The 127,923-nt window shown below is 41.5% G+C and overlaps 1 protein-coding gene across 2 annotated transcripts; it reads right to left on the minus strand.

Moving 5' to 3' along the window:
- Positions 1–32,574: 32,574 nt before the first annotated feature.
- Positions 32,575–120,884, minus strand: PID1 (phosphotyrosine interaction domain containing 1). Of its 2 annotated transcripts, XM_053390127.1 has the most exons (3): positions 120,469–120,876; positions 89,735–89,881; positions 32,575–34,189 (listed from the first exon to the last, which is right to left on the minus strand). In XM_053390127.1, the coding sequence occupies exons 1-3, from the start codon at positions 120,496–120,498 to the stop codon at positions 33,713–33,715; spliced, it is 654 nt and encodes a 217-aa protein (XP_053246102.1). In that variant the 5' UTR covers positions 120,499–120,876; the 3' UTR covers positions 32,575–33,712. The 2 variants fall into 2 exon arrangements, with proteins under 2 accessions (XP_053246102.1, XP_053246103.1); XM_053390128.1 differs by lacking the exon at positions 89,735–89,881 and having other exon boundaries at positions 120,469–120,884.
- Positions 120,885–127,923: the final 7,039 nt, after the last annotated feature.

Genomic DNA, 127,923 nt, shown 5'->3' on the forward strand with positions numbered 1-127,923 from the left:
AGTTTCAAATGCAATTTCTCATATAGCATGAGGACAGTTGTCTGAAAAAGTAATGATAATTTTTCCTGGGATGGCATCAGCCTTTTGTATGAATCAAAGTCATGCCTTCGGAGCCAGTGTTTGGTTTCAGCTTCTCTAAGTATCAGTACAGTGATACCTCAGGTTACATACGTTTCAGGTTACAGACTCCGCTAGCCCAGAAATATTACCTCAGGTTAAGAACTTTGCTTCAGGATGAGAACAGAAATCGTGCAGCGGCGATGCAGCAGCAGCAGGAAGCCCCATTAGCTAAAATGGTGCTTCAGGTTAAGAACAGTTTCAGGTTAAGAACGGACCTCCGGAAGAAATTAAGTATGTAACCAGAGGTACCACTGTACTTAGTTTTGCAAAATGTATGTTCTACTTGCTACTAGTATCAATTCCATGCTTTTGAGGGCGCGGGGAACCTTGAAGCAGTAAAAATCCTGGCAGCCTAAAGGGCATTTTGTATACATATCTTGGACAGCCACCAAGAGTTATTAGTTATTAACCGAGCAAGCAAAGGGGGCCAACTTTAAAGCACATTTCTCCACCATATGATATCCATTAAACCTGTATCCTCAAGACTGCAGAGAGCTGACATTACCTCATGCATGTGCTGAACTGAATGCCGTTTCCTGCTTTGATGTGAGTGGTGCCAAATAGCTTGCACATTCCAGCCGGCATCCTTGCAGCAGCTTTTTCTTACGGATACCAGTGATTTATTGTTTGGAAGTAAATAAAATGATTTCCAAGTAACAAATCTGTGACTGGTGGACATTCCGAGTCCATATCTATAGCAGCAACAAATTACACACGGCACCAAGATTAATCTGAATGTATGTTGTTTTTCTTAGCCCAACATTCTCTCCCCTACCCCCACTCCCCTCAGATGGGGAAGGGAAATAGGCCAAAGGAATTCCTGGGGGGTTGAAACCAGTGGTTTCTCAAGTGTTTGTCAGGAATTGTATATTTTATTTGAGGATATGGAAGGGGGAGTTTTTGCATGACTGTGAGCGAGCCTTGGCTGCTGGGTTTTGAAGAGCTGGCGTACTTTCTATACACATTCTGCAAATGAAACTCAAGGAAACTGCCTTGAGACTTAGCCCGCCCTCTTAGTGCCAGGGGTTGCTAACTTTTTGGGAGCCTGCGGGTACATTTGTGAACTGGACAATCTCTCACGGGCAGCATATACACATCTCAAACCTAGTGGGGAGAGAGACCCTGCAGGTGACAGAGAAGGCCTCTCTGGCTGCCCACAGACACCGCAGTGGGAACCCTTCTCTTACTGCTATTTGCAAAGACCAGGCTTGATCATTCTTGTACCAGTCAATACTTGGGCTTTCCTTATTGGAGAGGCATGAAGGTGTCAGAGACGGGCTATAAGCAGATAACTGGAATAATCCTAGAGCTGGGGACCAGGAGCCATGGGACCAGCCGTTAGCCAAGACCAAAAGTCAAATTAGGAGGGAGGGTTGATGAACAAGCCAAAGAAAAGCAAAGACCAAAGGAACATGCCTGAGCTTAGCAAGGTTCAATTGGAAAAGAAAGCCCTACCTAGGGATCAAGAGACACCTGAGGAAATATCCCTGTAGCCAGAAACCACATTATCTTGAAGAAGGCAGTAGCTACAGAAGAATGCTCTGGGGCATTAAATAGCCGGGAGGTGGCACTCAGAGGTTAGGGTCTCTGGCCAATGACTACCTAGACAAGTCCTGATATAAAAATACTCTTGCATTTTGCTGAGACAACTTGGATGTTTGGCCTCACCTGCAGGGCACTGTCCATGGTCCTTGTTCTCCCTGCAGGGTGCTGACTTTGTGTCACCTCGCTTTGCTTTGCTGTCCTACCTGCTGTGGAAGCAGGAATTGCTGCCTTCCTCTTGCTTGGGCCATCAACCTCCTTGGTGATGGTCATCCCTGTGGATCACAACAAAATGTGATAAGAGAGATGTGTTTAGAGATGTGTACACGGGTGGTACTGTGGGTTAAACCACAGAGCCTAGGACTTGCTGATCAGAAGGTTGGCGGTTCGAATCCCTGCAACGGGGTGAGCTCCCGTTGCTCGGTCCTTGCTTCTGCCAACCTAGCAGTTCGAAAGCATGTCAAAGTGGAAGTAGATAAATAGGTACCGCTCTGGCGGGAAGGTAAAGGGCTGCTCTGGTTAACCAGAAGCGACTTAGTCATGCTGGCCACACGACCCGGAAGCTGTACTAATAAAGCGAGATGAGCGCCGCAACCCCAGAGTCGGCCATGACTGGACCTAATGGTCAGGGGTCCCTTTACCTTTTTACACTGACCTAAAATACATGTTTGAATATGTATGTAAGATTAAGCATGTTTTTTAATTAACAAAAGAATATTAATGGAGAAATGGAACATAAAAGACTTATAAATGAACACATGCAAGAATACATCCATCCCTACCTCCAAAACACAGTGTTTTGTCCCGATGAACTCAGGATAGCACCTATCTTTAGTGAGAAACATACCCCAAGCCCAGGGATAGTGAACATAGTGGACTCCAGCTATTGTTGGACTCCAACTCCCAACAGCCCCTGCCAGCATGGCCAATGGTCATGGGAGTTTTAGTACAGAAACATCCAGAGGGCACAGGTTCCTCATCCTTTCCCTAGTTCAACGAGCCAGACCTCTCCTCCTTTGTACTATTTTGAAATCACGGGGCTTAGTTCCACTCCACAGAGACCAATACCAGAATCTGGATGCAGCAGCAGTGTAGAGAGCAAATAATGTATTCCATAGCAATCTTTTATTATTAAAGTTTATCCCCAGATTGTTTCTGGCAATTTGATACATTTTAAATCTGCAATTGCTACTTAAGAACGAGGTATTAAGCCGAGAATTTATTTTTATTTTATTTTTTTACAAGAAGCAATAGCGCAACACATTTATCCCCTATGCATCACAGCTATTTGAATTCTTAAAAAGGCCAAATGTGCTTTTCTTTCTGTGTTTTTTTTTAAAAAAAGGAAGAATAAGTGCCAAACCGAGTAGAAAATAATATACTCCAGATTAAGTGTTTGCCTGCCAGTGATAGAACAGAAGACTGCTATTCATTATAGTGGATGACTTTTTAAAATACCTTGACACCTTGGACAAAGAAATGGTCTAGTTGGAGAGAGTCCCAGAGTCCAGCCAGGAGACTCCATGAAACTACCCTTGATCTCAAAGCCAGACTCACTTGTGTAGAACAGCAGAGTGTGGATTTGTGCAATGTGCAAGGCAAGGTTACCTTAAAATGGTAATAGTTCTGGTTAAAAAGTATTCAATTCAGGTAGGTACCCTGCCCGTTTAGTGAAGATCAGTAAAAGGAAAAGGTAAGAGGGCTGGACCCTTTTAATTAGGGGGGAAAGGCATGCAAAGGGGTGGGGAATGTGAGTGAGGTTTCTAAAAAAATATGTATGGTGTGGTGGAATCGGAGCTGAAAGGGACCTGCTCAAGATGCCATATTATCCAGACCCTGCTTAGTGCAGAATCCACCATGCAGGACACTCATATTGTCCATTTAAAGCAGCATCCATTTATACTACTTGAACAGTCATGGCTTCCTTCAAAGAATTCTAGGAACTGCTGCTTACCACCCACCCACCCCAAAGAGCTATAATTCCCAGCACCTTTAACAAACTATGGCTCCTAGGATCTTTGAAGGAAGCCATGACTGTTCAAGTGGTATAAAAAGTGTTTTAAATGGATAGTGTGGATGGCACCTACCACCAGTGCCGGATTTATGTATAAGCTAAACAAGCCGTAGCTTAGGGACCCACTCTTTTGAGGTCCCCCAAAAAATTTAAAGGAAAAAAACTGGATGTACATTTCCAAAATATAAGATTAAAAAAACAAATAAAATAAAACCTACATACAGCAACAGTGTTTTGTGTTGTATAGTATCCTATGATGTAAATGTAGTGGAGCCTGAAGAGGAGGGTGCAATCTCATTGGCCGGAACCAGAAGCCACCTTTGCAGACAGGAGAAAGCCTACCCACACTGACAGAGCGTGCACTTGCAACCTAGATATTCCCACAAGGAAAGTGAGTACATCATGCCTCATCTTTAGACGCTTGGCAGAAGAAGCAGGGAAACTTGTTGGGACATCTTGGGTGCTTCTGTTGAGTTCTGAATTTCTTGCTCTGCGCTTGAACTCCTGAATTGTTACTCCTGTGTCTGCAGCTGTGTCTGTACCGTTAGTTGTCTGAATAAAGAAAACTATTGAAATGATTTCATAAGTAAAAATGATGTAAATAATTTCATATATGTAGAGTAGGTGCTGAAAGGCTTTTGGGAAGCATAACATTTCCTTGTTATTATTGTGTTTTCATGCTTCAAGGAATGCCATAGAACCTTGTTCTGCTGTGTTTTACATGAAGGCAAGATTATCGGCTCATTCCCCTGAAACATTCAAAACCGAACAATTCGCTTTAGGTTTAATATTTTGCTAGAATTATAAAACAATTTGCTTTGGGTATAGTATTTTGCTGGAATTATAAAACTAGCAATGTAGTGTCTTGTGTGGTAATGGGGAAATCCATGTCAAGGGATTTGTGAGAAGGTGGCAGTCAAAGAGTAGAGCACCGCTCCTCAAATCTGTGGCTGACTGATAAAACTATTTCAGGGGCTGCTGCCTCCAGGCCTCTCAAGCCAATCACCTAGTGAGTTTATTGCTAGTACATTGTTTATGATAATGGCAGCAGTTCAGTGCCTTGGGACTAATTCTTAAAGATGTAGCTTTTTATTCCACAAATGTGGAAGGCTGTCTCAGGAAGGTAAGGATTCTTTGTGGCAACGTAAAAACAAATCTGTAATGGTTGCTTTAGTTGAGATTCCTGCATTTGGGTACCTTCAGACGCTACAATTCTATGATTCTTTGAAATCCACAGGACTGAAGTAACTCAGGACTCTCAAATATTCAATAAAGATTGCTGCAAATATCCAAGGAAGAATACATTGGCCTCTTGTGTGATATCTCTGCACACAGAGTATGCAAAATTTACCCTTATAAATCCACATTTTAGTAGTAATTATAATATGGCAGTTACACGTACCAAGACAATTAATTAAAATTGACACCACACAAGTAGATGGTATAGTTATGATGATCATAACAGTTAAGTTTGGGCAGTATTTTGAACGTTTTAAATTCCCATTCAAATAATAATCTATCCAGTGGTACATTTTGAAGTGAAGGAGCTAGGCATGGGATGCCCCAGATGCCAATTTTATTAGGATTGCCATTTTTGCAATGGCATCCAATTGTCCTGGGAGCAAGCACCAGGGAGAAGTGCTTATTTCTTACTCTACAGGTTGAACTGGTAAAGCCCATTAACAAAAGATCTTCATCTAGCATAAATGCGACCTTTATCTTTTAATTAAAAACACAAACAATATTGCAAAGAAGCGTCACCATTTAAGCTGCCAGCATGAAACAGAAGCTACACCAAACACACACACAAAAGTATCTAGCCTCTGCTTACTGATTTTCCTCATTCTTTCTCTGACTTCTTCTACACTAATCTGTCACAAACAAACTTGAAATACCCATTATCATTATCTCCTACACTTGCCAAAACAAGGAAGACCCCAGCATGCCAACATCATTGTTGGAGCTCTGAAAGAAAGTTCTGGAATGGCCTCACCCTGTGTTCCCTCTCCACTAACACTGTTATATTCACTTGGTTTTACTTAGGTTTTGAGATACCATTGTATTTGGGCACCATTAGACACTTATCCAGTGAACTCATTTTAATTTCATGGAGACAATTCAGTTAAAAGTGCATTCCTCGTTGTATTAATAGGATATGATGAGGTAGGATTTCAAAGGTGCCAGTTACTGGCTGTGGCAAATAACTGCAAGGGTCTCCTGAGGGGTTGCCAAGTGCCTCAGATACTTGGGGTCTCATGTTTCCTTGATGTCTTCATGGTGAATAGAGAGAAAACAGCACCACCAATTAACTTCCATCCTGATGTGTCGGTTCAATAGTTTAACTTCGCTACTTCATGACCACCTAGGGTAAGAAAGACGTGTTATAGGGAAAAGGCTGTTCTCAGCTTTTCAGTGGCGATTAACAGTTCCAAGATATCAGACCGTACAGAAAGAACACTATTAAATCCACAAATCTCTTTGGGAGATTTCAGTTGTTTTATTAGGGATAATTTTCCATGCCCTTGAAGTCCTGAACAGTATTCAAGGTACTAATAAAATTCCTGGATTTACAGGCATTGGGAGACCACAAAAACACAGAGCCAATAAAATTCTTAGAACTCTCTAAAATGTGTCTGATGTATATTTCCTCTGATGTGGAGAAGTCGCGGTATATAAATAGTTCACTGGGTCCCCTTTAACATGTACTATTGCTGCTTTGTGCAAGGCATATCTCTCTCATTCATAAATATTTGAGCCCTTTTCGAACTCATGAAATTGCAGCCTCCTACATGGCTGTAAACATATGTATACAGTAAGCCTGCAACTAACTAACATTAAATAACTAACATTTAACTTGTGTGCATTCAGCTTTATGCGCTTGGCAAAAAGATCATTAAAAAAGAAATCGAAAAGGGAGCATCCTGGCAGATGTCCAGGAAAAAAGACTTTACCCACAGATATGTCCAATGTATTTTGACTATGTGTGATTTTGGTTTTAGTCGCAATCCCCAGAATGTAACCCCTGTGTATGTTGTGTGTCTGCTGTAATTAAAGATCTAGACTTTAGTTGCCTAAGAATTGTCATTGATGCTAATGACCTCAGGTTTTACCAGGTATTAATATAGGAACACACACAGGCCCTAAACAATTCTGGACCAGGTTACCGGAAAAACCATATTACCCTCCTTAAGATCAACAAATAGAACCCAGTTAGTTTTGCCCTAATTTGAACTTTTCAATCTAATTGTTCTAAATGTTTTTTCCCCTGCTTTAATTTGCTAAGCTTTGTAATGGGTTTGTTTCATTGTAATTTAATGTCTTGATGGATTATTTTATTGTGTATTTTAATTATGTGTGGATGTTTCACAATTGATTTTATACTTGCAAGCCATTTAGAAGCCGTTTGGGCATGTAAGCAGCTAATTGTGTATGCAGCTATATTTTAGCTCTATCTCTAATGTGCTTTTTCTTGTTGGTATTAGTTTCTGCATTTGTATTACTTTAAAGATGGTGGTGCTGTGGAATTGTAAACCAGGTGAGGGGAACCTGCGGTCCTCTAGCTGCCATTGTGCTACAGTTTCCATCACCCTTGAGCATCGGTCATGCTGCCTGAGGCTGATGGGAACTGCAGTCCAACAACATCTGGGTAGCCATAGGTTCTCTGTCCCTGCTGTAGTCTAAAGTAAAAATGCATGGAGGGGTCACTACTATACCACAGGAAGGAATCTGGCTTTGTTTTAATCAGCACATTACTAATGGCAGCTTTGAGTTAGATTTCCATAGCATGCAATGGGAAGTTATTCATGAAAGCTGATCATAGTTATATGCAAACTGGTTAATGGCTTCCAAGCAAAGCAGGATTTGTAAGTCACCTTTAAACAGTTGCTTCCTTTTACTGGCTTGTTTGAAAGCCATTGACCATGGTTTCTTGATTCACATGTAACAGGAAACTACGGTTAATCATGTAATGTGGCATATTAAGTGAAGAATTGATCATTTAAATGTGGACAGAATTTTCAGTGGCTAAGTATCCTCAGTGTTCCCAGAAATAATTACAGTACTGACTTACTCAGTTGGGACAGGGCATGTGGTTAAAGAGGTGCCAAACTAGGTTTGTCATTAAATTAATTTTTGCATATAATGTACTGTTTTAAATGCAAACAACATCAGCTGCAGTCAGGTGGTAATTATCAAGAACACAGCAGATTAGGATTGGGAATGTAACCCTTTCCTCTGTAGCTGCAATCCTCCAGAAAATTCCTTCTTATGTGAGGTCCCAAAACTAGTCTGCCGGCCATGGGCAAATTGACTCTTTCCCCTGCACCACAGCCCTGCTGACAACCCCCCGCCCCCGTACTATTAGCCCTCCAGGAGTGGTGGCAATTGGTGCAAATTTAAGCTTTCTCCTGGGGACTCCTACCACCTTCTGCCTGTGGATTTTTGGAGAACTACATCATGGGTGGCTGGCAGGATTTTTAAAAGCCTCTTTGACTGCAACGACACCAGTCTCGCTCACTCCCCTCTTGTAATGGCTACTGTTAGAACACACCCACCCACCCATGTTAAACTCCTTCACACATCTAATTTCACCTCTGCTTTGGCTCTGAGTGGCAAACATTCGTTTATACAAGCGAGAGTAAAGAGGTGAAGGCCAGCCGAATAGATACAACTGCCTGAGGCATCCCATTAAATGCCATTCACCATCTCCTCCTTCTCCCACTCTGTTGGGTTTACTGCCTTTGTAGCAGTGGCAACTATAAATTCCTGCCCCAGCAATGCCTCACTCTGAAGAAGGACCCTCAGAGGCCTTCCTGAGACCCCGCAATTGGACCAATCAGGCAGAAATGGCCTTGTTGTGGTCCATAGGAGCACTCTTCTGCAACAGCAAATGCTTTCTGATGTTTAAACTGTATTTGCCACTCTGAGTAATCAGTCTCATTCTGAGTAAGGACCCTGTGATACACTGGGGGTGCCAATCCGCTGCTCCTCTCTATCCAGTGTCTGAGACTAGTGTCTCAGTTGTCTAATTGGAGGGCCAGCTTTTGTGGAGACTCAAGGACAACAGCAAGAGGTGGGTGCAGGACCGAACTAGCCCTGAAAAAACACACTAATTCAGAATCAGACCTGCATCTTTATGGATAGCCCTACTCTTTGATCTGCTTAGGGTCTCACGACCTGTTATAATCAACAGCCTCAGCCTAGTATACCTGAAGGAGTGTCTCCACCCCCATCATTCAGCCCAGACACTGAGGTCCAGCGCCAAGGGCCTTCTGGCAGTTCCCTCACTGTGAGAAGTGAGGTTACAGGGAACCAGGCAGAGGGTCTTCTCGGTAGTGGCGCCTGCCCTGTGGAACACCCTCCCATAAGACGTCAAGGAAATAAACAACTATCTGACTTTAAGAAAATATCTGAAGGGAAGTTTTTAATGTTTGATTTTGTTTTTAATATTCTCTTGGGAGCCGCCCAGAGTGGGCAGGGTATAAATAAATTATTATTATTATTATGCAATTAGCAATCACATTGTGGGTTTTAAATTTTTTAATGATACCATGACAGAAGAGCAAAGATTTATCCCTCCCCCCCCCTGCATGTTGTGGTGCCAATGGCAATCACTCCCCACCCATGCCTAATATTTAACTTTCAGAAACCTGTCATCATTTCTAAACACACATCTGGTTTGACCCTTAAATCCATCCATTTGGTTTGTTGGTCACACTAAATTGTGATGGAATGTCAAAAGGCATTGTGAACTCCATTATTACACATAGGCATGCATCTAGATTTTGTAAAGGTTTTGAATGAAGCTTAAATAGCAAAAGAGTTTATTTTGAATTCTCTGTACAGCAGTAAATTTCACCTCCATTTGCACAGTGGAATGCATCACGTCCATTGTGTTCCACATAAAGAGGCCAATTCCTTGGTCATTACATGAAGGAAGCAGTAACTTAATTGTGATTCTTTAGAACAGAACCTCCTATGTGTGACAGTATAAGGTTAATAAAAGAGCTTTCCCTTCACCCTCGTATCCCTTTTGCCTCCTAAAAATTTTCTAAGTGAAATAAAAATTAAAGCGAACACACAAAGGGATAAAAGAAAGAAAGAACACTCAAGAACTCTCATTTGCAAAGATTTAAATGCACAGCCACAGAGCTGAGCTCTCTGCTTGAACTTTCAGTGCAGCCATAAATAAAACTGTGTTTCAGTGCAAGTTGCCGGCCACAGACAAATGGCTTTGGAGTTTTGTCAAGTGCAAAGAAAACTCACTCAGGCTGCAGTGTACAAGGCCCAATGCTTTTTCAATGATGGGCCGGATGCCAGAAGTGGACGTTCAACATCTGTCCCATTTTGTTACATAATCAGAAAGCTATGCAGACTAGAAATGCAGGCAGATAAAATAGGACAACGAGCTCTCCACAATACCACTGGGCTGGATTAGTTGGACTAAACCAGGAGTCTGCAACCTTTAAGACAAAAAGAGCCACTTGGACCCGTTTCCGAAGAAAAAAAAACTGGGAGCCGCAAAACCATTGCGACATTTAAAACAAATATATCTCCGGAGCCACGATCTGACAGCGGGCGGGAAGGTGACGTCGGGACGGTGCGTGACTAACGCACGCACCGCCCCCATGCAACGTCACAGCCAGTACAGCGCCCGCCACAGTGGGGAGTGTCGGGGCGCACAATGCGCCTCCTCCCCTCGCTAGTATCCGCCCCGGATGTAAAAGAGCCACATGCGGCTCCGGAGCCGCGGGTTGCAGACCCCTGGACTAAACCAATTTATATTGTCAACACAATTTGGATTTGTGCTGGAGATTCCAAGATGGCATTTACAAGGAGAGAACTCTGAGTTTGGATTGCAGCTGGCAAAGTTGCCTTGGGTAGCCAGAACGCACAACTCTAGTATCTGTACCAGCTGCCAATTAATGTCCCATTCTTTCTCCCAGGGCTCCTTAGTGTTCAATGGCTGTCTCTTGTGTTGCTCCGCATCAAATATTTCATGGTGCTGATTATCCATAAGTCCTGGGCCCAGCATTTCTTACTGGATGGCGGGGGAGGGGGGACACCAACAAAGGCTTTTCTAATGACACTGCAACTTCAGATAGTTAGTCAAATCCTGACAAAGACCAGTAATGCAAAGTTTTTATTGTTGGTGCAACACACACACAATTTCTGGGATGCCAAGATCCAGTTTTGGGGCAAGTACTTTTTGTGAGAAAAGACCCTGATGTTGGGAAAGATGGAGGGCACAAGGAGAAGGGGACGACAGAGGACGAGATGGTTGGATAGTGTTCTCGAAGCTACCAGCATGAGTTTGACCAGACTGCGGGGGGCAGTGGAAGACAGGAGTGAATGGCGTGCTCTGGTCCATGGGGTCACAAAGAGTTGGACACAACTAAATGACTAAACAACAACAACACTCTTTGGTGAGAGAATTCTAGCAGAGATTTTAGGTCACAAAATATGCAGCAATTTAAAGCTTGCAAATATAGGGTGTTAGACCTTGAAAATCCTCCCTTCCAAATGTGTTCCAAAGATTCCCACTTCCCCTAGCATAGAAAAAGACCACAGGTTTGGTAAATTAAAAAATGGTTTACTTGCAAGCTCTTCAAAGGCCTGGTTCATGTGCTTTTCCATAAGTCAGTCGTAAAAGTTGCACACGCAGTAAAACTTGGTTTAGTTACAAAGTGGTAAAAGTTCCTAAATTGTTGGTATAGGAACACAAAAATGGCTTGTGAAAGCCATGTAGCTAAGCTGGTGCAACCAGCTCAAACTTCTTCACGTGCAGAGCTTTTCAGGTAAACTTGGGGTGTACAATAGGCTTGATTATGTATTCCCCCATCAACATAAGGGGAAATGCTGTAGCTAAGAGTCAGGGAACTGCCATCGGAGCCAGAGGCAGAGGGAAGGCTCCAGAGGGATGCCGGAGAGGGTCCCAGCAGGCAGAGAGGCAGCCCATCTGCTGGAGAAGGAAATCAGCGTAACACCGGTGGAGAAGGGGGGCAGATGGGGGAATCGGAGAGGAGGCTCCAGGACTCTTCACCGGAGACCAGCGGAGAGAGCACGGGTGCTCCGCTGCCCACACCCTCCCTGCGCAGAAGACTTATGCGCAGGGAGAGTAGGAGGAGACTTGGCGTCAAAGAACTTCTTTGCTGGAAGAAGTTCAAGAAACGCCCACTGACGGATTCTGCCAGCGACTGAAACAGCCACGAAGTGAAGGGCTGTCCAGACAGAAAGGGTTCAACCAGGTAACCTAGCCAGGAGTGGCGGCAACTTACACACGAGCAACCCCTATAACCATTACAGCAATCCGTCAGTCTCCGACGTTGCTTGTGCGCAGCTACAGGGAGGCAGCATAATGAGCCAAACCAGAGAAGCCGGAGGGACGGAGCAAGCAGCTGGAGTGCAAAATCTGGTAGAGAGGAACCGAGATTTGGAACAGCATGTGGCTCTCCTGACAGCGCGGCTGGACGAAAGACGGACTCAGGATGCACAGGTCAGACCCACCCCCATCGCAAGGAAGGTACCGGGGCTGGTACACAAGTTTGGGGGGAATCCCCAGGACTACAACGCGTTCCGAATGGAAATAGAGTACGCTTTGGAACTGCAGCATAATGACTTTGCTGATGATGGGGAAAGTGTAGCCTATATTGTGGGGCATCTAGAGGATGGGGCACGGGAATGGATCAGGCCCCTAATGGCGACGCAAAATGCTGCCTTGAAGGACCTTAGGAAATTTTTCCAAGCAATGGATGCGATGTATTCCAGTGAAGTGGAGCAAAGTGTGACTCGACGGGAATTGATGGGGTGCAAGCAGGGGAGCCAATCAGTTAGAGACTACTGGTCGCGCTTTGTGATGTTGATCCACCGGCTCGGGTGGGATCTGGACTCTGAACCTATTCAAATGTTGTTTGAGGAGGGGTTGTCCCCAACTGTGAAGGACGAGCTGTCCCGCGCGCCCCGCGCGCAGTCGATGGATCAGCTGACCAAGGCTGTGCTTGCGATTAGAGTGCGGCAGGAAGCGCAGGCTCAGGAGAAACACGAAGTGAGAGGGGAACGTTGCCATGACTACCGCATTCCTGAAATACTGAGACAGCTTTCCCAGGCGGCTGAGCCAATGGAAATAGATGGCGCGTGCGCGCGAGGTTTCAAACTCCAGTGAAGGTCGCAAGAGGGAGGGAAAGGATTGGAAAACCACCAAGAAGTGTTTCCTCTGCCAACGGCCAGGACATTTTGCCAGGGTCTGCCCTCAAAGAAAGGCCTGGCAAGGGATGGTGGGAGCTGCTGGCTGTGAGGAGAAGGGGGGAGAAGGGCAGGCGCAGGGAAATGACAACGCCTGGCTGCCAACCAGCGGGGGCAGCAGCCAGGCCAGCAACCAATAGAAGTGCCCCAGCCTGACCCTCCCAGAGCAGCTATAGCCATAGAAGTGGTGCTAGAACTCCCAAATGGGCACCCAGTCAAGGTGGAGGGGCTGCTGGATTCAGGCAGCTCCTGCAATTTCTTCAGCAGGGACTTCACTCTAGAGCACCAACTCCACCTGCTGCCCCTGGATTTTCCCTTGCAAGTGACCACCATCGATGGCAGGGAACTTCTGGGAGGGGAAGTGACACACCAGACCCCACCAATGAGAATGAGGGTTTCCAGGCACACGGAGACCATTGCCTTTCACGTAGCCACACTGGCAGGACCCCCAATAATACTGGGGATGAGCTGGCTGGCACTGCATAATCCAGTAGTGTCATGGCATCAGCGGTCAGTCACCTTTGGGTCAGCTTACTGCTTGGAACACTGTCGGGGGGGAGAACCCAAGGATGACAGTGGCCAGGGTGGCTGGGCTGGCTGTGGAGCCAAAAGGGGAGGTGCCACCACAATATGCTGACCTGAAGGAAGTCTTCAGCAAGAAGGAGGCGGATAGACTACCCCCCCATAGGCCCTTTGACTGCCAAATCAACTTACTCCCAGGGGCTCAGCTGCTGGTGGGTAAGCTGTATGCCATGTCTGACCGGGAGATGCAGGAGTTGCGGCAATTTATTGACAAGAACCTGAAGAGAGGGTTCATAAGAGAATCAAAGGCGGTGGGGGGCAGTCCGGTGTTCTTTGTGGACAAAAAGGATACTAATCAGCCCAGGCTCGTTGTGGACTACTGGGGCGTCAACCTGGTGTCATAACCCGTGACCTTCCCAATGCCCAGGATTGACGACATTTTAACACGGGTGAGGCAGGGGGAAATTTTTACCAAGCTGGACCTCAGGGGAGCGTACAATTTGATTAGGATGAGGGAGGGGGACGAATGGAAAACCACCATGTTCACCCCCCTGGGGGCCTTTGAGTACTTAGTTATGCCATTTGGATTACAGTCGGGCTCCGCCTGCTTTCAAGCTTTCATGCACCACGTGTTGGGGTCCCTGCTGTACAAGAACTGCGTAGCCTTTTTGGACGACGTCTTAATCTATTCGGACAATGAGAAGCAACATGTCAGAAACGTCAGGGAAGTGCTAAAGAGACTGCAGAAGCACCAGTTGTGGGTCAAGCTGGAAAAATGCCAATTTCACGCCAGAGAGGTCGAGTTTCTGGGGTACAAGTTGTCAGACAAGGGCCTAGCTATGGACCCAAGCAAAGTGCAGGCGGTGCTGGAATGGAAGGCCCCCAAAACCCGGAAGGACGTGCAGAGGTTCCTAGGGTTCAGCAACTTCTACAGGAAGTTCATCAAGAACTTCGCCCACTTGACAGCACCCATCACAGATTGTCTCAGTAGCAAAAAGAAGTTCGCCTGGACAGAAAGTGCTCAGCAATCCTTTGAAAGACTGAAGAAGGCGTTCGCTTCGGAAGAGCAGCTCCTGTACGTTGATCTGGAGAAGCCCATGAGGCTGGAGACCGACGCGTCAGACCGAGCCATCGGAGTGGTACTATTGCAGCCAGGGGCCCAGCAAGGCTGGAGGCCGTGTGCCTTTTTCTCGAGGAAGCTGAGCAAGTCGGAGCAAAACTACACGGTGTATGACAGTGAACTGCTTGTGATCTATGCAGCGTTTCGCCGATGGAGACATCTGTTAATAGGGGCACAGCACAAGATCCAGGTTTGTATGGATCACAAGAACTTGGAATACTGGAGGATGGCGCAAGTACTCAACCACAGACAGATTCGATGGGCACAGGAGTTCTCCAAGTTTTCCTTCGAGATCCGATACGTGCCGGGAGAGGAAAACATAAGAGCAGATGCTCTCTCCCGGAAGCCGGAGTACATGGAAGGAGAGGGACCGCCGGAGATCCGACACGTGTTCCCCGAGAACCGATGGGTGTGGGGGGGAGCGTTGGTTGGGAAACGAGAACTGGCCGGGCTTACTAGAAATGACAGGTTCGCTCAAACTAAAATCAGGGAACTCCGGGACGGAAGGGAAAACCATGGAGGGTTTGAGGAAAAGGAAGGGCTACTGTACTATAAGGGGGCGCTGTACGTACCGGGGGAGACCTTGAGGGGGAAGGTACTCAAACAACTCCACGACAACCCAACAGCGGGGCACTTTGGACAGCACAAAACCATGCTGCTTGTCACCAGGCAGTTTGGTGGCCAAGGGTAAGGGAAGATGTACAGGAATATGTACGGGGGTGCGACCGCTGCCAGAGGGCAAAGGGGGAGAGGGCGGCCCCGAAGGGTTACTGGAACCCTTACCCACGCCGGGAAGACCCTGGGAGGTGGTGTCCATCGATTTTATGACAGATTTGCCCAAGTCAAGGGGGAAGACAGCAGTCATGGTAGTAGTCGATCTACTGATGAAAATGTGCCATTTCATAGCTTGCTCACATGCGGTGACGGCAGAGGAAACAGCCAGGTTGTTTGTGGATCACACCTTCAGGCTGCATGGGGCTCCCTCGAGGGTCATCTCCGATCGCGGGAAACAATTTACTTCCCGGTTCTGGAGGAAGCTCATGAGCTTGCTGCAGGTCGAGGTGGGCTTCTCGACAGCGAGACACCCGGAAACCAACAGGCAAGCAGAAAGAGCGAACAGTATACTCCAGCAATACCTACGCTGCTACGTCAGCGAGAGACAGAACGATTGGGTAGAGAAACTAGCGCTTGCTGAATTTGCGTACAATAACGCTGAACATGTGTCCACGGGAATGAGCCCGTTCATGGCCAATTATGGGTGTCACCCCAGGGCCTTCCCGGAGAGGGGGGAGGAAGGATGGAGTGTACCTGCGGCAGAGCAGTTTGTGGAAGAAATAGAGGCCCTGCACCAGCAACTCAAGATGAACTTGGAGTGGGCCAAGGAAGTTTACAAGAGGCAGGCAGACAAGCACCGTCGGGAGGGGGAGGCCATACGGGTGGGAGACCGAGTGTGGTTGTCAACCCAAGGGTTACCCCTTAAGGGAGGGTGCAAGAAGTTGCAGCCGAGGCGGCTGGGACCTTTTGAGGTAACACAGCAGGTGAACCCCGTGGCATTCAAGCTCAAGTTGCCTGACAGCATGAAGATACATCCGGTGTTCCATAGGTCCCTACTCTCACCGTACAGGGAGGGGCGGGAATTTCTGGGGCGGGAGGGAGGAGTCACCACCCACCCGCGGGTAGAGGAGAGGGAACACCACAACCAAGCCACAGAAATACTCGATTCAAGGTGGCGAGGGCGCCAGGTGGAGTACTTGGTAGCTTGGGAGGGAGAACCCAGGTCAGAAAACACATGGGTTCCCGCTGAGGCAATCAATGATGGGTATCCGGTGGAAGAGTTCCACAGCCTGTTCCCAGATAAACCAAAACCACTAGCGAGATTCTGGGAGGAAGAATTTGGAACCACAGACGACGAAGAGGACTTTGTGGGTTTTCCTGCCTCCGAAGAGGAAGGAGGGGAGGTGTCAGAGGGAGAAGAATCAGACTGGGAGGCCCACCCTGCGGGAAGAGATCGGAGCGGGTGGGAAGCGGGTTTTGAATCCTCAGAGGAGGGTGACAGCTCCTTCCGGGGATTCCCCGCATCGTCGGCCGAGGAAAGGGACGAGGTTGAATCAGAAGGTTGGGCCGGGGGTGGAGGGGGTCCTGGGGGGGAGGTGGATGTCAGGGAACTGCCATCGGAGCCAGAGGCAGAGGGAAGGCTCCAGAGGGATGCCGGAGAGGGTCCCAGCAGGCAGAGAGGCAGCCCATCTGCTGGGGAAGGAAATCAGCGTAACACCGGTGGAGAAGGGGGGCAGATGGGGGAATCGGAGAGGAGGCTCCAGGACTCTTCACCGGAGACCAGCGGAGAGAGCACGGGTGCTCCGCTGCCCACACCCTCCCTGCGCAGAAGACTTATGCGCAGGGAGAGTAGGAGGAGACTTGGCGTCAAAGAACTTCTTTGCTGGAAGAAGTTCAAGAAACGCCCACTGACGGATTCTGCCAGTGACTGAAACAGCCACGAAGTGAAGGGCTGTCCAGACAGAAAGGGTTCAACCAGGTAACCTAGCCAGGAGTGGCGGCAACTTACGCACGAGCAACCCCTATAACCATTACACTAAGCCTGGCAGGACAGCATACTCTGCATTAATTAGACTTAAGCATGTTTGTTATGTGAAGCTGGTTTCCCACATTTAGAAGGAAAGCAACAAGATGCTCATTTCAGCAAGCTTTTGCTGCATAGAAATTCATACATTAGTGAAAATAACATACAAAAATACAGTACATTATATTACAAAGGCTGCTTTGCAGAAAGTGTATATTAGGCATTATTGCATATAAATGTATGTATCTTAGGAGGAATTCACACACAAATGCTGACAGATTTTCATAGACCTTTTTTTAAAAAAAATGCAGACTGGTGTGGCAATGTGAAGAACTGGACTTACGATTGGGAAAATGTTGGTATTCGTGAACATAGGGGCTGGAAGCAGAGAAGCCAGGTTGGTCATATTTGATTTCCTCTGGGATAAGATTTTCTAACACCCAGTATATTTGAACATCGCTTTGTCTACTAGATTGGCATAAATTGCCTATTTTGCTTAATTAACTTCATTGCACTTTCCAAACTTATTTTTTGTTCTTGCTAAGATGCATGCAGCTCTACTCAGAGAATTCAAATGATCTTGTACAGATTAAAAAAACAGAATTCCAACAATGCTGCTCAATAAGGAAATAGATATTACATTTTAAAAGGTTACTCTTGGCATATATAGCAACTGAAAATTAAAACGGCCCTAGAAAGAGGCTGTCAGGTTCCCATGCCCCAAACTCACAACAGCAGCTCTTATTCAAGAGCGAAGAAGATATTTTTATTCAGGCTAATAGGGGTACAGGTTCAGCATACCTTCCATATTCCAAGGTATGAGCAATCAAAGAATCATAAAAATATCAAGTTGGAAGGGACCCTGGGGTCGTCTAGTCCCTGTGATGCAGGGATCTCAACTAAAGCATCCATGACAGATGGCCATCCAACATCTGCTTCAAAACTTCCAAGGAAGGAGAGCACACAACCTCCTGAGGGAGTCTCTTCCACTGTCAAACAGCTTTTGCTGTCAGAAAGCTCTTCCTGATGTTTAGTTGGAATCTCCTTTCTTGCAGCTTGAAGCCATTGGCACAGGTCTTACCCTCTGGAGCAGGAGAAAGCAAGCTTGCTCCATCCTCCATGTGACAGCCCTTTTAGATATTTGAAGATGGCTATCATATCTCCTCTCAGTCTCCTCTTTCCCAGGATAAACATACCCAAATCCCTCAACCGTTCCTTATAAGGCTTGGTTTCCAGACCCTTGGTTGCCCTCCTCTACACACATTCCAGCTTGTCAATATCCTTCTTAAATTGGGGCATCCAGAACTGGAAGCAGAATCATAATCACAATGTTATTATTTATACCCTACCCATCTGTAGTTGAACAGATTCCTATTACCTAAATATACTCAGGTAAACTAAGAAAGAGATAGAAAACACTTTATTGTCGAGCATGACAACACTTTGGAAGCACCTTCTTGTCTCCATTCAACATTTTTGTTTGAAATGATGGTTAACAAACCTCTCCGGTAAGACCCAGATTTCAAATAGAAGTGTTCACAATGGTGAAGCATTTGCACAAGTATCTAAGCATGGTCGCACAACAACTATCTGTTGTTGAACATTTCTGCTTCAAATTAATGAGGAAGGAACATCAAGATCCCCCAGAGTAAGGATGTTACACATAAATAAGTTATTCTCCTCCCATTTGTACAGCTGTTAATAAAATCAAGGCTAACCCGTCAAGCTTCAAACTGAATCTCCTTTCCTTTGTACCCAAGGTTTTAAGTGTGCCTCATTCATATTCAATAGCTGTCATTCTCAGTATATTAATTGAGCTTTACTGTGCTACAGTTCTCAGGTTTCACTAGTTCATACTTTTGAGATGGTTTTGCATCTTTGATGATTATCATCATCAACAACCTTTTTATTCGACCGTCAGTCAGAAAAAAGCACATTTGTCAATACACAATTAAAACATCCAGGAAGATTTTAGAACTTAGCCAACACTAAAATGGGCTAAACAGATAGCCCCATATCAATACAGTCAATTATAGTCTTGTGACGCTTAAAAGCTAAAAAAAGAAATTTGGCCACCAAGGAAGGTATAGCTCTAGTGACATTATTTAGCAAGTGTAAAACCTGGTTTTCTCCGGGTAGGAAGCTAAATTGACATAGGAGTGGGTCTATAAAATTTTGTCTAAGCTCTGCATAAGAAGGGCAAGTCAAGAGAATGTGTTTGGTGGACTCAACCACACCCATGGCACAATGACAGGTTCTCTGGGCGTATGGTACTCCCCTGTACCTTCCCCACAATATCGCAGAGTCAAGGACATTTAATCTAGCCGCTGTAAGAAGTCTGCGGTATTCCACATAGTGGATTTCTGCAAGGTAGGGGGCTGGTATGGTTTTGATGATTATAAAAATAGACAGCAGTTAATCAGTTCAGCTTTTTAAAAGGAAAACTTTGATGTTTTCCCCAGATTCTTATTATTCTCCTGGGTTTGTTTGTTTGAAGTGCCATAGAAGCTAGAATCTATTAAATGCATGATCAGTCTGGCAACTACACTAATGGAAGCATTTAAAGGACCCAGTGCACATCCATCCAAATTTTAAAGGTGAATCAGCTATTTAAAAAGTAAACCTGGTAATAAAGGCTACAGGTAAATAACAAACGATGGACCAGAAATATAAGCCACAACTTTAATGAAACAAATGAAGTAATGTTGACATGCAGAAGTCATGATACAGAAGTCATGAGAACATAAGAAGTGTTGTGCTGAAAAGACAAAATACTGTAGGCATCTTCTCCAGCAACTTGCGTTCCACAATCGCCAATGAGATAATTCTGGGAATTTCACAAAAAAGGGCACAAGTTCAATTTTTTTGTTTTATGACATTTGTGTGCTGCACCCTATTCTCTGAGTGGTTTGCAAGACATAAGAGTAAAAACAAACTAAATGCAAAATAAAATATAATTATTTTAAAACTGCTGGCTTTATTTATATTTTGATAATTTTATGTTAATTCATTTTTAATGTTTGCTATATTTTAATGAATATGTTGTTGTTGTTGTTGTTTAGCTTTTCACACACACATCCCAAGGGAATGTACAAAATGCAGGAAAAACAGCAAAAAAACAGCTAAACACAACACAAAAAACAGAAGCCAAAAATATTTTAAAATAATACAAAGTACACCCAACGCAGAGACCTATTCATCTTGTTGGGTGTACTTTGTATTGTGTTTTAATTTTTTGGCTTCTCTTTTTTGTGTTGTGTTTAGCTGTTTTTTGGCTGTTTTTACTGCATTTTGTACATTGCCTATGGGATGTGTGTGTGGAAATCTGAAGAAGAAGAAGAAGAAGAAGAAGAAGAAGAAGAAGAAGAAGAAGAAGGCGGCAGAGACCTATTCATCTTGTTGTTATAGCTTGTCAGAACAAAAATGTCTTCAGTTGTGTCTGGAAAGTGTAGATAGTGGATGCCTGCCGTAACTCAACAAGACTGCTGTTTCACAGAACAGGAATGGCCATACTAGATTGTACTGTGCTCCAGTTACTTTGGAGTGGGCTTCAGGAATCTAAATTTGAATGTAAAGTGCTTAGCTGTTGTCAATCAAGTGGTATATCAATTTTCTAATGTAAAGAAAAATAAATAAATGATGGGGAAGGGTCACGTAGACCTGCCCCTGAGCTGATCAATAGATGCCTCTTTACATCTATGCAAATTGCTCAGGGAGTTTACAATTCTTCAGTTATTTCTGTATCACAGAGGAGTATGATAATGTCTGTCACCAGAGGCAATAGAAAATTCTAGGGGTGTGATCATAAACAGAATAGGACTTAGGAGACACTTAATAATAGCAAACAGAGTAGAACCATCAAACAAACCCCCCACCCCTTTTCCATCCAGTGCTAAATTAATGTTTAAAAGATCTAATTAGGATACAACCCATGCAACTCACAGAATGGGGGTGCTTCAGGGAACTCAAAAATATAAAGAACAGTCTCTAAAATCCATGAATGGAGCATGTGGCTCACAATCAAATATACTGTAGTCTTCTCAGTCAGGACAACAGGCCTACCATGAATTCATAAGAAGAATGTCAGGCAGGAACAAACCCAGCCGATTCAAAGATGTCGGATCTAATGGATTGCCAAGTGAAACCAGTCAAGGAAATGCAAAGCAGGCCCAGTTAAGAGCATGGCATATGGGGAAACTGTGTGGTAGTGGGGAGAGTCCTGCAGGCCAGACAGAGTGACTTGGACCCCTGCAATAGAAAGGATACAGAAATAATGTTCACTGTATTGTGCACATGCCTCTCTACATACCACTTAGTTAGGTAGCTATGATTTCATCTGCCATTGATTTCTTCTGTCCAGTATAATGCTGCGATGTTGGTGAGACTATCTGAGAAAGATGAAAATAAAGAAAACGTTTAGAAGGAGGAAATGAAAAGATAAAAGGGAGCTTGTGTGTGTTTGTGTTTTGTTTCCATTGCGCCCCTTATTCCACGGGTCTCCTGCAGGCAAGTCAACAAATGCAGAGCAGCTGGTCAACAGAAAACCATACCATCTATGTGATGCATCATTCTGAGGAAAGAAAACAAGGAAGAGAAGGCGGGAGGGTTCAGTTTGAGACCAGAACTCTGTGGTGAGCTCAGTGTGTTGTCTGCGAGAAGCCTGTTTCACTGTGAAAAGGTTTAGCTCAGGGATGGCTGACCTGTAGCCCTCCGTATGTAGTTGAATTACAGCTCCCACCATCCCTGACTATTTATTGACCATGCTGGCTGGGGCTGATGTTGGATTCCAACAACATCTAGAGGGCCACAGAGGTTAGTCACTCTCATCTTAACAGAATTCAAGGCAGTTTAAAATTTAGGGATGGGGGGGGGATCAATACAATAAAACACAAGAACATTGTTGAAAGACAGCAGATAAAACCTTAAAACAAGACAGAGATTTTCTCAGATTAAAATCTGTTTAAATGCCTGGCTCAACAAAAATGTTTTTGCCTCATGCCTAAAGGTTAGTTTTGTGGGTGCCATGCAAAGCTCTTTGAGAACGGCATTCAGCAAGTGGGGTTTCCCTGCTGATAAAGCCCTCTCACATGTACATGAAATCCAAGTCATTGGGGTCTAGCAAGGGGACTTAATGGGGAAGGGAAGCCACCACTACATCTGAAGGTCCACCACTCACGTTGGCCAGGGTGGAAAGCAGAGGGGCAAGGAAATTCTGTATTTTTGCTACACCAGCTCTGGGTTTAGCACAGCAAAGGATCACATTGAGCCCATTGCGCGTCGAGGTCCCCAGGCCACCCCAATAACTCACACTTCACACATCAATTTTTGTTTAAGGTTTTTGGCATGAATTTGGCCACAACTTTATTTAAATACACACATGTGAGTGGTTGCTTAGGCATTGGTTACGACTATCTGTCCTTGCCCCAGGGACAGAACTGACTTCCGGATTCCAGCGGAAGCCAGTCAGGGAGAACCATATTGGGGAGAAATGAAGCTGGGCATCAGTCCCTCATCTCTCATCCTCATGCCCCCTGGGGCTTGCACAGCCCAAGTCCGATGCCAGGGACTAGGACGAAAGGGATGGCAAGCCCCTGGATTCCTTTAATGGAATTCCCTATGCAGCACCACCATTGGAGGGGTAGGCACTTACTCCTCCACCAACCAATTTGAACCAATGCCTAACTGCCAACCTTACAAGTAGTGACGATTTGCTATGCAGTAGGCAAAAACCAAATGGCAACAGCCAATCAGCCAAATGGACAAAATTCCTACCAGGCCCCTGCCCCAAGGCAGACGACCCCATGACAGGCATAGCAAGGTCAGAGGACAACGAACCCCCCCTTTTCAGGGAGGGTGAGTGGGTGATCTGGTCACGCAGCCCAAGAGAAGGCCCCAGGCTTTGAGCCCTGTATTTAAGACCTCTGACCCCTCCCACCATTTAGCAACATAACATTCTCCCCAGCAACACTCCTTGCCCAATCACAGCATGTGGCCAATTTGACCAACAACAGTGGGGTGGCCTTTAGGCCCCCATCGCAACACGTGCTTTCTATTATGGAGAACACGCCTTGTCAGTAGTGAGACAGATCCAGAGGATACATGGCTGGCTTTGCTGTGCCCACATCCAGTTTTCTACCTGACACTGAGACAAACCAGCCTTAGTTTTTGCTCCCCAGCAGATTAGATGAATGCAGTCATGATGTCATTACGCAAACATATGAGAAAGACTGTTCAAAGAAAGCTTCAGCAAACCATGTCCTGTGCTAGGCCTGGGGTTTCTTCTTAGGGTATTGTCCAGGGAAATGGTCTGAAGACATATGAGACCACCATGTTGCTGCAGCAAAGCAGGTCTGGGTCTGGCCGGTACCTGGATGGTTGACAAGTATGATGCCTTGGATTCCATGATCAATCTATCAATCTATCATTTTATTTGTACGCTGCCTTTCCAAAGTTAAAACCATGCTCAAGGCAGCTTACAACATATAAATGAAAATACATAACTACAAACATAGCAAAGGTAGTCATAAACAATAAACAAGCCATCCAAAAGTACACAACCAAACTGAACAATTTCCATGTAAATCATAAGATGCAAAAAATAACAGCAATAACCCTGCCCCCTCTGCTACCCAAACAAAAACCCCTAAACCATACCCCAGCCCTAGATTCTGTTCAGCAGCCTCAGCTTTTGTAGCTGGAGTCCGTCACGGCCCTGCCTTCCTAGGCCAGGTGGAAAAGGCCTGAAAGGTCTTCCAGGACTCATGGCCAAGTGGATGAAAGAAAGATGGAGGAAATTTAAGACAATAAATTCTTGTTAACGGTCATGGACTGTCTCTGGCTCTCACTCCCTCCTCCCTCTAAGAGCAGACTCATGTGTTGATGATGAGAGCTAAAAACAGAACCCCTGAGAAACAGGAGTGAGTTGTCAGCATGGGCAGAAGAGTCCAAAATGTTTGCAGAAGTACAAAAGAAAAAACCTAATTGAGCAACTCCTTAAATAACACAGCCCAAAGAGAACTGAGCATGCTCACAAGCCAAGGGATAATGAGTTTCATAATCAGATAATCAGAAAACTGGATGAGGAGGTGGGATGAAGTATTTTGGAGAAAGGTAGTCCCTGAACAGGAGCACTGCTGTTGAAAGAGGCAATGCAACAATTTGTTCCAGGTCCACTTATACTACCTTACTAGGAAACCTGAATTACTCTAATTGAGGATAGTCAACTATGTGCCCACCTGATGTGTTTGGACCACAGCTCCCATCATCCTTGACCAATGGCTATGCTGGTTGGGGCTTATGAGATTTGAACTCCATGAGCATCTGCAAGGTGCCATGTTGGCTGCTCCTCCTCTAGATGGTGACGGATAAATCATCCCAACTGTTGGTTTCAAAATATATTCTAGCAGTTTTCTAATCTCAGAAAGGCACACAGAAGCCACTATAAATGCAAAGAATCTAGCTAAGCCTTTTCACTGCAAAAATTGAAGAGCGTGTTTTGGTAGTTTACTTACCTAGACAACTTTATAAAGCAAACTTTCTCAAATGAAGTGTGGGAAAGAAAGCCTTTGGGGCTGGGTTCTTGCAGGGTAGAGTGGGGTGGGAGAAAAGAATAAACTGATAAGGAAAATTAGAAGTGATTAATTGTAACCAGCGCATCAAAGGGAAAAAATATCTTCTAATTAACTTAGTAAAAAGACTGACCTTTATGAAAACAAGATGAGTTACGGCAGTGTGGAAAATTTCTTTTGTAAATTATTTTTATATCTGCACAGCTTCTCAGCTGTAGGGGTATGCTCTTATCTGAATGCCCAGGGTCCTGAAGTCATAAATCTGCTACATGAAACAACAGGCAGACACTTGAGAAGCTTCTTAAATTTATGCAGAAAATGAAAGACAATTATGACCCAGTCTTGATCTTTATGCAAATACAAGGCCATATCCTAGATTGATCAAAGAAGAAATGTTGAAACTTCGAAAGGAGAGGGGAAGGAACTGGGACGCATCTGATATAGTGGATGTGCTATTTTGTAAATTGAAAAAGGAAGTAGATTAAACAGGCAAACTACTTTCCTTCTCCTTTTAAGGTAAAAACTTGCTCTTTCCCCCGCTTGCATGGCTGTATGCATGCTCTGCCTTACTGAAATACAGTGGTACCTCGGGTTACATACGCTTCAGGTTACATACGCTTCAGGTTACAGACTCCGTTAACCCAGAAATATTGCTTCAGGTTAAGAACTTTGCTTCAGGATGAGAACAGAAATTGCGCAGTGGCGGCGTGGCAGCAACAGGAGGCCCCATTAGCTAAAGTGGTGCTTCAGGTTAAGAACAGTTTCAAGTTAAGTACGGACCTCCGGAACGAATTAAGTACTTAATCCAAGGTACCACTGTATTGACCCAGTTCACACATAATGCTAAACCAAACCATAACAAAGTAACTTAAAGAATCTTGGAGAGAAGACTTTTTTGCTCCCCCTCCGGTCCTGTGCTCCTTCTGAGATAAGCCATGGTTTGGCTTAGCGTTACAACTGAACCCAAGCTCATGGTTTGTCTCCCCAAAACAAATTGCAGGCAGTAAGCCATAGAACAAACTATGGCTACAGCTTTTGGCTTGTCTAGAGTGAGAAGAACCACAAGTCTGGGTTCGGACATAACAAAAAAAACAAACCATGGCTTAGCTTACATCCGTGCAGCACCAGGAAGACAGGAGGAGGGCAATGATCTTCCCTCTGGGACCTCACATGTTTGGTCATTTGCACCATATCATAGTGTGAAATGAGTTGTTGTGGGCACATACCCCTTAAGAATAGTTAGGATTTGGGCTGGCCAACTGTTTGAGAGGAAGAAGGGAACAGAACTCATATCCTTCCTCTCTTATCTCAGTTGTTGGCCACAGGGACTTCAGTTCCGTTAAAGGTTATGCACGTGTACATGAGTCAGCTAGGGACTCGTGCATGGGGCATTTACTGTTGCCTGCAAATCCATTATTAAGCTAGGCATATCTATCCTGAAATCTGCCTTTCACAAAATTTGAAGTTTGGAGTGAGGTGGATGACTCATAATGGCAAACTAGTGTTCTTCTACCCTTCCAAAGTCAAATCAAAGTCCCAACTCCACTGGTCTCAGTTCCAAGTCATAGTGGGCACACAGCTCTCCTAGTTGGTGCCTGACACATATTTATTCCTCCAGAATAAACAGCCAGAAAAGTCTGGCTAGTCATGGTAGACATCTTCATGGTTGAAATGCATTGTCTGCTGGCCCAGTTCACTGAAGCACAAAGGGAAACTACAATTCTCATACTGTAAAGAAGCAGTGAATGCTCAAGAGTATCCAGGCATTAGTATCCAGGCATTCAGGATGAAATGTAGAAAGCATCTGTGTCTATATTTTGCTTTCCCTCCTATGGGTTAAACCTTCAGATGGATCAATCGGTTGATTGAATTTGTAGCCAATCCTTCATCTCAAAGGATCCCAGGGGGGACTTGTTTGCTTGGGAAAGGTACAAACCATTGGGAAATGTTAGCAGTGAGGACAACACTCCAAACTTCCTTGGAAAATTCTTGGTTAAAAATCAACAACAGCCACCACCACTTGATGGTTTCCAAGAGCTTTCTGAGAAAGTTAGGGAAAGCCAAGCTCATTAAGAGGTGAGCCAGGAGAGGCAACCCATCACAAATCATTTTGCAACCCAGAAAGTACCTCAGCATATTTAACTTCAAAGTCCAATTGTTTCCACGCTAAGGACAACGTCTTAAGGAAAAAATGTGGTGGCCATGCCAGCATATTGTCATCCTAAAGCTCAGGAGAATGTGATAAATGGAGGTTGGTCTCTCTCTGATGTTTGGCATAAACAGCTGAATATCAAGCTAAGAGCTATGACCCAAAGGCCTAGATGTGTTTGCTTTTTAAAAATATGTTGACTGAAATATATTAGGAATGCACAATTAGTTCCCCATGTTATGGGAAATCAATTTATTCACTGGCACAGGATTTGGTTCAGGTACTTGCTGTGAAGTATAATTTGTGATTCATTATGGTGGTGTTTTGTTTTTTTACAGGAAAGTAAATGACCCAGAAAAGATGTATAATCCAGAAGGCAGAATAACAGAAGTGGTGCTCAAGCAACTACAATAGTATTCTTTCAGTATCTCGATGGCTTGATAATATTTTGCCCACTAGAATTAAATCTGTAGGATCCTTGAAAAGGCACACAGTCATTATTAATTGCAATCTCACTTTTTATGTCAGAAAGTGCAGCACTGGAAGTACCTGTGGTCAAAACACAGCCTTGTTTCATGCTGATCAAAGGGCTTCCTCTCTTAAAATCTCAGCTCAGAACCATTTACATTCCCTGCCTTGCCCTTTTATGGAACCACTTGATAGTATAGCAAGGAAATGTTGAAGCAGCTTCCATGGGATAACTTCTGGGGATTTTTAGTGATAAATATTTACAAAGGAAGCTAGTATAAAATTGAGTGCAATTCATTTTATTTGCTTGCAAGATAGCTATACAGTTACATGCTGCTGCCCTAATCCAGTTATTTGCAGTGGCCTCAGAAGGGCCTCTTCTTCCTTTTTACTTAGGTGGAAACTCTATACAGACATCTTGCACCTGGAACTATCCCACCACTGAATTGCAAATAAGTAAGCTCCATTTTCACCTTAAAAGTACACAGGGCCCCAGAAAGCAGATTTACTGCAAACTTGATTGCTGGTTTCATTATGGTACTCCATTTGAGGAATGAGAACACGAAACCAAACCCCAAAAACTTGGAGGCAATTCCAATGTTTTCAGCCCTGGGTGAATACCTTTATATTCTTCCCACACTTTCAAAAGGCCTCAATCGGTTTTTTTTTTATTTTTTGGTGGAATGCTACTTATATATTTTTGTTATTTCTCTATTCCGTGATTTTTGTGTCTGCAGGAACTCACTAGGTTCTCCCCCTATTGCGCACTGGCACTCACAGCACTCTTACAAAAAAAAGTGCAGGTAATATTGACCATTTTATTTACAAACTGCTCTGGAAGCTGATGTTGAAGAGCAGAACAGTGGTACCTCGAGTTACAGACACTTCAGGTTAAAGACGCTTCAGGTTACAGACTCCGCTAACCCAGAAATAGTACCTTGGGTTAAGAACTTTGCTTCAGGATGAGAACATAAATTGCGCAGCGGCAGCGGGAGGCCCCATTAGCTAAAGTGGTACCTCAGATTAAGATCAGTTTCATGTTAAGAACAGACCTCCGGAACGAATTAAATTCTTAACCCGAGGTACCACTGTATAGATCTTTCCTAAGAAATACAATATACTAACAAATGAGAAACAAGTAGATTTCATATGAATATGCCTATAATAAGTATTTTTTTCTTTTTTTTTCTTTTTTGCACACACACTCATTTAATCCACAGGTAGGGCTCAGGCAAATCCCAACAAGGTCAGTGAGCATCTTTTGTAGCCATGAGAGAGGCAGGGGTCAGCATACATAAGCATGTGCAACACTGGTGCTGGGATGAGCCATAAAGGTAAAGGTAAAGGGACCCCGGACCATTAGGTCCAGTTGTGGCCGACTCTGGGGTTGCGGTGCTCATCTCGCTTTACTGGCCGAGGGAGCCAGTGTACAGCTTCCGGGTCATGTGGCCAGCATGACTAAGCCGCTTCTGGCGAACCAGAGCAGTGCACGGAAATGCCGTTTACCTTTCCGCTGGAGCGGTACCTATTTATCTACTTGCACTTTGACGTGCTTTCGAACTGCTAGGTTGGCAGGAGCAGGGACCGAGCAACGGGAGCTCACCCCGTCGCGGGGATTCGAACCACCGACCTTCTGATCGGCAAGTCCTAGGCTCTGTGGTTTAACCCTGCCACCTGCCATAGAGCTATTTAAACCCCAGGCAGGCCCCTCTCATGTCTCTTTGGATTATCAGGGACTGCCCACCCCACCCTTGTTTACCCTGTACTCAATGTCAGAGGGCGTTAAGGGCCCAATGGGGCAGTGTCTTTAAACAGCTGAATTAATCACATTTGGCAGGAAGGTGTAGGAAACAGGTGCACCCTGAGGCAGATTCTGATGGGTGTCCCCAGAGGGCAACTGCTAGGAGCTGTGCGGCCCTTCGCCTGGATATGGGACATATTTGAGGCTAATCTGCCTCACCTGCCTGGAGTTGTAGGGCCCTGGCTGGGGTGAGAACGAGCTCTCCATGCACTCTAATGGTCCAGGTAAAGGGATCACCGCCCTGTTTGTGTCCCTTGCTTGGGGACACAATTTGGCATCTGATATAGTTTGGTTGTCCACACTGTTTATTATCAACCTAGCTGTTTAAATAAAATGTGGCCCATGTTCTACTGTGTGTCTTGCCTCTTCTTTCCTGGTTCCTGGTTCCTGTTGCAAGAGCTTTACTCCATGTAAATTTACACCATGTGGATTTTTCAGAAACATTTCCTTCTATCAGCAGTGACAGATTGTAGATGAAGCGACTTCAATCTAATTTGTGTCACTGTTTGTTTTTTCTTGTGAGCATGCATTGCTTTAGGTGGCAATAGATGTATCTCATACTAGGAATGAGTCTGTCAGTGGTGTTTATTTTCTCCGTTCTTGTTCACCTTCGATATTAAATGGTACCATCTCTGAATAGCGGGATGAGGACTTGTTTGAATTCAGAGGACTGTCACAGCAGTCTTAAGTTGACAGGAATTCAAGAGGTGGCCACTTAACCTTATTTGAATGGGGTGAGAAACTGGATCTCAAGACTAACAATCAAATTCATTAAAAGGAATTGTACGGTTTATGGATATAGCTTTGTGAGGAAGTAGGTTGACTTACAGCTCAAGCGGCCTTGGTGTGAGACCAAGTATGTATTCTGAGTTAAAATAAGAAAACAATTTTCTCTGTGTTGATAATTTCAGAGTCCCCCCCTGCCCTCCATACTAATGAGCTAGAGACGAAGGATGAAAAGCAGTCCAACTGGAAACAGGACTGACATAGTTTGTTGTTTGCTGTGAACTTTCTGAAATATTAGTTGTTTTTACATTTCAGATTATATATGGTGCCTTTTAGCGAACAAAGATAATGAGGTCTTAATTTGTCAAAAGCTGATCCACATTTAATTGCTGAAGTTAGTTTTAGGGGTGTTTCTGAGTTTTACCATGACAGCTACTTAAGGGCACTGGTTTTGCACGTATAAAGGCCTCAAGTTCAATGTGTGACATTTTGGGTAGTGGACTAGGAAAGGCCCCAATTTGGAAAACTGCTACCAGTCAGACTACTGGTTAAACGGGATGGGATGCTAAATATATCATCAGAAACAATGTCAGGCTTAAAAAGAATTAAAAGGCACAGGAAAGCCTTGGTTTTCATATGGACTATATAATATGAGGAAGGTTTAACCCCTTCCTCCCAGCCACTATCCTGATGAAATCTCCCTGCCCCCTGCAGTAATGTTAACTTTTGAAAGACAGCGTCCATTGGCAGCAATGGGAGAGAGCTTCCCCCTCCCTCCCCTTAAGGCTTAGAGCGTGGGGGTGATTTTCATCTAGATCAGGGCTGTCCAACAGGTAGATTGTGATCCACTGGTAGATCATGGTATGTCCGTGGTAGATCATGGGACCTTTCCTACCACCCAAATGTTGACTTCCCCAAAAAAGCTCAACAACTTTGGTAGATCACTGCCAGTTTTTTTAATAGTGGGAGTAGATCTCAGTCTCTTGAAAGTTGGACATGCCTGATCTAGATCATAGCTAAGGAGGGAAAGGTTAACCCCCTACATGCTGTCATCCTAGTGAAAAATAACCCATGCTCCTACATTTACAATTATGATTATTAAACTCATTTTAGCTTCTAAAGACACATTTCTAATGACACAGTTGGCTCCAAGTATAACTGTGCTACAAGTGCAAATGGTCTCTCATGCTAGAGAAATTTATTTTGGAAACGAATAATTCAAAAGTTATATTCACTAGAAACTCCATCCTCCCTCCCCCCCAAAAGAGAAAAAGAAATATTGAACACCAAGAAGAAATGGCAGTTATCTTCATTATCCCCTTTCCAGAGAAATCTGGGTGGCTAGATTCCACTGCCGGAGTCAAGGGGGCTGAGAGGCTGAGCTAGCCAGACCTTTGTTCTGCTTTAGCAAGCCATTAAAAATATATACTCAAGTTCTGAAGCACAATCCATAGAGAATTAAAGCGGGGGGAGCAGTATTGGTCAGAAATGAGAGGCATTTTTCTTCAAGAAATATATCGTTACTATTCAACAAAGTGGATTTTTTAAATAGAAAGAACCATTATGAATCCAACTTCTTTCTAGGCCAAGAAAACACACATCCATTTTAGCAATGTGATTCATGCAAAAAGACCTTCACAAGCAGCTTAAGCAATTGGCACCCCGACAATTATGTAGACAAATGTGGGCACTATGGCAAAGGGTGAATTTGCAAAGCTGGTTTCTCAGAAAGCTTCCTGGAAACAGTGGGAACTGGTTGGCTACATTGCCATTAAATCATAGCTTAAAATGAACTATGGTTTAACATGACATGTAAAGTACCTCCGTGTTTGAGCATGCATCTTCAGATACCTTGCCCTCCTCGTCAGCAGCAGACCATTTGAAAAGGATGGTGATAGGAAAGATAGGCTGCTGTCCTTCCACATAAATGAGGTGGAGAGAAAGGAGCAAGGGACAGCCTCTCTTAGAGTTCTGCAAATCCTCAAGAGCGTCTCACTCCCAACAGTTCCAACAAACTTTATAGCTCTGGCTCTGAATGCCAAATTAGGGACTTGGAAGAAGGGTCCACACATACCAAAATAAAAGTATATGCTCATTTTAAAATGCAATAATTTGAGATTTAATGTTCAGTGGAAAATGATAAAATAACTATTGCAATTAATTAGAGGGTAAGATGGTTATTTTAGTCATATTAAGCTTCCATTAATATGCTGCAGCAGAACTTTGAATTAGTTAAATTACTGTTGTAAAATGGCATATTAAAAGTGAGACATGGTATTTGAAATAAAACAGGAATGTACGCATAAAATCAAAGAGCCTAAAATTATTTATCTTTGATTCAAACCTTTTTTTTTTATTAAAGTATGAATGCCTTTACATTGCAGAATAGTTTACATACATTGGAAAGCAATAAGCATATTATTTTCAAGAGGTGCAAATCCTCCTCAGTATGTTCCCATGATCAATCTACATGCTGTGACACTGATCGCACACGCAGACACACATACACACACTCACACAAACATACAAAGTATACATATTCACACACAATGGAACAGACTGCTAGAGCTATCTGCTTTGATTAGCTTTCTTTTAAGGCTTCTGTAAGGTGCCCTCGTGCCCCTAACATTACCATGATTTATGAACAAGACTATATGTATAAAGGAGCAGTGTTATCTGCAACCTATTAATCAGCACTTGGCCTTTAAACATTATTTTTTTTAAAAAAAAAAGAAACAAATAAACAACTTTCTCAAGTTATGAACCCTTTCATCTGTGACCAGAAAAGGGTTCTGGAAATATTAGTATGAGGTTTTGAATCACAACAAATAATCTGCTTTCAAACCTGATCCCTTTCCACTGTAAGTCACCCTGTGATCAAACTGGACCTAAGAAATGATACCCAAGGAAGTGGGGGCAATATGGACATAGCTGGTGGCAAGACTGCTGTGGAACTAAGGGTCTCATACCATGCCAGAACTGAGGGAAAGCATGTGAGGCAGCTTAACTATTAACTATCCAGGATCTTTATTTTGAAGCTATTTATATACTGCTTAATTACCGAAGTTTATCATTAATTACCAAATTACAATCTCTCACAATCTTCAGCAGTGGTTCGGTCGTCCCAGGCATTCAAGAACAGTTCACAATCAGCTCCCCCAGCTCCCCAACCTGCCTTCTGGTATCCCTGCAAGTTTGTATTTAAAAACTATAGGGCTGAAGTGGAAAATGAGTGGCTGCAGGTACATTAAAAAGGTAAAATAAAATAAAATATAGCATATGATTATAGTGTGTAAATATAAGCATCTTTGAATATTCAAAGTGTGAAATGTGAGTTTATGTAGATCTTCAGGCTGTTAATCTAAAAGACTGCAGGTAGCTACTTCAATCTGGAGACGGTCAACAGGATTAGCAGTAGGCCACCAAATTGTATTTTCTTCTCTAGAAATGGATCCCATTTGCAACTGTATTAAGACTCTAGCAACAAATCCTAGAGGATTCTATCATTAGAATTGTTCACTTGTTTCAACAAGCAAACTGAAATAATTTATTATCTTTATGAGACGAGCCTGAACTGTGAGGGTCAAAATGGGGCTGGAAGCTGTGGTTGAAGGTAAAATGGAAACACAAGTAAAAATGTTTTGTCACATTTTTAAGCAGCAGCAGCAGATTTCAATGTGGTGCAGTTATTATAAAGATGCATATATTTTAGGGAATTTACTGAATTGCTTCTTTATTTTGAAAAGCTGATCAGTCACATGTTGGGCGCCCCATCACTCCCACATTGAACTGTTGCTTATTCATCTATATGCTTCTATTCCCAGGGCCATTTTCTGCTTTTGCTTAACCAGTAATAAGTTCAAGTCAGCCGTCGTCAGATTCCAATTCTTGAGACATTTCTTCAGATGAGCTATTCCTGTGGATCCGTCCATCGCTCTTCATGCTATGGAAAGTCTTCTTAAAGGCCTCCATCATGGCATGAGCCAACTTCTTGGCCTCTAACTTGCTCTCGCACTCTACGGCATGGCAGTCCATTTGGTAGGACAAATCATCGTTGATCTCCCGATAAACCCAAGCAAAAATGTTTGGGCTGACATTGTGGTCGGCAGTGCAGTAAGCAATACGTGCAACTTGAAAGGTATCCATGTGGACAGTGGCCTCTCCTTTGAGGTCCAGATGATGAAGCCAAACTTGGAAGGGGCGGATTTCCAGAAGGGCATTAGCTGAGAAGATGTCCTCTCTGGCAAGCGTGTGCTTCTTCCACAACTCAATGACTGGTTTCTCCGTGCAACCTGACAAAAACTGCATCCCTGTTGTGGAAACTTTACCCAAATATGTAACCTAAGAAAAGAGATAGAAAGGAAAAGAAAGTTTGTCAACAGAAGTCTTTGGAATTTCAATTTCAACATGTTGTGATCTTTACACAGAACATCATTAGCACCACTTGAAAATTGTAGACCTATCTCAGCTCAAGCAATTTTTAGCTTGGGATTTTCAAAGTCTAGTTGACGTTGAATTAGAACTACTGAATTCACAGTACATCCAAATATTGCATCACCTGACAATTCCATTAAAAAGCTGAAGATTCAGCTACTGAGTACATCCATATTAGTTTTGCAATGATCAAAATGTGCCTATTGTGTTTTCCAATTAGACTTATGTACGTATCACACAAGAATACAAATATCTGAAGCAGTATTTTCAAGTCTGAACTTATGTATGCCTATCTTCCATTGATTGCTTCTAAATGTAGAAGTACAACAGAAGATAAGCCCTCTGTTCCTACTAGCTCTCAAATTTTATTCCTGTAATAGTGCTAAAATAATACATTCCAAGTGAACTGGTGTAACACAGTGAGTTAATTATACAATGTTGTGCATGTTTAATCAGAAGCAAGGCACATCGAGTTCAAGAGGGCTTGCACTTACTTGGGAAGTGTTTTAGGACTGCAGCCTAAGACATGCTTAGTCAGGCATTATGCTTGAAGAGGGAATCCTAATCAAAGTATGAGGCACTGAGTGGCAAGGTTTGAAGATAGTCAAACACACATAGCGACCCCCTTCAAAGCTTCTCACTCAACGTGGGAAGCTAAGAGCAAGCAGGAATGGCATACACAGCTCTATGTTTCCTATTCATGCTGGTATTTTGTGTTCAGAGGTAATGCCTAAACAAGCTACAAAGAGCTGCAAATCTGAACACTTGTGGTTCAGTTCTTGTTTCTACCACCAGGTAGAAACCCATTAGGCAGGTCTCTGGCAAACTGCTCTCTTTCAGTCTCAACAATATGGGGATAATACTCATCCACTTCACAGGGTTGTTATAAAAACCACAGAATGATGTTAAAAGTGCTCTACAGGTGCTAATAATTATTATTATGCACATTGTGTTGTCTTTTTCAACATCTCAAATTAAAATATGATCCATAAAAATAACCAGATGGGCAGGGTAGGAATAAATTATTCTCACTACTACTACTACTACAACAGCCCAGTTCATAACTCTAAAATATATAGTTTGGATCTAGTTAGTTACAAAGTCAACCTAAGCAATTGCTTTAGGGTACCAGAATCTTAGGGGAAGTAGTGAAGTAGCAGCAGATGCTGCATATGACAGAGTTCGCTGGGAGTTTTGAAAGCAAAGTGGAAAGGAAATAGAGCCATAGCTAGTGCTGGAGGAGAGAGGGTCAAAAAGGGTGAAAGAGAATGGTATAGATAGAACAGGATCTGGGCACAGAGATACATGCATGGCCAAGAGTTCTGCTTCATCTCTGGAAGAGGTTTGTGCTGGTGGGAAGCGGTTGGCATCATTTACCTATCCAGTCTTGGCCAAATTTTGAAATCGTGTTCTTTAACAATGAGTTACAAATAACATTTTTGTGCAAAGTGAGGGTGACAAAAAGCTATTTAAGTCTAACATTGTGCCTCCAAATACGATTTGCCAGGCCATATAGCTTTGAACCAAACATGACACTATAATTGTGCAAGTACAGTTAATGTGTTTTTTTGGGTTAAGTAAACAGCAGCCTTTGTGATGCTGGAGTAGTTTTAGGACCATTACGGGAGAGGAAGGGGGTTTTTCTGTCCCTGAAAAAAATCCCGTGAAATGCAAACAACATTTTTGGAGAAGCTATTTTTGTCAGACCACAGCAGAAGCAGAAAGAGGCTACTATATTAAACATGTGCTCATTAATTGCATCCATGTAATTAGCATAATGTTTTGTTTGGTCCATAGATGTACTGCTACTCTTTTTTATGGGGTCTACTCTTTCCACATCCCAAGCAACTAACTGCTCTAAGAGTTCACTATAAATTTTCCTTTTCTATTTTTTGGCTTTAAAAAGTTCCTCATTATAAAAATAGCTTTGAACAGCAATGTGTTTACATTCTGCAAAATCATTAAATACTAATGTAACATACAAGGACTCAGCATGAAAACAACTCTCAGAGTTTCTGCAGGAGTTGTTCGTGTCACACTCAGAGACCCAAATAATTAAGAATAAGCTTACAAAATATTATTGGAAATCCATCCTAGTTCATTCCCTCTCTGCCAAAATGCAAGGAAATCACAAAATGAAAAGCCTTAAAAAGTCTTCTGTAACGTCACACCTATAAGCATCTTACATTTGGGGCAACACAGGGAACTGCAACAGCTAAAATTGTTAACAAGGCTCTGGATTTTTAGTTCCTATCGCTACTCTAATCAATTAAGTTTCCATAGCTTTATGGTGTTACTAAGAGTTCAAGCGGTTCCCTTCCTGTCCCCTCCGAACAGTCTCACAGATGCTGAAGTTGTTGTAGGTTTCCGAGTCTATAGTTTAGAAAATAAGATAAATCTATAAACTGCCATGTTTGTAACCTTCAGCTTATTCTCTGCAGAGCCAACGCAATACATTTCATTCTTACACGAGTTACCCGAAAGAAGTTTGATACTACAAACAGCAGTATGCATTGGAAGCCTTCTCTGAAGTCCATGACAATTGTTGACCATGGAGGACTCTGCCGTCAGAGGCAAGGCCAGATTAAGGTGGTGGGGCCTGCTGGTCCAATCACCAAAATAAGGCAGCTTCTCCCCAAAAGGAGCACATGACATACAGTACCACAGAATTACCGGTAGTCTTGAGGTATCTTAACAGACTAAAATATTTATTAAGGCATAAGGTTTTGTGGGCTACAAAAAAAATTAGTTTTGAGCCTGAAGAGTTTCAAAATTCTGAAACATAAACAAGAAACATTTGGGCTATCTTATGCAGCCTTAATTCTGCAGGGACTTAATTCTGAGTATGGCACGACACAGATTGAGGACATAAGAAATTACATGTTGCAAACGTTTGCATGTTACCACAGATTTTTCTGTAACATCAGAAATATGGATCTTCCAGTGAAATTGAAAGGGAGCAGTAGGTTCAAAATGAAATAATTTCTTCACACAGCACATCATGTGGTGCTGGCCACTGGCTTGCACACCCTTTTAAACGTGTTTAAGCAAAGCAGGGTTTGAGATCCAAAGCCCTTTCCTGTTGTTAGCCTCCACAACTTCAGGTTATTTAGAGAGAGACTGTCTCTGAACTTGGAGGTTCTATATACAGTTCTGGCTATATACTTGTATAATCCATATACAGTCATGCCTTGGAAGTCAAAAGGAATCCATTCTGGAAATCCATTCGACTTGCAAAACATTCAGAAACCAAGGTGTGGCTCCTGCAGCCAATTGGAAGCCGCGTCGGATGTTCAGGTTCCAAAGAGCGTTCACAAACCGGAACACACACTCCCGGGTTTGCAGCGTCTGGGAGCCAAAACGTCCAATTCACAAGGCGTTCAGGATCCAAGGTACGACTGTACAAGCTTTCCATCTCCAGGTTTGGATGATGTCTACCTTTGAATATGCTGAAGGAAGAGAAAAGAACAACAGAACTGGGTTCTTGGCCTCATACCCTGTGTATAAGCTTCTTGATGCATCTGGTGACATTGTGGAAAGCAGGATAATGGACTAGATGACCTTTGGATTGATCCAGTCTGGTTACTCTTATATTCAAAGGAACTCCCCCATCACCACTATTTAAAATAAAATATTTGTTTTTATTTATGGTTTGCCAGGCCTCAATTTTTTACTAACCCAACCTCATTGCTTCAAGAACCCAAGCAAACTCCACTGTCCTGAAGAAGCAATATTTTTATTTTGTATACAGACAGAAAAATAAAGCTTTTTTACCCCACTTGTCATTGTTATTTTGTACACAAACACAAGCCTTAATAGGTGAAATCTATCCCCGTTCAGATTGTACTTAGCCAAATGAGAGGCACATTACCTCTGTAAAGGGAAGTCCAGGACTGTTTGCAAGAAGGCATTCAAACAGATCCATGCTGCTCTCTGACTGCATGCACCTGTTCCCAAGAGCAGGTTTTGGTCTATGTTTACCTGCGATTGGAAGCCATTTTGAATCCATGTGGACAGAACCTTCCAAAATTTCACTGATTTCTATGTTTTATTTTGGTTTCTTAGAATTCCCAAGCAGTGCCAAGTATGAGGCTGCTAGCATTTTATAAGCCACCATTGCTGATTTCTGTAATGCTTTGTTCTTACAACTCATGAATTTCATATAGCGAGGGAATACTTTTTTAAAAGCACAAAACACATAAAATATCCATGTGTTATACATATATTCTATCAACACACCATAAAATAACATTGAGAGCTGCGTTTTAGCAAGATTAATTCTTCAAAACCAGTAAAAACGACAGAAACCTGTACAATTTAATAGTCACCAGGTAGAAGAATCATCCGAAGTGTATGATATCCATTTCCTCAACACCCACAGGTGTTTGGTTCAGTGTGACAGTTGTGGGGAAGCTATATATATATAAAAAATCAGAGCCCTTGCAATACACTTTGCTGCCTGAGAAGAAGGAAAATAAGTTGCTTCCCTTCTCCATCCCACATACAATAACCGCTCAGACTGGCAGTTGAATCTGCTTTCACTTTGGGTAACCAGACAGCATCCTCATCCACACTCAAATGCAGCATATGAGCTGGAAAGCATAGGGCAGGTTGCATGGCACATACAGCTCTGCTTTCCAGCACCTTGCCATCAGTGACTTCCCACTCCTCCTGACCTCTGCTCCCTCCAACAAATGCTGCAATGCAGACATGATGGCCGTGTGTGTCACATGAGCCAAGCAAGACAGGGCATGCCAGCTGGAGTGGGTAGCCTGTGCTGGATGCATCTGCCTGCCCACTCAGCCAAGATTTCTCCTCTGCAACAGTGCTGATTGCGATGCATTGGGAGAAAATTCGCTGAGCCAGCTAGCACAGGCCAGCAACAAGCCATTAGTGTTGATGCTGGGGCAGCAGCTCAAGAGAATGGGAATATCTAGATGATCCCATTGTTTCCCTCCCCAGCAATCTCTCTGCCTAATGGTACTGTTGGAACCACAAGTCATAATTCAACGGAGTAGGATAGTCAGTGGTGACGGTGGACTGCTTTGTTTTGTATCACACTTCTCAAAAAGAGATCCAGTATAAAGTCCTAGTCATCAGTCTTGGTGTACAACCAATGCCAGTTTCATGTGGGTGAACAGTCAAACCTCTCACTGACTTTTTTGAGACTCTGAGAGATGATTTGTCTATTACTGTATTTTTCGCCCCATAGGACGCACCGGCCCATAGGATGCACCAAGTTTTTTGGGGGTGGAATAAAGAAAAAAATATTATTCCCCCCCCCCAGGCGCTTGCGGGGCAGGCAGCGGGGAGAAGCGCTCTTCTCCCCACCGCCCGCCTGCAGACCAGGTCCGGGGACAGCGGGAAGACACGCTGCGCCTCCCAGCTGTCCCCGGAGTGAAAGCCTGCATTCGCCCCATAGGACGCACACACATTTCCCCTTCATTTTTTGAGGGGGAAAAGTGCGTCCCATAAGGTGAAAAATACGGTATATCATCTCTTAGTAGGTTTAGTAGATGATAGGTGTCATATGATATAGGAAACTGAGGGGGCACACCTAAACAGCATTTTATTAAATTTCAGTAATAAAGAGCTTTTTATTATCTCACTATTCTCCACATATAAAAATATTGCTTTATTATATGCTGTAGTAGGTTGAGATCTCCATATAGTTTTTCAAAGGGTGTGTAAAAAGAAGGCATCCCACGCAACTTTCCTGGCATACTAAAGTTGTCTATATTCTTTTTGCCCTTTCTCCTGTCAAATGGGATTTTCTATCCAAGTCTTTTCCCTACTGGCAAGCTTCTACAATGATCTCAAACACAGCTGCACTTTCAACTATTAATAGTTATTAGGTGCATGTGAATATGCTAACCTTTAGGGGAAAAGCAAAATCCATGTCAAGGAAGATTTCATTTCTCATGTAAACCTTGTAACAGAGTATGAATATTTGACTCAAGGTGCAATCTGCAAAAGACTGCAGTATCTAGAGCTTTTGTTCTTTTTCAGCAGGACTGGTGAAAAGGCTATTTGGCTTACAGAGACTTAGGGTAAAATTTCATCCTAAATGAAATCAATGAGAATTTGCTATTAATTTAAACAATAACATGATTTATGCATCAAAATCAACCTGTTTGCAATATGTTTGACAAATAGAGGATGACCGTAACTCACACTGCAATACCTATGTAGCATCTCTGTGGCCTCCTTTTTGCATTGCTCACGTGAAAAGGCAAAGGGTGTGGAAAGGGACTGTGAAGCTGCACCCTTGGCCCTGCCACCACTCATACACAGGTCAGAACTTGGGGGGCAGAGGGGGCTCATAGGCTAAGGCCTACAATTTTGAGGGTGCCTACACCAAGTCCCACTGGGGTCCTTCGGTAAAGATTATTGCTCATGCATGGCTCTCCACCATCTGAGAAGGAGGGAAAGCCTTTGAGCAGACTGCATGACTGAGTTCCAGGATGTGGGGAAGCCTACATCTGCAGGCCTTCCTGCTTTTGTCACCCATGCTAATATGTGGACAGCAGAGGAGGCAGTCACACATCATTGGGGATGGGGGCAGAGGTATAGCCCAGAAGATGCATTCTATGTGCTTTACATGTCCATGCAAGTAATATGTGAAGAGTTTGTGGCTTCATGTGGTTTTGCTTCCATACTGCTGAGCTCTCAGCAGAACATAACTAAGAGAGGCTAGAAGACAGACCTGACTGTGAATCATGCCTCTTTATTCTGACCTTTGACAGAGAGTCTCTTGTGTCTCCAAAATGCCTCAGATACCTTTTCAGAAGCTGTGACTAGGCTTTAGCACACCCTCTAATAAATAATAATAATAATAATAATAATAATAATAATAATAATAATAATAATTTATTTATTTATTTATTTATTTATTTATTTATACCCCACCCATCTAGCTGGGTTTCCCCAGCCACTCTGGGCAGCTTCCAACAGAATATTAAAATACAATAATCTATTAAACATTAAAAGCTTCCCTAAACAGGGCTGCCTTCAGATGTCTTCCAAAAGTCTTCTAAAAGTCCTAAGAGAAGCCTGCCTTGCTGACCACTCTATTGGCCTCTAACCACAATATAAGACTTTCCTTTTTGAGCAGGATTTTGGTGAAATGGTTTCAAGTTCTTGGAAGCTGTCTTAAGTGTTTTCTCTGCTGCTTTTAGACTCTTGCTTTAAACTCTGCTTTTCTGTAGTTTTTAATTCCCATGATCCCCAGTGAGTCTTTCCTAAAGTTCTGATTAAAATTTTAAATAATCTGGCCCACAGACCCTCCTGTTCTATATGCGGCTGCCACAGATTCCACCTGTTTGTGCCAGTGGTTCCCACCTATTATTTGCAACACCTGCATAACTTTTCCCATGAAATCATCAGTTTAAAAAAAAAAAACCCTAAACAAAACTCCCAAAGGCAATCACTACATATAGGCTGGATCTAGACACATCAAAGAAGCGTTTAAAGTGTTCTGAATTTAAACAGGGAAAACAGTTAGAGACAAACAGGACTCCATGTCGCCATCTGGTGGCACAATGTTATATCACAATACAACACATATAAATCGCTTTTTCTTTACCAGTCTAGCTGAGTCCATAGAAAGAGGCGCTGAACCACTAGTCTCTTGTGAGTAACAGAGACTTAACGCACACACTAAGGGTCAAACTGGATGCAACAGCAGTTCCAGTATTTTCATTTTCCCAGGCTTTATAAAAAAAAAAAAGCAAATAGAATATTTTAATAGGTGGCAAATCTAATCAGGATCACAGTGTTGGGGTAAAAAGCTAGCCCTTTGTTCTCCAGAGCAGTTTCCCTATGAAAAGCACTTTCCCAAAGCTGATACTTGCCAGTGGAGGAAGATGTCCAGGGAGGGGACCTTAATGTTTTCCTGCTGTAGGGAAAACAACAACAACAACAACAACAACAACAACAACAACAACAACAACAACAACAACAACAACAAAATTATATTTATACCCCGCCCTCCCCAGCCAGAGCCGGGCTCAGGGCAACTAATACCAGTAAAATTACAATAAAAACATAATAGGAAAAAAACCAATTTAAAATACAGGTTAAAATGCAATTTAAAATGCAGCCTCGTTTTAAAAAAATAGCAGATTGGGGAACAATTTCCATTGTGGAAATAGCAGGCAGTGGAAGGTTTAACCCCTTCCTGATTAAATTCATCTCCCAGCTGCTGTTCAAGTGTTAAAAACAGAAGGATATCTGATATGTCTCTTCCATGTCACCTTGAGAGACTTAAAAGAATCACAATGCACAAGGGACTCTGGATTGAAGCAAATGCATTTTTAGTTCAACTGAACAGTTTCATAATCTATACTTCTTTTTAGCACTCCTGCTTGCTACTTGACTTTCATTTTTGTCTATGTTATTTAGGCAAAACAGTTTTAGGTTATTTTCAGTAGCTTCTAGTTTTTAACAATGCAAGAAGTGTGAATTCCTTAGCCTACTGCAAGATTAATGACTGGTTGACTTTTTTTTACATTACCCAGTTCAATGTGGCTCGCCCTATAATCACTTGAGGGCAGAATTAAAATGTGGAACAAAAATATATAATTTATTTAGCCAAACATTTGTGTATTCGACTCCTCTAAACATTGGTTGCCTTTGCAGACTAATTAGCTAAGCTGTCATTAGAGGAAATACTGCTCACTTTGGACCAAGATGAGATTCAGAAATAGCAATCACCAAGAGAAGGGCTTATTACATTACACTAGAGTAGCTGGGGAAGGACATAGCTCAGTGGTGCAGCACAGGCTTTGCATTAAAATGATCACAGCTTCAAATCTAGGCATTTTCAGGTAAGGCTGGGAAAGACCCTGGAGAGTAGTTAATACTGAGCTAGATAGATCAATAGTCTGACTTGGTATAGGGGAAATTTGTATGCTTCAGTGAGTCGGGAACAAATAGCTCCCTGGCAGGGCATCTGCTGTACCTGCAGAAGGTCTCAGCATCTCCTGGTAGGGCTGGAAAAAACACTGCTGTCTAAAACCCTGGAGGGCTGCTACCAGCCTGTACACACAACAATGAGCTAGATGGACCTATTGTCTGATTCAGTATAAGACAGCTTCCTATGTGCTTTCATAGTCACACTTACACTGGAACTTAATCTGTACTACGCCATTATTTTGTATGCTTGCACAAGGGCCAAATTATTAATACAGAGCTTCTGAATGCAAGGTTTCGGTGAAGAGTGGGCCAATGGGAAACTGAGGGGTCGCTAGGCAGTGCATCAGAGGTCTCAGACAGAGAGGAACCTCAGAAAAGGCTTTCCAGCAATATTAGAGTTCTGCGAGACCACAGAAAGGCAAGAGGATACTTGGCTTGGAATGGGGGAGATGATCCCTTAGCACTCCCTCTGCATGCCAGAGGCCTCCAGACAAGTAATAGGTGCAATCTATGTTGCAAACGAGGGACGCAGGTGGTGCTGTGGGTTAAACCACAGAGCCTAGGACTTGCCGATCAGAAGGTCAGTGGTTCAAATCCCCACAACCCATTGCTCCCATTGCTCGGTCCCTGCTCCTGCCAACCTAGCAGTTCAAAAGCACGTCAAGTTCAAGTAGATAAATAGGTACCACTCTGGCAGGAAGGTAAACAGCGTTTCCATGTGCTGCTCTGGTTCGCTAGAAGTGGCTTAGTCATGCTGGCCACATGACCCGGAAGCTGTACGCCGGCTCCCTCGGCCAATAAAGCGAGATGAGCGCCGCAACCCCAGAGTCGGTCACGACTGGACCTAATGGTCAGGGGTCCCTTTACCTTTACCTATGTTGCACATACCTGCCTCATAAATTTCCAGAATAAACATGCAATTTCAAGGAAAGTAGTGGTACCTGTGGCCAGTACAGATTCTGGTAGGAGCATAATTTGCCTCATTTGTATATCATAATACATGCTTTCGTTCTGTGTTCCCAAAAGCATACATACAAGTGCACTAAAACTTCTGTCTGAAAATCTAATGAACTTCACATTTTAAAAAGAAATGTGTAAAAATATGTTCGAAATTAGGAGGGGGGGACAATGACAACAAAGTAACACAGCCTGCTTTTAACAGTACCAATGACATCACATAATGCATCGGAAGTGGGCTACCAAGGGGATATGGTAGTCTAGCAAGCAATTCTGAACACCTTCTTCATGGTTCAATGAGAGTTGACAGCATTCAGTGTTTGGAGTGCTTTTTTTAAAAGAAAGAAAGAAAGAAAGAAAGAAAGAAAGAAAGAAAGAAAGAAAGAAAGAAAGAAAATGACATGAATTGGGGAAATGGCCTAATTTAAATTATTTTCCTATATGTCTAGAAGCTGAAATCTTATTCAAGTCAAAGGTTTTAGCTGATCCTTGATATTTTAACATGGTAAAATGCTACCAATTCATGTACTATTTAATTTCATGTTGCTGCTTTGAGGCCATTCTGTTGTAATTGGGTATTTTACTATTTGTTGTAGAGAGGACAAAACCAGACATACACAATGCTAGACACACTGGGTTTTTTTAAAGACATGAATGGGCAGAAGGTAGAATATGTACCACAGCTGGACTATGAGCCACTGTCTGCTGAGTTACTTAGTGAAAATAGGAGGCTGCCCTATAAAGAAGCTCAATATTGTCTCCAATTCTACACCAACTAGCAGTGGCTCACCAGAGGACGTTCCCAGCACTACTTGAAGATGCTGGACCCTGGACCTGAGACTCACTGCATGCAAAGCACTGACTTTTAGCCCTTCCTTTAGTGCCTGCTGGTTGTGGAATTCTTGCAAAGTGTTTCAAGAATACAAGTGTCATTTTGGATCAAAACTCCTTGCAGAATCAGGATCACTTACTACACATTGGAAGAAGAAATAGAAAACATGGTACTGGAGCATGTGCTGGCAGCTCAGCTCCAGAGGTTTCTGGAGGAGACTGATTATCTAGATCCATTTCAATCTGGTTCTAGGCTTGGTTATGGGACAGAGATAACTTTGGTCACCTTGGTGGATGACTTAACGCCAAGAACTGGACAGGTGGGAGTGTGTTCCTGCTGGTTCTGCTGGGTTCTGGTGGCTTTCAATACCATTGCCTATGGTATCCTTCCAGGCCACCTTGCTGGGACAGGGCTTGGAGGCACTGTTTTACAGTGGTTCCATTCTTTCCTGGAGAAGCAAATTCAGAAGATGGTGCTGGGGACGACTCCTGTTCAATGCCTTGGTCACTGGCTTGCAGAGTCCCTTAGGGTTTACAAACCTGATATTTGGGGGAGGCCCTTCTCCTCCCTTGGAGGTTTTTCAGCAGAGGTTGAATGGCCATCTGTCATGGATGCTTTAGTTGAGATTCCTGCATTGCAGGGAGTTGGACTAGATTACCCTCAAGGTCTCTACATTCTATTATTCTCTCTGGAGGCTGCTAGAGCAATGGCATTAATGGAAGCAATATGCTGTGGTGCGGTAATAAGTGTCACTAAAACAACACAGCAATTAAAACACGAGACTCGGATAAAGAGGTCAGAGGGATACCTGTTCAAACAGGTGTCTCTTCAAGAGCTACCAGAATGTCAACAGAGATGGGGTGTCTCTTATTTCAGCAGGGAATGTATCACATTCAGTGCCATCACTGAAAAAGCCCACCTCCATGTCAGCAGCCTTATCTCATGGGAAGGAGGACAGGATACAAATGGAACAGGCAGGCAAACCAAGAAATAAACATATTCACTCATAGTTTGGGCCCGGCTCTTTGCCATGGGTACTGTATCACATTTCTTAGAAGTGGAGAAGAAAATTTAATTGAATGCAACTTTAATTTCAGGTTCAACACGGAGATGTAAGTTGACAAAAAACACTTAAAGGGGTTAAGGGAGCCCTTCCTGGCAGCCAAATTAATTCCTACTGCTTTCATTGTGGCTTGGTCATGATTACTAATTTTGCTTGGACTGGGGTCACAAGGTTAGCTCCCACACATTTGATTCTGGCACCCAGGAGTTGAAACACAGGCTTCCAGGTTTAATTTATTGCTTTAATCTGTATATGTGAATGCTTACATTTGTCTTTTCAGTTGCTTAGAGTGCCTTGCCAAATGGGCAAACTATAAATTGTTGAAACAAATCAAATTTGGTTCCCAGCTGCAACAAAGCTTAATTAAGTACACGTAGCTTATTTGCTCACATGCAGCCCTTGTTATTTCCCCTTCCTATCTCCTCCACTGCTGAAGCATAGATTGTAAGCTCCTCATGGAAAGGACCCAACTTTTTGATTTTCTTACTCCGTGAATCACTAATTGCATTGCCAGTATTAAAGGGTTTGGCTGCTTTAACACAATATAGTACAAGAAACCCACAGTGCTCCTGTTCCCTCTTCACTCCCAGCTTTGCTCAGTTCTACACTCAACTGTTGTACTGGACTGGACAATCGTAATTGGAGAACAGCAATAATGGGTTTTGTATGTCTTTTAGCAGAATCTATGTGAACACAAACCTGTAATAAATAGCTACATCATAAACTTTAAAATTAAAAAAAACCACGGATCTATTGACAAAGTGTTTGAACTAGAAATTATGTGCAGAAGGAGTCTTCAACTGGTGTGCTGTGTCTGGAGCTAAGATGGAGCGCATCAGTGGCACCACCTCTGTTTTGTTAAAGGAAAGAGGGAGGGAGGTGGAGGGAGAGGGATGCTCAAAACTGATATTTAGTTCCTGATTGCTGTTTTTAAATTTTCATAGCTTCAATCTACCTTGCTCTGGGCAAGTCAGTTGGAGACCTTGGGAACTTTTGCTAAAATGTGTGCGGTCAAAGAGTGACTATAAGACAGATGACTTACACATTTCTTTCTCCTTGGTGGATGCAACTGCACTGTAACTGCAATGCAGCTGCAGCTTTTAGCCAGCCTGTGCCTACTTTTATTGCTGGGCTGAACTGGTTTTGTTCATGTCAATATGTTCTGATCTGCCTGGACTGGCTTGATCAAACAGTTGCAAACACATAATTTCAAGTGGTTGCAACAAAATCTAATTCCAGAACTCTGTTACTGCTGGGTTTTGGTTGTCTGTAGTTACCCAGCTGGCTCACCCCATACAACCCTCCCATACCTTTAGGACATGGTGGTTTATAAATGAGACTTTGAGGTAGCTTCATTTTTCTTGACTTGTAGTGATTAACATTCAGCGTGACACTATTCTGTACATCAAGCAAGCACTTATGAAACGTTCAATGAAATATAAGAATAGCTGGTATATGTGCATCACTCGAACATGTGCATCTCTCTACACAGTGAGAATAAGAGCTGCTTATTTATTGGGTAGCAAAGTCCCTTGCTTCCCACAGGCAGTAATTATTTGTTGTCAATTCAGCTTTTTTTCATGACTGTGCAACACATTCAAACTTGATTTTAATTCCTGTTGCAAGTTCTTGAAATTACTGTAGTTTTAATCTACTGCTTTCTTTAACCATATCATATTTTATAGTCTTGCAGTAATTGCATATGGATGAAAGTCTATCCACTTTGCATATAAAGTACTGTAGCAAAGAAAGAAAGTGAGCCATATTGCCTGAAATTCCAGATCCAGTGTATTAATAATCATCTGCAGTAGTGTCACAAGGTCTGAAGACAGTAAAACAGTAAAACCAAGCACTTTGGAAAGTTTTATGCTGTGTAAGGCAAGCCCACTGGTCTCTGGTTTCTTTGAAACTATATTGAAGCCCAGCACCTAAGCAATTTTTCTAAGGCAGCTGGTGAGATCTCCAGCATAAGACATTAATTGTATCAGCTCAAGTCTTTTCCTCCCTCATTTATCTGAATCATGAGCTTAACACAATTCCAGTGAGACTTTTTTAAACAAAATATTTATTTTATTCTCAGATTTGGATGAGAAAGAGGTGGAGGCACTGCCACTCGAAGAGATACAAGAAAACAAACTCAAAAGAGGAAGCAACTCCTATCTTATAAACAGAGGAAGGCAAAATGATTACTTTACTCAAGGAGTCATCTGGATATGCACTTCCGCAGCCTAGGCAAAGGGATTTTGGAGACTGTGGGGAGTAAGTAGCATACTCATCTGTTAGTGCAAGTTCTGCATCATCTTTTAAAAACACACTACTGCAGATCAACACTTATATGTGCACATTGGTAATGAGATTTGTTGCACAAATGCAGATGTGTTTTAAATAATGGCAAGTGATTCTCCATCAATGAATCAGGTGCCTAGATTATTTTTCTTAGTCCCATTACATCCTCTCCCCAGCTTGTTATTCCACTTATTTTTCAACTTATACTACCAAACACAATTAAGCGTTCAAACACCCACTCTGGATCCAGAATACACATTACTACTTTGCAGTGATATACAGCAAGGAAGCCCAGCCCCTCTCTTCATTTTGCTCTTGTCAAATGGCACCAGCACATAATTTGCCATGTCAGCCAGGCTCCTGATGTGTGAAGACTGTAGATATTGTGGCTGTCAGTGATGAAGTCTGAAGTGATTTATTTCTGAGGCATTAAGAGGGTGGCGCGGGAGACAAAGGCACTTTATAAAAATGACACCTCAGTAATACAAAGGTATTCTCCTTTTGTCTCTGTTGCCAAATTTGTCTAGCTTTGAGTCAAAACAAAGGGCTGCTACTCTCACAGCACATAAATGACTCAACTCGTGACACCCACAACATCCTCTTGGTACTTTGCATGCTGAACGATGTCAGGAAGGATCAACAAATTTGTGAAACATTTTCAGTCCATAGACTTTTGGGAAACAACACTAATGACAAGAAAATAACGCTGAGGAAGAGAATACATACAAACCAAGAAGTATAATCAGCTCATTTCCCCTTACATTAATGTGAACAAAGATACCAGAAATAATCACACATTAAAACTTCAGTAGGTAGATTTCTAAAATGCAGAACTGTGTGTGATCTTTATAATAAGAAAGGAAATAATGATTTAAGTTTCATTCTGCACCTTTCTGATTTCATTCCTTTAAACTTTCACCTGAAGGTACAAAGCATCCTGCTTCACATGCTAAATTAAAATACTATATTCATCATTATTGTTGTTTGGACTTCATGTGCAAAAGAATGGAGATATTTTGGAAAAGAACTTGATCATGGAGTTGACAGTGAGTTTATCTTAGAACCAGCAATATTGCACCACACAGGCAAGCTGTACATTACAAACCCAGCTTCAGTTTGTAATATATTGAGGGGGTGGGGGCAATTTACATACAGTGTGCCAGACCCAGGAAATCCTGCTGGAATCCTTTGATGATAGAGAAGTGAAGCAACGTTCCCCTCCTGCTGCCTTCCCATCTCTTTTCGAACCCACTCGCAGTCCCAACAGCTTCCATCATGATGGCTGCCGCCTCATCACAAAACAGCAGGTTCCATATTTGAAGCAATAGGAAAGCTTAATTTAACACTAGGAACCTGGCCTGCGAGAGCAGCATATGTTCTGCACTACAGAAGATTTTAGGAACATTACAGGACAGGGTAGAGAAGCCTGGGCAGCAGGCTGTACATTTGTGCAAAATCATCTTTCTACAGGGAACAGAAAATTGTATTTATGAGCAAGGACCTGCAGTACATGATCTCAGAATATGGTTCAGCCGAGGCCTCATCTTTGGCCTTCTAACTTCACCCCCAGGACTTTTGGTGGCTGGTGCCCCTTGGGACTTGTAGGGCAGAAGGCAGGGGGACCAACACTGTGTGGAGCCAGTGCCAACTAATTCAAGTTGTATCCTCATCCTCCTCCATGCTGTATTCTACAAAAGCAACACTTGAGACTTTCTGATTTCACCCTAATGGACCAGACTCAATTGCCCCAAACACCTCTCCCACAAATATTTTACAAAGTAAAGGACGGTCATGTCATAGTTAAAACACAGGATAAATGGAGCAAATGGAGCTGCTTATTATTTTTAAGTAACATAACTCAGGAAAGAAGAAATGAATTCATTATCTTATGGGTTTAACAAAATCTGAACCATCTGGGAAAACAGCTAACTGTCCCAGTTCCTGTGTTTTGCTACTAATAGTGCATTTAGTCCAATTCAGTTGTTCACACCAATTAAGAGAGAAATTATGAGAATTTCCTGTGTTAAGGTTTGAAACAGAACGAACTACTAAAGAACACCAAGCTCACCCCTAAAATTGAAGGGCTGACCGAGAAAATATATTCATCTTTAATCTGTTCCAGAGATAACAATACCTAGCACAGCTGTAAGTCTATGGAACCAGGTCATCTGTTATAGTAACATTCCCACAGCATAAGTCAGGACTCTGCCATTCAGATTTAATCATCATCCTCTCTAACCCCACAGCATGTTCTGAACACTCTTTTCATACTCAAATAAACTAATCTTTCTGGTATTGTGGAGGTCACTAGCTTTACAAGAGACTGAAAACTCATTTTCATGTTTTGTCTGATCCCAATTTCAACAGCAGGGAAGTTCACCGGTCGATTCTGCATCTGATCAACACTACATGCATCAAGAGTTATGGAAGCAAACATATTAGAGATTTTGGACATAGAGGAAAATTAGTAACATACATGTGCATACATTAAAGATTTCACACAACCAGATTCATTAAGTTGATACTTGGCTTACCGGGGGGGAGGGGAATGGTGATCTTTATTTCTTGGATTTTAGTCAAAAACAAACCAACTGAAGTTTAGAGTTGGATTGTGCTGGCCAATCAAAGAAATTTGTGGGCATCTGTACCTTTGATACATGAGAAAGACAAGGTGCAAGGATTCACATTACATGTTACAAACACAGAATCATTTCTTTTAAGGTTTCCCATGCCTGACCATTAGATGAACATTATAATGATCTGCTTTGTTTATTACTATGATCATAGCTTCCAGCAAATTATGACCATTTTATATAAGATCTATGATGGCAGGGAAAATAAAAGAAAGCTTAAAACCTTCTGCATTGATTTAGAACTAAAGTGAAATGCAGCTCTACAAATTATGAGTGCACACATTAATTTAAGCATCTCTCTTATTATACCTATTTGCTCCATATAATGATTACTTCTGTTGCAACTGGGCACAAAGCCCTAATTTAAAAAGAGACCATCTATTTAATATAGAACAATCAAACTTATTCTAGGTACTTTAATGCAGAGTTTACATTAAAAACCCCACAAAACAACAGATACACTTTTTTTGGCCCACCTCAGTAAGAATAGATTGGATTTAGCTAGCCCTAATAATCTGCACAGCATTTTCCTGCATAAATATTCTGGGCACAATGCCTTGGCATTTCAAATGAACTTCTGTAGGAGATGTTCCCATTAGATGGTGCCTTATGTTTTTATTTTGCTATTCCAAAGTGTAAAGGCCAAGAAACTGGACAGTAATTACATGACAAACAACACTCATTTGAAATTCATTATTGCAAACAGCTTAGGCAGATCACTCTAGAATGATTAGTCATTAACAGAATTTTTATAGCTGTAAAACTATTCAGTATTAACCTTCATACAGTAAGGGGGAAACAAACACTTGCAGCAACTTCTATATAAGAAATAGACTAAAAATGGGCTGCTCCTATCAGTGGCCTCTGCCACTGATGCCATAATGGTATCAGTGATGTCATGCTGTGATGCCATAATGCTTTTTAACAGCACAGTGAAAGGATGGTATAGGAACACCAGCAATTTCTATGAACAGTAAAAATGTCCTGCTTTGAACATTAAAAGGAACTGAACTCAACTGCATGTAAAAAAACAACATTCAGTTGTGCATATATTAAATGTTTCAAATTGCAGGCCACTGGATTTGGCTCTTTCCAATACTAAGATATGTTTGGAACAAAGGTTTTGGAAAAGACAGGAATTCAATCTACTGAAGCATAACTCTCTGCATTTATTTTAGTCTGTTGTCATGTGGACAGTTAATAAATTCTCTGGCAAATGATTAGGAAATGGTAGTTTTAGCTTCTTTGATATTCCACATGTTCTGCAGAAGAACATAATAGTTTTGATTCAGATCCTTGCCACAAAAGACAACGCAATGTCTTTTTCACTTCACCATGATTCCTGGAGAATTACTTCACATAATGTACTGGCTATAGCTGCCAAGTTTACACATTCAAGCTAATTAAATCAAAGCTTCAAAATGCTTAAACCAGGTTTGGAGGAGCTGCACTTTTTATCCAATACAGGGCAGTGGAACAAAAGAAATAGCAAAACCAACTGTTTAGTCACAATGGCTAGAAAATTAGAGTCAACAAGGCACCATGAAATCAGCCAATTACTTCAAAGAACAGCCAGTTTGGCTACTAAAGGTGTAACTTATTGACTCAATTGGTTCTTTAGGTCACTAACAACAAAAGGTTGACATTGCCCATATGGAATTTATATTTTCTTGCATGATTAAAATGGCTTCCTCCTCATCTTTAAAATAATATGCCTTATCTCTTATCACAAACATAGAAGAGCAATCAAATCAAGTCTCTTTGATAACACAGGATTTCTTCTCCGTTATTAGCAGAAGGTAATAGTCACTCTTGAATATTTCAGTTATGTTAGCAATTAATTGTCCACTCCACTCATTAAGTACATTCATAGCTAGTTAAATATACTGATTGTTTTTTGGTAGATGATTTGACCATGTGGTCCTGATCAGGTTCCAATTCAATGAAAGAAAATCTATTTAGAAAGAAACCTGGACAGTAATGGTACTTAGAATTTATATAGAATCAAGAATTCAAAGCATTTTACATATTTTATATCCATCTCAGTAATCCTTTCAGTAGCAGTACAAAATGAACAAACATTATAGAGCTGAAAGTATTTGGTTCACTTTAACAGAAATTAGCAAAATTTGAAAATCATGTTTAGGCAAAACCTACAGGAATGAATTAAATGCATGATTTATTTTTAAAAGGGGAAATGTCTGACTGATAAATAGTAATCAAACTTTTAACTAAGCAAACTTTAAACAAGTTTTTAAATGTGCAAACTTACATAGCTGAACACTCTCTCTTGGATATATTATTAACGGCATAAGTAAGATGACCTAAATTATATGAAAAATATAAGAAACTCAAGAAGCTGGCTGCAATTCTGTGAAACATCCAACATATTGCCAGCCCAGGTTACATCTGAAATATATCATATTCTATGCTTCACTTAACTGGGTCATTTCTAAAAGGAGATCTGTACTGGGCCACCAGTGGCTTCTAGGCAGAAAGCAAAGGAAACAATTACCACTTTAACCTCTGGCACAAAAGACAGACAGTAACAATCTAAGTCAGTTGATTCAATTGTGATGTATGTTTTTTGCAGCAGCCCCACAACTTTTAATGGAGGGGTCTTTTTTGGAACCCAGTTCCTTCCATCTTTTGCTGCAGCTGCAGAATCACTGTGGTTCCAGAAAAGCTAAAGGAAAACTTACTAAAACAGGAAGCTCAGGACACTACATGCATTTTAAAGTTAGAAAACAGAAATCGTAAAATATTGCCCACAACCATGATTCAAGGATTCTACATACAAAGAAAACTACTCTAAGGTGTGTCCAATGACGGCTTTGCCTAAGTGGAAAGTGCTCCTAGTCTCACAAGTTGGAGAACCTGGTTTTTGCTGCTTTTCCCTACCATCTTCAGTCCCACCATATCTCCCCCCAAAAACTGTTCCCAATGGCTGGGAGACCCCTGGAACAGAATGTGATTTGGAGCAGAGGAGTGCAGCAAACAGCAGCAACAGCAACACAGGTGCTGCAGCAAAAAAGAAAAAGGGTGTCTCAACCTCTGTGATCAGAAGCACTTTTTGCTAAGGCAAAGCCACAATCTGTCCAACATTATGGGTTGAAAAACCAAAGAACATGGATAGCTTTTTCTTTCATATAATATATAGAGCAGAGGTTGTAATGCCATATGGCAAAGAATAAGCTGAGCCAAGATAAATAACTTTCGCTTGTCATTAACGAAGTTGAAGCTCAGCTGTAACAGCTGCATCATAACGTATCTCTAAAAGGGGGTGTCAAAATCTTGTTCAATTGGCTTCTGAAGCATTCCGGCATGATAAAAGCCTAGTTAAGAACACTGTTGATCATAAAAAGGCTCTCTTTCTTCAGATGAGTCAGGCAGCTTTTTTGACCTTTATGGTGAGTTATCTTTCAAGGACTGTGGAAGGAGAATACTTTTGTATCCAACAGATGAGTTATCAGGCTATAGATCTCAAAATATATACAGCTTTAAAAACAGCCAGAGCATTTCATAGTATAGTACTGAATCTCACATGCTTAGTATAAGTAAGGAATATGTAGCTGCTGTAGCCCAGGCATAAATACCATTTCCACAGCTGGAATAAAGCAAAGAGGATTTCATTTTGGAAGATGCTTCATGTGATATGAGCCAGGTTCAAGTTTAAGGCTTGCCCAATATTTAAAATCTTTTCACTCACATATGCTCAAAATCTGCCTCTGATGAAGATTTGTATACTATCCATCGCTACATATGTTAACTATTTTGAATCTGTTAAGTGAAGGTCTTGCAGTTCTACAATTACCAGCTACGTACCCCCACCTTGATTTAACATGCTCTCTGCCTAAAAAGAACAGAGAGATTTGTGGAACCTTTGTGGACTACATAAAATATCCACAAAATGTTAACCTGAGGGATAGATAGATGATAGATAGATAGATAGATAGATAGATAGATAGATAGATAGATAGATAGATAGATGATAGATAGATGATAGATGATAGATGATAGATAGATAGATAGATAGATAGATAGATAGATGATAGATAGATAGATAGATAGATAGATAGATAGATAGATAGATGATAGATAGATAGATAGATAGATAGATGATAGATATTATACCTACAAATTATAGTACTGAACCTCTTGATGTATTGTGGTTCAGCCGTTTCATGTCACAGTCTCCCTTTGTAGGATGGCATGTTTATCACAATTGGTTTGTTTGTTTTAATATTGCCATATTTGTGTTATTTGTTTGCACAGAGACAGGCCTATTTGTCACAAATAGAATGCAGAAGAGCCTGGTTGGCAGTTAATGGCATACATCACACTGGAAGATGGGCAGTTGAATAACTTGAAGTTTTGGATGACATTATTCGGTTCTGTAGTATTGCCCATCACTTTACTTGTTTCTCTGTTTTGTGACCTCTTGTTGTGGAACTCTTTTAGGGGGGCGGAGAGAGAGAGAGAGAGAGAGAGAGAGAGAGAGAGAGCGCTACAGTGGTGCCCCGCAAGATGAACGCCTCGCAAGACGGAAAACCTGCTAGACGAAAGGGTTTTCCGTTTGGGAGGCGCTTCGCAAAACGAATTTCCCTATGGGCTTGCTTCGCAAGGCGAAAATGTCTTGCGAGTTCCTGTGGGTTTTTTCCCCTTTTCCCCCCCTTTTTCTAAGCAGCTAAGCCGCTTATCAGCTAAGCTAATAAGCCGCTAAAAGCCGCTAAAAGCCGCTAAACCGCTAATAGCGCTAATCCGCTAAGCTGTCAATGGGCTTGCTTCGCAAGACAAAAAAACCGCTATACGAAGAGCCTCACGGAACGGATTAATTTCGTCTTGCGAGGCACCACTGTATCTTTAAGCAACTACAGGCCTGCCATTCAAGGAATGTGAAAGGGAAGTGTCAATGCCCAGGATGGGCTACAAATGGCTGATACACACACATAACTGCAGCTCAGGATAACCCTTCATGCATCTGGTAACATCAACTGTAGTCCACAAAAACTTGTCCATAACAAATGTGTTAGCCTTTCAGGTGCCAGAAGACTGCTGTCTTTGCTACAAGAAACTGCTACCCCTTTGGAAAGGTCAGATCATGCACCGTATGGCTTTGCTCTAATACACCTACCAAAAGATGCTTCCTAGCAGGAGTTTAACTCTCGGCTCTTTCAGTTATTACAAAATCATTATCCTGAAATAGCACTGAAGATTGTCTTTCTAGTCCATAATGGCCACATTAGAGCCCTGCTGGATCAAACTAAATGTTCACCTAGCCCAGCATCCTGTTTTCCACTGTGGCCAATGGGAAGCCAACAAGAAGGACATGAAGGGTGCTCCCGTGGTTCCTTTCATTTCCTGTGTATAACACATTCACTTTCATCTGTCCATTGCCCTGTTCACTACAGAGGAGAACGCGTAGATTTTGATTTTCCAAAAAAAAGTGTGTCCTCCTGGTGAAAGACTGGGTCATTTTCAAATTCTGACTTCACTAGAAGCTGTTTCCCATGTACGTCACCTACCCAACAGATAAGCCAAACAGGGTCTGAAGCTCCTTTAATTTCTCGCTGTCTTACTCCACTGCTATTTCTCTCTCTCCTCCTTGCCTTAATTCTGCCTGGTGACAAGGGAACAGGGCTTTGGAGAAGCAGGGGGCGCTTGGCAGGGTCCTGATGATGAGCTCTCTCTCCCCTGACAACCAGAGTGGGGGAGGGGAGCCCAGCTGCGGTGGTCCAAACAGCAGTTGCCACTGCTGCTGTGGTAGTGGCAGCCACTGCCCTCCACCATGCTTCTGGGCATGTTTCATCAGTGGATGGATGGTGGTCCTTCTGAATGGGAGCTAAGGTCAGTTCCCATCCAAAGCGGGTGCAATGCACAGGCTCATAGATTTATCACCCTACCTGCTTGACAGAGCTACGAAATAATAAACTTCATAAATCTAGGAGCTAGGGCATTACATTTTTGGTAACAAAACAGCAGATGTCCACAATGTTTATATTGGGCTTGCTTAATATTTAATGGGAACTGCTATGAGAAATTTGGCGAGAAACGAGCATGCATACAAATATAAGATACCAAGGCTGTTGAACCTCCTTTATCCAGAAATTGATTTTATATGAACAGTGCTTTATGACCTCTAGACTCCAAAAAGAAGCAATTTCTTAGCTGTGCCCTATGAATGCAGGTTTTGAGCACACAAATATTTTGTTGTGGAACTTTTCGGTTTAACGCGTAATGCAAAGACACCAAAGCCATCCATCAACTGGGCAAAAAAAGGGCAAAATATCATTTGATTGATAGCATTAGCTGTCAACAACAATTATATTATGAGCTAAAATAAATTTTGTAATGAAAAAGCTGTTGTAAATAATTTGATCCATAGAGTCTAATGGATGGTACATGGCAGCATTGCATTACTGTTTAATCATTTGTGGGCCAAAATGAAGCGTGGTGTAAATTTTTATTAGAACTATTCAACAGAACAGAGTGTATGCCTTCCATCTAAATCCTGGCTTCTGTCAAACTAAACTTTGGGGGGCAAGGAAACAGATTTATATATGGGTCAAACTTATGTGTGTTACATTCCCCACATGGAGTGATTCTACAGCTACAGGTGTGGAAGGAATGCATGCACTGATGGAATTGTGCATTTTCCTAATTGCACGGGAACTAAAAAAGGATGAACTACAGCTTATAGTACCCCTACAAAATCCTAATTAATGAGATCATACTGGTGTGGAAATAATAATGAAACAATATGGAATTCACTTATCTCTTTAGCACTTCACATCTAAATAACAATACTGGACATAAAATTTGGGGACTTCTATTTTATGTTCCATTTCTTAACATACCATGTGCCTTTATCCCTAACAAAAAAATCAGATTGATGGATCTATTATTTTTATTATAACCTGATAGATAGATCCAAATAGCTGGGGCTGGTGGGAGTTGTAATCCAGAACAGCTAGACGACATTAGGCTGGTGAAGACTGTTCTATGTCAAGAGATGTGCATTTGTCTCTCCCACCCAAAAAGATTCACACTCTTCCCGTATATCCAGGCTGCAGACATGATACATAAGCACAGGGAGAGGAACGGCAAGGTTTACACTTCATTATAATTATAGGACCGGTCCTATAGGGGGCATGGAACCGGATTTAGGGGACCGGTCGCATGGGGCACGGATCCTCAGGGCACCACAGGGGACGTCACAACTATGATGTTTAATGGAAGGTGAGATGTGGCTAGGGTGCTGCTGAAATTTGAGACTACACTGGTGTAATTCATGTCCAAAGCCACTGGCATGGTTAATCTCTGCTCATGATACCTTGGGATGCCCAGGGATATTAAGATATATTTATGGACTAGTTTCCCAACCAGAAAGATTGATTGCATGGATTCTTATATAGTGGGTACAGAAAAACGTCAGAAATAATATTTTTCCCTCCAGCAAATCATCATGGATTAGGCCCTCACTCCCAGCTAATCATAGTTGAGCAGATCAAAGCACACCAAAGATGTGCATCTCTCTGATAAAGCACAACAGATGGAAAACCTTACTTGCCAAGGAGAAGCATGTCTGCAAAATGTGGGTGATAAGCACAGAGAAACACCAACTCAACAAACTACATCCACCTTCAACATTTTATCTAAAGTGTACTTAATTGAGCTGCCAGTTAATCTTTTCCAGTATTTGATAAAATAATTATATTAAATCAGAGAAAAATGTCACTACTTCAATTAACTAGGAGATTTTCCCAGGAGAGCTGAACTTGAAATTGCCATTAACGAGGCAGGAAAAAAGGGACGCACGTAATAATGAGGCAGTGCTGGTATCTTTTGAACCATTATCTCCTGGAAGCAAATGGTAAGTTGATGCAGTTGCTGTCCTAAGACCCTTACAAGTATACCATCTACATCATCAGAAGCTTACAGCTCCAGGAGATTCTGTATCCATCTCCCCAGGTAAAGCAGGTTAATATATTAAATTAAATGAAAATATTTTCTTTGCATCACTGAACAAACCTGCAAACTGTACAACATTGATCTTATGTTAGACAAAACAAAAGCAAACACAAGAATGTTCACATGAAGGCATTTTTCTAATTTCAATTCTGCTTAGGTTATTTGTGTTTTGAAGTGTTAACACAGTTTACACTATGCTAGCAAGACCATTCAACCTGTAAGACTTAGGATTCAACAAGTAAAAGCAGGAATACAAACAACATTGGCTTATTCAACTCCTCAGTTTTTAGCATAGATGAACTGAATCCATTGGTTTAATATAAATCAATTTGTTAATTCGATGTGAGGCTTTTGCAATTCACACAGGAATACAGGAAGCTGCCTTATACCGAGTCAGACTATTGATCCATTAACTCAGTACTGTCTACACTGACTGGCAGTGGCTGTCCAGGATTTCAAGCAGGGAGTGTCTCTTAACCCTACCTGGAGATTGAAGGCAGACACTTTACCACTGAGCTACAACCCTTCCCTTACATACATTACATCCTAGAGCTCTGAATGAACACTTGAGATATTTCATTAATATTGTCTGGTTTTAGTGCCAGTGTGGTGTAGTGGTTAAGAGCGGTAGACTCGTAATCTGGGGATCCTGGTTCGCGTCTCCGCTCCTCCACATGCAGCTGCTGGGTGACCTTGGGCCAGTCACACTTCTCTGAAGTCTCTCAGCCCCACTCACCTCACAGAGTGTTTGTTGTGGGGGAGGAAGGGAAAGGAGAATGTTAGCCGCTTTGAGACTCCTTCGGGTAGTGATAAAGCGGGATATCAAATGCAAAGTCGTCTTCTTCTTCTAGTGCTATATAAGTTTGTGCTTCTGTGCCTTTAAGATTGTTGGTGCTTTAATGTGAGAGCGACTTCACTTCCTAAGTCACTGTTACTGTTGTTGTGTTTGGAATTTTGCAACTGAAGGGAAAGGAACTCATATTTTGCAGCTCCCTTGCCTCAAGTTATTAGGAAATGATTTGCCTATTGAAGCAGTTATTGTTCAACAAGATTTTTTTCCTAGCTCACTTATTTCAAATATTGACATTCTTTGATATACAGTTTTATGTTACGCCAAAATCTTGATTTAAGAAAGCTTTCTGGGCAGATATTTTATTTGTATTCATGATGTATACAATGGCCTGGTTCTCATGTCACATTAAACCTGCCTTCTCCAAACAGATGTGCCCCAGACAAACCTGATTTCCCCCAAACAGGCTACTTCAAATTCTGGCAGGAAAGAAAGACAGATGAGCCCCAAAGATAATAAAACCCAAGTCAGAAGACCAGAGAAGAGCAGCTTTTTTTTTAAAAAAAAAGATAACTCAATTCCAAATCAAGTAGGGCTTTGTAGGTCAAAACTAGCATTTTGAAATGCACCCTGAAACAGACTGATAGCCAATGAAGTTGTTTTAATATAGGGGCTGCTCCCTACAAGTAGCCCTAGTCAACAGTCTGGTTGCAGAATTCACATGTTTTTACTGCGAAATCACTTCAATAAATTTCATGAGCAGTAATTCATAAATGGAATCAAATAAATACAGAATGATCTGAAGTTTATGAACAGTCTTCAAAGGTAGCCCTATGAAAAATGTATTGTTGTTTAGTCGTTTAGTCGTGTCCGACTCTTCGTGACCCCATGGACCAGAGCACGCCAGGCACTCCTGTCTTCCACTGCCTCCCACAGTTTGGTCAAACTCATGCTGGTAGCTTCAAGAACACTGCCCAACCATCTCATCCTCTGTCGTCCCCTTCTCCTTGTGCCCTCCATCTTTCCCAACATCAGGGTCTTTTCCAGGGAGTCTTCTCTTTTCATGAGGTGCCAAAGTATTGGAGCCTCAGCTTCAGGACCTGTCCTTCCAGTGAGCACTCAGGGCTGATTTCCTTCAGAATGGATAGGTTTGATCTTCTTGCAGTCCATGGGACTCTCAAGAGTCTCCTCCAGCACCATAATTCAAAAGCATCGATTCTTCGGCGATCAGCTTTCTTTATGGTCCAGTAGTTTAAATGTTGTGTTTATAGAGAATGCATTTTAAAGGTGCTAACTGAGTATAAGATTGCGGTAAAAAATGAAGGCAACACGCTTGCTTAGCTTTGACTTTTTTTAGTTGCCACTTAGTCCAGTTCTCATCCTTCAGACTCTCTGCATCTTCATCCCATCCCTTCCATTGCTCACCTTACCTCTAGCTACACTTTCATTTGCTCCCTTTCCTTCCCCTGGGCACTCAACCCTCAAACACTCCTTTGCCTCTTCCTTCTTTCTGTTTCCCAAATCAGCCCAAGCTTCACTTCCCTTTAGGCTTTTTGACCCATTTATTTCACATTTCCCTTGCTTCTGTTTGGGTTCTGCTTCAGGAAACTGCTCAAGAATTTAAGGGCAGAAGGCTGGGTTCCTAACAGTCACAAATAATTTGTGCCCATATCAGAGAAGATGGTAGACTTTTGGAGTCTAGATAGGGATGGCCCTGTTCCAAAGTTCAAACTGTAGTTTGAGCTACCTTTACAAGCCAGTGATATACATTTTTACCAAATCAGTATGACAGAATTTGCCAATATAGAAAGCAGGAGAGACTCATCTACATGGGAGGATGACAATGTGCTCAAAGAACAGCACATGACTTCAGCTTTTCAGCCAAGCTTTTAAGTGCAGAAACCTACCACAGCTCCATGTATAATAAGAAACGTTTACTTTAACGAATGATTACAAACAGAAGGCTCTTAAACAACTCTCTGTCCAACAGGGACCTTTAAATATTTACATTGTGCTGGTGGACACGTAACAAGGCTTTATGCTCCAACCAAGCTCAGTATAGTGCCCACACAGAATATGCTGCTTTATTTTTCTGTCATCTCCTGGTCAAACATTAGATTAAGGATTGACGCAGGCAAGCTTCCACCTACAGCAGTCTTGCCACTCATGTACAACTAATTCCATCTGCATTTCCCCCCACAATCCATATGGCAGCTATTTTAAATGTGACTAGGAGCTGCAAGTTAGATCTTCAATGTGACCATGATTATTCATAACTGCTGCACTAAAAAAAGGAGTGAGTTTTTCTTGCATTATTAACTATACCTGCAAGTATTATTAGTTGGGGGTTTGAAGAGGAATGGAAATTACTGCATTTGCAGGGATTACTGGTTTGGAGGAGACTGGCAGCCTTAGTTTACTTAATAGGACTTAGATCTTAAATCAAACACTACAGGAAACTTTGGGACATCAATGGAAACATGACCAAGAAAGTCTTTCAGTAGCTCATTAGCCATCAGAAACTGCATGGTTAAGTAAAGTTGGCCATCTCTTCTGTTTCGGAGATATAACTAGAATCAATGGGCTCAATCCAGCCAAATTAAATTGAGCACAAACCAAGATGTTTGCTGTTACTTGAAGTAAATTGTACTTGGAAGATGCAGAACCCTCCTTTATCAATAAAAAAAAATGTTTTTGAGATTTAAAAGTACTTCAACTTTGCCTAATCAAGAAACGATCCTAAATTTGTGCTGGTTGCTTTTCACTTCTTGGAATTTATAAACTTTTTGTGTCTGTTTGATTAGTCATTTCAGCACAGACCTAAGGTCTTGGCAGGACAGAATTATGTTTCACATCTAAGAAGCATAAATAAGAAGGAATAAGAGCCATATGTATGCTCATCAGTAAGAGCAACATGATTGCACAGTGCAGCAAATGGAGATTCCTGTGGATTTCCCAGCACTAATGGCTCAGAATGGGGGGGGGGACTACGAAAAACATGCAATTTCCAAAGCTTATTCTGTCAATCAGTGCAAATATGAAACCTAATTCCTGTGTGTCAATAAAACTGATGAAATGGAAATTCTGTGATCTCCTTCCTGCATGGTGCAGGGATTTGGAAGTTAGCGTAAACACAAGTTCATGAGACAAATCCTGCTGTATGAAAGTCCTACCTAGTCCAGCATTCTGTTTCCCACAATGGGCAGTCAGATGCCAATGGAAATCCCACAAAGATGCGGCTTGTCCTAACCCTAGGGCCCAGATGACACTGATTATTACATTTAATGAATCTATATTTGCTTCATATATATTGGTTTATTTTGTTTTTAAGAAAATGTGGCAGTTATAGAGCTGTAATTTTCTGCTTCTGCATCTTTTTTTATTTTTATTAAGACTATTTTTTTAATTTTATCTCTTTTTTTGCCAGCCAGTTATAGACTATAACTTAAACCTTGCCTTGAATTATGTTTCTATATTAATAAAACTAAAATTAAATGTGAATGGGTCAAGTCTGCTATATTAGATTTTTTAATATAATTGGTTTTAACTATAGCCAGCTTCTGAATACCAGCTGAAGGGGAGAGGGCTCTTGCATTAGGATTCTGCTTGCAGGCTTTGCATAGGCACGTGGTTGGCACATGTTAGACTCATGCAGATCTCTGGGAAGTGTTTTAAATACTTCTAACAATGTATCCTTGTGATTTTCAGATTACTTTATAATCTAGTAAACATCCTTCACATGGAACATGATTTCTATATTGACAAAGATTTCATATTAAAAAGAAAACTGTCTGAATTAGAATACCTTGGAGGTGGGGAGGACATACACCACTTCCTACTGTACTTCTTATAGAGTAAAAATTTTATTTATTCATACTTCTACATCAGTCTTCCTCCAGGGTGATGTACAAAAAGAATACCTAGTTTATGTCATCAATAAAGTTACGGGTAGCCCTTATCCTTTCCCCCAGAAGTCCTGCCTTTTAATATAAATTTTATATAGCTTGATATAAAATTTGAATTTTATGTCAGTTTTATATTATTGGGGGGAGTTTGTTTCAATGATAATTTGTGCCCTACACACATCACCATCGCATTGTTCTTGATCTGATGGAGCAGGTTTTATGACACACACACACCCAATCTACAGGGTAGGTGTTAATTCAAAATGTTTGGGGGTTGTGCCCCTATACATAGTGACTCCATAGATGTATTCCCTTCAATGTACAGGCTAGTGTTTGATCCTATTTGTCAAGGCATCCATCATCCCATGGAATGGAGATCGTGGGTCATCAACATCCCTTATTCCTATTGGTTAGGAAAGGGGTGGGCCACCTCTAAAGGAGTTGATGCACTGGAGAAATTTCAAACATTAACCTGTATATTGACGGGACTACTCTACAGAGGGACTCGCCACCAAGTTGGAGGCAAACATTCTAAACCTTGGTTTCTGATGCTGGTTTGCAGAGTAAACACAACTACTGTTTGCCTCATACTACAATCAGATTCAGGGAATCAACACACATAAGGGAACAGGGGGTTGGTCTCTCAGGAGCCCCATAGCCTCCTGTTTTTTTTTTCAATTTCCAAATCATGGTTTGATATTACACTAGAATCACCCTTGTGAATAGCACAGTTTCCCAAAGCAGTCATCCTTCTTATTTTCAGAATAATTAATAGCATTCCAAGGGTTGTTCAGCTTGATTTAATTACCCAGAACCAATGCAAGACCATTTTATTTGGGCTAGCCGTTGTTGTGGTTAAATTGGCATGGAATTACTTGGGAGTAGGTTTTCATATTTTACCTTTGTTTTCAAAACATGCCACTTATTTTGAACATGAATAACATAGGTTGTAGTATTCTTATAAATCAACATTATATATGTACAATATTTTACTTTAAGACAGGACACTTTGTGAAAATAAACGAGAGCATCCGGACTTATACCATGTGAATCAGAGACACCCCACCCTCCCTTCAGGCTAACTAGAATAGCTGCACACTTTCACTTTGTGAAAGAAACAAGCATGCATTTCATTGAAATGGAAACAGTTTCAGAACCTTGACTGCAAGTGCATTTTAAGTCCCCGTCAGGACAGCTTCTATTTTGAAATGCAAGATGTGTTGCTCTCCATCAAAAACCCATTTGGCTGAATGGTTATGAATAAATAAATACATAAGTATCATATGGACAAAGAAAGAATATATGAAACACTCCATAAAGCTACAGAACTCCCACCTCTGCTCTACTTGAATGAACCACAAACATGTCTTCAAAACAGGCCCCAAAGCAGTAAAAGAAAATACAGTGGGGGAGAAATTCTGTTCTGGAAGAAATAACAGTAACCACGCATGGGAACTCTCTGCAGGATTTCTACAACTTACCCAAACAACTAGGCTGTAATGAAACACCCATAAAGCGTGATTATCCATATTAGATTACCCATAATCATACATGGGTAACTAATCTCTCTTGGTTCCAAATCCATGCTTTCCCTCAATTTCTTCCCTTATATTTGGAACTGCTTCCTCTTATCTAGCTCCAATCTCAAAATGGACTTCTCATCTCTTTACTGGGTAATCACAAATGTTTGCACTTTCTGCTAATTCAGATTTTGTTCTTTCACTTCACCTTTCTCCTGTCTGAATCAACCAGACAATAAAGTCCAAAGTGGTTGTGTGTCTCTTTGGTATTGTGATCAGCATGTAGCACACTGATTTGCAATAGGCATGTTTTAATTTTTACTCATCACCATAATACTCAAAGGCTGCACAAAATCACATTTAACACAGCTTGGAATTGGATCACGTTTTCAAAACAAAGCAGCAACCCAGTGCTAGTACAATAACATTTAGAAACCACAATTTCTTTTAACAGTGTTCAGGGCCAGGGGCCGACATGAATCTGAAAAAGACCTAGAATAGGTACATCTGTATCAGTGAAACCCGACGCCTTCATCTGCCCCAGCTGCAATAAAACATGTCTCTCCCATTTTGGTCTCTACAGCTACAGCAGATACTGTTACGCTTCAACAGTTTGAATTTATTCCCGATGGCATACTCTTGCATTGTCCCTTGAGATGGATGGATGCCAACAAGAATAGGTAATATCTATTTTATTGACAATAACAAAAGTAGAGAATTCAGAGCTAATCTTGGTCATATTGCAACATTATTCAGAGAGCTGTTACTGGGAAAGATACACACCTTAGCATAAGAAATCTTTAAAGATTCATTTCCTTTTTTACTCTATCATACCCACACCTACTCGGGAGCTGTTGATTTCAACTGATCTTAACTCTACATTAATTCACTTTGACTTTCATCCTCAATCAAGGAAAGGAAAGGAAAGGAAAGAGAGCCCTGTGCAAGAATTACAAATATCAGGAAAAGGCCGCTTTACACATCTAAGATGTTTTAAATATACATGAAATCAAACATGCATCATACAGGTATACTGATCAGACAGCCAATTGGTTGCAGCCTCCAGTTAAGTGTATACTCAGTGGCAAACACATGTTTGCGTCTACACAATGTGCAAAGTGCTAAGACAGTGCTCCAAAGGGTGACTTCCCATAACTCACTGTAAGCTCACTTTCTCCGAAGATGTTGCAAGATGAACCTCTGAGCCTTCTCAAGTGGGCAGGTTCTAATTCCATATTCCATGTGTGTAACAGTATGAATATTAATGCCTGTCTCCCACAAACACACACACACACAAAACAACAACCCCCTAATAACAGGAAAGTATTTTCTTTTTATCATATTTTAGACTAGAAAGCATCAAAACAGGAACAAACACAAATGCAGCACTGTGCAAAAGCTTATCTAAACTATAAAAAACAACCCTCAGTATTTTGGATAAAAGAACTAAAAGAAAGATTAACTGAATAATGCCAGACTCTGTCATAAAAATATGGAGCATGCTGAGAAGCTGTGTAATAAAGATTTTAATACCCACAGAGCAGAGTTCCAGCAGTGTAAGAGTTCAGCAGGTCTTGGATAATAACATTCTACTGTTTTGTTCTTTGGGGGGGAAATCATAACAAGAAAAGAAACATGTGTGAAAAATGATCTATGGGACACTACTAATGCAAACTACTGAGTAGCTAGCTGTTGGTTAGTGTTAACATTTTCAACTATGTTTTCAGTGACAAAGTTCCCCACTGCCCTCTGTTAGGCAGTGTGCCGGTCATGAAAAGCTAGTACAATAATTATACTAGAAGTCTCCATTCATTGCTTCCCATCATTAATCACCTTGTTACTTGCAAAACCTTTTGCCATCTTTTGATCATTCACGTAAACACTGAGGTTTTTAAAATCTATTTTCTTTTCCTTCTCTGGTTTTTTACACATAAACCACATGCATGGGAGGTTCAAAATATTGCTTTTCTTGGCCAGTGTTCCTGCTGTGCTGCTAGAATGTCATACATTTCTAACAGTGTTCCCCCCCCTTCTCTTCCCCCTACCCAACTCATTTTACCTTCTCGCTGCCTTTGCACTTCATTGCATTCTGGTTATTAGGGGGGTAGGTTAGAGGAGAGGAGACAACTTTGCAGTGTGCTGCCTGTACTGGAGCACAATGCATAATGATAGGGAATATTCCCGTCCATTATATGACAATTTATGCTACCTGATGCTCTGGAACTCTTTGGGATATAAATACATCATAGACATGATCAGCAAACCCTGACATTCTTTCAGTTCGATCAAGCCCATGTGACAGCCTTGAAACAAGATGCTTTTATTTTAAGAAAAGCATCAGTGTGTGAATAATCAGAGTTAACGTGATATTTATATTTGGCTTGGCTCTCTTTTCAATGTTCTATCTTTTAACTCTCCAGCCTAAAACGTTTCACAGTGCTTTAGCAACTTTAAAGAAAACAATCGATCAAAGATGCACACATGTTTTATGTGCTATACAGTATACCTCTTCGTGTTTCAACTCACTGTCATATTGGCCACACAGAGATTTTAAATATGCCCACCAAATTCACTGTGCTCAATTCTCAGGAGAACAGCCAGCATCCAATTCAAATTCTCTTACAAAATACTGCAGCTAAGGGCCAAATTAAGATGAGATGCTATTTGTGAAATTAGCAAATCATCAGGACTGTTGAATTGGCTCTACCAATGTGTTACCGAGCCAGGTTCAAAGTTCTTTACTAATTCACAACATTCATGAGCAAGCCAGGCATTTCAACCAGGCTCCTTTTCACTGCCACTTACAATGAGGAGGCCCAATCCAGAGGCCACTGGCAGCATGAAATCTGTACAGTGCCACCCCAGTCATTTCCATCTTAATGTAGCACCCACTTGTGCTCAGTACTGTGCATACAGTGCAAAATTAAAATAACAAAAACTGGAGATTCAGCAATGAGTCAGGTCTGATATCTCCCAAACCAGGCTGTCTGGTAGTTTTCCTAATTAATTTGGAACCCTAACCTGAAGAAAATTATTGCCCTTTTAGTTTTAAGGTTTGGTGTATATTATTTCAAGGCAGCTCTACAAGCTTTTCCTATGATGAGATATTCACTTGAACATTGCACAACAGTCATATGATACAGTGAATGTTTTATGAGACAGACATGACAGATTAAAATTAAAAACAGGTTCCCTGTCTGGACTCAGAAGAATAATGACAGGGGAAGAGACACACACAGAGAGACTGGGGATTAGGGATAAAAACAGGCTGAGACAAAGAGTTACAGCATCCTCTCCAGAATAAAAGCAGCTTTTGCCAATAAGGATCTCCAACATTTGTGAATGCAGTTGAATGAACATTGATATTGGCATGTGTATACCTTGTGCTATTTTTCTTTATTACTGCAGTACGAATAGTCAATTTTCTTTATTAGTCTAAATGCAATTCTTTTACCTGATTGTATTTAATTGTTTCCTAAAATTATGGCTATCGTACAAAAACAGACAAATAGTTCAGCACACACGTCATCAACTGGTCCTCTTAATCTATAGCATATTTTTATTTAACAACAATTTTCTTTGAACTTCTGCTTATCAAGTAGTGTCAGAAAAATGGCCTGAAGTAATATTAAAAGGGTTACTGGCTCCCAGCTAAGCACTTCAATGTAGACCATTTTCAAATCCCCCCATCACCTATATTCTGACCTCATATTCTGTTTCTCAATTAGCACTGGAATAACCTGAAACGACAATATCCACAAATTGTTCCCATTTGCCTATTTGACTCTCCCCTCCTTTGGTGGTCATCACTGTATACTGTGGCAGTCATTTACATAGTTTGACTATGAGCGGTATGAAGGAACATTTCTTTCATGCACTGGTGGAGGAAGAGGGGGGCGGGGAGGGCACACCGCCCCTGGCACCACGATCCCAGTAGGGTGCCATCACAGTTCCCCACCCCCTGCAGGCGGCGCATCACGTCCCCAGGACGCACCCCACGCCCCCAGGACATGTGCCACACCCCTGCGGGTGGCGTGCCATGCCCCCAGGACACACGCCACGCCTCCACCTGCTCTCCACCCCCAGTGCCGGAGCACGTAGTTCCATCACTGCTTTTATGCATCCTGAAACTTCCAGCATTCATTTTCAATGGAGTCCCACGACTGCTAGTGCTATGAGAGAGGAAGCACAATCTTGTCTGAAATCGGCACTAACGGTGACTTCCTGCAAGTCACCTAACATTCATACTTGCACCCTAATAGTCAGCCTTGCTGCCTTCACATGTAGTTCTCTATTCTTAAGATCAGAGAGATCTGTAGTCCAACTTGCACATCGGTGTGCAAGGTCTTGGGAAGAGGTGTAGAGGGACCAGAGCTGTATGCAACAACAGTGGCAAGAATCATATTAGCACAAACTTGGAAGACAGAAGAAATACCAACGAAAGAACAATGGCAAGGGAAACTTATGGAATACGCAGAACTGGCAAAATTAACAGAAAAATTACATGAAAAGGACAACAAAGACTTTAAAAGAGAATGGGAACCATTTACAACATATATGAAGAGGCAACATAAAGAAATGGACTCATTGGCAGGGTTTGAGTAAACAATCACAACAGTATACAACAAAAAAATAAGACTATATGTATTGGGGAAATTTTGGGGAAACAATACGCAGGGTGAACAATATGGAAATAAAACAAAACGGAGTATGAGGGAAGTCCAGGGGAGGAGGGTGGAAATATGAAAAATTGTTAGAGATATATTGTTAGAAGATGTATACATGGAGAAATCAATAACAATTTGTTTTTTTTTAAAAAAAGGAGGACCAGAGCTGGCCCAGCCATCAGGCAGGGTGAGGCTGCTGCCTCAGGCAGAACCCCTACAAGTGCCCTGCCTACGCTGCTACCTTCGCCAGTGGCAGAGAAGTGCCACTGCCAGCAGTACTGATTTTGGGTAAGATCATGACCATTTTGGGTGAGATCAGCGCAAATCAGCGCAATCTTGTTGGCACTAATGGTGGTGGTGCTTCACCAGAAGCAGCAGATGCAGCAGAGAATGTGGCGGTGTTTGAGCAGACAGTGGCAGTGGAAGCTGCAGGGGCAGGTATGTTGGTGGTGGGAACAGGGGAAGTAGCAGGGCATGGAGGCATTTCGTTTCACCTCAAGCAGTGAAACGTGCCGTGTCACTCCTGAGAAGGACAACACAAAAAGCATGTTCATTTTGTGCATATTCTCACCGAGCATAATAAAAAGAAACACAAGAAAGTTGGTGTTTTGTTTTGTTTTTTTGTTATTGTATTCTTTCCCACTCCATTTTTGGAACCCATTAGACACCTCAGGTAAAGATATGTAGTTGGCTGGCACTCTCTAAATATTTGAAATCCATATTATTCTAGCACTAAAACGCAAGTGTAGACTTCATTCACTTATGAAAGATATCACACTTGATGTTTTGCATCATATATGCACACACTGAGAAATCCTTCAGCTGTCTTTCCGTGTGTATGAACAGCAAATTTAATTAAAAAATCAATTTACAAAAGAAACCAGCCCAATCTAGATCTAGAGAACAACAGTGAGAGTGTCCTTGTTTCCTGCTTGTGAGCGTTCCATAAGCATCTCTTTCACCACTGTGGCAAAAACAGGAAGTTGGACCAGATGGACTTTTGTGTTTTTATGTACTATCCTACCAGGAACTTGTAATGCAATCACAACATATTTCACTTTTCAGATTCTGGAGATTAGTCGTAAGATTTAAACTAATTCCAAATAATCCCTATCTTAAAATTAAGCCCCAAAGAAGTAATATAGAGAGGTTGTAGTGTTTCATTTTAGAAGTTGTCATGGTAAAAGTTGAAAGATTTAAGGCCAGTCAAGAACATGTAGCCCTCAGTAGACAAGCAAATTCTTTAGCATTAGACTGAACCATGCAGGCATAGATTTTTCCTCAGTGTAGCCTAAGAGGCAGAAATGAAGGGAAACACCTGATGTAAAAATGTATTTGTACATGAACACTTGTACTGCAATAAAATAATTAAGTATTTTAATGTATCAAATGGGGTTTTTTTTTGGGGGGGTAACATGGGTACTCTTCCAGAACCTTTATGAATTCTTTCAATTTCTGCTGCCTATTTCATAGAGCTGTAACCATAAATACTAGATATATACCTCCAAACATCAGGTCCAGGTCAATGTTCATAAACATCAACATGTTCCTTTGAAAAATAAGAACAAAAGAATTACGAAGTATTGCTAAAAGGCATACATTGACTGCAAGTACTTTTGACCTTTAGGTTTAGCAGAGATCTGAACAGCAGTGACTTGACCCAGCTTCAGTATAAGCAAATATGTTTAGAATGCACAGTTAAAAACTAGTTCCACAACTGCAAGCAAATGCTTATCCTAAAGCCCTTTAGCTGCAGAGGTTCAAATCCTGCCCTGCTTAGGATACTAAGGAACGTAAGGCTCCAGTGAGTTGCTCAACATTTGGAATAGTTCCCTTTGCTTGTGTTTGTCATTAGGAGCGGGAAACATTCTCATTTCCATCTGCTTAACAGATGCTCAGATCAGCATCTTGCAAGACAACATTTCATACCAAAACATTTTCAAAATAGCAGGCATCTAAGTCAGTAAAAGTTTGGGAAGGCTACAAGTTGGAAGAAAAATATATCAGACTGTGCAGGGAAAAAAGCTTGAAGAAAACTGGACAACATATGGGGTTTCTTTTTCAACTGCATTCTTTCAAATATTCCTGCTTCACATCAATCATTATCCAGGCATTATCCGGGCAATTGAAACGCTTGCAGGCTGTTATGCTGATATATTCTACAACCTCAGAGAATATGCAGCCATATGACCTGTCATATTCTTACACATGTTTTAATTATTTGAACATAGAAAAGAAAACTAAACTTCTGCGCTTTGCATTTTGATGTAACTATAACCCAGTCTCTGCCAATCTGGTTTCTTCCAGATGTTTTGGACTACTACTCCAATAAGCCCCAGCCAGTGTAGCTGGGAGAAGACCAAAATCTTTCATTTCCAATTTCAGTTCACCGCAGTTTAGTGTTGCACCCAAACTTAAACAGTGGTTTTTTTAAACTATGGTTAGATGGCTTGTTGGTTGAAACAAATCAAGTTGTCTATAGCATGAAGCTGGTTTGTTCCAACTAACCTTACTTAACACAAACCACAGTTTGCTAAGGTTCAGACATAATGCTAAGCTGTAGTTAGTCTGAAACAGAAACGAAAACATTCAGAACTCTTCTCCCACTCATGCGGGGGATGGGTGAAGGGAAGCACCTGAATCTTTCCTAGATATATTTCCATAATGATATACCATTGACTCTTTCTTCCCATCCTGACAAAACTGCTTAACTCTAACATGGCTTCTGTAGACATAACAGTCAGTCAGTCTCTTAACAATGATTGAAATTTTTTTTAAAAAAAGAAAATATTTAAAAGATGACAACTGAGCTACATAATTGCATGTTCATATTAATTCAGCCCTCCATCTGCAAATTTCAGTTAAGCACTACATTGGTATCACAGTTAACTGATGTTAAGGGCAATCGGAGTTTCTTCTTAGCCCAGGATTTGAAATGATCCCATTTCCCAGTCCCAGCCTCTTAATCACTGTTAAGGAATGACATTATGCCTGCAGCAGTCCATCATCTCACTGAGAATGAACATTATGCTTGAATACTTTGTAGTAATCTCACTGCAGAGCTGAAAAGATTCTTTCCTGTTTTTTCACCTTTTAAGTATATCACAAAATGCTTTGAGCCTCATAGGTTCAAGCCCAGCTTGTTGTACATCACACAATTCAATATATTGAAGGTTGCCCGTCTTGCCCTCCTGGCTTGACTGACGGCTGATTGTTTTCAAGCAATTTAAAGAGCAAGAGCAGAACACAGAATGCTCTTACTATGTTATGTTTATTTTATAGAGCACTTGCATAAAATTATTCTCATTGATTTGTAACCTTTCAGAAATACCAAACTGGCATGAGTGTGGTACGTAGCGGTCATGTGTGTGGTATGTAGTGGCCACATGGATAACTTTTCACTGCCAACACATGACATCATGAGAGGCATGCAGAGAAGACTCAAATTCCCAGTCTATTTTGAAATACTGTACAAAACTGCAGGCTTTGCTTGCAAATGGCAACAGGGAGGATACAAACTTGCTTTAGTTATTTCTACCCAAAAGCACAGAATTTTGAAGGGAATGAAAAAACAGAACTTTGAAAACTATCCTCTTTAATGTATATGTAGAGCAATAGGAAATATGTGTTCCAATAGGTAGACCGAACTTGCAGAGAGGAACAGACAGCTGCCGTCCAGCTGCTATAGATAGTCGTTAAGGGTGCCTCAAGTACATATTTCTTAAAAATGTTTTCCAAAATATTTCAAGAAGAAAAGGCTGGGAGTACTGAAACTAAACAAAGGTTTCACATCTACCTTATAGCAAAACTGGCCAGAGTTCTTTTTCCCGCAGTAAATTATAGGTTCTCTTTTTACATAAAAACACAGATATAACAAAGTTATTCTGATCCCCTCAGGACAGTCTCCCTGCCCAAGTCTGCATTTTTGGAAAATATTCTGGAAAACAGTTTTTCTGAAACCATTCCTAAGTTCTGACAATGCTGGCAGGGGGGAAATGTTCAGTTTAACCCCCTCCCCCAAGCTATTCCATTTCTCACCCTATAGATAATATAAAATTGCTGGTCCCTAGGAAAATACTCTTCGTCCATGGGGTCACAAAGAGTAGGACACGACGAAACGACTAAACAACAACAACAACAACAGGAAAATACTGTCAGAAACTCTCAAAATGTTCCAGTAGTCTAATTTATGGTGTTTGTAGGGTTATTTATCAGGTATTTGAGCAGTGTTAGAGAAGACAAACAACACTGTTCTTATGCTGCATGGGGTGATTGGGAGTAGAATCATTGTAATCAGCTCCCCACCCCCCAAAAAAGCTGCTGATTTAATCAAAATTCTATACAATGGGGAAGTCGGCTGTTACACCAAATCAAGCGGCAAATGCATGGAACAACAAGTGGTGTTGTGGTTTTATATTTCCTATTTCTCATTCATGGTCTTCATGCTATCACAATGGGCTGAGCTCTGAGTGAAATCTGACAAACTTGCTTCAGCAAGAATGGAAAGAGGAACTGCAAAACTTCAGCCCATGCCACCAAATTACAAAGCAGATTGCAATCCCAAGCCACTGTCAGACAGCACTTGTTCCCCATTTAAGTAGGATGAAAAAAGGAGAGACAGAGAACTAGTTTGACTAGCCTAAGCATATTCTGAAGGAAGTCTGCTGTCACGTACAGATGGAGGGACCTAGAGCAAATCCTCAGCATTGATGGTACTTCCTAATGTTTTACAGCAATCCCCTGAGCCAGTGGCAAGCATCTTCTCCTTATTAGCTGACTCCTACTACTCCCCTGCTTTGTAGCAACAGAATTCCTCCCTTGCCCATGGTTCAGTTTCATTTTTGTTGAAACAGCATGTTAATGCACAGAATTAAGGACTTGTTTCCATGTTCTATTGCTTGCCTCTTTAGAATTTTGAAACAAGGGCTGAAGTTGATATTTGAACTCGTGTCTCTAAACATCAATCTACAGCCAGGCATAACAAGCCAGCATTGTTTTAAACTGTTTTTAATATTGTGTTTTAATGTTGTGACCCACAGTGGAACCTTGTGAAGCGTAGGAAATAAACAAGCAAATACCTGTTTTCTTCATATACCTAGAAACAAATGCATTGTCCATTTCTAGTAAGTCTCCAGTATGCACTGGAAACGAAAAGGATTATTACGTTGCCAAAATTTGCTCAAAGACACTAACATTCAAATTCTAAGATTGGCCCCTCTGTGACATCAAAGTAGCCAAGCCCTCTAGACGTTGTGCCCTCTAGATGTTGACCACAATTCCCATCAGCCTCAGCAATCATGGCAAATGGTCAGGGATGATGGAAGTTGTAGTCCAACAATATATTGAGGGCACTATGTTGGCTACCCCAAGCCAAGCCAATTCCTACTAAGATAACTCTGAACCCCCTGCACAAAAAACCTCCAGAATATTAAAAGAAGTGGTATAATTAAAAAACATGGATTTCAAAAAGGAAATAATACAAAAAAATAAGATATCAGAATATTATGATCATGCAAGATGTATTTCCTGTTGTCGTGAAAGGTATTATAGCAGTTTACTGTTATACTTTATTTCAGAATACACATTTTCCTCTAATCATCGTTATCTAAAAATGCTAGCATTAATGTGTTGAAAGCTTTACGGTTTGTGGAAGTTGGCACAAAGTGTCACAGCATAATTCTCTATTCATTTTTATTAATGTTAAGTCTGGGTTTAACAACTCTCTAAAAATTCAACGCTTCATATAAAATGACAAACTGACATAAGAAAATGGCACACAGTTTCACTCTATTTCTGCTCAGCAAAGGAAGAAAGGAAACTGATAATATTGTCAAAATACTATGATTCCCAGAGAGAGAGAGAACGTGGAGTTTCCCTCAAGGCAAGAGTTTTGAGAAGTTCCTAGTTCTGATTTTGTACCAATCCCACCAGCAAACATAGGAAACAATGACAATACTGGTAGTATTGTATTTTCAGGCAGACATATACATCCCTTGATGCACACCAGTCACAGAATATACAAGCAATGGCAAAACAATGCACAGGAAATGAAGCCTTCAAAGGGTAGCTATCTAGAAGTTGTCAGGAACTGATTTTGCTGCATTGACTCACTTCTGGGCATTTCCTAGGTGATGACTGTGAATTGTGCCAAACTGTGTTAAATTATGTATACACTGATGTCTGCCTGGGACAGAATTGAAGTCATCTTTTCTATTTAGGACTCCAAACAGTCCTAGAAGCACAGCTTGGGGATGAAGAGAGAGAGAGAGAGAAAGGGCAGGTTCTGTGGTCTTCGATTCTCTGTCAAGCTGCATTATGCTATAAAACTTACAGCATGGTTTATTTAATATTTTTAGTGATATATGGTAAGCAAAAGATTTGCTCTCATCAGCTGCATTCTAGCACTTCCAAGTAATTGAGAGCAAGTGCTTAATTAAATGAAATTCCATAAGATTTATGCTTTGCGGTCTGAATGCTGAACTAATTTTATGGTGATGAAGTTCCACTGATATCAAAGTCAGCAATATATAAAATACCAATAGCATTGTATGTGTTACATAATTATATGATATATTATACCTTAACCTAGAACATAACTGCTATGTTGGCTCAACCATGAGCAGACTGTTACAATGGTTTCTTATGCAAGTGGTTTCTTATACAAGAAGAGATCCAGGATATACAATGCTAGCACTAGGCATATCCTGAGAAAAACTGCATTAATCTCACCAGCAATTATCACTGTTGAAAATCCCACAATACATCCACAAGGCTTATATACAAGGAGATGAACTAGATGACCCTTAGGGTCCCTGTTCTACTTGCCAAGTGGTATTTCTATGTTGACCATTAATCACTGAATACAGTAAGTACCTGCAAAGTATTTTACAGATATTTTAGAAGACATTAGAAACAATAGACATGACATCATCTAAGATGTTAGCAGACAGACACAAGCAAATAGCTGGGTATTTTCCTCTGTGATCTCAAGCAAGAAATATAGTTTACTACACCATAACATATTCACAGAATAAAAATGGTACTCTGTCGCTAGCTAATCACATCTGAAAATGCCTTTCTCTTTTGTTTGATCCTTGTGTTCTTCTTAAAAAAAACTGAAACTCATTATTCATCACTTCAATACGTTGGGCAAAATCTAGATTTAAATAAAAACTGGATGGCTTCTTATCTGAGAAGGCAGGTATACAGTTATTCAATGAAAATGTTTCAACAACATAGACATCTGACAACAGATGTGTCACTAACACTGAGTTTATACATTATTGAATTCTTTAACATCCAAACAAGAGCCAGTCTATGCCTTTTCAGTTCCAAATACAGACCCTGGCGAAGGAATGCTTTCCTGGCCGTGACAGCATGCTTACTGATCATACCCCAAACCTAAGAACTATAGTAATTATCAAATGCTACTGAGATGGCATGCTCCATTAATCTCAAGAACAGTGCAACATTTAGGGATACCCATTACCATAAATTTAAAAAACTCTGCGGGTGAATAAATGAGAACTAGATAATTAAGCAAGCTTGTTATCACATTTATTACCCCAGTTAGTTTAGCCTACTAGCTGTTCCACAATCGATGAAGGAATATATCTCAAACAGGAAACACAGAAACACAGGTCACAAGGTCAGACTATACATCTATCTAGCACTGTACAGTATTCTGTACTATGAATGGCAGTTCTCCTTGGTCTGCAGTACAGTGATGTCTTCCATATTACCTGCACCCTAATCCTTGAAGTTGCTAATGCAAGAGACTGAACCTGGGCCCTTTAAAAAAACAAAAAACCCAAAACACTTCATTACTGAAGTAATGAGCTATGTCTTTCCCCAAACACTTACAATACTATTAACTGAACCTATGGCCACTAAAAACCCTGGGGTGTGTACTAGTCCTTAGGTCAACAAAATCCCAAACCTTTCTCTTTTGAGGTTTCCCATAGTTTTGGAATCTTGTGGGTAAGAAAAACTTTGAAGGAACACAGCTGTTACAGGAAGAGAACCAATAAACCCTGCTGTGTAAATCCAGTACAGTGGGATTGCAACTTATGCAAGGGTTATGTTCCAGAGGATAGTGTAAAAAGCCAAAATTGTTTTAACTTTGGAATTGCCCCCATGTGACCATCCCTACCTTTCCAAAGCCAGTGTGCCAAGCAGGCCTTGGCCTCCGCCCCAACACGCATGGTGGAGAGCTTTTAAGCTTTTTGTCTTGCTTACTGGGCTCTGGAAGGCTCTCACAAGATCTCATGGGATCCTCCCAGAGTTAGAGCCTGGTAAGCAAGATTGAGAGCTTAAAAGTGTTTTCCACACCAGGAAAGAGCTTTTAAGCTCTGCGCCTTGCATGTGTTTAACTTCTGTGATATCAGCTGGTCAGCTGCCAAGCACATAAAGCAGCAATCATGCAAGTTAAATGTGTGCGTGTTGCAAGGCGACTGTATTCATACACAACTCTTTGTCCACATATTTACTGCTCCCATAAACAGGCGCAAGTGCTGCTGAAGGCAAGAGAGCTACATCAATTCATATGACATTTATGTGATTTAACAGATGATTCACCTTTCTCATTTTTCAAGAATTAGAATTTCATTAATGCCACTTGAATTATCTCACAATCACGGGGCAAATATGATATGCTCATCACTGCACACTTACTCAAAAACAGGCAATGCAGGACCATGGGAAATTGGAAACTCACCAAGGCTATTCCCACCAAGCACAGCCTCACCCTGCTCTTGTGCAGCAGCTCACTTGTGGACATGTCATTCCAGAAAAGCAAAGGGAAGCTTTTCTAGGAGGGAAAGGCTTAGCAAGTTAGATTCAGTTCTCAGGCCCTACGTCCTCGGCCCAAACTGTCAAAACTGCTGTAACTCATCAAAAATAGCACGGTCCCATCCCATCAAGAGGTAGCTCCAGTTATGTGAAAAGCATGTGAACACATTCACCTTCACTCTACAATTATGCTGGTATGCTGAGAAATGAGAAAAAGAAGGGCTGTCAGTCTGCTGGGGATTACCACCTCATGTAAGGTAAGAACTTGAAAGCTGACTTGGTGGACACACCAGAAGACATGGAACCTAAAAAGCCAGGGAGCCCAGAAGCAAAGTAGCTTAATGGGTGAGAACAGAGTTGACAGTAAACAGCAGTCTCCCACCCACAGGCCCGCTTGGCTCACAAGACCATTTTCCCCAATCCATGCCCACCTGCACCATCCCTGATGACATATGTGATATCAGGTGATTGGTGGGTAAAGACGTAGTTACAAAGAAACATTCAGGAGCTTAAAGTGCAAGACTTGCTGCCAGGACCCTACAGCTGATTGGTGCTGCCAGCAAGCCCCACTGAGATCAGCTGAACTAACTCCCTAGTACACTCAATGAGACTCATTCTGTCGGTGCTTAGATTGAACCCTTTGAAGACCTGCTGTTAACACCAATCAGTTCATCAGCACTAAGAGTGAGCCCTTTTGAGATTGCCCCATCCACCAGTCATGGTTTGCCCAACATCTGGCCTGATGCTTGGGTCCATGAGCTATAGGAACTTAATCCATGGGCAATTAAAAGAGACTGAGACTAGAGGAAAAGACCCTGGCATTGAGGGCTAGGAACCTAAGGGGTTCAGGGTTGCCATTCAAGACTCTGGAACTTTCTTGGTCATTATGAGTTGCATATAAGGAAGAAATCTGCAAGGAACAGTGTAATTTGGAAAAGCTAAGCAGGCAGTGGGGTGGTATAATATGCTGAATTTCACATATTGATTTGAACTAGCCAGCTACATACTTCCTTTCACAATATTAAGAGTTATAAAAATAAGGAATTATTGGAGGGTTAACTTTATTACCCCTTTTAATTAATGTTAGTTGATATAAGAGTCCCAGGGCTAAACAACAGGGTAAGAACTCTGCTGAGTAGTGAGATGTTTGCCCCCCAAATCAACTTATTGAAAATCCCCCAAACTCTCCAAGTAGTCTATCTTAATACTATAGGTGTAATGACTGCACAGCCCCCCTCCCCTTCTCCAAAGAAGAAATAAAAACAACTTTAGGTGGAGGTTCCCAGTGAAGGCCCATCAGGCCTCTCCAGAGGAAATGATGTTCCATGATCACCGCTGCTCTTATGAATAATTTCCTGCCACAGAATAAGCTCGCTGGGCCTCTCTTCTCTCTGCTGGAGCCCTCTACCAGTCGCCCAACAGATAAGGCTGTTTTTTCCTAGGGAAAGCAATAGACTGTGGTATACGGAAGGTTGGATGTGAACAGAATTAAGACACTATACCCACCTTGAGTCTGTGTACTGCAGTTCAAACAGGGTTGATCCCATAACTGAGTGGCCCTGCACTGAATGTTTGCCCCCATCCTTAATGGAAACTTTTTAAAAAAATAAACGTTGGAATTCAAAGATGCATATAAACCTGCAATGCTTATCTACAGCAGGGATTTCCCTCCCTTTTCTCCCCTCATGTCTCCCCCCGCCCCGCCCCCAACTGGTTTGGGTGGGGATTAGGAGAACCTGCTGAATGGGGGGAGGAAGGGTGATCATTCTGTCTAGCAAGCTGATATGCTTGTGCAGATGGAACATTTGTAATAGTGTGATGTTGAATTCCACCCTATGGAACTAATTTCAGCTGCTCCCATTTCAGGAGTTTCAATTCTAGTACGAGGTACTAGCAACTGTAATCAGCTGCTGATTAGTCATTCTCAGACTTGCCTTGGTCCAAAATCATTCCCATTCTCATCTGTAAAATCAAGAGTATCAATGCACCTTATATAATATATAACACCATTTGGGGGGGGAAGCATTTCATTCAGTTGTATCAGAAAGAATAATACATATACACTTTTATTTTATTTTATTTTATTTCACAAGGGGTTCTTAATATGTTAGATGTGATTCAAGAGTTAGAAATAAAGAGCTCTTCCATCTACTGTAGCCAATTCAAGTCAAAGATGCAGTGTCTGTACTAATTATCACAAAGAGCCAACTGGCTGTTGGATAGACAAGTAACCATAGCAACCCAGCCTAGATATCACTCATACAAATTACACCAGAGACGTTTCTAGTGGATCCATCCTGAAGCCAAAGTGGTCACATAAAGGTGAGGACATTTTTCAAGGACGTTTCATAGCAAGCCGATTGGCAATGACAGCAGAATCTGCTCACAGTAACCACCACAATAAATTTCAATTTTGCTTTATCATAGTGTCATGAGGTATCCAGTGAACCCTGTTTATTGTATCTATAGAACTGATTATCTCTAGTAATAGAACTGCCCAGTATGTGCTGCACACAAAGAGATGGAAAAACTGAGAAATTTTATATCCTGCGTTGTGTGAATAGTTGCACAAAAGTCTTTAAAGCTGTGAATCCCTAACAGTCCATGTAAACAAGGGAAACTTTGTTTTCATTTACCAAGTAGCTGGCATAAAAGTGATTTCAACTGTTCAGATTAGAAAAGTTGTGTGTGTCTATATGTGTATGTATGCACAAGTTGCTGTTTTAATCCCAGCATTTTAAACAGAATATTAAAAAACACAATATGATAGTAATTTATTTGAGTATTTGTATATTACAATTTCAGCCCTCTCAACGTGGTTCAGTTTTATTAAACTGACCTGGGTTTACACTGAAAATCATATTAAAATACAAGACATTAAAGACCTCTGTCATGAAGAAGTTGGTCTGTACAGATACGTTTTAATGCTCAAATACATTCCTTCTAAGTATAGAATAGACAATCAGCGGAAGTGATCAACATAATTGTTGAACCACAGTTCCTATCATCTTTGATCAATCCAGCTATGCTGGATTGAATCTAGTAACACCTGGAGGACACCATGTTGGCTACCCTTAATCTATGGTGTCTAATATCCTTGCATCACATACCACTTGGTATAATCAAATTTTGCAGGATGTAACACACCACACTCAGTAAGGTTAATGATGCAGAACTCAAATATGGGGGTCTGTCAATCGGGGTCTGACCTATCATTATGTAAAGTGATGCAACCACCAAAAGCAGCCAATTCTGGATGGTGGCAGCAGTCCTCTGGCTGTTCCTCCTGGCCATGCCCTTATGCTGGAGGGCACAACTGTATGTGTCATGCACTCCAATAAAATAGCTTGCTGCCCTCAGGTGCAGTGAAGAACACTATTCTGTTGGCTATACTGAAATAAATTTCAGCAACCAGTCCATTCATCTTCTCTATATGGACCATCTTGTCCTCTACTTCAGGCAGCTAAATGTCATGGGCTGGCCCTGGCTCTCAGAGCATGAGATTGGGTTCAGATACCCACATGCAAATGAGACCCTGCAAATGAAAGTGGAGCAAGTAGCAATGTTGTGTGCAGTGTTGGACCTAAATGTACAATGCCAAACTCAGTTCTTAGCATATATTTTTCTTCTTGTAGTGATGATATTGCAACACGTTTAAGATCTGGGTTACCAAATCCCTTCACACAAATATCCCAGAACTCTACAGCAGGTAGCACCCAGTTGTTGAAACAGTAATGTTGGATTACAAGAGAAACAGAATCTCTCTGGATTATGGAGGACACTGTAAGGATAAACTGGCTCTAAATTCCCTTTACTATGATGCTGACAACATACCAGGAACATCAATATACCTGAATATCAGCCACAACAATGTCACCTGGCTACTAAATTACTTAATACCCTTGGGCGACTCACTATTTCACATTTGCAAAGGAACTTTGGAAGTTCCTTTCTTCCTAACTTAAACTGCTGCTCCCATGAAGTAAAATGCTCTTGTATTCAAATCATCTAGCCATTTGCATTTACAGTGATCAAAAACATTTTACCAATATATATTTAGTTCAAAAGTTATAGATTTGGTTTTCCTCTGTAGCTGTTAGAATGACAGTCTGTTGCACAAGGAGAACAACAGCACTGAATTATCCGCAACTGCAGACTAAAGGGCTAACCTGCTGTAAAGATGCATCTATAATGGTACATATTGATGTATGGTGTATATGCAGCCTGATACGCACACTGTGGTCTCCTTACTATGAATTCAGCTGGCTCAGTTAAACTTTTCCAACATTGTAGTTCAGTACTGAAAAGCTGAGATTTCTTCCCTGAAGACTAATTATCTTATCGTGATGTCCTAATCCAATAATGTTCTCCTCTTTTCATTCTTATTGCAGGTATCTATTTTTGCATCCATTCACATAACAAGCTTCTTTTGGTTTCACGGATCATCCTAAGCATGAAATAAGTAAATCGGCATATGACACAGCTCTCTCCAAGATTTGGAGATGATAAACTAGCTATTCTGTTGAGTGAGACATGGATGCTTGTTGACTTGGCAGCTGCTCTGCATTCAATGATTCATTTTCATTTCAGGACAATCACATATGTATTGTTCATTTCAATTTTTGGAGACTATTAGCTTTTCTAAATACAGCATCTTAAAAAGCAGAGACATCACCTTGCCAACAAAGGTCCGTATAGTAAAAGCTATGGTTTTCCCAGTAGTGATATAGGGAAGTGAGAGCTGGACCATAAAGAAGGCTGATCGCCAAAGAATTGATGCTTTTGAATTAAGGTGCTGGAGGAGACTCTTGAGAGTCCCATGGACTGCAAGAAGATCAAACCTATCCATTCTTAAGGAAATCAGCCCTGAGTGCTCACTGGAAGGACAGATCCTGAAGCTGAGACTCCAATACTTTGGCCACATCATGAGAAGAGAAGACTCCCTGGAAAAGACCCTGATGTTGGGAAAGATGGAGGACACAAGGAGAAGGGGACGACAGAGGACGAGATGATTGGATAGTGTTCTCAAAGCTACCAGCATGACCAAACTGCAGGAGGCAGTGGAAGACAGGAGTGCCTGGCGTGCTCTGGTCTATGGGGTCACAAAGAGTCGGACATGACTAAATGACTAAACAACAACAAAAGCTATGTAGACACAGATATACCGGTCTCCTGTCTCCCTGACATGATTGAAAATGTCTTCCCATCTCTCAACACCATTGATGCCAGCTTGGCATATGATTACAGTGCACATCATTTGACGTGTAGGTGGGATACATAACAGTATTCACCCCTATACTCATGCCATCACGGTACACATCACTGGGTGTTCCACAGCCAAACTCTTTGACCTAAGTTTTCCACTTAGCTGGATCCAGGAAGTTTCAGCCTCTAACCTTTCACTTGCCTTTTTCATTCCTTTTGCTATTCTTCAGGTGACCAAATATCATTGTGTTGAGGACTGCTGATGTAGTCCCAGGGTAGCTGACCTGGTGCCCTTCATATATTGGACTACAATTCCCATCAGTCCCAGCCAGTGAGGCTAACTGACATGGATGATGGGAGTATTAATCCAGAAATATCTGGAGTGCACCATGTTGACTACATCTGAAGTGGTCAGGTACCTCTTCTTACAAGGACTTTGCATTAACTATCTGTGCAAAGGTCTTTTGGTTAAGGAAGGAATCACTGGTGAACAGTGAGTATCCACATTCCGCTTGCCTTCTTTGTAAGCACTTAATACCATTCATGTTCTTCTTAATCTGCTTGGAGATGCTACTGTATAAAAGCTTTTTCTGTATTATAAACTGTTGGAATTTTGCAATAGCTCATCTTCTGAAATCCATACCTCCCTTCACATCTTTGTTAAAGCAATATTATTCATGGCAAAGCTAAGGCAATGTTTGGAACAAGTCTATTATGCAGGCTGAAATTGTGCGGCTAGGCCAAAGGCACATTCTGTTGGGTATCTCCCTGTTATGAGCCTATCCTTAAAACAGTTTGGGGATTTCAAGGTGTCTGCAAATTTCTCTTTTAGCACACACAAACATTGAAAGAGGAAGCCAAGCAATGCAATTTGGGAATAAGGAACTGTGTCAATTGGTGAAATGAATTCAGCAACATTTAATCAAGAGAAATGAGATGGCAAGAGGAAATTATGGATTCATTACCAACATTTATTGCATTCATACATTGCCTTTCTTTGAAAGAAGTCAAGGTTGCATGGATATAATTCTCACATCCAGGCACTAAACCAGTTTAGACCTGCTTACGTTTAGCAAAATTGCTGCATCATCTTCCTTTAAACCACTCCATTTGAGAATTTGGGCCTTGTTTGTTTAGGAATCTGCATTTACCCTTTTTGAAAAGGGAAGTGGTTGTGGTCAGCTTACCGCCATACCACTTACCAACTTGGCAAAGAACCTTGAAAGAATTTCCTAACTGCTTTCCATATTTTGTGAAATGCAGTTGTACTGGCGAGTATGGGTTGCTACCGCACAATAGTCACAAAAGGAAGTGGTTTTAGCAATGCATGCATCAGCTAACCAACTGTGGCTGAAACAGACAAGGTCAGCTATGAATGTCAAATGATTGCATTGGCAGTTTTACCATGTGAGGATGTGTAATTAAAGGAGAAGTCTTGAGATGGTAAGAACCTGAGATGTTGAGTAAACACGCAAACACAGTAATGTATTAATGCAACTGCCTGGTCCAAGTGAATGTGGATATAGTTCACAACAAGACTGTACTTGATTCTAGGAAGTCAAGCTCCGTATAGAGTGGAGTGTTCCATGTGCAGTGATTAATTCATTTTATTTATAATGTGGGTTTGATTTTCTTAAAAGCTATGACACACTTAATGTAAATCCTAAGCAATGTAGATATGTACAGCTAAAGGTACACTCCGGGTTCAGAGTTAACTTCTTCTGTAGGCACAGAATATGTCCAATTTTTTATTAACTCATGCTTTTTTGCTGCTGTTGGTGACCTAGCAATTAAAGTAATGGTTGGGTATCTTTTTTCCCCTCCAAGGGTAACATTGTAATTCCTGCTACAGAAATAATATTCCACATCCAAAACTCCAATTGTAATAATGGTAAAATAAGCTGCTTCCCAAAATTAGTCAATATGACATGTCGAGCTGAGAGGAAATAAAAACTTGAAGTTTGCAATCTTCCAATTTAAGAAGACGCACCACCATACAATTGCAAATGCCATTTTGCAAAACTATATGCTAGAGTGATTGTCACCTGAGCCATGCAAGCACCATTCATCATAAGCTTAAGACAGAAGGGTCAGTCCAAGTTAAATGAAGATGTCAGGCAGTGTGGTAGAAACAAGACAAACAACACTTGCTTTTCAAAAAGGACGACTAAACATCTGACTGAAATAAGAACTGACTCTGATCACTGACTGTACTGAACTGGTTTCACGTTGAAGAATTTAAGAAAAGTATTAAACTTGCGACACAACCCCACAAGTTACAGGCAACCTTTCTAACCTCTGTCATTTTGCATTTGAGTAATGAGTGGTTTGAAAATAACAGTTCACAAGAATCATTCCTACAAGTTCCTGACTTCAGAGAGGGGAGGGGGAGAAAGCAAGATATCTTGATGTCTGTTCAAACTGTGGGGAAATGGCAAAGTACTTATTTGTCTTATTTGCAATGCACCCTTCACTGAGGAGCTTATGGCGGCATATTTGGGGCTGTTTTCACCCTCACAACCACTGTGGAAGTAGGTTAGCTTGAAAGACTATAACCTGTATAAGCCTGCCCAATGTACTCTTAATGGCAGATCAGCGATTTCAAGACAAACATTCACTATAGTAGTGTATTTAAGCTTGGGTTTCCAGATATTGTTGGACAACAACTCCCATAATCCTCAACCACTGGCTAAGCTGACTGAGGATGGTAGGAGTAGTAACGCAACAACATCTGGAAATTCAAACTTCAAGAAGCCTGCTCTGAAGCAGAGGAAATTAAATGTAGTGCCGTCAATATGTTTTCTAGATTCTAGATCCCATCAGGCCCAGCCAGCATGATGAATGATCAAGGAAAATGGGAGCTGGAGTCCAACAATATATGAAGGGTAACACATTGACTTTCCCTGCTCTACAGAATGTCAACACTATTTACACTACATCACCTGAGCTTTCAGAGGGCTAGCATATCCTGACAATGTCTGTTGCTGGTAATTCTAGAAGTCTCCCAAGCGGATTAACTATTTGGAAACATTCCAAACAGTTTGGAGTATTGTGGAAAGAGACCAGTATAGAAGTGCTAATGGAAAATGCCAACAGCTTTGTGAATTGCCAGATCTGGTGCAAGGGGACACAATGCAAAACCACTGTCTAACCTGAAAGCTGCACTTTTGAGGTAGCAGCTCAGAGTCAAACCATAATTTATTCACTGCTATTTATAGTAAATATGTGCTAGTTCTTGTCTAATGTAAAGAAACTGCTAGAAACTAGCATGAACATTATAAGTGGAGCATGCTACCTTTAATATCAAGAAATTCAAATGTCAAATTTAAATATAATTGTGTGCCTCTGAAGTAGAAGGAAAGTGTTTTCTAGTGAAAATTAACAAACTGTGCCAGCAATTTTCACACAATATATTCTGACACTTTGGAAATCAATAAATAATTAGGATGCTGGTCAAAGCCAAACAGGCACACCAAGACACCTGTTCTCTCCTTGGCCATTTTCCCAATCACAATATTGTGCATGGACATTTTCTTCTGGAAATGCTCAATCCTAAGAACCTCATGAACATCAAAGCTCAGTAGGACCCAACCATACAATAAATATAACTCCCCTTAGAAATGAGCAGTTCACAAACTGCAGAATTCAAGGACCCAGAAGGAAAGGTTAATAATCCAAAACTTCCTAGGGGCAGAAGTGGCTAACTTTTTTGGTCTGCGGGCTGCTTTCAGCCTTGGACAACTTCCTATGGGCCATATGCCAGGAAGTGGGTGTGGTCAGCTGAAGTGGGTGTGGATTATGAAGAATGCTAATGTGGAATTCAAGTTCAATAGCAGAAGGTACAATACATTTTACAGTATGTTTGACTCTGCAAACATGCTAATGCGTAAGAGCCCTTTTTTGCTAAGACGGTACAAGTCTCAACAAATTCATGATCCTATTCCCACAGCTACATTGTCTCCGGAGAGTTAAATATTATAAACAGAGCTGACTGTATAAACACATAAATTGTTTTTCCCATTAATACGTGAGATTTTTAAATTATTTTTGACAGAGAAAGTAAAGACACAATAATAAAACGGTGACTCAAGTTAGTGGCTTATATCCAATACACTCCTTCACAAAGAAAAGACAGCTTTCCCATCACCCTGCAATTTTTGTGCCACCTCCCATTCTGTTCTGGAGGATCCCCAATTCTCCAGAGCAGATGTTTGTGGAGGAAGAGGCTGCAGGGGCAAGTGGTAAAAATTGCCTCTCATAGGATATAAGATGCCTTGTACATAGCCAGACCATTGGCAACAGTTCACCAAGGTTTCAGACAGAAGTTTTTTCACAGCCCTGTCTGGAGATACTGTGAACTGAATGTGGGGTTATTTGCATGCAAAGCATGTACTCTACCACAGAGCTACAAACAGTCTCACCTACTGAGCTAAAGATTCCCCTCCATTCCATGAGTGAGACCCCAAATGTAAGGATCCAACCAAATGATGTTTGTTAAGATAAAGGATAAAAATTGGGGCAAGAAACTAGCTTATACAGCTAAGGGTTGTAGCCAAACATGTCACTCAGCTGCCAATAAGGCTTGCATCAGCAGAACTAAGAGAGAAGCATTATTTGACCATTTCCCATATAAACCTCTGAATCTGTTCCCAAAGGTACAAGGGCCCTCCAGAACAGATTTACAGGGGGTGCAGAGAGAGGGGGAATCATTGCATATTGCTTCCTTCCCCATTCTACTGATGGAAACCTCACTCTCACCTGTGTCCACATAGCCCAGCACTTTCTACTTGATTAGCAGCAACTTTCCTGGTATTGAGGTAGAGATTTCTTCCGCAGCCCATCTACTCAGGGACTGCAACCTCTAGCCTTAAACATGCTAAGTTTCTGCCAGCTTTTTTTTTATTATTCATAACAGTGTATTTCTTAAAATGTTTCAGCCTCTAAGAATTGATTCTGTGTGGTTTTTAATCTAACATCTTAAAATAAGAATCATTCAAGGCCTGGATGGGAAACCTCTGGCCCACAGACCCAGTTAGGCCTGGAATGGGTCCTAATTTGGCTTGTGAAGCTGTTCCTCACAAACAGCCCCTCCTGCCATACACCTGACATCCTGTGGGACTCAGTGTCTGTCCCAGGGAGCCCCAATGGGATCAGCTGCACTGCAGTGGGAAATGGAGGTTTCAAAGGTGTTTGTTGTAACTGGCAAATGCCTGTTTGGCAGAGACAACAAACCGCTTTGAAGGTGCGTTCCTGTGGCCGATCACGCACCTTCAAAGGAAATTGCTATATGAACGGTGGTTTCAGAAATCTCATTAGAACACTGACATGTGTCACCTGCTTGACATCATTGCAATGTTGTGTGTCTGACCAGAAAGTGATCCCACACACTGTAAAAGTTGACCTGAAGGGAGTAGAGGAAGTTAGAATCCAGCCCACTGACTAGATCTACTTTCCTACCTCTGATTCAAGGGGTAAACAATTTTTAGGTTCCAGCTTCCTCATCTGTCAGTGAGGAATCTGCCCAAATTAAAATAAAGAAAAATAAAAAGCTAACCTAACAGAGGATATGATTATGGTTCGTACCAGTCCAGAGATCACGCAGAGTGAATTCGCTTCACAGTAAAATTTTCTGAGATTTAATGACATTCTATTTTTAAATTTGTGGAACTTAATGGATTGGACTAAGACCCATAACATGCTTAGAGCAGACCCAATGAAATCAGCAAGACTTAGGATACTCAATGGGCCTATTTGAAGCATAACTTTAGCCTGGATCTAACACCCTGAACAAATATTTGAATACTGCTATTTAAATACTATAGGTGTTTAAATTTCTCACCCCTTTTCAACTGTCTCTCTATTGGTGTAGAATATTTCCACAATAGGCATATTGCCTGGATTTTGAATTATTAGATACCTTGCATCCAGCATGTGACCGGGTTTTCATTAATGGAGTTGTGGTGCACAGCTCAATGGCTTCTGGCTCATGGAAGATCACCGTGGGGAGAGGTTCCTTCCGAAGGGTCAAGACATTTAGCTTAGTCTTCAACATGGTCTGAAAGTGCTAAATGAAAACAGAATAAAAAAAGACAGAAGATTTTATTTTATTTTGCAGAATTTATGTGTTTAAATTCAAGACAACAAACGTGAAGGTCAATATTTCTACCTGACTTGTTCTAATGATCTGTGCAGTGACATGGAAACAATGCTGGAAGGAATGAAAACTGCTTTAAGTTCACGTAAAAATCCAAGATAGGGAGGTTTGAAATATATGCTTTTCTTTTTCATTTTTCAAATTACAAATGAAGAGAGAGAGGAAGAGAGAAAATACAGTGGTGCCCTGCAAGACGAAAATAATCCGTTCTGCGGGTGCCTTCGTCTTGCAGGGATTTTCGTCTTGCGGAGTACCGCTTATAAACTGATCAGCTGATAAGCGGTAACTGACAGATAAGCGGCTTAGCGGCTTTTAGCGGATTAGCGGATTAGCGGATAAGCGGCAATTTACAGATAAGGAGCTTAGCGCCTTTCAGAAAAGGCAAAAAAAAAAGGGGGAGACCACGGAAAAAAATTTGTTTTGCGAGTAAGCCCCATAGAAAACTTCGTCTTGCGAAGCGGAAAAAATATCGGAAAGCCCTTTCGTCTTGTGCGTTTTTCGTTTAGCGGGGCATTCGTCTAGCGGGGTACCACTGTACATAACACAGGACATTGAAAAGATTGGTTTGGATCCAAACCTACTCTTGTGAAAGTAGAATGCTCTTGAGCTCATGGAAGGTAGCCCTCTGATTTCCATCAATTCCCCCTTTCCTCTGTAGTCCTCTATGCCATATCTTACATTGTTATGGATAAGGAGCAGCCTTCTGGGGCCACAGAAAGCTTTAGTGAGGAAGAAGGGACAGGAAAACCAGACTAACTCCATTGGTAGCTCTGCAGACAGACTCTGCCATTTCCTTGTTTCCTTCCTTCTGGGGTGATTCCACTAAGCAGCTGAGCAGCCCTTCCAATGACCTCCTCTATCCCTACCCCTCCCCACTCCTCTGATCAGCGGGAAATAGTTCACTAGAGGGGGAAATGGGCCTGAGAAGACTGGGGACTAGGGAGAGGTTAACAAGCCAAACAAGAAAGCCCTGTTAGGTTGCATCTGGTCCCAAAACTGGGAACTTCCCACCTCTATGGTCTATATGTATATTTGTAGATAAATCAAATATTTCAAAATACCATATGTCTCCAGCAATCACTCTTTCAAAAGGAAGTCAAGCTCAAGATTTTCACCACTCATGGTAGTGGTCAAGGCCAGATTTAGGTTTCCTGAGGCCCTAAGCTACTGAAGGTAATGTCCAGCTGTCCTTTGTCAACAACAAATTGTCGCTGTTTTTTTGTGTTGAATATATGCTACATGGACCTTGTTGTTGTTGTTGTTGTTTAATCGTTTAGTCGTGTCCGACTCTTCGTGACCCCATGGAATCTAAAGGCATTTGCACATAACAAAATAAGTATTTTATCAAAGTAATTGTTGAACTGAAATACAATTAAGAAGAAGTATCCAGATTTCTTTCCTTTAAAAAAATTTTGGGGCCCCAAGAGAGTGGGCCCTAAGCTATAGCTTGCTTAGCTTATACGTAAATCCGGCACTGGTAGTGGTAAGCACATAACATTATGCATTCTCAGGTTCACTTTCTCCAAGAACTTCCCACCATTCAATCCAAACTACCAATCCATCACCAATCAACACTTTATTACGGTCACAGACCAGCAAAAGGAGGGAGGGGTACAGTCATTTAAAATCTATTTTTAAGAAACCACTAAAATGAGTTAAAACAGAAAATATATATAAAAGTCCATAAGAATCCAAAAGAAGCAAAGAAAGTCTAAAAGAAGGGTTAGGAACATCAGACAAGAGTGAAAGAGCACAAAAGGCTAGTATATATAAGACCACAGCTATCAGTCTATAGAGCACTCCAATATGAGTGCTCATTATATCTAGTTTGTGGCACAGGGCATCAAAGGCATGCTGTGTGTCTGAGTGCCCATGCAATCTACCTGCACTGAATAACTTTCCACAGAATATGCACTTCAATGTGCAATGTGTGCATTTCACCAAAAGCAATGCAGCTCCAGCAGGCAGCATCCACACTTTGGTACGTCTTCAAGTTTAAGTCTACAAACTACACGGTTATATTTTTTTTTCCAGTGTCCCCCATCTACTTTTGTTTTATGTAATCACAGATGTCCCACGGATGCTTTATTTACAAAGGCCATGTAATAAGAATTCTTTATACAAATTTCACAAGAAGTTCTCAGCAACAAACAATTAGCATACTTTACATAAACACAATATTGGTGACCCCGGCAAAACAGTATGAAAAGTTCTTGAATGAAAAGTTAACCACAAACGAAAATAAATAAAGCTATCATAATGGTAAGTGGTTACACACTTGAAAAACCATAAACATGAAAAGTGTGCATAAGTAATAGCTGCTTTGCCATCCTACTCATGTATCATGCTACATCATGGGTAGGCAAACTAAGGCCCGGGGGCCGGATCTGGCCCAATTGCCTTCTAAATCTGGCCCACAGACGATCTGGGAATCAGCGTGTTTTTACATGAGTAGAATGTGTCCTTTTATTTAAAATGCATCTCTGGGTTATTTGTGGGGCATAGGAATTCGTTCAGTTTTTTTCTTTCAAAATATAGTCCGGCCCCCCACAAGGTCTGAGGGACAATGGACCGGCCCCCTGCTGAAAAAGATTGCTGACACCTGTGATACATAGGTGCACCAATATTTCCTGACTGTTTGTACAAGCAGTTCAGTTTCCAAAAAACTTCCACAACAGTAAGGAAATGATTAAGGTTGCTGTTAATTCAATACACTAAAATTAGTTCGAAGATATTTCCCATCAAATTTACAAGTCAGCAGTTGATACTAAATTCTTTCCTTGTCACACATTTTGCTTGCCATCCTTTTCTCATACACTTGGCTTGTTCTGATCTTAACTTATATGTCCAGACCAGACCTAATTTTGGTAGTGATTCGTAAGACTGAGAGCAGCCATTGCCAGAGCTAGGCTACATAGCTGCTAATATAATCTTCTCTCATCTTCCCAATTTTAAACTAGAAAAAATATATGGAAGAAGATTCAGAAGCAAACAAGCACATTTATATTATCAGTTAGTCCCCTGTTGAACTTCATGTGCTTGACAAAAACATTTCTATTTCAGCAGGCATTTTTAAGTAAGCTTTCTGTTTTATTATGATTTTAATTGATTTTGCCCATTGAATGATTTTTGTAATCTTATGAACACTGCTTAAAAACTTCAGCGATTAAGTGGTATAAAAGTAGTTGTTGAGGATTCCTTCTAGCAGTGGTAAAAGTGGATGTGCACCTTAGACATTGTATGGTGAGAGCATATGCACCTATGACCAGTGCCAGTACCAGGCTATTTTGCACCATAGGCAAGCCACACACCCAAAATGTTTTCAAAAACATTTTCTGTGGGGAGTAAATTGTGCAGATGGGACACTGTCACAGTACACATGGTGCACATGCATTATATGCTACCTGAAATACATAGTTGAGGAAATAATTACTAATAATAATAATAATAATAATAATAATAATAATAATAATAATATTTATACCCCACCCATCTGGCTGTGTTTCCCCAGTCACTCAAGGCAGCTTACAGCACATAAAAATTGTAAAGCATTAGGCATTGAAAATTTCCCGATACAGGGTTGCCTTCAGATGTCTTCTAAACGTCAGATAGTTGGTTTATTTCCTTGACATCTGATGGGAGGACGTTCCACACGGCGGGTGCCACCGAGAAGGCCCTCTGCCTGGTTCCCTGTAACTTAACTTCTCACAGTGAGAAAACTGCCAGACGGCCTTTGGAGCTGGACCTCAGTGTCCGGGCTGAAAGATGAGGGTGGAAACGCTCCTTCAGTTATACTGGACCAAGCTCATTTAGGGCTTTAAAGGTCAGCACCAACTTTGAATTGTGCTTGGAAATGCACTGGGAGCCAATGTAGGTCTTTCAGGATATGTGTTATATGGCCTAAGTGGCCACTCCCAATCACTAGGATGGGCAAGGATCAAGGAGACAGGTAGTCAGTTTCACTCATCCAAGCAGCCTGTCCACATCCTCGGAGATAACAGATTGGAACTGATCTCATGCAACTTGACTAGACAGGACTCTAGCACTCTCCTGCCCCGGCCATGCTACCACAGTGGAGTCTAGCTCTTTCTGAATCTGAGTGACTTTATCTGAAAAAAACTGCAAAATCATTGCAGGAGATCTTGGGGTCCTCACCAGGCCCCAGTGGTGGAGGTGGTTCCATTATTAGACTGCCACCTAAAGGAGTCTCCTGCTGCTGCTTTCTGCAGAGGCAATAGAGGCGGTGAAGAAGGTCCTCTTCACCATTACTATCACCAATTGCTGGCTTGACGTTCAGCTCTAACCCGTGTTCGGTCCAATTCAAAGTGAGTTTTCTGCCTCCAGAAATGGGCATACACCTGCTCCTCCAATCCACGAAGTAAAGCGGCAGCTGCTCAGTATTAGTATAAACCAGGCAGATGTCTGGGATTTGAAACATGAATATTAACTTATTTTGTAGGTTACTACCCACAGCAAATGTGTTGACTTTAATTCTGACTTTGAAAAGTTGTCCATTTACCTTGATAGTCAATGATAAAGTAATCACCAGTTCAACAGAATGTTTACATAATAATATGTACATTTTTAAATTACGTAGCGTTTCATCTTCCCCACATTATCTACTCAGCCAGATCACATTTCACATACTTTGGCCTTTTGCTACTACTTTGATATGTAACTATTAGCCCCACTATCGCAGCTGAATGTATTTGGAAGGCAAACTGTTCCAACCAATACAGTCTCGCGCAATGTTATAAAGCCACAAATGAAGACAGGTAATACGTTGTACAGATAAGTGTAGCCAATTAGAGAAGAGAGCTATTTATATAGCTATGCTTACCGGTACTTTTCAACTATATAGCTTCATCTTGGCAGACTGGAGTATGGCCAAGGCAACCATGGCACAACTTTAGTTAGGGAGGGGAAAGGAAGAGGGAGATGCTTTTTGAGGAGATTAGGGAGGCACAGCTGCCAAGCTACTCCATATAAACACTAAAATGGAGTCTGAGGTGTCTTCCAGCTTCCACAAAGAGAAACCAGCTTCTTAAGAAAACTAGCTGTTTATTCAGGATGTAAAACTACTGAAACCCAGCCTCTCATCAAAGTTAAAGCCATCTCCCCGCCCCCATACTCCGATTAGAAGGTAAATTTCCTTTATGGTCTTTATGGATTTTAGATGCATCATCCATATTTTCTTGGATGCCTTAATTTTATTCCCTCAGATCACCATCAGAATTTGGGTCAGGGGGGTAGAAGCAGGTTTCTACTATTGTATTACTTTTCTATAGATTTTGGCAATAATCTAAAGTAGTGAGTTAATCTTAAACAAGCCCAAGATCTGGTGCAGCACATGTTGCAAGATACATATGCTTTCGTATCACTCAGGAACAATAACTACAACTCTATCAAATTCAATGAAATGTTGGAGTGTAAAGTTGCCCAACAAAATCTGATTGTCTTGAAATATACATGCTTTTCCAAAGTGTTTCTGTAAATCCTCTAAACATGCATATAGAAAGATTACTGGATCAGATCTTTTACCATACAGAGTCATGAATCTCTCTGAACTAGTGAGCAAAAAGCTGGGGGAAAGAGATAGACTAATGCAAAAGAAGTTTCATGTTATGTGGAGTTCTGGCCCAGGGAGAATATCAATTTCATATTTTTTCAGCTACAAGCATTACGTAACATTGATTTAATTTTCAACTATTTTATTTCAGCATTTATAGTATCAGCTGAGAACAACCACATCTGGTTGTCAGGGCGGGAGAAATTAGTATCAATGAAGTTGCTATTGGAAACAAATGCAGAGGAACTGTTTTCTTCAAAGCTTCTTTGTGCATCTCTTACCGGTCATCACAAAGTAAAACCATCACTTTTTCAAGCATGGGGAAATGAAATTATATTGACTATCTAGGTTCAAGGAACAACAGACTTCATTTGTTTTAAAGCCCCATGCTTCTAAAATGGTCTAATATTTGCCTGATGTAATATAACACTTCATCATTTTGCAGAACAGCAAAGGTCCAAAGGCTCTTCAGCTTAAATAAGTATGCGAAACTTTGGGTAAAAATATAAAATAAAAATAATAAGTGCCCAACTATGTTTTACTTCTTGTACCATACAAGTTTCAATTGCACAGTATATGTACAGCACTGGCATTGGTACTTCTTGGAACTGGGATGTGGGAATAGTGCATGAAGATGAAAAGGTCCTTATTTAAAGCGATGGCTTAAACCTTAAGCATGGAGAATTATTAGCAGCACTGGAAGACAGACCACCTCAGCTCCAGAAAAAAAATTGTGGAATTCTGCTGGTGACTTTGAAAAACCATCTAAAAATGGAGGTAGCATTGTGAAGCATAGAGGAATAAAGAAAATGTTAACAAGCTAGTCAAGATTACAGTTTCTCAGAAGCCTCCCAAAGAAGTCAAATTAAGAAATCACACAGAGATCAAATAACTCTAGCTAACATAGATATAAGGCTACATCTGTCTTAAGTCTAGGGGACAAGTTGTGCTACATGATGCTACAAAATATGTTTGGGTGTCTGAAAACCTACTGAGGGGAGAGTAGTTCCTAACAGCTGGGGCTGTATTGTATTCTATTAGGAGGGTCTTTTTCTATAAAGAAATTCACTGGCTAGGATCCAGAGTCAGAGGAAAGATAAAACAAGAGAAAGAAACTGACAACACAAGAAGTTGAGCATTCTCAAAGTCATCTGCTCTCCAAGCCGCTGAGAAAAATAAAATAACAACATCCTGGTAAACTCAGGTGAAGGCTATGGTTCAATGAGTAAGAACATGAGCTTATGGTACTGCGTGTTGCAGATAAGTGTTTAATAGTTATTGTACTTGTTTCAAAATCATTAAAAATGTGTTGAAAATGTTTTATGGTCCTGGACTTCAAAGAAACTAAAAGTTTGGGTGGGGGAGTGGTGTAACTTGTATTTGTCCCTGTCACCAAGTGTCCCAACTTCTCCTTTTCAAGGAATGATGCATTAACTTGAAGAATCAAAGGACTAGAGGAAATTGCACCAGGAGCTCCTGCACAGAAGACCATTCTGCCAACACCTCCCTGACCTGAGGTCACATTGCCACTCACTCACTCTAGTCCCAAAACGCTGATGGGGCCAATGTCTTCCCCATGCCTTAAGAGTATCAAACTGCTGAAACAAGCAAGGCCTAATTAACCAGAAGCACCTCATCCACTGGGGTGGAGGGTGGAACTAACCACCCAGACTGAGCTGTAGACTTATTTAAATCTTAGTCTGAGTTTATCTATTTCTGAAGTGCAACTAGTGAAAGGTCCACTCCAAGTTCGAACTCTGAGAGGGGAGTTTGGAAGCCCATAGAAACACCTTTGTTAAATCAATTATTGTGAATGCCCTTACAAGGCTGTATCTCAGCCAACACAGCACACCTTGGAGAACCAGTGTGCAGTAGTGATTACAGTGTCAAACTAGGACCTGGGAGGTAAAGGTAAAGGTAAAGGTACCCCTGCCCGTACGGGCCAGTCTTGCCAGACTCTAGGGTTGTGCGCTCATCTCACTCTATAGGCCGGAAGCCAGCGCTGTCCGGAGACACTTCCGGGTCACATGGCCAGCATGACAAAGCTGCATCTGGCGAGCCAGCGCAGCACACGGAACGCCGTTTACCTTCCCGCTGGTAAGCGGTCCCTATTTATCTACTTGCACCCGTGGGTGCTTTCGAACTGCTAGGTTGGCAGGCGCTGGGACCGAACGACGGGAGCAGACACAGCAAAGTCTTCTAACACAAACCTTGAAAAGTTTGTGGCAAGTACCATAACAGAAGTGCCAGAAAACATGGAACATTCATTGCTGTGAATGCACAAACAAAACATGGTGGCATTTATTGAGTTATGTGATAAATACAATCTACCTTCGACCTGCATACCTCTGATCACCTACTGCCATTTCTGGATATTTAAGAGACAGCTAATAGGAAGATAGAACAAAAGTATCTTAAAGTGGGTTTTTAAAAAATGCTCTCTTAACTGTATTTTGTTGACTTTTCCAAACACCACAAACCATCAACTCTCCAGAATACTATGACCTGTCCACATTTGTCTCTTCACCAGGTACTTGTGGGAAGGAACTTGCTGCTAAAAGCAAACAAGGCTAGGCAACCCTGAACTCTCTGGAAATAATTTCACTTATTTTGGGAAGGGGGTATCAAAAGAAAGATACACAAGTAACAGCCAAAATTGGAGCAGGTGAAGGGAAATGGAATAGAGTGGCTAGAACACTGAACATCAGCAAGCCATGCTGCTACATTCTGTTACAGGTTCCACTCATTTTGAGAATTTGTATACCATTCTTCAGCAAAATGGGTCTCGGGGGAGTGGAGAGGAGTTTCACCGCTGTACTTGAATGAATCATACTGTATACAGTGGACCCTCCGAATACAAATCAAATTCATTCCGGGGGTCTGTCCGCAACCCGAAAAGTCTGTAGGCAGAGGTGCCGCTTCTGCACATGCGCGAGCGGCAAAACCAGCAAAATGGGTCTTAGGGGAGTGGAGAGGAGTTTCACTGCTGTACTTGAATGAATCATATACAGTGGACCCTCCAGATACGAATTAAATTTGTTCCGGGGGTCCATCCACAACCCAAAAAGTCTGCAGGCAGAGGCGCTGCTTCTGTGCATGTGCACACAGTGAAACCCGGAAGTATACACTTCCAGGTTTGCCGCGTTCATAACCCAAAAGTTACATATCCAGAGCGGTACATAACTAGAGGGTCCACTGTACAGGAAATGAGTCCCAATACCTATAGCAATGGAAATGGCCAACATAACATGAACATTTAAGAAAGGATTGCAGATAGAACATTTTTTATGTACGCAACAACAGCAGCAAGAATACTTCTCGCCAAGTATTGGAAGACACAAGATCTACCCACCGTGGAAGAGTGGCAGATGTAAGTGATTGACTATATGGAGATGGCAGAAATGACTGGCAGAATCCGTGACCAGGGAGAAGAATTGATGGAAGAGGATTGGAAAAAGTTCAAGAACTACCTACAAAAATATTGTAAAATGTTTGAGTGTTAAAATGATGTGGGATGTGAAGGTAACATGGCATTTGGGATATAGTTAAATGAGTTATGAAAAGAAGAATTTTTAATAAGGAGGGGGTATGACTAGAATAATATTATGTCAAAGTATATAAGGTGGAGTAAAGGATCAAGATAAGGGAAATTAGAGACATAATAAGTGGAAATATATAATTATAAACGAGATTGGAAATGGGTTAGAATTTGCTGAATTTGACGGAGTAAAGAGGAATACAAAAAAGGGAGATGTGAGGAGGTCAGGAAAGAGGGATATGGAATTTTGAAATTTAAAAGTGGAATTTTTCTTTCTTTTTCTTCTTTTTCTTGTTAGTTTTTGTCTGTTGATTTGTTTTTGTTTTGTTATATGTGATGTATGTTTTGTAAAACTTTAATAAACATTTTTAAAAATAATAAAATAAGAAAGGATTAAAGGACCTGGGAAGCTGTATACCTGTGAACCTCACTTAATTGATGGAAAGCATTTTAAAGGCCTAAATGCTAAATATAGAATGTGATCTGCTTCCAGGTTTCCCATGGGCATCTTTCAGGCTGGGAGAAAACAGGCATGCCTGAATAGACCTTTGCTCTGATGCAGCAGAACAGCTCTTATACACTTTGAAATGAAAGTTTTTTATAAGAAGTTGTTTCTGGTAAGTGGCCCACTAACAGCCTCTAGAAATTACTGCAGCAATAACCTCAAACATTATTATTTTTATTTTATCCATAAGTACTATTAATGAGTCCAGTTCAAAGGTCCAAATCAATGGACAGGCTTCCATTCATTTCAGCATGTTTTAAAATTAAGCTCTCAATACTATGAGTAGAATCTAGACTAGAAGGGACAGTCTGATGCCTCTGGATGCTGGCCTGCTCAAATATAGTGGATGTATTAAAACTGGCTCCAGAATGTCTCGTCTTTGGCACCGAAAGAAGAAAGTATTTCATAGTTAGCCAATTTACTTCAGAGCACTGCCTGTGCATCTAATATCCTTACCCCCTGTCCTCATCTAGGCTACGGAAATGTTGTCTAGATGGTTTGCCAAAGTTATACATATTTGAAAACCATTCAAATCTCGACATACTCCAGGAACCATCAGCTTAGTTAGTGCGGAAACAGTATTTACAGGACAGCCATATAGGAAAAAACAAGTTGTGCTTCATTTCCAATCTGTACATAGCTGTTCCAATCAGTCCAAGGGTAAAGCACGTCTCTGATGTAACCATTTACTGGCAAGTGAGCTGCAAAACTCTGCAAAATCCTCACTGAGAAGGACTTTACATATAGAGTTACAACTGCATCAGGGTTTCATGATTATGCCAACCACATAAGGGGTTTTCTACATATATTCCCGAAATAACCAATTTCCTGGAATGTGCTGCCCCCATTGCTTACTGGCTCACATAGCCATAGCTTCTGGATATAGAAGAAAATATTTCTGCCCTGGAAGACTTCCAAGTTGCTTTAATGCAATTTGCAGTTCATAATCTTTTTAAAAGTTTATGATAATTTATTAGTTAATAAACTTCAAAGTTGATATCTTCAATGTGGTTCTGGAATACTGCTTTAGTAGCCAAATCCATACTGGGCTTTCTAAAATGCTAGGGTTCTTAACAGCTAGATTTTAAAATGCAGCTTTAATCATCTACAATATGCAAGGGTACATGTTCATAATTATTCCTTATGGGCTGAGAAACAAAAAGATAGAAAACCCATGTTTATATGTGAGCAGCAGCAACTTATAATTTGGACAGACTGAGTAAAAGAAAGTGCTGTTTATTAAAACCATAAACTTAGCTGCAACCAGCTCTTTCACACACACAACCAATACAGCTTATTTAGCTCAGGAATTGTCTCAGTTCAGTTTAAACTGTCCATTCAGCAATTCTGAGAATGTTTCACAATACTATGGGCTCACTTATTCATAAACAAATCATTAACATTCTTGACATAAATCCATAGTTTGCAGCAATTCCCAGCTATGATCATGTTTTACTACATTTGCTTGGCCCTTTATGAATGGCAGTTTTGTTTGATATAAACCATCTTCAAGGAACAAGACCACAAATTATGTATTGTGAGAAAGTGGTCGGTGTGAACAGCTTGCACACAAACAACGGCCTCATTATCATGGGTGGAAGATGCCAGGAAGTTCTCCTGCTCAAGTTACCTCTTCTGTGCACTTCACACTTCCCCACTCAATCCAAATGGGGTCATATAAGAGAACATCCCTGTGGCAGTCCTTACAGTTCAACTGCTAAAATCCCAAGTATACTCTGTGATATTATCATGGCAAACTTTCTGAATTGAGTTATACTTTGGATTAAAGGATCAATGAACACAATTTCCATGTGTACTCTTTCTTCTTCTTAATTTTACTACCTAAAGATATCTCACAAGAAAAAATGGCAAAGATCTCAAAAACCAAGTGGCATGCTGCCATAATATCAAAACTTCCCACATCTTTAAACAGAGGAGATCCTGTTCTTTTCTCCACTTCTAGGCATCTCTGGGACCTCCCCTTTGCTGCCTGTCCTTCTTCTGTGTTTTGGTCATGAGTGGGGCATTTTCCAGGAAGTGTGGGAACTGGTGTAATGTGCTTTTTCATAGATTAGAATGCAAAACAAACAAACAAACGAAACCCTTTAAAATAAAAAGTTACTTTACCTATTGTACAAAAAGGTAGTTTGAACCCAGTAATAGTAACTCCAAGTTTCAATGTTCAGTTTAAATAGCCATTTCTCAACTACTTAAAAATAACAGAGTGTTGAATAATACTGTTTGTAAATGAAAAACATACATATCTAGTAGACTGATTAGATGGTTTGAGATAGAACCTATCCAGCAAAGAAATATTTAGCTCAGTAAAATAATAAATTCAGGGTCTTTGAGAAAAGCACTTGCCTAAACAAATGTTATACTATTAAGACTTCTTCCTGAAAAAGCACTCTTGTGTATCTTCTGATTTTAATAGCCTCTCCATTAGGGATATAAGAAGGCATCGTTTTCCTTTCCACCATTTATTCATCGCATGCAGCACTGTTTTGTTCCACCCAAAACTGCATAATTCATCTTACTGCCTGCTGTGGCGGAATTACTAACTTACATAATTTACGTAACTAATTATGTAAACTACATAAGTTACGCTGTCATTACATTACGTTATTCCACCCCATTCATTTCAATGCAAAGGAAACACAATGCAAATTGGGAGGTGGATAGAAATGGAATCAATTGCGAATCATTTACATACTGCAAACAACAGCAGCAGCAAATACCAATCATATTCACTGGATTGATTTCTGTTCTGGACATGGAACAAACAAACAAACATGGCCATTTCTGTTTCCATTTCAGTTTTCGTTGGAATTCTCCAATCTCCATAGTCAGCACGGGTGTAGCAAGGCTACTTACAAACTGTTGGGGAAAATGGTTTTTTGAGTACCCCTTTCAAAAGTGTTATAAATGTTATAAAGTCTACTTCCACCCCAACACAAAGCTCCTCCCAGTCTAGCCATCCACACATTTGTGTGGAGGTCTGAGGCAGGGGAGCATTCGCACATAGACCTCTACAAGTAGTGCCTCCCTCCAGAAAGATGTCACTAGACTACAGTGCCCATCATCCCTGATCACTTACCATGCTGACTAGGGCTGATGGGAGTTGGAGTCCAACAACATTTGGAGGGCCAGTGGCTCCCCATTCTTGTTCTACAACCCTGCACAAACACCTCCACACCTCAAGCGTGGATGACAGGGATGGGGCTACAGCTGCCATCCTTCAGCTCCTTTCTTCACTTGTTACCCCTTCACGTAAATAAAGAGTGAAAGGGACCAGTGTGCGCACATTTCTAAATGCAAATCTACAGTGGCGAAAGGAAGTCTGCCTTTTCCCTTTCATTCTTTTAGCATGTAATTAAAAAGGAGGCACAACAGAGCTTGGCTGCTCCATTTTCTCTCCCAGCTTCTGTTTAAGAAGCAGTCTACATATGAAGTTAAGATGCCCATAATGCTTCCTTCCATCCTATCCCTATGTTCTAATAAAGGCTGAAGGGAAATACACTGTAAATATTTATTTTTCTCACAGATGTACTGAATACAAGCAGAGTCTTTAAAAGGAGAGGATGTGATCCAGTGCCAGCTCAAGCCAGTACAAAGACACTGATTGACTTCAACAGACTCAAATTAAACTTTAGAAGCACCATGACTTCCTCCAACAGAAGCCATTTTCACATCTTCTATTCATTGAGTTCTGTGGTGCCTTTCTGCATTCCTAAGGCCTCTACCACCCTCAAAGCAAATAAATAGCAGACATCGGGGGGGAAACATGTACTTATCGATATGAATTTACTAATTACAATGGAATGCCAAAGTTTACCATATTTCATAGTAGCCCACTGCATGTGTGTGCAAGCATGCACACATGTTGGGCAAAGAGAGGAGTCTTGCCAGATGTTGGGTAAGACTCATTTTGGTTTCAATATGCACATGAGCAGCAGTTTTTCCAAACCTTTTATGGGTGTGGCAGAAGGTCCATATGTACTCAGCCTAGATAATCCTGTAGGCATCCCATATTCAGAGCACATCATGGCAGCATCAGCCAGATGTTTTTCCCCTCCTAAAGTTAACCTATTTTTTCATCTTTACATATAAATTAACACATGCAAGTTTGGACCATTGACTCATGCCCCAAGTTTTTTTAACTTCCTAGCAACACCCCTGCATGCAATCTTTTTGTTCTTCCATTCACATTAGCCACAATTAAGCCAGGAAGTCTCTAATTAACTGTAGTCTCCCATTTTGTTCAAACCAGGAAAAGCTTCATAACAAGCCAGGATACTAAGCCAATTTCAAACCATGGTTCTAGGTCTAGCAATACTGTGCATGCCCAACACTGTACTGCACTCCACAGAATATATGATAAGCTGCTGAGAATTCATGTTCCCATGCCTTTAAGATCTGTTTCAGATTTGGTACAACTTTTATCAGGCATTCTGGGGATGGCACTAACCAGTGCTGTTCCTAAACCAAGGCCTGTAAATCCATTCCAAACATTAAAAATAGAATAGGATGTAATAAAATGAGAAAGAGACAGAAAGAAGGAAGTCAAAAGTAAAGTAATAGATAAGGATTCTGGGCCTGCTAACATCCCCCCCCTCCCCATTCTACTGTACAACAATGTTTTTCCCCCCCCAAACCTGTCATATTTTATTACTTTCCTGACTGATGTTATAAGAGAGCTCTTCAGAAATTTTGAAGAGAGAACACTACTATATTATACTTGGACAAAATTCACCATGCCATGTAACTGCAAAGACTATATCTTAGCTTTCCTTAGAAGCTGGTTATTTCTTGAGCAGCAGAGCTATTGTGTTCTGCTTCAATCCTCTCCATAGACATGTGGTACCTATTACAGATTTTATAAGAAAATAAGAGCATGCAGAGGGAAAAGCCAATCCTGCTCAGGCTTTTGTGCTAGAGAATAGCCATTCCAAACCATTGGTGCAGCAGACATTCCTTGGTAATTTTCATTTTCTGATTATATGGTTCTCTGTCGATGCACGGTAATAAGCACTTAGGCTACCCTCTGGATAAAACTTCATACATTAAAAAGTAGGCAGGAGCTCCTGCTATGTCCTTGAAAGTCAGGGAGTACTCATTTCAAATAAATGTATTAATTGAAAGCTTTAGTGGCTGTAGCTGCACTGTACTAGATGTTATAGTATCAGCTAATGGGCTATTCCTGCAAATGAGAAAAAACAAAAAGAAATCTCAGAAACCAAATGGTTGCTTGTGCTGCTAAAGAAATTTGTACTGGTGGTTGTTGTTAACTTGCCTTCTTTTCTAGGGCATTTTCAGTATAGTTTAACTGGGAGATGTGCTGTGTTGAGTTATTGATGCAGCCAGGGCCAGTGTTCTGTGTCATCAAAGAGAACTTTGCACATTGCCTCAAAGACTGCTAGGGTTGGACCCAGGCTTGGTCAACTTTCGAACAGAACCAATAAAATCAACATAAGTTAGTCCAATTGCCTTCAATGGGTCTACCCTAAGCATTATTAAGTCTGGATCAAACCTCTAATATTTAGGAAAGAATACAAGACCTACTAGAATTCTACCTGCAGAGCCAGAACAAACGTTATAATTCTGCATGAGAGTTTCTCCACATGGAGCAATTGATCCCCTAAGATTTAGAGTTCTGAAAACCTAGGGGAGGAGCAAAGAGCATTAATTAATACAGTGGTACCTCGGGTTACATATGCTTCAGGTTACATACGCTTCAGGTTACAGGCTCCGCTAACCCAGAAATAGTACCTCTGGTTAAGAACTTTGCTTCAGGATAAGAACAGAAATCGTGCTCCGGCAGCACGGCGGCAGCAGGAGGCCCCATTAGCTAAAGTGGTGCTTCAGGTTAAGAACAGTTTCAGGTTAAGAACGGATCTCCGGAACGAACTAAGTACTTAACCCGAGGTACCACTGTAATGCAATATTGCAAATTCCAGCTACATCTCTCAGCCACATATCTAGTTACTGTATAATATATTGACAAGCAATGACAATATGCAAGACCAGCATGAAGTACATGCTATTATAATATATTCCATTCTTCAGATAGGCATGTGCATATTCCAGCAGGGACTCCAGGGAATCTGAACATCACAAGAGCAGAGTGGAGAAACTAGTGTAAGCTCCTTTTCTGATATATTTTATATGCATTTTCCCTTGGAAAATATATCCATATTATGTGAAAGGATTGGTCACCTATTTTAACCTATTTCAGTACTTTTTAACACAATGAATAACTCTTAAGTTTGTATAATCTTCTGGAGGAGCAAATTCTGGATAGCAGCCATTTATTTCAGTGGGATTGATTTTGCTCTAGCAAAACCAACATTAACATTTGAACTATTCATATACAAGAGGCCAGGGTTTATCCCCGAGTGACCACAACCACATCCATAACTCAGTTGATAACATTTTAATTCAGTCAGTAATTGCTGCCGAAACTTTAGTTTCATTCAACATAAGCTTTTCCAATGCCAAGCCACACTCGCTTAGTTTATCTTGGAAAGCTTCAGATATGCCAAAAGCCTCAAACCATAACAGAGAAACAAAAGGTCAGTCTATTACTCTCCAGACAAACAGAATAAACTCTAGAGCAAGAAACGTTGGAGATACCTTGTCTTTTATTGTCTACTATGCACACATGTATGCACAGACAATACACCCACTTAAGCTGAAGCTCGATGTAAGCAAGCTGTCTTATCAAATATAAAATTCTCTATTACATCCCTACCTGAGAACATAACTTTGTTTATTCAGTAATGTAACCACGTCCTCTCAGCCAAACCTCCTGCAAGGAAGGCCTCTGATGCTATAGCAAAAATATAATGCACAGACATCCCAACATTAAATGTACAATTACTTAAAAATAGGGCCCAGTCCATTCAATCAAACCTACTTGCAACTAACCATGCACAGGATTGCAGTCCTTGGTGTATTTAATGTAATGTCCATTGGTCATTTCCTCAATTTTCACCAGATGTTTGACTCCACTAGTTCCCTATAGACCAGCACCCCAAATCTGCAAACTATTTTGCCAGCTTGAGTAGCAAAAAGACCCATTTTCATTTGGGAATAAGTTTCCAACTCAGTTTCAGCAAACAATGGTGAAGAACTTCTGGTGGAATGGGCAACACTCCAACTTTCTTGGAGGATTGAGAAGAAACAGAAACTACAAGGCCACTCTAGGAATAGCTCAGGCATCTTCAAGATCCCAGTAGTTTTTTTTCAACAATTTGATGGGTCTTCCTAGAGAAACAAGAATTTTCCCCATGACTGAATACACTATCCGTATGAGTTAAAATGTTTTTCAAAAGCGAAAATTGCGAAGTAAACAAGCATTCCGGTATGAACAACCTATATTTGACACTTGACAAGATTGTGTCCAACAACAAAGGTAACAACCCCTTAATTACTCCTGTATCCCAGTAACTTGGTAAGAAAAAGAAAATTGTACAGCCGTTGTTGATTCCCCAGGACCCTGACAACATAGGAAACAGTTCAAGAGTCAGTACAGAACAAGACTTTTTACAGAAGCAACACCATACAAGATACAGCAAGTTTCCACACCCATAGTAGGAACTGGCATGAATCTAGAAAAAGACCACAGAACAGTGGTAGAGCATATATTTGCATGCAAAACATCCCAGATTCAACCCCTGGATCTCCAGACAAGGTTGGGAAAGACCCCTGTCTTAAACCCTGGAGACTGCCACCACTCACCTGTGTCCCTGTCTATGGAAATCAAAGGTTAATTATACTCACTTCTGTAAAATCAGGCTAGTACCTGATAATTGACTTTTTTAAAAGACTGATAAAAGACTTTTTTAAAAAAGACATCATCTATGGCCGCCCCCATCCCATTTATTGTTGATTTGGAGGACGAAGCTGAGCAAGAGTTACACACTATACAAATGTTTGTATATTTAAACTATGTACCTCTATCTATGAAATGTATCTACTTCTGGAGCTCATCATCTGACAAATACATTTGGCTGGTATACTATATTATTGCTTAAGTACTAGATCCAACAATAACCTTGTAGTATAACCCAAGTTTTGAAATTCTGGAACTGCTAGCAGCTATCTGTGTATATTTACTGTTATTTATATACCCCGTCAAAGTAGATGAGTTGTTTTTATAATGTTACAAAGACAGTAGAGATAGGTAAGTACTCAGAGAAACCTAAGTTTTGGACATTTGAGAAGGAGGGAGGGAAGGAAAAAAGGAGGAAAGGAGGGAGAGGCACGCACTGTGACTTTTTTGGAGCTAAAGACTAAATGATAGACTAAAAAATTATAGGATACTGGTTTGAATTTTTTTAAAAAACAGGTATAATTTCCAGGTACTATTTTTCTGTGTTTAACTTTTCAAAATTACTTAATAAATGCTGCTTGCTTAAACTGCTTGAGCCTTTTAAGACAACCAGCATGTGTACCTGTTTTTATCCTATAAAATACTGGATAATATGTCAACATGATCAAGCTGTATAGCAGCAAGAATTTCAAAATGTCCATTGACTGCTTCCATGTTATTCCTTTGCCTGTTGGAAGGGAGAAGCAAAGGAACGGAGATGACCTTCTGATATTTGGAAATGTCATGTTTAATGCTAAGATTAAGGAGCCCTTGCTGAATCTCAGTTATAAAAAAGCCAAAAAGACTAAACAAGAGAAACTATTTACAGTAAAACCTCTCAGCCATTCACACTGTAGATGGTCTGAACCATCTGATGCAGACACTTGCAAAGAAAGACAGCCTGACAGTTGCAGTACCATGGAAAGCTCCAAGTGAACAACTTGCTCTGAGAAAGGCTAGAGGTAGCCAGGACCCTGTGAATCCTTCTATCCTATCAACTCCACTTAAGCTCCACCCTTTTGTATAAAAAATGCAAACTCTTATGAGTACCAAGCTCTTGGCCTTAAAGAAAGCACTTTTCCATTAGAAGGCTTCCCATGCTGTTGGGTAGGGTGTGAAGGAGGTACTTGACCCATCAAGTGACTTGGACTCAGGGAAGGGCATCCATAAAAGTCTGGGCTTAGGTTCTACAGGCTCCTAAACACCAGTCCTAGGGCTTAGCATCAGGAAGCCAGGTCATCCTCCAACCACGGCTGCAGCAGCATCAACTCAGCTATATCTTGAGGTCAAGGCTGGAACCGTGATAGTTGAGGGCCAGCATTTCTATTATAAAATGGAATATAATATTCTCTGGACACACATCTTCTCATGCATAGAGACAAGTTCAACATACATCATCATAAAAATTGGTTAGTTTTATAGAGAATGCCACTCGTCATCTGAAACTGGTATTCCATCAATAAACATGCCAAAAACCCTCACAAAATATTTTTTCTTTCAAAATCAAAACCGCATTTATTAGAAAACTTTAACAGATTCAGATAATTAATCTCAAGGCCACACATGACTTAAAAAAAAGAAAATAAAGAAAGGCAATGTATCACTGAAGACACTCTCCACAAAAAGAAGTCAAGGACTTCTAAATTAACAAACACCATTATTTCACACACAATTGTAGCATTGACTTCAAATGACCTCTTTCTGAATTCAGTGCATTGCAGCGCAGTGGACTACATGACCCTCAGTGTCCCTCTCAACTCTACGATTCTACGATTCTATGTGAAGCTCAATTAGGGCTTTAAGAGCTAATGAAAACTGGCATACAAACAAATATTCTAGGAATGAGAAACTATTGTGAGAAAGGGGGGAAAGAATACAAGCTTTCCTCCTACCTTCTTCATATAAACCAAATACTATAGAGAAATGAAGAAAGCAAGATAGCCCTGTGCCTGTATGTGTGAAGGCAAAGATGCATTTTAATCATAATTCTTTACAATCCACAATTACGTAGTGAGTCTGTTTACTGCAAGGAAAATGAGGGTGTTAACAGAGTTGCTCAATCCTTGTTCTTTTCTTTGCACATAGGACTAGGCTTGCAAGGACCACACTTATGAAGATTAAAGAGGTATAACCACTGGCAGACATACAATGCCAACTAGTAATTACCAGATTAAATACTCAAAGTTATTTTGAAATGTATGTTTAAAGTAGGCTAAAGAAGTGCTTAAAGGAATTCAGTTTGAGCATTATCAAATTTTGGATAGAAAATAAAAGCCTGCATAAGATAACTAGAGTAAGAGCCCACAAATTGCCCACAGGAGGAATGATCAGTTACCAACTCAATTTAAAGAGCTGGTGGAAGATAACTCAAGAATGAGACAGAAGTCGGTTGGTTCTATTTATATTCTTCACTCAACTGTCCATATCTTTGTCATCAACATTTGTTAGCTGCCTTTCTAGCACTTAAGGCAATATACAATGAACCAAACTGAGCAAATCTAAGAGGGGAATGCCCAGAAGGAATAGCACCAATAAAGAGAAAAAATAGGCAGAACTAAAGACCAAACAGAAAAGATGTGTTTTGCACCACCTCCTGAGAGACAATACAGAAGAAGAACTAAAGTCCTCAGGGCCTTTAAAAAACTTATCAAAAGCCTAGCTTCTCACCATGAACAGACATTGTGTGGAACTGGGAACTCAAAGAAGGGCAATGGTGACAACACAAGAAAAGGCATTTGGGATCAAGCTGCAGAAGACTTTATCCGTGCATCATGTGAAGCAAGTTCTTGCACACAGAAGCTCGAAGGAGAAAATTGCTAGTCTTTAGGGTACCATGATTCTGTTGTATTTGCTGCATGAGACTTTAGAATGTAAGGTAATTGTGAACTTTTACAGGCTGGCTCATTCAAACACTGAGCCCAGGTGGAAATCAACATTCCAGCTTTGTACAAAAGCACAGAGCATTGTTTAGCAGTTCCTCTTTACACTAAGTACTGCGGTAACTCTTAAAAATACTTAGATATTGCAACCAAATTGTTCCTATGGTTTCAAAGTATTTGCCATTCGATATTCAAATAAACAAACCAAAACTTTAAACTGCTACAAACTGACAGTCCAAGTCTCTCCATGCCTACAACTTAGAGAAAGGTCTACTCCCATGTGAAAGCTTGCAGCCTTAGACAATAAATTATTCAGAACTTTAATTAGCTACTTTCAAAGAAACCACTGATTTCAATCATTAGATGAACTGTTAACTTCATAAGGCAATATGCTTTAAATGAATCTCTTAAGATCCTGCTTCTCAAAAGTCTTTCTACAAAGGACCCACAGACTTTCATTTTCTTTGGTCACACAGCATTTCCCAAATTTAGCACTTTTGCAGAGCTGTTCATTTTCTGCAAAGTATAAACAACACAGAAAAAGGGAACTGCCCAAACCTAAGTGGTGCCAGATGAGCTGCTCTGAATTCACAGAGCTTTGTTTTCAAGTTTCCCAACTCAATACTAACTCAAATAGCAAGAACAGTCTAGGAAATAAAGTCCTTTGAACTTGTGAAAGTAGTCAAACAAAGAATCAACTTCCCTCACATCCCACACACAAAAATCGATGTTAAAGACCTCTTTGCTTTCACCTTTTAGCTACAAATTGTAACAACACTTAAGTTTTCATTGCAGTATCAGTAACGAAGGTGCATTCCATGTTAGGGATCATTAAGAAAGCATCCGGAAGAAATTGTCAAGATGCAACTTCTCTTGGAAAACTGTGTACAGTTCTCAGTCTGGACCCTGTGTGAGAGACCGGGAAGTGGAGATCTCTCCGTGTGAGAGGCTGGGAGAAGCCTGGGATGCTTTCAGGTGAAAACTGGGAGGACACACCTTTCTATGTATGGGACATAATTTGAGACTTGTGAGAGAGGATTCTGAATTATTCTCTCTCTTCCCTCTTTTTCCTTTCCTTTCTTTTTATTATTCTTTGTGTAGATTAGCTTGTCTTTTACTGCTTTGTGAAAAGTGTTAATAAAAAAGGTAAAGGGACCCCTGACCATTAGGTCCAGTCGTGACCGACTCTGGGGTTGTGGCGCTCATCTCGCTTTATTGGAGCCAGCGTACAGCTTCCAGGTCATGTGGCCAGCATGACTAAGCCGCTTCTGGCAAACCAGAGCAGTGCACGGAAACGCCGTTTACCTTCCCGCCGGAGCGGTACCTACACTTGGCATTCTACAGAACTGGTACTTGAATCTTACTTCAACACTGGTTACTGGTTTTGTTTTTATAAAAAAAAATGCTTTACAAAACCCAAGAAGAGCCTCCAATCTTTTGGGGGGGTGTTCCCCAAAAAATCTCAAGGACTCTGTCTGGATTTTCACTTTGGGGACTATAGCAACCCTAACTCCAAGGGGACTGTCTCTTTCTACCTAATGATAGAACTGAGCCTGGGTATATAAAATAATGCATGGTGTAGAGAAAGTGAATACAGGGAAGCTGTTCTCCCCCTTTCCATAGTAATAGAATTCAGAGTCCTCCAATGGAACTAAATGGTGGGAGATTCAGGACAGCGAGAAGGAAGCAAAGTTAAAACTATTGAATTTTCTACCGCAAAATGTGGTAATGGCAATGAATTTAGTTGAATTATGGCAAAGTCATGTTGGATAAAGTTTATCAATGGCTATCTAGCATGATGATTGTATAGTAACTCCAGGTTCAGTGGAATAATGACTCTGAATGCCAGTTGCTGTGGAACAACGGCAGGAGAGAGCTACTGTGTTCATGTCCTGTGTATGAGCTTCCTCTAGGCATCTAATTGGCCATCGTAGAAAACAGGGAGCTGGATTGGATAGATTTTGGTCTGAATCACTAGGGATCTACTTGTGGTCTTAGAAGATATTTTGGAAATGGAAATTTAGATACAAACATATCTTTCTCAGTGGAATGGTAACAAGCAAGTCTAATGGGAAAGATGGTAAATCACAGAACTCTAGAGTTGGAAGGGACCCTGAGTAACATCTAGTCCAGAGGTAGTCAAGCTTTTTATACCTACCACCCACTAATTCATCTTTCTTGATGGTAAAACTTCCTTACCGCCCACCAGTGCTCGATGGAAGGAGGGTTCAGTTTGTACCATAGAACCCCCTACCGCCCACCTAGAATCCTGAAATGCCCACTAGTGGGCAGTAGGGACCAGGTTGACAACCCCCTGCAATGCAGGAATAAATGATGTGGAGACCACAGGTTTGCCACCTTTAAAATGTATGGCTGCATTCAAATTCATTATAATGTGCTTTAATGGTTTTAAATTATATGTATTGGATTGTCTAAGATGCTGTATAAAAACAAGTAAAATGAATGTTAAGAACATGGATTGCCTGGGCACAGAGAAGGGCAGAAACGAATTTTATATGTCCCTGTGACAGACTTCTCACATTAATAATACTGATGAATTTGCATTGGATGAGCAAAATCTGAAGATCAGTATGCAGTTAATTGATTTCAGATGACAGTTTTGCCATGGCTGGGTGGATCCGATAAGTAACTCTGGAATAATCCTCTTGAAGCCAATTAGGGTGTTCTGCAGTAAATAGAGGATTGTATCATACAAATCCCATTTTACCTGAGAAGATTAGTAAGTATTGCTTATTTATCATCAAATGTAATGTAGTGCTGAGAGACACAGAAAACACAGCTTAGTAAGGAAGTTAATTCTCCAATAAAAAAAATGGTATTTTTTGCAAGTATGTCAACAACTCATCACTAAGCTGTCACCACAATAACAGATACAATTCTAACATCTGCTAGCTTTGAACATGGAGCCATCTGTTCCAAAAGCCATGAAAACCAACCTAACATTTACAGTTACTAGTCTTATTACATGCAACCTCCAGAGCAGTGAGATACTATCTGTCTCAAGCCTTTGACACAGACGGGGCTATACATTTTAAAAGTCATGTTTTGAGAACAAAATCAATAAGAATCCTGTAAAATTCTGAAACATCTTTTTTGTAAGATTATTCAATCCACTGCACACACCCCGAATCCAAGCTGTATGTTTGAGCCACAAGAAAGAAAAAGGTTTTTCCTCAAAACATTCCTCCACTCTTCACATCATCTCAATTAAGAACAAATGCAACCTTAAGAGAGAGAAAAAGTGTGTGGGACTTAAGATCTAATTAAGGGTGAGAGGCAGACATGTTCAATTTCATCTTTTGTCTTACAGCTTAGATAGTGTGAAAATAAATAGGAAGCAACAGCAAAAACAAAGGTAGTATTTTATCAGCCAGTACAGTGATTACTCTGTTAACATCACACTATAAATATATAATGCACTTCAATCCATACACTGCCATAGTTAGCTAATTCACACATGCGAAAGTTCAAGATTAAATGCAAAGCTACTGGTATTTTCTAAGTAAGGATGTTTCTGCATGTGTCTCTGTATCCCATCAATGGGTATTCCTTCATACTACCAATATTAACATGATAACCTCTAACAGGCATCTGCACATTGTTTAGTATTTCTTTTAACAGATTAATAAATGAGAGATAAAATACAAGCTTGGAGAAAGGAAACCCTCACCTTTAACATCCAAGTACAAATACAAAATCATCCAAGGTGTCAAAAACTTCATTTTAGGCACTCAAGATCCAAATAAGTCTAAACTTAAAGCAAGAATATGGCAAACTCTCAAGCAGTGGTATCAATTATAATATCTTTATTATTTTTCTCAAAAATAAAAAGTCCCTGCCATTCCAGACAAGCATTTGAAGCCACCTATATCAGTCAGCAAGGGCTGAATTGTTATTATTTTTCAAAATTCACTGCTTCCATCCTGGTTATGGGAAGCCCATTCTCTGAGCTATAACTGTTCCAGCAACTATAATTTTATACTACAATTACTACACTGTTCTGTACATTGTTTTCATCACCTGTTTTGCTCTAGTAAAATATTTTCTCATTCCAAACCAAGTGCCAGATTTTAAAAAAGATACAAACACATATACCATCAACTAATTTGTTCTAATGTAATATTTACTATGTTCCAATGAAGGCTACAGCACTTATGTCCATTTTAACACTACCATTGTAGCAAAGCACTGCAAACACAATCACTCCTTCTGGGACTAGGAACTGGCTAGCTGCCAGTATCACAGCTGGCTGCAAAGTTAGAAATGAAGCTGTGGCTCATCAGAATACCTCAGTTTTCAATGACAGAGCCACCATGTGGTTCGTGCCCTGGCAACACTACAAAGTTCAGTACAGATGTACCCTGGATATTATGATGTTTCTAGAACTGTTGTCCAGACATTATGGCATCCCAAGCAGTAGCGAAACTGAAGCGGCACTTTGCTTTTTCCACTACAATGACTGACAGCTGAATGTGAGAACTGAATCCAGAGAAAAATATTGCAGCTGAGTTGGCACTGGTCACTGTCTGAGGTCATCCATGAAGAGCTTTTCACAAATGCGAGTGTTTAAAGTGATGGATATGCATATCTCAACTAGTTCTATAAATAATTTGCAAAGATGGTTTGTGTCAGGAGTTCAGCCTACACTCGAATAGGACCCTGGCAGAGACACATGCCCGACTGGCATGTTCTCTCCCTCCTGGTCTTTCCTTCGGGAGCTTCAAAAGCTTTCTTCAGCCTGAACATCACAGCGACTGATGCCACCTGACACGTCACACTTAGGGATCTGCAGAGTTTGCACAGCATGCGCGTGACAGACCTCAGCAACTCAGCATTTTGGCTAATCTACTTTATTTACATATAAACACACATGGAGCACTGCAACATGGCTCCCTCTCTAGTATCAGACAGCAAAGAGAAAAAGAACAAAGGACAATAGTCCCACTTCACGGAACACAGTAACACAAACATGCTGTCTCCGTCACTTCCCACTCTGTGGAGTCAAAACATATACCGTCATGTGAAAGACAAAAACCCCATGAATGCAATCATGGAGCAGGAATTCTAACAGTTTGTTGTCCTGTATCCTTCTCATTGTTCAACCATGTCATGATCCTTGAAAGAGGCTGCAAGGGCACAAGATAGGGAGACCATTGCACTAGGGGCTGAGGGACAGGAATAGCTTGTGGAACCTCTCAGACCACCAGGGCCTATAGGGACAGAACTCACGACCCTCACAGGCACAGTCTCCCGAGTCTCAAGAATCAGATGGCGCCCACTGCACAGTCCAGAGAAGCAGGTAATGCACCAGGAAAAAGACTGTGGAATGGAGGTGAAGTTCCTGTCCTCAGGACAGAGGGTTGGTCCTTTAAGGCTCCAGAGTTCTCTACTTGGTGGTGGAAGCAAAGTCTTCAAAGGCCTAGAGTGTGAGCGTATGAAGTGGGAGGTCCAATTTTTAGAACGCCCCCCCCCCATACACAGCACTTTTGTCTTGGTCAAACTTATTTCCAGTATCATAGTCTGGCTCGGCGGGGTATGCATTTGGGTGTAAACAGCAGACAGTAGAAATGAACACCCCACAACAATGTGCTCCTTTGCTCTGAAAATCTGGTCTCCAACCCACATTTTGGACATGATGATAGTAAGTCAATCTGCCCCAGTTGGGTATACTTTGCCTTTACATCAGTGCCATCAGGGGTCCATAGGCTATCATGTATTAGAATGCAGAAATTGTGTCTGAAAATAGGACAGGTGATCAGTAAACTGAAAATATTGAAATTCAGAGAGACCAAATCGGACTTGGCTAAGCTGCATCAGTTCAAGTCTCCAAATTTTCTGCTCTTTTTTTGAAATCAATCCCTCAGTTCCAGCTGCAGAAATAATATAACCTCCAAGGCACAATATCTGCCAGAGACCAATACCTGTGTTTAATATGTTCAGATATTTCTTTCTAGGTATTTGTTTTAGAAACTCTATGAAGTTGATATAGTGAAAGGGCACAGCAAGCTTTGTTTTGCCTTAGTTTCTGTGGGTCTCATGTTCCCATGTATATTTATTATCTTAAAATGTGAAGTACGTGAAAGGCAGGGGGGGAACTTCTGCCAACTCAGAACAGTAGGCTTTAAATTAGATACAGTCACTATGAGTATGGTTTGCAGAAGCATTTGACAATTTTCACCTTCTAAAAAAAAAGCTTTTTCCATTTTTCTGTTAACAAAAAATCCTTAAAACATCCTTTTCTATATTTTATCATCTTCAGATGAGAGAGCATCTATAGATTTGAAGCAATTTAATTTAGCCAATTTTAATCTGACTGTTCATCCAGATCAACAGTTCTTATTTCCTTTTATTGTTAGTGTATGGCTTGTAAAAATTGGAAGGCATTCAGCTATGTTTTATCAGTGCAGACCCACTGAAAGTAATAAGCATGGCTAAGTTAGAGTCATTAATTTCAATATTTTACTCTGAGTAAAATATTCAGCAAACCATGCTTAGGATATTTAAAGTTTCCAGGTTTAACTTCTGCCTACTCCAGTTAAAGGAGCAGCTAGGAAGAACTTTGCCTTAGACCTTGGAGGCCAGTGCTAGTCAGATTAAGCTAGACTTTGCCAAACTGGTGCCCTCTAAATATTATGGATCACAACTCCTATCAGGCAGTTGCAGTTCAAACCATCTGGAGGCACTAATGTTGGCAAAGGGTAGATTATAGAACACTGCAGCACGTAGACTAGGCATAGGCAAACTCGGGCCTCCAGATGTTTTGGGACTACAACTCCCATCATGCCTAGCTAACAGGACCAGTGGTCAGGGATGAAGGGAGTTGTAATCCCAAAACATCTGGAGGCCTGAGTTTTCCTATGCCTGACATAGACCAATAGCCTAATTCAATATAACGCAACTGCATGCCACCCCACCCCAAAAAATGTGATTCCATATGGTAAAATGAAAAATGAAACTGGGTCTACAAATGCAAGTTTTGGTTACAGGTTTGAAAAGTTGAAGACTACTGTTCTAGAAAAGCTTGGATGTAGGCAAAGGACTGCAGTGGGGAGAGAAAGAGAAGGGGACGATTGGGAGACACCCCAGACCAAAATCCTAGGAAGTGTAAACAATACTAAACAAGATGGATGAGAAGAAAATGTGGAAAATAGGGCAGCTTCCTATGTTCACTCTCCAGTTTATCAAGTTGTGGTGTTCCTAAAATATAAAAATGAACTTTGGGAAGATTTCTTTAAAAAATACTCCTAGCTCATTGACCAAGAGAAATGGTATGCGTTTATGTGCCTTGAACACTTAGGTCTTAAGAAGAAACTTATTATGTTAATGTGGTCCTGAGCAAGGCAGTGTTTTCGAAAGGGATCAGTGTGACCCATTACCTTGGCCATGTTGCCCAGTCTTTCCCACAGCATTAAAGCAACAGTCCATTTCATGTACTGAAGCTCTCTTTGGAGGCTCTTTGCTCTGCTGAATAGAGATGGCCACAACACCCTCACTTTGACTGGGAGTGGATGGGCTGGGATCTCTGAACTTTTTTTGTAGCATTCTTACAAAGACATGGGAGAGAGAGGAGCATCAGCTCTCTGTAGTGAGGACATTAGAGCATACTCATATCTTCCACGGCTCATTGGAACTCTGGGAGTTGTAGCTCTCTAAATCTATTTTCAGAAACTATGCAAAGTACTCAGCAGGAGATTAAGATGACACATCCCAATAATCCAAGACCCCAGTCAATTAAACACACATACCGCTTGCACCATAAAAACTCTACTATGTTTGCCTGATTTGGTGGGGGGGGGGCAACTTAAGAAATACTAGTATTTTCTTTTACTCAAGTTTTTTTTCTCTTAACATGAAAGTGTCTCAAAGGAACAGGTTTTACTGAAGCATTCAGAAATGTACTTTGCTTCTATCTAGGAAGGTCAATAGACTGGAAAGAGTGGTAGACACACTCTATTACTGTACTCTTGTTCTGCAAATACAAAGTTGCAATTCACAGGTAGTTTTAAGGAACGATCCCTTAAGAAGTTTCCAGGACATGAATTGTCACAAGGACAATTTTCCGTTTTAAAAGGAAATAAACATAACTGTTAGAAACCTTTGAAATGTCAATATTCTTTGAAACATCAGTATTTTTTAAAGAGTGTTTGAACCATAACACCTATCTAGAAGAGCAACACAAATACAGTCAGTTGTACTACAACTCAGCAAAATATAATGGCATCTTTATCTCTACATTTTAAGATCCTGGTGCCAGGCCTAGATCTATACCTATTATCTACTCCAGATAATTACATGCTCAAATAAATGGCTTGAGGATTTCAGCTTGGAGAGCAGAAGAACCTTATTTTAAGAGCGTGTTTCATAATGGTAGATGATGGACTTCTTTCATAAAAGTCTGCTGAACTATTGCTCATTTCTTTAGTTTGCCAGCAGTTTTACATAACAGCCCAATTTTAGAAAACAACACTGCTAAAATGACAATGTAAAACATTAAGCCAATGTTATTATGGCCAAATATTCCCTGAACAAAAAGCTGATATGTCTAGTGTGGAAAAATCACAACGCAGAAAGCAAGCCAGAACAGTTTGCTTTCCAAGAGACATGTGCTTTGGAGCCCACACATACTACCTTAAGTAAAGCATACAACAGCATCTGAACAGCTTCAATAGGATTTTAATTATTGTGCATTCAGGAGCACCAATACTCAACGGGGGGAGGAGGGAGCACACTAAAGAGTTACTGCAACTACCAGTGCATGATCTTCAGAGGGATACAACAGGCTTTTATTCCCAAATATCTGCAGGGAGAAGTCAATAACTCCTCATATTACGGCTGGATGAATCATAGTAAAACCACAGAAGCAACTTTCAAAAGTTGTCCCCGTATCAACTCAGCACCATCAAGACTGCAATATTATGTACTCTAAACTCACACTCTAAACCCACCACTGTAAAACAGATCATACTTGCAGCAAGAAAACACCAGCATGTGTCTCCCATCCAGTATACAGGTCCTTACACATGCCTGCCAACCTCTGGCCCTTCCCTTACAAATAAATATTCTGCATTAGTATATTTTCTTCCACTCATGCCTTCAAAACCATTCGGCCTCCAATACTGTTTTGTTTTGCCACTTTAGAATTTCTTCAAAGTTTACTCTGAGATTTAATGCAGCTTCGGTCTGCCAAAAAGTTTGTCTGTGGGATTCTGTAAATTTATCTGGCAGTCTTTCTGGCTGACCATCTGGAGAATATTTTAGAGAGAAAAAAAGAAAAAGAAAAAAAGACAGAGCAAGAGAGAGACCTGCAGCAAGAACACCCCTGCTCTACCACTCCCCCCCTCCCGCGCGCGCACGAACGCACACTCACTAGGGACCTCGATTCGTTTTTGTTAATGACTCCTCTACAAAAAAAAGCAAGCACCACGTTCAGCCAACACGGGGGGGGGGGAGGCGGGGAGCGGGTTGAGCAATAACAGTCTACTCTTCTATATTCCAAACCAGATCCCATCAACTCGTTTGCAAGCAGATGTCAATGAAAATTCTTGCGCGCCCTACAAAACGTCAGTCCCTCGTTTCCCCAGCCAAACACACACACACACACACACACACACACACACACACACACACACACAGAAACTAACAGTATGTTTCTTTATTAAAAACCTTTTAGAAGTGGAATTCAACGATTTGGGGCAGAGGACTCTTTATAAAGAGTCAGGAAGGATTCTTCTTACACATCTCACTCAAGAGAAGCTCCTTTCGGAGCCAGAGACGGATTCCCCCCCCCCCCCCAAGAATCCACGATCTGCAAGTCATCTGCGCTTTTTGCAGAAAGGAGCACATCTGGAGTCAAGATTCCCCAGCGAAGCCCCGTCCAGTCCGTTGTGGAATGCGCCTGGCGAAGGAGGAAAGTTGCGAGAGAAGGATCTGCCAGGCAGGATCAGGCGGAGGAGGGCGCCAAGTTGTTGTTTTCGCTGCCCCTTACTCACTTCGCCACAAATATTGCAATCACATGACAAGAGTGAGTCTCTCCGTCTCACCCCCCACACTTTCCCCGTCCTAATAACCGTCGCCTCCGGCACCGGCGGCAGCAGCCGCTTCCCCTCGCTTACCTGCAGTCTCTCGCTTGCCGGCTGCCACATATTTCTCCCGCTGGGACCTGGCGGGACACTGTTGCTAACGAGCTGGCTGTTGCGGAGCGGCTGCGGGGCTCTGGCCAGGCTCGCTCACATCTGCTCGGCGTGTGTCAGCTTGGGGCGAGCCGCCAGCGGGCGACGGGGGCGAAGGGCAAGCGCCGCCCAGGCGAGAGGCGAGGGAGACGGGTAGGGAGAGCGCTCCGGAGCCCCGGGAGCCCCGGCTACGAACTTGGGTCGCGACCAAGATGTCGAGCTTTGGCGCCGGCTTCCTCAGCGAGGCGAGCTCCGCCGTCCTATTGCGCTAGTCGCCGCCGGAGGCCCCTCAGCGCAGCAGAAGCGACGTGGGGAGGGGGGCGACCAGGCTCTCCAGGCCCCGCCCCGCCCCGCCGCCCGCCTCCTCGCTTCTCCAGCGCCGCCCACCCTTCGCTCGGGAGCCCCGCCGCGCTCGGGCGCTGCTGACTGGATTTGCTCGTTGCCTGCAAGAGGCGGCGGCGGCTTCTGCGCGCGGCGTGTGACGCGCGAGTTGCTTTGGCGTGCGGCGGCCGGTTGCTTTGCCCTCAGGCGCGCAGGGACCGAAAGCGGGCTGAGGGGAGGGAGGCGTTCATTTGTTGTTTAGTCGTTTAGTCGTGTCCGACTCTTCGTGACCCCATGGACCAGAGCACGCCAGGCACTCCTGTGTTCCACTGCCTCCCGCAGTTTGGTCAAACTCATGCTGGTAGCTTCGAGAACACTGTCCAACCATCTCGTCCTCTGTCGTCCCCTTCTCCTTGTGCCCTCCATCTTTCCAGGGAGTCTTCTCTTCTCATGAGGTGGCCAAAGTATTGCAGCCTCAGCTTCAGGATCTGTCCTTCTAGTGAGCACTCAGGGCTGATTTCCTTCAGAATGGAGAGGTTTGATCTTCTTGCAGTCCATGGGACTCTCAAGAGTCTCCTCCAGCACCATAATTCAAAAGCATCAATTCTTCGGGGATCAGCCTTCTTTATGGTCCAGCTCTCACTTCCATACATCACTACATTGGTACCTCGGGTTACATACGCTTCAGGTTACATACGCTTCAGGTTACAGACTCCACTAACCCAGAACTATTACCTCAGGTTAAGAACTTTGCTTCAGGATGGGAACAGAAATTGTGCTCCGGCTGCGCGGTGGCAGCAGGAGGCCCTATTAGCTAAAGTGGTGCTTTAGGTTAAGAACAGTTTCAGGTTAAGTACAGACCTCCGGAAGGAATTAAGTACTTAACCTGAGGTACCACTGTACTGGAAAAACCATAGCTTTAAGTATACGGACCGTTGTTGGCAAGGCGATGTCTCTGCTTTTTAAGATGCTGTCTAGGTTTTTCATTGCTTTTCTCCCAAGAAGCAGGCGTCTTTTAATTTCGTGACTGCTGTCACCATCTGCAGTGATCATGGAGCCCAAGAAAGTAAAATCTCTCACTGCCTCCATTTCTTCCCCTTCTATTTGCCAGGTGGTGATGGGCCCAGTGGCCATGACCTTCATTTTTTTGATGTTGAGCTTCAGACCATATTTTGCACTCTCCTCTTTCACCTTCATTAAAAGGTTCTTTAATTCCTCCTCACTTTCTGCCATCAAGGTTGTGTCATCTGCATATCTGAGGTTGTTGATATTTCTTCCGGCAATCTTAATTCCGGCTTGTGATTCATCCAGCCCATCCTGTCCCATGATGAATTCTGCATATAAGTTAAACAATCAGGGAGACAATATACAGCCTTGTCGTATTCCTTTCCCAATTTTGAACCAATCAGTTGTTCCATATCCATATTAGGGTCCTCAAAAGGCAAAGGCCACGTCTCTTTTTTTGCACACTGATGGTCCAGAGCCCGACGCAGGTGGAGTGGTGGCTTCTCGGTCTCACCTCTGGGTTGCAGCCACAGTTACGCTCCTTTCGTCTTGTAATTCTGGCTTTTCTGGTTGGGGGGGGGAGTACAGGAGATGCAACACTTGGGTGCATAAAGGAGGGCTCCAACCTGGATTCTGTCTGTACTGGGGGTTCCACTTTTAAGACAAACCCCAACTTTCTACCCTGAGCATGATGGACCTCCAGGTTGTTAAAATGTCGCGAGATAATAGTTCGCAGAACGTGCTCAAGGCTGCATTTGCCCTGGAATATCATTATGGGCCTCAGCTACCAATGATAAAAGCAGGCCAAACGATAGCTTATCAAGACGATGCAAACATGAGGCTATCCAGAGGGTTGCATGGAGTCGCCTTGCTGCTTCCTGGGCTTTTACAGCTGCACCACCTTGACCTAAGCCAAGGTCTGGTCTAATCCATCATCAGACCTGGGACTTGCAGTTAAGCTCTCTCTGCAAAGCAACTACAGTGGTAGCTCAGGTTAAGTACTTAGTTCGTTCCGGAGGTCCGTTCTTAACCTGAAACTGTTCTTAACCTGAAGACCACTTTAGCTAATGGGGCCTCCCGCTGCCGCTGCGCCGCCGGAGCACGATTTCTGTTCTCATCCTGAAGCAAAGTTCTTAACCTGAAGCACTATTTCTGGGTTAGCGGAGTCTGTAACCTGAAGCATATGTAACCTGAAGCGTATGTAACCTGAGGTACCACTGTACAGTACTCTATTCCGAACTTAAAAATGGAAAGCGTAATGCTGGTGGTCAACAAAAGAGGTTTAAAGACTGTCTCAAGGCAAATTTTTAAAAATGTAGTACAAACACCAACAATTGGGAAATGCTGGCCTGCGAGCACTCCAACTGGAGAACAGCCTTTATCAAAGGTGTCATGGGCTTTGAAGACACTCGAACTCAGGACACAAGGGGGAAACGTGCTAAGAGGAAGGCACATTTCGCTAACCCTCACCATGATCAACTCCCGCCTGGAAACCAATCTCCCCACTGTGGAAGGACGTGTGAATCCAGAATTGGCCTCCACAGTCACTTACAGACTCATTGTTAAAACTGTGTTTATGGACAACAATCTTACTCGGCTTTGAGTGATTGCCAAAGAAGAGAATGCAGTTAAGTATTGGAACTTGACCCTACAGGATAAGCGAAAGGCACCGACTGAGGGATGTAGGGGACAGGATTCTTCTCAACCTTTAATAGTATGTGAGCGAAGGATATTTGGTCGGTAACAACGCACCTCTCTTATCCCAACTTTTCAAATCCAGATCCTTTATATTTCTGAGCATGTCCAAACATTCCCACTATTTATTATTATTATTATTATCTCACACTGTGGCGTTGAGAATTTTATAAAGTTCCTTTATTTTTCCTCTCCACAGTATAGTAAGCCTGCCAGTTATGTGGGGGGTTAATTCCAGGCACCCTGCCTAAAGCCAAAATCGTGTATAATCAAAACACATTGGGTTCAATGGCAGGTCGAATTGCTAAAGTCGTTTTTTTCAAGAACCCTGCCCCTCATTTTTTTAATAAAAAAATGCTATGCATGTAAAGTTGAATGTGCACAAGTTAAATGCACATAAATTGCAGGTTGTACAGGGTGAGTCTTTTAAAAGAGGCCCCATGGAACATGTGTACTCTGTATCCATGGGGCCTCTTTTAAAGGACTCACCCTGTATATTGCAGAGGGATTCCAAATCGCTGACTTCTTGATTCAGTTACTGCCAGCCCAAGTGTCCTGAACCCCTGGCCTACCTGGCAACAAGCCAGTATCTCATGTCCCCAGTCCAGGGTCAATCCCCATGCCCAAAGTCCGAACCGAAGCGCAGTCCCGCAGAGATCCTGCAGCATCCAAACTGAGGTCCTTCAACATGGGCAGTTGAGCAGACACAGCGCTTCACCTCTGCTGCTCTTTTGTACTTTGCATTCTGATTGCAACATCTGGGCTTGATGATGGATGTGACCCGCACCTGTTCCAAGCCTACTCCAGCTGAGGAGTTGTACACCTCCTCCCAAAGCTAGCAAGCCCCACCTGGTCAGCTAGGGAGCTGGGCTGTGGGCGCTTGCCTGCCTCAGCTTCCTGGAACATCCCTCCCACTGCTCCACATGCCTCAGAGCCTGCCATGTTGATGGAGACACAACTCTGGCTCTGGTGATGGTCTGGTTCCTGTGCATTGACCCCCATTCCCTTGTCATCTTCCATCACCCCGTACTTCCTACACCAACCTCTCCTTGCCCATCCTTAGCTTGCCCCAGTGTGTCCCAGTCCCAGCTGCAGCCCTCACTAGGCTCCTCTTCCTTCTTCCCATTGTCCAGCCAGTTCATGACACCAAGTGTCCAGAAAAGTGTGGGGTGGAGACAAGTAATACTCTGCTTTGAGATATCACCATCCTCTTCAGTTTAACATCAATATTTGGAGTTGTATTCAACTGAATTGCATTCATAGGAGGCCTATTAAAGTGAATGGATCTAAGTAATGTCTATTAGTTTCAGCATATTTACTCAAGAGTATGCTTTAGTTGGACACAACCCTTCATTTCTGATTTGCTGGCACATGTTAAAGTGGGTATGACATATACCCAAATATATGTTGAGATCATTTGACTGATTTGATTTATTGTATTTATATGCAAATTTTCATTCAAATGAATCTCAAAAGTGGCTTACAGAGAATAAATAATAATAACATAATGAAACAATCACAAAGACAGCGTAAGTCATAAAATAACAAATAATAAAATAAGTGCAATCTATAAAACACGATTAACAAAACAGCATCTAAAAAATAAAGATCACCATTATGACAAAAGTCATATGACCAGTGGCGTAGCGTGGGTTGTCAGCACCCGGGGCAAGGCAAGTAATTTGCGCCCCCTAACCCGTGGATTTGCGCCCCCAACCCTAACCCCCAGATGTTGCGCCTGGTGCGGCCGGCCCCCCCTGCACCCCCCACGCTACGCCACTGCATATGACTGACAAGTCAATACAGTGTTTAGAGATCATGTCTGGTTTACTCGTGAGTTTTTATTTTGAGAGTTGCTGTGTCCTTTCCTCTTTTAAAACAAGGAACCCCCTTCGGGCAGTTAAAATCCACTCAAAAATGTATTTTGAATTCCACTTTGCAGATTGCAGGTTTTTCCCCTTACATCTTATTTTCCTTAGGGAAGCTGCTGTACACAGGCATAAGAGCATCTATATATACAAGCACACATTTAAAAATCATGCCCCTGGATTCAACAAGATTTACGTGCAAGAATAGCAAGATGCATCAGTTACATCTGGCCTTCCTCTTTATTTCAGAAACATTATGGACAGAAGAACAAAGGCAGAGAGAGAACTAGGAGTTTCTGATACCCATCTGCAACAAAAACTCCCATCTCTCTCCTTCATTATGCAATCTGCACTAGTAGGTGAGAGTAACAGAGACATCTGCTGGTAAGCGATGCAGCAATTTCCCTTATTTGGCAGGACTTAGTTCAGGGCCCAAAATTCATTGTTTCCCCCCAGACCACACTTCAGACCACACATGGAAATAAGCAGCAATCTGGCACAGGAAACCTCGTCTGGTGTTGATTGTGGCAACTGTTCTCTTAATTATTAATTCTCTTCATATTTATTTTTTGAGGGGGGGCAGTGGGGAGGCCAAGCTCATCTTTTAGGTTTTAATACAGTGAAAAGAACAAGACCTTTTGCTTAATGCCAAAATTGCTTTGTTCAGTTTGCAATGAATTGACAAAATTGTAAAACTTCTATTATACGTTAAACTTAAGACAACATGTTGTGACAAATTCGGTTTTTTATCATTGTTGTTAATAACTGCAGCAACATCTGCAACAACAACGAAATTAAACCATTTCTGATCTTTCGATTTAGTACCAGTTTGACGTCACCTTTCCTGCTTCTTTAGCCAAAGCACAATAACATTTGTGGGATCATAGCTTTGTGGGATTAGTGCTTGCACAAATGTTAAGGTACTTCTTTAGCACGTCTCCACTAGTGCCTTCCCCACGTAAAAGCTTTTCCGTGTTACACTGACTAATAAACCAGTCAACATCTGCAGAGAAAGGGGTTTTTCCATGATCTGGAGAGAACTGTGTGGCTGCTCTCTGATTTTGGAACATCACCCCTGTTGAGATACAATGCACCCTCGCCATTTGCAGTTCCCAGAAACGATCAAAAACATTCTTATTTTGACAAGCAACAGCAACAACTTCCAGCCCAACAAAAAAACAAAAAAACAAACACCATCCCAAACCACCATTATACCCCTTTAACCATCATGAAGAATCATGGAAACCATAGTTTGTTAAGGGGATGACCTCGCAGAGCTGCAATTCCCAGGACCCTTAACAAACGACGGCTCCCAGGATTATCCATGATGGTTAAAGTGGTATAATAATGCTTTAAATGTACAGTGCAGGTGTGACTCTGGTGAGGTTCTCCACTTCCTCCCTTCCTAGACCAAGGGAGTAAGGTGATGGAGAGCCTCACCAGCGCTGCCATTGCTAAAGCAGTGGCAAAAGGAAAAATGTTAACGGGGGCGGGGCTAAAGCAGTAGCAAGTCAATGACAAGTAAGCCAGGAGAAGGGCCTCTGCTGCCACCATAACAGGAGGGTGGGCAACAGAAGAGGGAGACAAAAGCAGCAGGGAAGCTAACATAGTGACCTTGATAGGGGCAATCCTGCTGCCTTGGGGTTTTGTTTGTGTTTGAAAACCTATTTCTAGTTGCTTTATCGTATGGTGGTAAATCGCCTTGAAATTTGCATGATTATACATATACATAAATAAATGTATAATAACTTTTCCAGAGCAGTGTAAATAATCTTGTTATCAGCACCTTCGGCAACTTTGTTAAAGTTTTCGTTACCTCCTTTCCTTTCGTTACTTTATTGAAAGCAACACACATATCTTGTCACCTTGCGTTTATTTTACTTATGCAATCATTGTTTTGGGTAGGCGGGGCGGGGGGGGGGAATGAATAAATGGAGAGTGGAGGAAACACACTTTCCAAAACTTCCCAAAGCCAGGTAAGGCAGAATGTTAAAGCCCTTTCGCTTTCTTCCCAAAGTTCGGCAAACGCTTACTGGAAGAGGGAGGTCTCTAGGACTCTGCTTAGAGCCTTTATGCCACCTTTCCAAAGCTGGGCAATCAGCCCTCCACCTTGCAGGAGGTCCAGTTCAAGGGGCTCCTGGCTTTACACAACGCACAATGGCCAGGAACATAACCCCCATTTTCCTATGTATTTGTAGGAATTTTGAACCACAGCTACAATGGAGGAGACAACACTTAGAACCTGAGTTTTCAATGTTATTAGTGTGGCAATTTTGCCTGCATCTCTCTTTTTCCTGTTGCTTCAATTTCATTCATGTCCTAATCACTGAGTAGAGTCACAAACAATTTTTTTTTAATCCTGTTGGCTTGGGGAGGGAAACCCCATTGCTATTTCATACTTTCAGCCAATACGAAACTGTCCATTTCTTCCCTTTTTTTTTCAATGAATTGCATCGTTTCACATTTCCTGCCTGTAGTTTTCCAGACAATTACTCGTAATAAGAAGTGC

This window comes from Podarcis raffonei, chromosome 5 (assembly GCF_027172205.1).
Source record: "Podarcis raffonei isolate rPodRaf1 chromosome 5, rPodRaf1.pri, whole genome shotgun sequence".
NCBI classification, from domain to species: Eukaryota; Metazoa; Chordata; class Lepidosauria; order Squamata; family Lacertidae; genus Podarcis; species Podarcis raffonei.

Bases quoted from the DNA above. Each gene is read 5' to 3' on its own strand.
- PID1 (XM_053390127.1), bottom strand. From the start codon at position 120,498: ATGTGGCAGCCGGCAAGCGAGAGACTGCAG. The intron at 89,882-120,468 runs GTAAGCGAGGGG...GTTTTCATTTAG, and splicing joins CGGCAAGCGAGAGACTGCAG to CACTTTCAGACCATGTTGAA. The intron at 34,190-89,734 runs GTATCTAATAAT...CTCTTTTCTTAG, and splicing joins GGTCACATGCTGGATGCAAG to GTTACATATTTGGGTAAAGT.